Consider the following 144,179-nt stretch of genomic DNA (forward strand, 5'->3'; position numbering starts at 1 on the left):
GGAGCGTGAACAGCGTTCAGGGATAATCTGCAAGTACCATTGGCCAAAATTCTATACAGCAAGTAACTAATATCACCTGCAGATTTCATCTTACCAATGCAGCCTCCTGAACAGAATGACACTTCTGCTCTGATTCAGTGTGTGAAAGACCATATCAGATACACGCAGGTGCCACCACACTCGACCCTTGAAACGTTTGTGCACCAAGTGCTGCATTTCTGTGATTATGTCATGCTGCGTGATTACACAGACTGGCTTTACAACCGACCTACACAGGACAGTATAGAGCCTTCAAAAGTGATACTCTCATACTCGAGATCCTGCTTAACTGCAAAGCAATGGCTGTCTCGATCAACTGATTAAAGCCAGCGCGGGTCCTACAGGATGACGATCCAGCGAATGCCGACGACACCACAGTGATGGACAACAACAGTGACGACCGAGAACCATCCAGTTTGTAGTCAGCCTCTTTGGACTCAGAATAACCTCTCATTATCAGTATAGATCCTAAAGATTTTGACCCAGAGCATAAGTGTCACATTGGGCGCTGATGACCACGCTGTTTAGCGCCCGTAAACCTCAAACACACACACACATAAGTGTCACAATCGTTGATAATACCTTGGTGGTGGATGCCCATGGGGACACCACAGTAACTTTGAACGTAGCACACATGCAATAAGTCAAACAAGCATATATCCTACTATGCAGCGTCAATATTTTTTATTTCATCTCTTTTATAACAATCATCTGCCTGAGGTTTCTGACAGGAGGGACTTTACCCAACAATCCACACCCTGAGGCAGGTGCACCTGCTGACACACCACTACCACCTCTGCTGCAGTGCGTAGTCCAGCCCAACAAATCCGAATCCTGGTACAGCAGCAGGAGACAGCTTGCATGCCAGCTGCTATCGTATAATCTGTATTACCTCTGCACTAGCGGCAACACCTCTCTGAGAATCATTCGATCATGTTTTCCTCACACACCTGCCATGGCATGACCAGTGAGGTACACCTGTGCAATGCTTCTCCAAGAAACAGTCAATTGTGTGTCACACACTTGGCTGCCACAGCAGAAACTATCAGGTACAGTTGCACAATATGTTTATGAGATGTGGTCCAGCCACGCTCCATGCTCACTCCAGCCATAGCATGGCTGGTCATGCTATGGCTGGTCATACAAATCTGCACTCTCTACACTAGATGGTCGACAATAGCGCCACAGCCTCCCCCTGCGGTTCAACTACGGTGTGGGGGAGGGGATGCTCTATTGGGACATCGATATTGATAGGGCTGCTCATCAGCACAAGCATTGTTGGTCAGAGATAATAGGGACACTGAACAGGAAAGTCTGTGCGATAAATGAAGACATCAGTGTGTTGTGAGGCATGCAACTTGGCACTCACGATTTTGTTTCGTCTGATCTCAGTGAAGTATGGTCAGCTCAAAGTCGTCTTGTCTACATTTTTGGTGTTTGACTTACACCCAGTAAGAAAATATTCCACAAAACTTTCTTCCTGCGCACCATACATGAATGGTATGTGAAAATGACCTAATAATTGGTGCAATGGGATGTATCCTCTGCCATGCATTTCACAGTGGCTTGCAGATGTAGATGTTTTACAGGCACATTTGCAGGATGGGCATGGATATATTGCAATAACGTAGATATAAGTTCAGAATTTAAATAAAGAATGACTTAAAACCCTCTATTGCACTGTGTACATTTAAATATACATATTTTCAGAACTCTGTACTGGCTTATGTAATGTAACTGTGCTACTGACGTGCAGTGTATACGCAGATATACATCTGTGTTTTTGGTGTATCACGTCAGATGGCAGCATCTGCTTAGGGCAGTTGAGTAAAATTTCGCAGAACTGTTGGTATGTCTAGAAGGCTTTGGCTCTCCGGGCGTGCGATTGTTGGAATTTATTTATTCATGAGTGACTTGTCTTTTGACCTTTTCTTTCACCGTGTTTCTATTGGAAGAATCTACAACCTATAAACGTATTGTTTCTTTCTAAATAATTGTTTCTCTGCTTTTTATTCAAACTGTTGTGTGTGTGTATTTGAAAGAACAGTGTGCAGTAAAGGTAAAAGTGGACAATACGTGAAGGAAACATGGATACCTGTTTATTTTACGGAAAAAGACAAGGGAGAAGCTACATTCCTCCAGAAAGCTGTGACGAGGACTGTTTTGACAGTGATGACAGTGATCTGGATAAAACCTACGTTCCTGAACGGCTTACAGGTGAGTTAGAAATTCACTGGTAATTTTAATTAAAAAAATCACGTAAATAGTTACATCAATATGAGAAGTTGATTGGATTTTCGCTACAGTGGCAACATTTACTGCTCTAATATACAACTCTTTACAGTTCTTTTCATGTGTGCTCTTTTTCTCGTGATAATATATCAATTGTTGATGTCCCAAATGTGTTCCATGCTTTTTATCTAAAAAATTGTGACTGTGACTTAGGCCAGCATTGTAGCCTAGTCAGCTTTATATAGTTTCCCAGCACCACCCCTTGTTCAGTTTCTGATGACAAATAATTCACACTCTACTTTTCAGGCTCACAATCATTTGACAATAATAGCAGCGAAGAAAACTGTGATGAGCCGGATGAAGTGGGAGTGCCTTGTGTTTCAAACACAGAGCAGATAGTTGAACCTGAAGTTAGTGATAATCTTGCTCAAGCACAATCTCCATCTCATTGTAATGTGCCGAAATTGAACCTTCTTTGGAAGAGGAACACTGTAAAATCTGTATTTCCTCCTGTTTGGACTGGAGAAATTCCACCATCTACAGAAGTATTTTCACCACTGACGTACTTCAAAAATTTTTTTGACTCATGTATCATTGACTACATATGTCATCAAACAAATCTGTATTCGAAGAAGTGTGATGTGGCCAACACCTTCAGTGTTATCTCTACTGAAATTGAACAATTTATTGGTATTGCATTGTACATGTCACTGATTACTATACCTGGGAACAGAAGACACTGGAACAAGAAATGCGGTGTGAAACAAGTGTCTGATGTAATGATGCTATGCAGATGGGAACAAATAAAGAGATATTTACATTTTGCTGACAATACTCAGCAACATTCTGCACCTGACAAACTGTTAAAGGTTAAAATGGTAAGCGAGATGCTGTGAAAAAATTTATCAAAAATACCAACTGAAGAACACCTTGCAGTGGACGAACAAATTGTGCCATTCAAAGGTCACAGTAGCTTGAAACAGTATAATGCCAAAAAACCAAACAAGTGGGGCTACAAAATATATTGCATAGCAGGTGCCAGTGGTATTATTTATGATTTTCAAGTCTATTCTGGACCCGTCAATCAACACAGTCATCTTCTTAATGTAAACGCCAGTGGAAATATAGTGCTTATATTGGCTGAAAGAATACCAAAGTACAAAAATCATAAACTGTTCTATGATAACTGGCTCTGCAGTATGGAGCTTCAAGTTGAGCTGGTAAAATGTGGTATTCACAGTCTGGGAACAGTACAGTTGAATAGAGTGAGAAACAATAAGATGCCATCTGATGCTGAAATGAAAAAGCAGGGAAGAGGCACATCTATTGAATCCACTGCATCAGTTTCTGGATATGACCTGATTCTTGTTAAATGGCAAGACAACAAGTGTGCCAGCCTTCTGGGCACCTTTTTAGGTACATACCCAGAAAGCCAGGTTGCAAGATATGACAAGAAAACAAAGCAACATATCGAAATACAATGCCCAAAGATTGTGAAGGAGTACAACAGGTTTATGGGAGGTGTTGACAGTATTGAGTCCTTATTATATCTGTACAGAACGAAAATCAGGTCAAAGAAATATTACATGAGACTGTTCTTCCATTTACTAGACATGAGTTGTGTTGTTGCTTGGCTACTTTACAAGAGAACCTGTCATGAAAGTAGTATTGAAGAGAAAACCCAGATGGCTTTGTTTAATTTCAAGTTTGATATTGCTGAATCCTTACGCTGGTCAGGAAAGCCATCCAAGAGACAATTGCTGGATAGCTCACCAGGCAGTGGCACCAAAAACAGAAGGCAACCAAATACAGCAAATGCTCACATCAGGAAGGACAGAATCGATCACTGGCCTAACTACTGTGAAAAATCTGCCAGATGTAAATATAATAAATGTCAAAAAATAACAAAAGTAATGTGTACCAAATGTGACACCTATTTGTGTTTTGTACCAGATAGAAATTGTTTCTACAGTTTTCACAATGTATAAATTCTGGAAATATGTAATTGCAAAGTAGTGACATTTTTCTAACTGATGTATATTCAACTTTTATAATGTTTTTTATTTTAATTGTTAAATAAATAAAATTTCTTTTAAAGTTTTAATTTGTTTATGTACCACAAATTTTGAACTCTGTTCTCCAAAAATTTAGTACCTTATACAAACTAATATGTGTATGCTCATTACATCCATATTTGCGCAGCGTATATTTGAACATACAGAGTATTATTTTCCAAAATATATATACTAGAAAGTTTATTATCATCTATTTTTCATTCATGGGCACTATGAAGTATAATTCCAAAGTTGTTACTGGAAAATTCTTAGTTTTACTGTTCTTGTGCAATAGAGGGTTAAGATATTAATTAGTGTAATCGGTTATTTCGAGTGTGTTGTGCAACTGCTGAAACATTTGAATAATTACACAGTTCAGTTGTCTTGCCGAGAAGGTGGCACCTTTTTCATTCATGAAGCTGTCCAGATCAGACACATATCTGCCACCACTGCAGATAATTATTTGCCACACCACCATTATTCTATTTTATTGAGACACAATCTCACTAGGTGTCCTCATAGTTGCATAAACCAACAGAATTTATGTAAGTGTCTAAGTAATTTAATTTAGTATAATATTTTGTGAATACAGTGATATTATTTAATTTTGTGTTTCGTTTATGTTGAAATCTATTGTTCCAAATAAACGGTATCTTGGCTGGCTAAAGGTTCCGTGTTACAAATATTATCAGTGGTCCAGCACGAACTAAAACTCTGGAATTAGTCAATGTACGAAGTCCGATAAAGAAATATTTTCAGAAGAGTCGCTCACGGACAAACTCACAATGAGCGTACCTCAGCCAAAAGGCCATTGTCAAGAGCACAAAGTTTGCACAAACTGATCACATACTATTATCATTCCCTATTGTTATATGTCTGTTCTCTGATATTCACAAACCAGACAGGAGAAGTCAAGATAAATCGAAAGGTGTTCCAGATCCCTAAATATACAGATATGCATGGGACACTTCCACGGAAAAGGCTGCATAATTTCAAAGAGTTCCATTTTGCCAAACGTGCTTGAAGGAGAGGACACAACAACTAACACTTCAAAATATTTACAAAGAAATGAACATATCTCGAACAAATTACATATGAAAGTGAGATTCCAAATATTTTTCACAGTCTGAAACATTATTTAAGTAAACCAACTCAGTCTGAGCCTGTAAATATACAAATGAAACAAGACTGAAACAAGAAGAGCTTTCTAAGGGAGACAAAGAATAGCTTGCATAAATGTGGTTAAAACCTTCACAGACATGCCTGAAAATGCAGGCAGGATTGTAGGATTGATGATGGCACTATACTGTAATAAACAGCTCATTAAGGTTCTATGAGTATCAGTTAAAGAAGTTCAAGAAAAATCAAACTTGTGTGAAACTGGTATAAAATTGTGTCTGTTTTGCATATTTCAGCTGAAAATAAAACAAAAATACCTATATCCAAGCATTTCATTATTTTTTTCTTACACATATTATTCTAGTTGTTTCCTGTTGGCTTAGGTGAATAAGAAACTATGAAGACAAAACTGAATAAAGTGTAGTAAGCCTATATACCAAATTCAGACAAACTGTATGCAAAAGCTTACCCTCTCACAAAACTTTTAAAACCCCTACTTAAAGAGTTCACATATCGCATTTTTTCCCACCTTCCCTAATTTTTGTATCTGAATATAGAGACATGAGGAATGAATCTAAAAAGCATAGTTCATCAGAAGTGCATTATTTGTCACACAAAATATATTGATGTGCATGTCATCACACTACTGAAGAATATTTTTGATATGGAACTGAAAAGTGGCCCTGGAGCGGATAACATAAAGAATAAACCGAAAGAAGTTGTATACCTCTATCCTTGGTGGTCTTTGTGAATTTGTAGTGGTGTTGTAAGGATTGGTAGTAGCACTGTTGGTGCTGCTGGTCAAATGTGTGGTGGTTGTGTGAAGTATGTACTAATTTGTGCGAAATAGCAATTCACAGCGAGAAAAATGAACTACTTCCTTTGCATTTGTGAAAATAACTAAAACAGTGAGAAAAAATAGCTACAGTTAGGCTACATTCCTGTACCAGCCCCACAATACATTATGTCTGCATACATGTAACATGTTCATGTTTGGGAAAGAAGCCTCCTAAATGAACTAACTTGTAAATTTTCTTTTATTCATCATAGACACTGGAACTAAGTTTTGTTTTAATCCTTTTTCAGATATATCAGTCTTTTCAATGCTTTTTATTTTAAGTGGCACTTACTTTGTTTTACCAAGTGATCAACGTATTTTGAACATTTAGTAGTATTTCCATCTTCAATGATTAATTTTTAGATTATTGACAATTACAGCATACTCCTGGAAGAGAGCGCTCTTTTATGTACCTAATATCAAACATTACAGAACAGGCTTTCCTTTAAGAAAATGAAGGTGGAAAAAAAGTTTTTTGGATGTTGGGGAATGCAAACCGACGCACCAAATACATTTCACTTGTAACCTGACACTCTCTAACCACTATATCATTATACAGTCCTGAAATAAGCAATTTGGTTTGAAATTTAAACACGTTATATATTTACCTTACATTTAATTATAACGAATCGTATCAACAGCGACACATTTTCGAGTGATCCACAAATCTGAAGGAGCCTGAATTCATATGGCATACATAGTAGTTTCAAATGTATCAAATATGGCTTCTCCCAATTCTCACAACTCGATATGACTACGAAAATCGATAGAAGGCCCCAATGGTCGAACCTATGTACATGTCAAAGTGACATTATGGAGAAATGTTACCAAGGTGAATCTAGTGTTTTGCAGCATTGCCTGCTAGTGTTCTCCCAGCCCCCGCCCCCGATCTGAGATAAAGTGTCAATGTGGGAAGTACTCACATTCGCCAACCGAGCACTGTAAGTGTGCAGTAGTCTGTCTGAGTAGCCCACTTTGTTTTGGTCGCTTTGATTCTAATGTTTTAAGACAATTGGTAGGACAGCTTTGCATATTACCGGTAGCATGACCTGAAGTCTCGCCTGAGTCACACCATAAAACCCTAGAAGTGTTCAAAATATTGAAAGCTTATGTAGTTAAAATTGTGTAAGCTTGTATACTGACAAATTTGGCCACTTCACATATGAAACCATGTACAGTGTTTACTATCCAAAGTAATAATTCTGAAGAGCAGAAAAAAAACATTACATTCATCTTCTTTAAAAATAATGTCCGTTAATGGAGAATTATATTTTTCTTGTTGAATTAGGCTAGAGCACAATTCACAAATAACTCGTTTTCTAATTACGTTCACTGTATAACCCCAGAGAATAGCAGGCGATAGAAGTTTAATAGACACTGCCACCAGTCCTGTAACAGAATGAAAACATCAGGTTTACTTTATAATGAGAATGTTGTTATTGTTTATAACACTATCATCAAACAACTATCAAAAGAATTTTTTGCAAAGACTCTATGTACCTTGGGACTCATCAAGTTTCTGTAGGATTTTGGTCATTGTTTAAGGACCTTAGGTATCACTCAGATGACTAGTAGCACTTGTCTCCCAATAACGCTGATTTCATTGTTGTAAAGGGATTCCTATCTTCAAGATTCTGCTGAGGCCAAGCACTACAGCCCTTGATTCCAGCATGCATAGTTGCCTGAGATTCCCCTCAAAGTGCTAGAGAATATTTCTATGGAGTCGCTGCTCAATAGTCTTGTTGGTATGAAATGAGAGCCCAACGACAGTAAATACTGAACGTGCACTAGTGTAGAACATGTAGTCAATTGAACTGCCTTCTAAGTCTCGTTGCTGAAGAGAACCTCTCCTTGTTCATAGCATGAGTTTTTCACGCCCTCAAGGTAAGCAACACATTTTCTAGCCAATAAAGCCTGTAATCATCTGTGTTGAAAAAATTTATCTTGTCAGGACAAACTTAGCATTCTTATAACTGCTAACGTTATGGATGGTGAACGATTTTTGAATAATTTTCATGAAACATTTGGCCAATGTGAAGTCTTGGAACAAATGGGCCTTTGAACATCTAAAATGTGTTGGAGATATTCCAGAGTTGCTGTTACTAGCGTGGAAAATATATCCCTCCCTCGCTTCACATTCATTTTGTCTATGTTGTCTCCTAGTCAAAAAGCGGACAGGTTTTGCAAGTTGATATGCTTGCAGTTCATAGATATTTTTCACGTGAGTGCCAGTTATTTCGTCTTCCCCATTTATTACCTCTTCTTCAAAAATATTTTACTTTTGACAACGATCAAACACAAGAAATAATGTTCGGTTCAGATCATCATGGTGAGTAATTTGTGGCTTCAGAATTTTACCATTGGAGAGGCGTCTCTTCATACTTACATTGGTATTATGATTGTACAGACTATGACAAAATCGCACTGCTCGAGCTCTCTGATAACAGACAGTGCCATTTTACGTAAGTTACTTATCTGAGATTCATTTGGTGAAGAAGTACGCAACAGGCAACATGTTGTTTGTGCATACACCCATTATCATTAAGCATAGTAACCTGCTGGCGAGCATTTTACATTCGCTCACATTCTTGTCGTTCTGAACTTCAGACGTATTATCACTAGTATTCTGAGAGCCTTTTTTAATGTGTGTAGTTTTATGACCAAAGAAATTATCCAGATTTCTATTATTTCGCAGTTGTTGTTTCATTGCCATTTCACCAACTATCAAGAAATAAAGTCTTTCAACCTCAATCAGACAGTTAACATCTAAGATTAATCTCTCCTCTAAAGGTTTTTAACTCATGTTTCGTATGAATTGTCGCCCAAGTAGTAGAACAGTGTGCTCATGGAAGGTAACTGCAAGATGTTTTTTCTAACATACCTGTATGCTTTGGGTGATGCTATTTGTTTGCGAAGAACGGAATATTTTGCATCAGATGGATCTTGCTGCGCTGTTTCAGTTGTACAGGGTATCCCAAATAAAACTAGTATGCCTTCACATACTAGTTAATCGTCTCTAATCGAATTGTTTGTGAAGTATCAATACTGTCTCGAAAGTTGGCTACATTGCAGTTTATCAGAAAGCTGAGTGCAGCTGTATATTTGTGGTGTCTTACCCCATCCGTTAATAGGGTGCCTACGAGATGCAGCGTTCTCGGAATGCTATTCAACAATTCAATCAAATAACATTAGTAGTTTTATTCCCAGAAAGCAAATTGACAATATTTAATGTGACTATAGCAAATGTCGCTAGTGAGAGGCGACATGAAATCAATACAGTCTGGTAGAGAAGCACTAAAGACGTTGCAAACTCGGGCCGATCTCAGCGGCCGAGATTAGTAGGAGCTGCATATATATTCCCTTGTCGCAGCGTGTGCGCTGGTGCAGCGCGGTCCGATTCCGCACACCATTGGCCATCCTTTCTTCACAGCCTTCTCTGCTCATGCGTGCCGCCTCTTCGTTCCAGCGTTTGTGGTTACGCCGGAACATTCCTCCTCCCCCCCCCCCTCCCAAAGCGACGGTTCGTCGTCACCTATGTAGTGCGACCACGGCGGGGTATGCAGGAGGGTGGACTCTGATGGGCTGGAAGCTGCAGCTGCAGGGGATGACCATCCTCTGGAAATACCTCGCCATCCGGCCTGCGCTCTGGCGGAAACGTCCCCCAGAAAACGACCAGAAAGGCACGTGTCCACCTTCAGCTACCACGAACCAGGTGAAGGCGGCGACAGCTGTGGTGCGGGCGGGTCCTTCTCCATGAGTAGGACGATAGGAGGCGGAGGAGGCAAAGGCTCTGTCTCCATAGGGTCGTCACGCGGTGTCGTGCTGACACCCTCTGGCAGCTGCTGTAGCTGCGCTGTCCTCTGGACCCGTTAATCTGGGGGAAGAGAGACTGAAAGATCAGAAGCGAAGTTGATTTTGATGGCGGCGCTGCAAACCATCTGGACCCGAAACGAGGTACCTGCAAGCGCCTAGTCGACGGATGATCTCGCCTCGCGCCCACCTTCTCCTGGCGCTAAAAACCGTGTAAAATGCAATATCATGCGGCGCGAAGCGACACTTGTGGCCTTCCTTCGGCGTCGGATGCTGAGGAGGGTGGAGCAGGAGGAGCAGTGTGCGATGGCGGCGGCCATGAAGCAATTCCGACGGCGATGGTCCATCTCGTCGGAGTGCACGATACGAGGCGAGAAACAATTGTGTTTGATCCCTGGTGTGTGTGGAGCGAAGTTTGGCCATCAGCTGCTTGAATGTTCTGACAAAACGTTCCGCTTCGCCGCTTGACTATGGATGGAACGGCGCACTAGTTAGATGCTGTAGGCCATTGTGTTCACAGAATGACTGAAATTCATGTGACGTGAACTGGGGGTCCGTTGTCAGACACTATTACTTTAGGTAAACCTTCTAGGCAGAAAATGACAACACCTGAATTTTGCTACGTGACATTGTCGAGTCCATGGGCACAGCAAAAGGAAACTTGCTATATGAGTCAACCACAATTAACCAGCGAATGTTCCGAAAGGGTCCCATAAAGTCTATGTGCACACGTTGCCATGGCGATTGCCACTTAGGCCAAGCAGAGAACTTAAGTGACAGAGCGGACTGATTTTTCTCACGTGCGTTTCACTGACTTCATCTGTTCTATTTGGGCGTCCCTGCCCTGTCCAAGTACAGTGTCGACGTGCTAACTGTTTCGTGCGAACAGTCCCCCAGTGTCCTTGGTGAAGTAACCGCAACACTTCTTTTTGCGAAACTTTAGGGATAAAAACACGTGGCTGTCCACTGTCATTCTGAACAAGAATCACCTTTTTGTACAGCGAGGTTATGCCGACGTCCAAAGTATCGGCGCAGTACAGAGTTCTTTACGCTAATCAATGAGTGACGCCAAGATGTGCGAATGTATGTTACCAAAATGTTCAAATGGGGATCAGCTTCCGTGCCCTGTGCAATTTTCTTATAGTTCAACGGAAAATATTGAAGCCATTCGGAATCCTGAGCATCGATATGATAACAAGCTGCTGCAGAAGCGTCAAAGTCCGTGTCAGGACCAATCGGATGCCGTGAAAGTGCGTAAGCATTACCATGCTGATCCGTCGGACGATACACAATCTCGTACTGGTATTGAGACAACAACAAAGCATATCTTGCAGTTTTTGGGCAGTTCATACAGGAACCGGTTTCGTTGGATGACACAAGGACTTCAATGGCTTGTGATCCGTTACCAAGTAGAATTTCCTGCCATACAAATAGTATTTTGTGACACCATATGCAATAGCCGATGCCTCTTTTTCAATTTGAGAGTAGTTACACTGAGCTGCAGAGGATGTTCACCTTGACTGTTTATGACAACACCAAGATACTGCAACTCAGATAACTCAGATAACACATGAAACACAGCACGTAAATTTGCATATGTTCTTCAGGTGTACGACTTGCTCCTACAATATCGCCCAAATAATTCGAACAGTTGGCACTCGTGCAGTCAGCTGTTCAAAATACCGTTGAAAAAATTGCAGGTGCGGAAGCACTGCCAAAAGGCAAACGCAAATATTTAAACAATCACAAGTGAGTATTCACTACACACACTTTTTTCAGGTTCTTCATCGAGTGGTGTTTGAAGATATGCGTCGCGCAAATCAATTTTAGAAAAGTAGCGTCCAGCTCCTGATTTGTCCATAAGATCTTCTGAGCATGGCAATGGATAAGTATCAATGACTGTTTGGGGGTTGACTGTAGACAAAGTCAACACAGAGGCGAGTGCGACCTGAAGGTTTGGGGAGCAAAACCAGTGGACTTGCCCATTGACTAGCTGATATGGGCGCAGCAACTCCGCTATCTTGCAGTTCTTGAAGTTCAGCAGCGACTTTGTTCTGTGATGTAATGGGAACAGTTCTGGGCCGTCAAAATTTCGACAGAGTACTGTCTTTCAGCGTAATATGTGCAACAAAATTGTTAGCTTTGTCTAAACCTTCAGGAAAGAGTTATATCTTTTGCATTGAATGCAGACGCTGTCAACACATTGCCCTGAATGTTAAAGCCAAACAAGTCAAAAGAACCAAGACGAAATATGTTCTCACAATCGCGTGACTTTTTTTGCTTCTGCTGTTTTTCCCGCAGATACGCAGGGTCGGCATGGTTAATCGGATGTGTCAATGTTAGTTGAAGGGGTGACCGGATGCCCTTCCTGCCGCCACCCCATATCCCCCCGGGAAGGAATTAGTGTACCCCAACTGTCTGTGACTATTGTAATCCGTGGAATAGTGCGAAAGTGTTCAGATGTCTGCGAGCCGTGTAACTGAGGCGGGACATGGGGACCAGCCCGGTATTCACCTAGGGGATGTGGAAAACCGCCTAAAAACCACATGTGCCCTCGTCGTTAATCCGTCTGGCGGATTCGATCCGGGGCCGGTGCGCCGACCCGAGTCCAGGAAGCAGCGCGTTAGAGCGCTCGGCGAACCAGGCGCATCTCACAATCGCGTGACTGTAGCACAGTAAATGTCACTGTTCATGTATGCGAGCGATACATGGCAGGCAATATAGATGTTCCGAGAATGGGAATGTCTTGTCCATTGCAAGCCATCAGTTTCATGTTAGCTTCAGACAGGTGCGGGGAGCCTAATAGTTCATATGTGCGACGATTTAGCATTGTGATAGAGGCACCCCTGTCCAACTGAAATTTCACACGTTTCCCACAAATAAGTAAATGAACAAAAACTTTGTTTGACGTATCACTGACGAAACTGCGTGCTTGCTAGTTGCAGACTTAGAATATACTGTATTAATGACATGGGCCTTGTGACGAGAATTTAGCGAGTGGGCTGAATGCTGATGTTTGTTCCGTTCCAAACATGCGGATTGCACATGTCCTTTCCTACCACAAGCGTCACACTGAGCTTTTCGAGAGAGGCAGTCTTGGTATTTGTGCCGTGTATAATAGCGAGGGCAAGACTTAATATTGTTCGCCTGTGCAGCAGCCTGTTTAGCGAATTGTCTATACGACCTGGAAAGGCGTTGTTTACTTGGCGTGGCTAGCGCAAAACGCCGTTGCGGAATGGGGCGATCACAACTAAGGGACTCAACCCAACAAATAGCTGGCTGCTCAAATGTATGAGCCGACAAGGCTGCTGAAATGATGGATTGGACTGTTTCAAAATTTGTTCTCCGATTTTGACATCATGCAATGTAATGTCTGAATGTAAAACACCGCAAGCACCTTGAAATTTGCATTTCCTTGTCTTACCCTGCAAATATGTTACCCAGTCGCGATGTGTTTGTTCTGACTATTTTTTGAAATTAAATAATTGATACCTAGCTGCTACCACATTCACTTGTTGGTCGTAAAAGTTTGTCAGAGAGGCGATAGCCTGGTCGTAATTAAGTTCACTCGGAGTGGCTTTCGGAAAAAGTTTGTTGATGAGGCGGAACACTGCACTTCCTGCCGTTGATAAAAGATAAGGAAGTTTCACAATACGTGGAACGTTGTGGCCGAGTAAATGTGCCTCGAACTGGGACAACCACTTGAGCCATTCTTCGTGTTGTTCACTAAACTTTCGAAAAGGTGGTACAGCAGCTGTAGTCGGCGGCGCTGGTTATGTCAGGCGCGCAGCGTTGGCGAGTATCTGCTGCACCGTGTTGAGAAGAGTCGAAATCTATTTTGTCTGAAACTGAAACAACTGCATTAGCTGTGTGGCACATAACGTTTGAGGTTGCGGCACCTGAGCAAGGCAAAAATTCTAAATAATGACAAGATCAAAGAAATGCTCTGCAACGTCCACCTGAAAACACTGATTAGCAAAACCGACAAGAAAATGTTAAAGCAAAGAGAGCGCTTCTGCAAGAGAGGGAAAAAAAAAGAAAAAGGCCATGGTCGCCAGGCAAGTAGTTCCGCGATAAGACTCGTCGCCAGTTGCGGTGTCTTGCCCTACTCGTTAATACGGTGCCTACGGGATGCAGCTTTCTCGGAATACTACATAATAATTCAATCAAATAACATTAGTAGTTTTATTCCAAGAAAGCAAATTGGCAATACTTGACTACAGCAAACGTCACTAGCGAGAAGCGACGTGAAAAAAATACAGTCTGATAGCAAACACTAAACACGTTGCAGACTCGGGCCGATCTCAGTGGCCGAGGCTATTTTTTTTTTTTTTTCTTTATTGTGATTTCGACACCTTTACAATAAAGGTAGGCCAGCAGTGGGGAGGAAGGGGAGGATCAGTGTTGGTAGGAGGGGTAGATGGAGGGGATGAGGGCATCATCAGGGAGGTGGAGTTGGCGGAAGCAAGGGTATGGAGTGTGGAGAGATGGAGAGCAGGTGGGATGTGGGAGTACAGTTGCTGCAGCGGACAGGTGTGGGAAAGGATAGGAGAGACAAGCGGGTGAGGGGGATCAAGTTTGCAGGAGGTGTAAAGGATCCGTATCCATTCAAGGAAAAGGAGAAGGTGTGGGAACGGAATTAATCATACAGGATCCACGTGAGGGAGCGGAGGCGGATGGGATAGGCGAGGCGGAGCGCATGGCGTTCCAGGATTTGAAGGAATTTGTAGAAGGTAGGAGGGGTGGAGATCCAAGCAGGATGGGCATAGGAGAGGATAGGACAGATGAGGGATTTATAGTTGTGGATGATGTTGGAGGGTTCCAGACCCCATGCGTGGCAGAAAGAAGCTTGAGGAGGCAGAGTCGGGAGCGTGCCTTGGCTTGGATCGTCTGGAGATGGGGGTCCAGGAAAGGCAAGGGTCAAGGGTGATGACAGAGTACTTGAGGGTGGGGCTGAGATTGATAGGACGGCCGTAGATGGTAAGATAGAAATCGAGGAGATGGAAGGAAGGGGTGGTTTTGTCTACAATGATCGCCTGGGTCTTGGAAGGATTGACCTTGAGCAGCCACTGGTTACAACAAATGATGAACCGGTCAAGATGGGATTGGAGAAGGTGCTGGGAGCGTTGTAGGGTGGGTGTGAGGTCAAGGAAGGCGGTGTCAACAGCGCACTGGAGAAGGTGTAAGAGAGGTGAAGGCGGCGGCATGTCCGCCGCGTAAAGAAGGTAGAGAAGGGGGGGAGAGGATGGAACCTTGGGGCACACCGGCAGAGGGGTAGAAGGTGTAGGAATCCGAGTTGTGGATGGTGACGTAGGAAGGACGTTGGGAAAGAAAGAAGGCGATCAGACGGACGTAGTTAATAAGAAGGGCGAAGGTTTGGAGCTTGAAGAGGAGACCGGAATGCCATACACAGTTGTAAGTACGTTCAAGGTCGAGGGAGAGGAAGATGGTAGAGCGATAGGAGTTGAGTTGTTCTGAGAGGAGGTGAGTGAGGTGAAGGAGAAGGTCATCGGCAGAGAAGGGTGGTCGAAAGCCACATTGGGTAGCGGTAAGGAGGTGGTGCTGGCGGAGATGCTGGTGGAGGCGTCAGGTGAGGATAGATTCCAGGACCCTGCTGAAGACTGAGATAAGGCTGATGGGATGGTAGGAGGAGACAGCGGATGGCGGTTTGTCGGGTTTGAGGAACATCAGAATCTGGGAGGTTTTCCACAGATCGGGGTAGAAGCCGTTGGACAAGACCACATTATATACTCTGGCCAGGGTGGAGAGGAAGGAGGCGGGAGCTTCACGGAGGTGGCAATAGGTGACACGGCCATGACCGGGAGCGGTGTTGCATTTCATGCGGAGTGTAGATATGATATCCTGAGTAGTGACCAGGGCATTGAGTTCGATGTGTGTAATGTTGTCCAAGTACTGGAAGCCAGGAGCGAGTGGAGGAGCAGAGGTGTCAGTTTGATCACGGACATCAGGGAAGAGGGAATAATCGAACTGGAGATCGTCAAGGAGGGTAAAGATATCGGAGAGGTAAGAAGCAAAATTATTGGCCTTACTGAGGTTATCAGGAAATGGATGGTCATCATGAAAGAGAGGGTAGTAGGGGGGGGGGGGGGGAGGCCCGACCAGTACTTAGACGGGCCGAGGCTAGCAGGAGCTGCGTATATATATTCACTTGCTGCAGGGGGCGTGACTGGTGCGGTGCGGTCCGATTCCACGCACCACTGGCCATGCTTTCTTCACAGCCTTCTCTGCTCTTGCGTGCCACCACTTCATTCCAGCATTTGTGGTTACGCCAGAACAGCATTCATGTACCAGTTGTGCGAGGGTCTTTGGTTATTTTGCGTCTTCAGAGGAGCAAAGTTTGACCTACTCTAGAAAAAAATCCCTTCTTTGGTTTTGTATCACACTACTCTACTAAAAGGATGGCACCTGTCCTCAAATATGGAATAACAATTTATTATTTCTTCATAAACATATGCGAATATAAACAAACAGGACTGACTAATCTCGTCTTCACACCAGAAACAATTGAATTTCCCATTGACATTCTTGTCAGCTCTACATTCCAGACTTCGGTAGGCCTTGGGAGCTGCGCACGTCCTGCAGTCTCTTTGCTGCTAGTTGTGATGATGTTACGGGCAGTCCAACTGCTCTTGGCGGCGCACATAGCACAAAAAGAATAACTCGGAGAAGAATACAACAACAGCAGGCTACGAAAATGGAGCAATTCTAAAAACGAAATGAAGATATTATCTCCTTAACAAGAAACACTCTAATTCTCGACTCGTTCTGGTTATTCATTTATTTGAATCTATACAAGATGCATATAAAATCAACGTATGTAAGAGAGACATTGTACCTTTGCAGTTGCTATGAGAAACTCATATTGTTTTTACAGAAATGGAGCAATTTGCATTAGAACAGCGAATTGATATTGTGGAGTCTTATATAAAGGCAGGCTCCATCTACGAATGTAAAGAAGTGTTCCAAGTGTTGTATCCTGGTAGGAAACGCTCAACGACCAGCTCTATTCAGGATCAGTACAAGAAATGGAGGGCTGTAGAATCCGTTCAGAATGTGCAGAGGAATAGGCGACAGGAAGGGAATACCCCTGTACCTATAAATAGAATTTGCGTGGACATTGCGAGAAGGCTGTAAATTGGAAGGGAAGTTATCGCAGCAGGTTGATGTATCCCGCACATTGTGTCATTGTGTACTAAAAAATGTAAAAGTAAAAGGCTATAGTGTGAGTTGAAATTTGGGGATCAGGAAAAAAAGAGTTCTTTATTGTAACTGGCTATTAACATCAATTGCTATCGAATACTTGGACACCTTGCTTTTCTTAATGTCAGATTAGGTCTGGTTTCATTTGTCAGGTTAGGTAAACTCTCAGAATAGCTGGTACTTGTCACAGGATGGCCCACATATTCTGCATGAAGAACTTCGCCTCTCAGAGAGACAGGTGTTTGGTCTGCATTGTCTGGTATGCCCTTTATTGGTCCCATACTTTTTAGTTACACCTTAAATAGTGCCAGATATCTGGAGATCTTTGACTCTTTCTGTGCACAATTAATAGGTGCAGGGAAGTTCTATGCTGTATTCCAACAAGATAGAACAACCAGAAAGATACCGACCTGCAATGTCTTAATTTTTAATCCAGATCGATATTCAGACTTTCGGAAGTGAAGGCTATGTACCACATAAGATCTAGAGCTTAAACTGGGTATGAAATCTACTCATGGTAGTCTCTGAGTTCACTTGGGTGGAAAATTCATGAAATTAAACTCCTTTCAGTTTCCTTTCAGTTTATCACTTTGGCTTGTGCAAAACGGTACACAGCAATACACCACTGATGTCGGTAAACTGAAACATTTAACGAAATGTTACTGTGTTAATGCGTAGAGTGGAAATCAATAATGGGCTAAGTGCCAAAAGACTAATTACAAGTTATTCAGTGTTTTTTATTTTAACAAAAATATTTTAATGAAAAAGCCTCAAAACTATTTTTTATTTATTGTCTATGACGAGAGTCACACAACCACTGCAAAATATTTTTAATATCCTGTCAATTTATCAATGAAAATAAATACATTTTTCTGAAAAATGCAAGACATGCCAAATGGCATATAGGTATCTACAAAGACAAAGTAAGTGCCAGTGAAAGAAATCTCAACTATTCATCAGTTTTGTTAATAACAAATATTTTACAGATATACTATACTGTGATTAAATTATTTTTAATCCTTCCTTTAATTTCATAGAGTACAAAGCAATTTTAGTTGATTAACTGTTCGAAAAATGTTCTATTAGCTACTTTCAAATATGGTAGCATCTGTTTCAGATCCTTTTACTTTCCAGCTGACAAGTTGTTTTTATATTGTTGTGATGGTAAAACAAAGTTCTTTATTGTGTCAGTGGTAATCCTTTTCTTGAAAATGTTATAGGTGCCACAGTATTCATGTTTGTTAATATTGTTCTAATCTTGATGACACCCAGTGCAGTATTTTTTACTTGAAAGCAACGACTTTTGGAAGTATTTGTTTTCATTGTGTTAACATGTGTATCAGCTGCTTTTCTAAATAAGAAAGTCTCCAGCTGGAGAATAGTTAGCACAGATGGATTGTTAAGAGTCAAATTCTCCATAAGTTTTAAAAGGTCCTCAGGTTCTCAAACTTTGCAATTCTCCCAGCCTCTTACAGTTTTCAATCTGGGCAAAATCTCTGTTACTTGTTGCAAACAATTACAATGCTTTGGGGCACTTAACCCTCTTTAGCCCCATCAGTAGGCCGGCACATACTGTTCATGCTGTCTTTTGGACCTTATACAAGGGTGAGTCAAATGAAAACCTTAAATTTGCAATAACAAATCGAAATTTCGCGCCGTTGTTCTGTAAGTTGGTAAGCGTACTACAAACAGTGTGCAGAATGGCCTGTAGGTGGCAGCATAGTGCAGATGCACCCATACCGTCCTAGTATCAGTATAAAGATGGCCGCTCCACTAGCAACTTGCACCAGGGAAGAACAGCGTTCCGTTATTCGGTTTTGCGTAGTGAAAGAGTGAAACCTATTGAAATTCACCGACGAATCGAGGTTCAGTACGGTGATGCATGTTTTAAACAGCAGCGAGTTTACGAATGGAGTAGGAAGTTCGCAAATGGTGTGACTTCAGTGGAAGATGCTCCTCATCCAGGTCAGGCACAACGAGTTGTGACTCCACAGAACATTGCAGCAATTGAAGCCATAGTTAAGGAAAACCGCCGAGTGACACTGAATGACATTGCAGCATGTTTACAGATTAGCCATGGGTCAGCACACCACATTGTGCATGATGTGCTCCAGCTTCATAAAGTGTCTGCAAGATGGGTTCCACGGCAGCTGACTCCTGGAATGAGAGAACGACATGTTGGTGCTTGTGAAGAACTTCTTCGGCACTTTAAACGAAAAGGTGATGGCTTTCTTGCAAGAATAGTTACTGGGGACGAAACCTGGGTTCACTTCCACCAACCGGAAATGAAGAGAGTGTACAAGGAATGGCGCCATTCCTCATCACCGAAACTAAAGAAGTTTCGAACAGAACCATCAGCAGGGAAGGTTAAGCTTGTAACCTCCCCCTCGCTTATCGACCTTAATGACAGTGAAAAATTAAACCACTTGTACCTAATGGAAATTTGGGAAAAGCAATCATCACCGAAGTTAATCTGTCGGTAAAGAGGGAGGAAAGGGTTACATCTAAATGAAAGGAAAAATGCAAATGAAACTGGTGGAAATTAATTTTGAAAAGGGGTAAAGTTGATAAAGAAAGTAAATGTGCGGCCGTTACGTTAACAATTGCGCCAGCTAATGCTTCCCGTCCGCGACACCGTGTCAGAAACTATCATAGCAGGTCGAGCGCAATTACATGCTGCCCAACCCCGAAACCGCGGCAACTCGCGGGAGCGTCACACAACACACCTGCTCCACTGCATCACCCCAGCCAGACTCTCTTCTGCCCGCGCTCCACGCGACAGAGTTAACACACAGGCGTCTAAAGCTAGCGAAATGAGGGATGCTCAACTACCAGACCTACCGATAGATGGCTCTAGCGCGTGCCGGCAAAAGATCATATCATTGAGTGTTCGCCAGAAGTCACTGGTGTCCGCCATATCTGAATTGGGCAAAAACGAAGTGTCAAAACACGGATGAAAATGTTTTTCGTTCTGCGCCCTCATAAGTCTTTTATATTGGATGTTCTAGACATCTACACATCAAGATAATGAAGTGTTTCTGATCTAGCGAGAAAAAACAGTGACAGTTCTGCTATGAAATTCCTAAATTCGAGTGTGTTTTTGAAGTTTGAGAAGCTGACCTATAAATTGTTTACTATTAATTTTATGAGTACTTATTTCCCCATATTCAAACACTATTTAAGATTCAATGGAGTCAACAAATTGCCTTACTTCCCAAAGCTTTTAACTACAGGTGTAATTCGGAAAATCAAGTTTGGAAAACAGTGAAGACGTCTCTTTAAAAAAAAAAAAGGTGACATAGTTTGCTTAGGGGTATCTTTACTGACAACAGAAATTACAATTGAACTATTAAAGTATTACTTACGTATAAACGGAAAATTTGTTATTTTTCTTTATCTGAAGTGATGCATTACCGATCTGCATATATGCTGCCACTAATTGCAACATTCACTTATGAATGTGGCCCTTTCTTTGATCAGAAATGTAAATGCCATGATTTTATTAACGCCTGTGCGTGGAATGGTGTATTTTAACTGAGTAATAAGGTAGAAGCACCCGTTTTTGACAGTGCTTCAGTCTTTGATACGAGACAAGAAATACATTTAAATGAGGCAAACATAAAGGCCAACGTTAAGGCTCCTCTTAAATGCATGACTTGCATCATTTGGAAGTTAAGTCTAGTAATAATATGATACTGGACTGATCCATGATGATGTAGAAAGTGAAGGAACTTGTTGAAAATAACATCGATCACAGCTTTTAGTTTTAAGGTTGGGATGTCCTAAAACTGTAATTTTCCAGTCTGACACCCAAACAATGGCTGGTACCATGGTTTTATTTTAAAATTGAATTCAAAAATGTCAGTGAGCAAAGTTAATTACACTATGAATTACAACCATGGAATTTTATTTCTGTGAATCTTGGTTCCAGTTTATGACATGGTGTCAATCACTGGAATGACTGGTTGTCAGTATAGGGCCCAAGAAAAAAACAAACCTGAAAGCGAAAGCTGCAGAAACTGGCCAGACAGGCACCCCAATGGCTGATACAATCTGTGTGAGACAAGGGTGACATTATATTGCAAATTTAGTGTTAAAAAGTTCCATATTGTCTGAATCTGTCCTATACTGACAGCACATTCTAGTCCAGTCGATTTTCTTCTCTGCCAAAGGACAGTAGCCAATACCAGTGGCACAAAGGTAGTGCCAAATTAGAAACAATCCGGTAACAACAGAAGTATTGCTGGACAATGTACAGTAAATAATATGTAATAACCTGAAAAATTCAGAATTGGTTTGAAGAAATAGAACAGTATTTGGAAAGAGAGTAACATTTTGAAAATAACAAATGGCGCAAGTAGAAAGAAAGTTGTGTACAATGTTGGAAATGATGAAAAGCAAGCACTCATCTCTCATTATGCTTTAACAGCATATGCTGCTGTAAAGCTTTAAAGCTTGCTCCTCCTAAGAACATGATTTCCTCCCACCTCTCTCTCCCTCCATCCTCCATGTGAAGAGTTGAAGAGTATTCCTGTAATAATAGCTAATAGCATACCAAGAACATGAGGGTGTTACAGTGGAGATATGTTTTCTGGTACAGACGTCTGATACAACTATTCCACAGCAAAACGTTCTTTCAATAGGTGTGGTACCAGTGCACTCCCATAGGATAACAGAATATTATGTCCTCCAGGAATCACATTGGGTACACCACATTGAGCATAAACTGTACAGCAACTACAACGTTTTGTGAGCAAGTAATACCAGTCAGTATCTTTAATTTTAACATAACTCTTGACTCCCATAATTACCTGCTTATATGAGTGCTTGTACTACGGGTTATTGGTAAAGCAAATACTAACTGAATAGGTCTTCGCACTTTCAATACTTAGCAGAAATTCTGAAAAAGTAAATTGTTTTATTACTGTATCACCTCTATGGTGACTTAGGAGGTTCTGACTGGTTTATTTGAAAATTTAATAGAAGCCTTCTTTTTACCTGCTATTGATAAAGAGCCATTCCAAGTTCTGTACTGAACAATCTCTCGCTTTTTTCATGAGGTTTGTTATTCTGTACACTAATATTTCTTCTTCTAAATGGTAAATAATGCATTCAGACATGGTTGGTATTAAAGATAATTCATGAAATAAATTATATTTGGACCAAAAAATTAAAGGTTCCACATGGCACATGAAAAGTACCTTGCTACACACATGTATGTTCAGATTCCAAAATGTCTGTGAATTTGAGTTACAAACTTTTTTAAATAGAAATATGAAGAGCACAATACTTTGGGTCTGCAATAACTCAAATGTAAAATACTTTAGCTCCCTATGGGAAACTTTGTTCTTTACGTGACTCATGCAACTGCTTTCACTGCTAATGGAAAACTAAATGGTTTATGTTAAAGTTAACTAGCAAAAAGTGAAACCATTGTTACATAATTTCTGTGAAGTAAGACTCCTTAATGTTAATTCCTTCCTTTGTCATCATAACTTGATAATTTCAGGTCCGTATGGGACATATGAACTAACAAAATGAAATGCTTTTATTACTATAACCAAACAAAATCTTTTTAACATGTAGTACACACTTCAAATCAGCAAAAAGAGTAACTGTATAATTAACATAAATGTTGATGACAACTAGGCATGTAACATGAAGACTGAAATTTCCTAGATTTCCAAGTGTAACTGTAATCACTGTATTTTGTACTTCGTGGTGCTAGAAAGATAATTCTATATGATTATTTGCATTTATGGGGCAGAGGCATTAATTTTTGCAGGTATGCATATGCTGCTAGTGAATAAAAGTACAGTCATCGCAAACATTTTCACATTTGTTGTGTATCTATTACCCTTTGGCGAGAGAGAGTTGTTCACTAAATTGCACACTAATTCCACTTGTGTTCCTTTCTGATGATTGAGGAAGTTATGTAACTTCACAGGAAGATGCCTCTCCTGCTTCAATGAACTTATGATGTCATCCATGGAAAACACGTTCTTCTCTTCTTCTTTTCACGGACGCACTTCAGTTTACGTTTTAATTCGTGCACAATGTCTGAGAAAAAATTGCAAATTTCGGTCGCCTTGTCTTCCATTCCTACTTTCGACTGTATACCACAATCAATTACTGAAGAAGCAACTGCACTCTGAAATAAAGAAATAATTTCGTTATATATGATTGAAATAACTCAAGGCATGATGAAAAAATATTATAAGAAAACTTTGGGGGTGTGAAAACATCCTTATACTAACGTTTTCGACACAATTCGCAGCTTCTGCATTGGATAAATGGGTCATGCTTTCCACGCAAGAATTCTCATTGACAACATTCTCCACGCAATCAGTAGCTTCTACAGTGGGCAAATCGAGCACGGATTCCATGACAGAACGCTAAAAACAAAAATATGGACCTGTATTACAACATTGCTTAGACCTATGTAGCCCATTTGTGTCCGTACAAAATAAGTTCACAAAAGTAAAAAGCACACACATAGCAAGGAAATTAAATCAAATGGAGAAGCATCGTTGTCACTCAAAATCCTAACAACATGTCGTCGTGGCTGTTTATTTGGTGGCATCAAATGTGTCGGAAAGTCAAAAACTGATGACACTGCTTCGGGTTTGAGACGTTTCTTCCACGTTCCAGGGCTCACTACGTAATCATCTTGTCGGAAATGGTTTCCGCAAAGAAAACTGCAAGACATAGGATTAAAACCTTTCCGCTTCACGCAAGTAATCCACTTCTTGAGCAGCTCTGGGTGCTTTAGAGGAAACGGGTCAACAGAAGCGTCCGATCTTACCCGTCGGCTTTGACCCGTGACGTAAGCGTGTTGTGGTGTGTGACGTCATTACGGCGCGGAGTTTGATTTGCGATTGTGGCGTGTTTGTAGATGTCTTGTTTTTGTTTGTCGTGCTCTCTGGTGGTGTGCGTGCGTGCGTGTGTGCATTTGTGTGTGATTGTGGTGGCCAATCTAGTTTGTGGAGCTGGAACTTTTTTGAGGTAAGTTCCCTTTTTTTTTTGGTTATTTATGTATGTTTTGTGTATTGGGTATAGGTTGGAAACATCCGATCTCACGCGTCGGCTTTGACCCGTGACGTAAGGGACCTACACATTGATCTGTAGCGTAGCCCTGAATACGAGGTTAGGTTGGGAGTTTTTTTTTTGGAATGCGGCCGCGGCAGCGGCCGCCTATGATTCGAAAATATTGATTTGACACTAATGAACATGTATACGTAATATGAAGCAATTTGATGAACATATTGATCTGTAGCGTAGCCCACTTGAGGTTAGGTTGGGAGTTTTTTTTTTGGAATGCGGCCGCGGCAGCGGCCGCCTATGATTCGAAAATATTGATTTGACACTAATGAACATGTATACGTAATATGAAGCAATTTGATGAACATATTGATCTGTAGCGTAGCCCACTTGAGGTTAGGTTGGGAGTTTTTTTTTGGAATGCGGCCGCGGCAGCGGCCGCCTATGATTCGAAAATATTGATTTGACACTAATGAAGCCTGTGGGGGGATGGGGGGGCACTGCAGACTCCCCCCACCGCATAACGACACATGATGATCAAATTTTGAAAAAAAATGAAAAATTTTTTCCGTACCTGCTAAACTGCATAAGTGCCGATGTATGTAGGTGTAAGGGAAGCTTTCGTTTCTTAGTTTTCTATTGGGGGATGTGATAGGTAGGTTCTGTTGAGCTATATAGGTTAAGGGAAGTGTCCGATTATGGATAGGAATGTGTTTTTTGGTATTTGGTCAGTTTTGTGATGTTGATTTATTTCGTTGTTTTGCGTGGTTTTGAATGGCGGTCGGTGCCTACATTTCTGTATATTTAGTTTCTCCGCACCCAAAAACCCCTAATTTCCCACGCTTGTCCCGTTACAGTCATTAGGCTTTTTGTGAAACTTGTGTATTTCAGTGTTTACAATACGTATGCGATGTTTTTATATCCGCCATATTGGAATTGTTTATAGTCGTTTCCGCGGTATTTGTGACGTCATGGGTCAAAGCCGACGGGTAAGATCGGACGCTTCTGTATTTCCGAGGAAACCTGTTCAAAAACATCTAATTAGCAAACGCACTAAGTCTGTATTGTATCAGTAGTCCTATTACCTGTGAAATGGTAAGTCACTTTCGTTACCCCATCGCTTCGTACAATTGAAAGCGGAGCAAGAAATTACCATTTCCATAATCCTTAATTCCTTATAGACCGTACAGACCGAGAGAAACTTCTTGCCAAATTCGAATATGGCGGGCAATACAGACGACAGTAATCAGCTGGTAGAGCCATCTATCGGTAGGTCCGGTAGTTGAGCATCCCTCATATCGCTAGCTTTGGACGCCTGTAGTTAACACTACCAAAGTTCCTAAACACTTTGCTTCTCCACACGACCTATCGATGTATTCGTTCGATAGCATAGTTTTCCCTAGGCCAGACCCAGCGTATAAATACAAATAATATTCACAAAACAAACCAACATAAATGCATAAATATATATACAAACAGTAAAACAATTACAATATATAAAGACACAGAAATGTCATATCTTGAGGTAACAAAACAGGGAAAAAAATTTATAGTACGACAGATGTAAATAGGAGGATATGCATTTCCGGCGTTACAAGCTGACTCTCTTTTGGGATGAAAAAGGCGTCATTTTGGAGCATTACATTCCTAGTGGGACCACTGTCACCAGTGCATCATTCACAGATCTCCTAAAAAATCATCTGCAGCCTGCAATAAAATAAAAGCGACATGGATTGCTGTCAGCAGGTGTCCTTTTGCAACATGACAATGCAAGGCCCCACACTGCCCGTACAACAGTTGCAACAATCACAGACCTGCGTTTTGAGTGTCTTCCTCATCCACCATACTCACCAGACCTTGCCTCAAGTGATTTCCATATGTGTGGACCACTCAAAGACACAGAGATGTTCACTGAACTGCTTGCATACCAAGCGAAATGAGGAGGCTGGGAGAATAGAAGCAGGCAATAGTTAAATATACAAGTGCATGTATTAAGGCTTGTCCACATGCAATGCTCTGTCCGCACACACAAACACACACACACACACACACACCACATCGGCATAGACATATCATTGCACATGAACAGGAGATTTGCACAGATATGAGAGCACGAGTTGCTGGTTTGGGCAAAATTGCTGGCCTGGAGCTTCAAATCACCTCTACACAGACAAGCTGGAGCGTGTGTACAGGAGGTCACCAGAAATCTGGCACATGAAACATGTTTGAGTCAACTTCTTGTTCAGTCCACTATTTCTTGCAGTTGAGCCTATGGAAAACAGGGAAACAGTAATAATAAAAAATTAATTCGTTATGGAAAATCTTTTTCCTCTGGCACAGGGGGCTTGCTAACATACTTTCACTCAATACCAGTCCTACGCCACAGCTTTATGTGAGAGTGTGGCAAAAGAAAGTAGACCCTATTTCTTCTAAAGAAAAGTGCATGTTGTGTTAAGTTGATAATGAAGACCTTGAAACAGCGTCATCAGGGAAACAAGGATATTTACATAATATGTGGTTCATAAAAAGAATGATATTGAGATGAACTGTAGAATACATCATGACAATACTAGAAATAGAACTTTCTACATCAACTGGATCTAATTACCCATAGAGATCGGAATGGAGTTTTATACTTTGGTGCAAAAGTCTTTAACAGGTTGCTGGTAGACTTCAGGCAAGGAATTGAAAATCGCGACTCAGAAACATGGATAATCTCTAAGAATGTACTGTATTTCAAACTGTAAAAATATTACCTGCAACTTGCCTTCATGAAACCACCACACTGAAGTCAGCGTAAATAGATTCTCGAGTGTTGAATATGATTTCTGTCAATGTTTGTTTCGACACTGCAGTACAAAATACTGGATCGTCGTAGTTACCAGGAATCTTAAAGTCAGTGCCAGCTGCTAATATGGACAAACTGCTATCCCCAAACAAGTATTTTTCAGTATTATAGGAGGGCTTTTGAGTCTCAAAAGATAGTTATACATTTCGAAATCCATCCCCAAATAATTAAACAAGTCGTCGGGTTCGCCCTGCAACTCGTGAATTAAGTTCATGTGCAGAAACTGACTTCATTTCAGCAGACACTCTCTTCATCATGCATTTTTTTTTTTTTTTTGCAACATAAGTTGTGAACTCAGGCCATAATAAAATATCCTCCATTGCTGAATAAATGTAATAAACTATGTGGTCACGAGAACATAATCTCATGCCACTTAAGTTTCTTTTAAACATCAACACATGGCAGTTGACCAGAAGGTGGGAACTTGTACCATGTGAATGGATCACGTTTGCCCCTATCTATTGCATGCACAGACGTTGGCGCAGATAGCTGCACAGACAGATCTGTGTGCATGTGGGCATGCCTTTGAGAGTAAAACAGCTTTGTTTTCAACGTGCAGCGAGATGTCCATTCTGAAACTCTGGCTGTCTATTTGGTAGCTGTGCTGCCATATTGAAGGCTCCAACTTGTGTAATGTAGACTATGGTTGTAATGTCAGGGCCTCAAGAATGTCTCGCGCCAATAAAACACAAGGTTGCGCTGATGTTTTGGACCAGAAATTGACATCACATGACTGTACCCAACCAGCTTCAGTGAAACTTGGCTGCTTGTATTCTACCATCCTCAAAGTAGCTGCTCAGACGTATACTAGCTCGTCTATCCCCACATCAATTGCTTATTCTCATTTCGCTTGCTTTCACTGATATTTTTTGTTTGTTGTTTAGATTTGCCGCTGGGATTTACTTGTTTTTATATAGTTTATGCTATTAAAGAGATGACTGCAGTAAGCAGGTTCAAAATGACCTACACTCCTGGAAATTGAAATAAGAACACCGTGAATTCATTGTCCCAGGAAGGGGAAACTTTATTGACACATTCCTGGGGTCAGATACATCACATGATCACACTGACAGAACCACAGGCACATAGACACAGGCAACAGAGCATGCACAATGTCGGCACTAGTACAGTGTATATCCACCTTTCGCAGCAATGCAGGCTGCTATTCTCCCATGGAGACGATCGTAGAGATGCTGGATGTAGTCCTGTGGAACGGCTTGCCATGCCATTTCCACCTGGCGCCTCAGTTGGACCAGCGTTCGTGCTGGACGTGCAGACCGCGTGAGACGACGCTTCATCCAGTTCCAAACATGCTCAATGGGGGACAGATCCGGAGATCTTGCTGGCCAGGGTAGTTGACTTACACCTTCTAGAGCATGTTGGGTGGCACGGGATACATGCGGACGTGCATTGTCCTGTTGGAACAGCAAGTTCCCTTGCCGGTCTAGGAATGGTAGAACGATGGGTTCGATGACGGTTTGGATGTACCGTGCACTATTCAGTGTCCCCTCGACGATCACCAGTGGTGTACGGCCAGTGTAGGAGATCGCTCCCCACACCATGATGCCGGGTGTTGGCCCTGTGTGCCTCGGTCGTATGCAGTCCTGATTGTGGCGCTCACCTGCACGGCGCCAAACACGCATACGACCATCGTTGGCACCAAGGCAGAAGCGACTCTCATCGCTGAAGACGACACGTCTCCATTCGTCCCTCCATTCACGCCTGTCGCGACACCACTGGAGGCGGGCTGCACGATGTTGGGGCGTGAGCGGAAGACGGCCTAACGGTGTGCGGGACCGTAGCCCAGCTTCATGGAGACGGTTGCGAATGGTCCTCGCCGATACCCCAGGAGCAACAGTGTCCCTAATTTGCTGGGAAGTGGCGGTGCGGTCCCCTACGGCACTGCATAGAATCCTACGGTCTTGGCGTGCATCCGTGCGTCGCTGCGGTCCGGTCCCAGGTCGACGGGCACGTGCACCTTCCGCCGACCACTGGCGACAACATCGATGTACTGTGGAGACCTCACGCCCCACGTGTTGAGCAATTCGGCGGTACGTCCACCCGGCCTCCCGCATGCCCACTATACGCCCTCGCTCAAAGGCCGTCAGCTGCACATACGGTTCACGTTCACGCTGTCGTGGCATGCTACCAGTGTTAAAGACTGCGATGGAGCTCCGTATGCCACGGCAAACTGGCTGACACTGACGGCGGCGGTGCACAAATGCTGCGCAGCTAGCGCCATTCGACGGCCAACACCGCGGTTCCTGGTGTGTCTGCTGTGCCGTGCGTGTGATCATTGCTTGTACAGCCCTCTCGCAGTGTCCGGAGCAAGTATGGTGGGTCTGACACATCGGTGTCAATGTGTTCTTTTTTCCATTTCCAGGAGTGTATGTTGTACCAGGTATTCAGAGATGAAGAAGCTTGCATGGAATAGAGTAACATAGAGAGCTGCATCAAACCAGTCATCAGACTTAAAACAGCAACAAAAACATTGTTATGGTGACAACAGTCACTGTCTGCTACCAGTCCTGGTCTGCTACGCCTTACCCATTACATTAGTATTTAAAAATGAGAGTCGTTGTAATGTAAATACACAGTAAAAGTACTATACTTAAACTATTAAATAGGATTTTACCCGAGTTTCTAGTTTTATGTCCTAATGAACTTTTTCCATATTCTGAAAAACTTGCTTAACTTTTGCAAATTCTCTTATAGTTGTTAAGGTAGGAAAGGAAGTGTGTGTAATAAGTACTCCTAACTGTTTCACACGACTTCCATATTTTAAATAATATTAAAGCTGATGATACTTACATTTTCCATCACAAAATCAGTGACAGAGTTAATGAGTACGTTTAGTCCGATGGCTAGGCATACAACTAAATCTCAAATTGACATGGTAGGCACAGACTCAGCAGGTATTCAGCAAATTATTAAAAGTGGTTTCATCGTTCACAAATTAGGAACCGTTGTAAGTGAAAAACAGTAGTTTACATGCTACACTTTCTTCTTTTAAAATTTACTTCTTTGTATTAGTCTCTGTGAAAATTATACTGCATAATAGCAGTATTCCTATGGCAAAAGAAAACAATTATAGCTATCAAAGGAATTGTATATGTGAATGAATCATATAGCCCACCATTCTCAGTGATTTACAAAATTACCTGTACTATCACTGTGTCCTTATTGTAAATGCAAGCAAAAGTTGGATGTGTCATTATCACAAAGATGTATGTAGGCATGACCCTACATACGGTAGAAGTCTAGATTTCGCTTTTAGACTGAATAAATTTTAAAAGTTTTAGCTTTGCTGGGATTTGAGATGTCAATGAACTACCTTTATCAGTAATACGAACGCGTAGTAAAATGCGAATTCTGTCACACAGCTAATGCTCACAGAAAATTATTTGTGAAATTTGAACGTTATTTATTTGGTTTAGATAAGCAGTTATACAACACTAATGTAATTTATGGACATAATACAATAATTACTTTTAAAATATTTGTATAAATGTGCTAGTATTTAAAGTAATCCCAGTGACAAGTGATATGGTCTTCTTCTATTAATTTCGCGAGGAGGGCTTCAATACCTTAATTCACTTCTCGATATTTAATGCACAGTGGTAATAAATTTGATCATGGGTGTAACAACAAATGTTGACTACTGTTGACTCCTTAGTCTACTTGTACAATAAGGTCACATATATGTTACAAAAAATAGCAAGTACACGCTTTCTTTCTCTCAGGCTAGCGTTCTTAAGCACAACTGAAATGTAATTAGCGCCACATTTTTCTCTTTAATTGCAAGCAGCCATTTTAAAACACTCCTTAATTTCTTTAGTGTCGATGAATTACTGAGGGAGCAAAATGAAAAAAAAATACACGAATTTTATAGTTACGAATATACAATCAGATTCCAGTCGAGCGTAGAGTTCCATGTCAGCTGTTCATCTGTCATTGCAGCCAGGCGTATACAGCAGTTAATAACGTGATAAAGGTTTCGAGTCCGAAATGTCAACACAACCGGGCATTTTACTGGCGCGAGAAACTTCCTCTGTACCTTCATTCTGGCGACACGTTAAAAGCAAAGATAAAGGGGATATCTTTGATCTAATTGTGATGGGCTTATTATCGAAATGTTAAGCTTTAATATCTTTGCCTTTGTTTACTTATTTGTTGTTGATTGGTTGTAACTGATAAGTTGTAGCAATAATCAGTAACGCCAATATAACCTTCGTAGATTAACTGTTTCAATATGAAAAATTACAAAATTGAAGGCACAATAGGACAAGGGGCTCATGGTCTTGTTTTACGAGGTCGTCATGTGGACACTGGAGAGATTGTAGCTGTAAAAAAGGTGCTATTAAAACGAATAGAAGATGGGATACCTGTTACTATATTTCGAGAAATTAAAGCCTTACAAGAAGTCGACTGTGAGAATGTATGTGTGAACTTGCGTGTAGTAGACCGCTTTCTGTATTGCACTGCTGCACTGGTAATTTGCACGTTGACTTGAAAGAAAGCCCATTGTAGACAGTAAGTCCACATAGTCTTATTTAATGTAATATTATGTAATAACCAGCCGTCAATTATGTTCCGCTTGTTTCTTTTTTAAATCACATACCTGCACTTACGTGGACCACACATTACTGGTACTATAATTAATTAGTGGTGGTTGTGATGAAACCATTTTGCAAGGAGAGAAGTATTGCAGTAGAAACCTGTCCATTGTTGCCTCAACGAACGTGAGGAAGGTATATGCATTCCACCAGCTTGGAAGACTCGTGTCCTTCCACCCAACCCCTCCATCTTTTAAATAGCATCTGAGGTAGCATTTAAAATGATACTTCTTGTATGTTGCTCTACCTCCAGGCTTTTAATGACAAATGAAGTTAAGAGTTATTCAGTTGATGGAAAGAAATTAATTAAAATATGTCTTTTGGTATCCTAGACTTTAATTCCAAATCTCTCTAAAAACCAATACAAGTGTTGTTATCCTTATCCAGTTGAAACTTGATTCACTATGAGGCCTAGTTTGGAAATAAATGCTAATTCTCCCTTTTCCATTGTATTACTTATGATATCAATCCATAATTACTAATCTGATAATTGAGAATCCTCGATGGAATGCGACCAGCAGCTGTACAGGAGGCATTGAATAGTAAACACACACACACACACACACACACACACACACACACATTAGCATTAGAATGCGCACCTGATAATTCAGTATGAAGGATAAATTTGAAAATTACAAACTATACATACTAAACAAGAGCAAAAGCTACTAAGCAATTTCTAGACACTGTTAACACAATAAACAGGAGAACCTCACTGTTCTGTACTGTGGGCATGTTTTTACTTGATCTGAAATTGAACGTAAAAGATTGTTTTCTGTTGATAGGTAATGACAAACCTAACAAGCAGAATATTGACAGGCAACAGTTTGGTTGCCAGCTGGTGAAGCTGATGAATGCGAATACGAAGTATTAGAGATGATCACAGAATGATCTGTAGCATCCCTGAATACTAGGTTAGGTTGAAAAACAACAGTTTGGCTGTAAGTTGAAGAATCGATATTGAACATTTCAGCTAATCTGGAAAAGATGTTTACATGTCAAAAATTTCTTACGTGCAAAACTTCTTTGAAGCTCCTTAAGATCACACATCAAAAACTCAGACACTGAAATATTGTAAAGTAAGGAATGAAATATCTCTTAGACTTACTGATTGTGCCAATAGGTAAGGCATATCATAGCTATGAATCTCAAAACTCTAACGCGGAGGGCACGACATGAAAAGAAGTAACATGCCAATTAGACAGACTGTAATTGCTACAAAAAAATCCACATTTCAATGAAGGAAAAAAAAAAAGTTTCTAAAACTTTGAAAGTTTGTGTAACATAGACAAAGATATGAAAGTTCCAGATAGTACAACTTTAGCTTCCTTAGACAAACAGAGGGGATTACAGAAGCGTCCGATTCCACCCGTCTGCTTTGACCCATGACGTTACCAATGTTACGGGAATGGCCATTCACCATGACTCCATTATGACGCCATTATGTAAACATGACAACAAACATGAAAATATGTAGATCAAAAAACTAACAAACATGTCTTCTTCCAAAAGTATAATCAAACCAACAGGACAAGGAAATTGGGGGTTTTTTGGGTGGGGACAAACTAAATATAAAGACACACCACCATCCCAAATCACGCAAAACAATGACATAAATTGATAACACTAAATTCCCCAATTCTACTACTACACTCACAATATCCTCAAAAATTGGTCACTTTCTTTCACCTATACAGCTCAACCGCAATTGTCGATACTGGAGTATAAAACTCCATAAATTAACACCACCACCACCACCACAACTACTGTTACCACAAAACCAACACCTCAACAAACAAAGTTGGAATCGGTAACTTCCCTTGACTTGACCTATATAGGTCAACAGCAGCTCATGATGCCGAAACATAGCTATGACCGTGCATTGGAATTGGACACTTCCCTTGACCTACATAGGTGAACAGCAGCTCACGATACCAAAGCACACAGCTTCACTGATGCAATGGAATCGGTAACTTCCCTTCACCTATATAGGTCGACAGCAGATCACGATACAAAAGCACACATAGCTACGACGATGCAATGGAATCGGACACATCCCTTCACCTATATAGGTCGACAGCAGCTCACGATACCAAATCACACATAGCTACGACAATGCAATGGAATAGGTCACTTCAGTCCACCTGTGCAGCTCATGATGCCAAAACACATATAGCTGCAAGAACATATTGAAATCAGACACTTCCCATTACCTCTAAAGCACAAAAAAGACTAATGATACCAAAAAAATTTAAATCAGGTACTTCCGCAAAGATATCTAAATCAACCCCAAGTGCCAATACCAAAACACCAACCACCAACTACATGCAGTAAATACCACCAACCAAACTACACAGAAATACACCAGCAACCATCACAACACACAAAAAATACAACCCAAAAAATGACTACTTACCACAAAAGAGTTCTGGTGCTACACGTTAGGTCAGACACCACAGTCACACACAGCCACAGCCTCAAACACACACACACACACACACACACACACACACACACACACACACACACAAAACCCACCCACAATCTACCTACCTCGCCCCACCCCCATCCAACCTCCACCCTCCCCCCCCAAAATCAAAGATCCTTCAACAAATAGAAACAAAAAAAATAAACAAATCTCAATCACACACTACAACTTAAAAACAGCTACAACAAAACATATCCTCCGCAACATAATCATAAAACAACCCCCACCCACCTACGACCACAAAAATTACCAACTATTACACCTTCCCCCCCCCCCCCCCCCCCCCCGAGCCGCAGCCCCCCCTTCCCTCCTCTCCCCTCTGTCCTCTTACAACACATCCTTAAGTAACCACCTTCAGCCTATACATTTTACTAATAGCCCTTTAAAAAATGCAATAGTCCCTGGGGACACTCTTCCACCAACAATACTCATGTAAATGAGACAAGGTTAGAAGAATACCTTTTCCCCCTCCCAATATCTGACTTAACCACCACCCAAAACCCCTCTGTTGTATTTGTACATGCCCCAGTCTCATAATTCTTTAATTCTAAACTATGGTTAACAACTAAATGATCATATCCCCTCTGGTCCAACCCCCTATAAGAAGAAAAAGCATTGGAAACTATTGTGCTACCTTCCTCAATTAATCCCACCAATTCCCTTTTCGTGCGCCCCTCCAAGACCCTAAAAACACCCTCTGAACAACCACCCCCAGATACAACAACCTCCTCACCCATAAACCAACCAGAGACTTACCCCTCCCATACTTCCTCTTCCCAAACTGCGACTCGTCAACCTCCATGACCACCCCAGGCCCACCCAACTTATCCTTGTACTTAATATATTCAGAACAAACTTCCCTACAAAACGAAAACTAGTCATAAACCGTCCTCTCACTAACACCAGTTTCATGTAGGCAAAAACTATGAAGGATCTATAACAAAAATAATACGTCATCAACACTATCTCTTGCATCCCCAACCTAGACTCCTGAACCGGGTACCACGCCTTATGGAGCGCGATAGGTTGTCCCTACGGCACCGCCACATGTAGCAGTCCTTGGTCTGAGACGCCGGAACTCTGGCCAACCACATGTTCTGCCGACACACGCCACACTTCACCACTTCAGCCAACAGCCCAAATAATTGTAAGAATTTTATCAGGGACATCATATCGTCCCCCATTTCTCCCCACAAATGAGAACTATTATATGCATCTATCACTTCCATACCTAACAAAAGCAGCCACAAACTAAATTAAATGACTCATAATGTGACATACAGCAAACAGCACTGCAATAACGTAGACACAACAAAAACTTAATTCTTAACTCAGTGAGACAAATTTCTGTCGAAGACCAGTCACAACTGACACCTGAACAGATCAAGCACCAACAGCAAAAAGAACCCAATACACCACATAACACGCGAACCATAAACACACCACCAGAGGACACCACCGACCGCAACAAAACGGCATCTACAAACACAACACACTCATAAACTAAGCTCCATGCTTTCGTGACGTCACACACCACAACACCCTTACGTCACGGGTCAAAGCCGACGGGTGGGATTGGACGCCTCTGTTGACCCAGAGTGATTAGTCTTGTGGTCCTCTGCATCTCCCAGTGCAAATAATAAAAGTATAAACAAAAACAGAAATTACCTTGGTTGACTTAATAGCTGCCCATGACACTATCAACCACAGAAACTTGCTGAAGAAAATTTACTGGCTCACCAGGGATTACCATCTAACATCCCTCATAGGCACTCTCTTGTAGAATTTGTTATTACAAGTCTTTCTCTCAGGTAAGAAGAACAAATGACACAAAAGAATGGCCTACCTCAAGGCTTTGACTCTTATGCTGTTTAATATTCCCATTAGAGAACACTCCAGGCATTGGGTCTATGCTCACCTCAGGGGCTCAGCAATCATTGGCCAAATACAAGCTTGGCAGCCCTGGGGTTCATGAACTGGGGTTTAGTCAGTGCCACCAGTCTCCTGTCACCTTAAGCTGTGGGTATGCTTCAGTGTCCACCATGCAGCACGTTGTGGGAACGTTGTGGGTCACAGGGATCTTGGTTTGGCTGCCCGAATCACGAGGGTGGTAAAATCTCAGTCTCAAAGTTTGTTGCACACTGATGAGATATGTGGCTATTGTGGTGGAACAATAATTAGCGAGCAACCAGTGGGGAACCTGCTGCACCTCAGTTGTATAAGACTTCCATACCTAACAAAAGCAGCCACAAATTAAATTAAATGACTCATAACGTGACATACAGCAAACAGCACTGCAATAACGTAGACACAACAAAAACTTAATTCTTAACTCAGTGAGACAAATTTCTGTCGAAGACCAGTCACAATTGACACCTGAACAGATCAAGCACCAACAGCAAAAAGAACCCAATACACCACATAACACGCGAACCTAGGCATGCAGGGCTTTGTCTGGGTGGACTTTTACTTTCCTAGCTGCTTGTGGGACTGAGACAGGTCCTTTGAAGTTTTCTCTTCCACCTCCGATTGGAATGGGTGGACCGGCTGTAGGTACTAATACCCAATCAAATAAGAGGGCTCATGTAGCCAGACCTCTGGACTCAAGGTAGTCAAAAATTCTAGTAAGTTTAGTAACAGAATGCATGCTACTGCCAAGAAGTGTATATTTATTGGCTATAATGAAAAAGAGAAGTTTTGAGAAAGTGTCACCTTTTTACATACAAAAGGGTTTTGAGGGGATTGCAGGTACTTTAAAATCAATTAAGCAATTACGAAATGGGACACTATGGATGGAAACATCAAGTTCTCAATGATTGATGAACCTGCAGAAGGCCAAAACACTTGGGGAATTTGCTATTGAGACGGAGCTTCAAGCCACGTTAAACTGTTGTAAAGGTGTTGTGACATGCAGAGACCTGGTGGACATCCCCGAAGAAGACCTGAAAGCTGAATGGGCCTGAGAAGGCGCTGTAGACTTTGCAGAATATTATGAAAAGGCTAGAAGGCGATCTGATTAAATCTGACTTGTTCATCCTCACTTTTAGTAGCACAAAACTCCCGGAACATGTTAAGGCAAGCTTTCTTCACACCCAATGCGCTGTTTTAAATGCCAGCATTTTGGGCACATCAGTCTTGGTTGTAAGGGAGAAGCCACTTGAGGAAAATGTGGTAAGGCTGCTAATGAAGGAGTCAGATGTTCATCTCCTCCGAGGTGTGGGCTTGCCCTGCCGGGTGTAGGGACTGCTGTATCTTCCGCGAAGAACAGAAGATATGGGAAATTAAAACCATTCGATGGATCTGCGTTGGTGAGGCTCCCAACGTTCTCTACCTTCTTAACCTCAGTTGTTAAACAGCCAGTACAGTAAAATGATGCTGTTACACAAACGGAGGTAGCTACTGTTAGCACTAGTATCTGCATTTGTCGGTTTTCTTGTGCTGCTGCAGTTACTTCACAGTCTACAATTCCTCTCAAAACATCAGAAAAGTCTGTGGTCACCAATGCTGTGGAGCTCCCTGCTACCCCTAAGGTTCAGTCTGGTCCACCATCCAGCACTGCTACTACCATTGCTGCAGTTGTGACTACGAATTCTACCCAGGGTAAAAAAAATCAAAGACCCGTCGCTCCCCACCAATGTGGTCGGGAAATAGACTGTCCAACAGTGTTGATGTCATACAATTTAACGTCTCTCTTGACTTGTCGATAGAACTAATGGAGATTGATGTCGCAGTCATCTCGCGCCAGGACTTAGCCCCCACTCATTACAGGCTCACCTCCTCAGCTGGGATACAAGGTGAAAGTGCAACCTCCATGATAGATGGCTCCCTTATTACAGTGGAATGTTAATGGCTTCAGTACACATGTGGAAGAACTGAAACTGCTTGTGCAGGAACTTCCCCCATGCCTGTGTTTACAAGAAACACGTTTTAAAGCCACTGACACCCCTGTGCTACTGGACCATACCCTTCACCGAAAGAATGATCTGACAGGGGACAGAGCCAAGGGAGGCGTTGCTGTTTTTGTCACTAATGTGCATCACTCCTCTGCTGTTCCACTGGGTACTGACCTGCAAGCAGTTGCTATCAAAAATTCATAGGTGTTGGAGGATCACTGTTTGTTCTTTGTATCTACCTCCTTTGGATGCAATAGACTCTGAAGCCCTCATATACCTTGTGGAAGAACTCTTGCAACCATTTCTCCTGCTGGGAGAGTTCAGTGCCCATCATGTGTTCTGGGACATGCCCTCTACTTGTCCTTGGGCTCGTGTGTTGGAGAGCCTCGTGACGTCTCACGAGCTATCTACTCCCAACACAGGTACTCACTCTCATTTCTGCACTGCTACTTGGTTATTCTCAGTCATTGCCCTCTCCTTCTGCTCTACAACCCCATAAGGACATTGATGATCTTCATTCCAGTGACCACTTCCCACTCTGCATGCACCAACTGGATGAAGTATTATCTGAAGAGAAGCCAACAACATGGGTGGTCAGCTGGGCGAACTGGACACTGTACAGTCAGCTGGCTGTGTTTGAACATCATGACAGTGTCCAGGAATGGGAGACCACATCAGATGAGTGATCCATCATGCTGCTGACTTATCAACCCCAAAGTCCTCAGGTCATTTTATAGATGACCTGTACCATGGTAGACAGATGAGTGCCGTTGAGCCATCCAGGACAGGCATGTGGCTCTTCGCCAATTTAAATGCCACCCTACAGCAGACAACCTCATAGCATATAGAGTCGCGAGATTCAAGGCTTGACGCATAATTAAGGAGAGCAAGAAAAGATCATGGCAAGTGTTCCTGGACCTTATCAGCCATTACACTTATTCTACGAAAGTATGGAAATCCATCAGGAGGATATCTGGTAAATGCAGTCATTTAGCAATAGCAGCAGTACTAAAAACACCTGTGACATCACTAATACGTTGGCAGAGAATTTTGCACAAACTAATGCCAATGCCAGCTAGAGTCTGGTGTTTCGTAGCTACTGTGCAACTGTAAAGAGGGGAAAAATTGGACTTCAGATTCAACAATTCTGACACTTACAATTACCCTTTCTCCATGTTGGAGCTGGAATCAGCCCCGCACCCTATCACAACCAAATCCGGTACCCCATACTTTGACATTGCCAGCAGTGTCAAAGGCAATCCCCCTCGAATATTTTAATCCTAGATGACAGACAGGTAACTTCCCCAACTCATAGAGAGAGGCACTTTTGATGCCTCTCCTCAAAACAGGAAAGGTCCGCATGTCCAAGTGGTTATTGGAGTATCGCCTTTACCCTGTGGCGCATAGTGTTCACTGCAGTCGACAGCTGTTAAAGGTTGCTTCTTTGGCATTTTCAATCAGGCCTGAGGCTGCAAATGGACACAGTTCACTGCAGTGGGCACTCCCTACTGGTGTTGTGTCCTGCATGCATTTGCAGCCTCATGACTGATTGAAAATGTCAAAGAATTGACCATTGAAAGTTGTCCACTGCAGTGAAATTCATGCACTGCAGGGTTAATGAGCTGTTTAGGAAAGACCCTGGAGTGAATGGTTAATCAATGTCTGGTCTGGTTGTTAGAGGCCAGGCAATTCATTAGCTGCTCTTAGTGTGGACTCCGGAGATGTTGGCCTACTGTGACAACCTGACCCTGCTTGAGGTGGCTATTCAGCAGGCTTACCCACGTAAACATCACTATATTGGCATATTCTCTGATATCAGTGACACGTGCAATACTGCTTGGAGATGCTGTATTCTCGCACAAATGACATCAATGGGGCTTGTGTGACAACCTCCCCATCTTCATACAATCTGTTCAGTCTTAGCGTATTTTTAAGGCGCAGAGTTTGTGACTCACTGTCAGATCATTTTGAGAAGGAGATTGGTGTCCCTTAGTGTTTTAAGTGTTACTGTCTTTGCCATGCCATAAACAGTGTCACATCTGTGAAAGGAGTGCTCTACAATGCTGCTTGTTTCTGGACAACTTTGCTGTTTTCTGTTCCTTCTCCAATGTTGCAACAGTGAGCTGTCAGTTGCAGCATACACTGGGGAGGTTAGAGGAATGGGCTGCAAAGACGGGGTTCAGTTTTCTGCAGATAATTTTGTGTGTTCATTTTAATTGTTCTCATTGTATTTTTAATTTACCTGTCTTGCATATGAGGGACACCATCATATGTTTTAGGGACTCAGTGAGGTTTGTGGGCCTCATTTTTTATTTCAAACTGTTGTGATTGCAACACGTGAGAAACCTGAAAGCCGGAACTCTGAAGCACTGAATATCTTAGAAGTGCCCTAGCCACAGGTCATGGGGAATGGACAGGGTGCATCAGCTCCAGTTGGACTATGTGGCTTTCGTGCGTTCACAGCCGAACAATAGGTGCACAGTGTATGAATTGGTGAGGCCTTCTTATCTGTAGATCATTGACACTGTCCACCACTAGGGGATTCAGCTTGCTACTGGTTCTTATAGGACCAGTCTCATACCAAGTATCTGGGCTAAGGCCGGGGAACTGCCACTCACCATCCAGTGGCAGTTCATCATGGGGCATGTAAGTTCCTTGCAGCTCTGACTTCACCCGCATGCCATACTGTTGCTCGTCTGCCTCTGAAACACCTTTTCTGCAACCTTCCATGGGCCACAGTGCCATTTAGGATCCACATGCAGCATGTGCTGGAGGCACTCTATATGGAGGAAGTACAACACTAAATCCAGTGTTTTAATCATCTGCCGCCCTAGTTACTGCAGAGGCCCAATGTAATTTTAAATTTAAAGCAGTACAGGAGAGATGGCACTCTCGCTTCTGTTTTTAATGCAATATTTTCTAACATTTTATATGAGCACCACAACTATGCAGCTGTCTTTATGAATGGGCCGTAGCTGGGGGACTCCGTTGGTTGCTTTGTCATTTTCCTGGATTGTGTCCTCAAGGTTCGACTGCCTCAAGAATTTACTGTCTTCGATGCAGAATTATATGTGATCTTGCGGGCACTGGGGCAGATGAGATTTTCTTCCAGTACTAAATTTCTTGTTTGTTACCCAGCTGATAAAGTAATCCAGGATGTCCTCCTCCAACTACAACAACTGGGGAAGGAGTGTTATTCTGCTGGATACCAGTGCATATGGGTATTGTGGGGAACAAAAGGGCAGATCTAACAGCCATGGTGGTGTGTCGTGGTCCTCAGTTCTTTCAGCGTGCCATCCCTCTGCATGCTTTCACCTCACTGTTGAGGTACAAAGTCATGCATCAATGCGAATGCGACATACTGGAAGTGACTGATAATAAGCTCCGCGTAGTAAAGCCCACAACTCAGCTATGGTGTAATTCCTTCCATCCACATAGATGGGATAAGGTCCTCCTTACTCGTCTTCACATAAGCCACAGCCCTATGACGCATGACTTCTTACTCCGCTGAGAGGACCCTTCAGTTTGTGGTGCTTATTGCGTACAGATATCTATGCACCACATTTTATTGGACTGTGTTTTATTTTCTGACCAGTTAGCCATGGTGGATCTGCTGTCGGATTTGCCCTCTATTTTAAGTACTGTTCAAATGAATGTGGTTCAAGTTTTAAAGTTTTGTGAATTGTCTAAAGTTTTTCCCAAAATTTTAGGGAGATGGTTTTAATGTGTTAACAGGGTGACTGGTTAACTCAAGTTTTTCATAGGTAATCAGCCAGTCACATTTCCCTTTGCTTTTCTTTTAGCTCTTCTGTGATCTGTTTTCTCTGTGTTTTAATTTTGTGTCTCACTACTTTCCCTCTTTCTAAGTTGTTTTAGTGCATGTGAGATAGAGTAACTGTGTGGTCATCTCGAGGGTGTGAGTGTGCAAAGATTTTAGTGATTATCTCCACTTTTGTTTCTTTTAATAAGTGTGAGGGTGTAAGTGCGCGTGTGCCTGCAGCCCCCCCCCCCCCCCCCCCTCTCTCACCACACACACACACACACACACACACACACACACACACACACACACACACACACACACACACAGCTTGTGTCTATGCTGATGGAAAAGTGGTGACTGCCCAAGGGGGGAAGATGTTTGAAGAAGTAGAAGATAAGTGGACTTCATCTTTGGATATGCTCAAGAAACATTGTCACAGCATCAGGCTGAATGTCAGTGCAAGGAACATTTTGATGGAACTAAGAGTCAATGGCAGGAGAGCTAGTTCTCACATTCTGAGGACTTCTGCTCTTGCTTTGTTTGTGTCAGCTGCAGAATACACCTTGTTTGTTGAGTGCATCTGCTCACTCCAGCAGATTAACACTGCTATCAGTTAGACTGTCCAAATTCTGTCAGGAGACATGAAGCCCATTCCAGTTGACAAACTCTACCCAATTGTAGGAGTAGATCCCACCACTGTCAGACGGGCCAATTCAGAGGCGGCAAAGCAGATCAGTGATCCTCGTCATCTACTGCACTGTCACCAAGCTATAGTCTGTCAATTGAGATCTAGAAAGAGCTTCATCACTAGGACTCAGCCACCAAAGGGAACACTTGAGTCTAACCACATTGCCAAACTGAATAGTAGGCTGCTACTGGATATCCCTTAAAGGGAAGAGCAGGGCCATAAAATGATCTGTCCTACCCTGTTTTGAGATCATTCAAATGGCCTAGGATGGGTGTCCACTATTGCATGACCAACATGCAAAAATGGGACATCCTTCCAGCAGATGGAGACATGTCGTGTGAGAATGGAACAATGTAAGATCCAGGTCAGTTGCTCATATGCTCTGTACTGAACAACTTCACACAACACAGGACTTGGTCAAGGCAGATCACAAGTATGCCAGAGTTGCTACATTCCAGAAATGCTGATCAGACACAGTAAAGACAAATGAATGAGGGAATGATTGGTTAGAAATATATCTAAATCTAGGAAGATATCTCTCCTCTTCTTCCACACTTTAATATTAGCTCCCGTGAATCATTGAATGTTAATTTTCCTTTCTATTTTCTTTGAAATCTCCACAAAATCTCATTATCAATTTGCTCATGACTCAACATGTTTCCCTTTCCCTGCTGCACATATCTCGCAAATTGTCACAACAAATATTTTCTCTGTATATTTCAGTGTAAGACATAGCCATGCTCGTATCCTTATCTTCCTGCAATATTTCTTCAGGAGACAATTGCCTTACATTTTTTCTTTCCCAATGAAACAACTTGTTTTCCAACTATAATGTTCCCACTACTCAATAATGAATGCCATCATTTCAGTCTTACACATCTCATTATATCATGTCAGGAGAATCTACTTATCAGTCTCCCTAAAGCAAATGCCATCATCCAGTATTCAAAATCTGCATTGTTGTAAAAGTGGGCAAGCCATCTGCTACAAAACATCGCATTTGCCAGTCTTAAAAAAGACTGCTTTCTCTGCAGCTGATGTCGAAATATCCTCTCTTTCCTCGTTGGAAGCCATTTTGTTCCATTCTCCTCATGCAGTTTTCTGTGTATTCATGTTGGAAATGAAGGTAATGAAGGGGTACTCCTTTGCAGCTGGTTCTGGTTTATAGGGAATGGGGGGGGGGGGGGGGAGACTTAGGGGTATGGTTGGATAGGCCATGGAAGATCTGTTGGTGGACTAGGTATGGAGGGGCCTTTCTGTGAAGGCTTTAGTAAGATCATTATACTGAACAAGGGATTGCTCACTGGCATAGCAGGTTACCATGTATTTGTTTATATATCTTCCCCTCCAAGGAGTAGTATTCACATGCATGAATATAGTTGGTCTAGTGCATAAAATGAAGTTTGGAGTTGGCATCAAGTTTGGAGAGGTGCTGTTGATGGTCGCAAAGCCATGAGCATTTGCAAGCCATGAGTATTTTTGTGTATAGGGAAGTGAATGGTGACTGATGAGCAAGGAGCTGGATGGTAATGGGGATGGGATAGTAGACAGATGATGAATGAAATGATAAATATAGGAAGTTATAGTCGAGTATGCACTAGGAGATCCCTGAGAGCTAGTAACATTGTTGCCAGCTTTCAAATGCTAAGTACAAACAGCTGCAGGAGACAACAGCAGTCATCTGTAGAACTGTAACAACATTCAGACATTGCCATGAAGAAGCTTATGAAATCATGCTATACGATTAGTTGAGGTAAGCATGGGAAGGCTACCACACCCACCCCTCTGCAACTGTCAGGGATCAACTTATGCCGACTATAGCCTGTGGGCAAAGGGGGTTGGTTTGGTCAGTTAGAGCAGAGATTTTTTGTGTATTAGCACAGTTATCAATTATAAATGAGTGACCAGTTTTATTAAGTTTATAGGATTTCAGGAAGGAAGAGTATATGAGGTGGTAGAGCAATTGGGAGGAAGTGGTAGTTACATTGAGAAGGTAGATGAATTTGGAGGAGAGGTTTTGGGATTGGCTTGTGGCTTTGAGTAGGATTTTAGTCAGGGATGTAGGTGGTGCAAAAGTGTTTACATTGCAGAGGTGGGGGTAAGGAGAATAGATATTTGACCATTTCAGCTTGATTTAATTTGGTTTGGGAGAAGAAGATGAGACCTTAGGAAAAGGCTAACACTCCCAACCAAAAACTAACACAGAAACTTGTTTCTCCCAGTTCATAAGATAATGTAACTTTAGCAATTCCTGGAAGGTAACCAAGGGATGATTTGGCGGCAGTGGGACAAACTTGTGTTTGGACAGAGGTGTGAATGGGATTGGTAAGGTTTGTGTCATAAATCCCTCATTTCACTCAGGCTCATAGATAAAATTTTCATGATTTTTACACAGGTCTAAAATATTCTTATCCTCATTCCTACAGTCCCAACAACTTCTCTCATATCTGTTTCTCCTGGTTGTCTTTAGCTCAGCCTGGCATCTCCCTGGACATTGAACCCTATCTTTCCAAAATCCATCATCCATATAAAACCCCACTGTCATCAATTGTACTTTCACTTTGATTGCTGCCATCTCTTGTCACACTAAAAAATTTCTCTTATACAGTCTACTCACTTGCAGACATTCCATCTGCTGTTAAAACCACTCCTCTTCCTGTAATCTATCTCTCAACCTTCTCCATCCTCCCACCTTCCTCCTTTATGCCATCATGTACCACTTGCAAATTCCTCTGCATGCACCAGGGTGGGCCTGCTGATATCACTTTTTTTTAAATAAATTATCATGTAAAACTTGATTTGTTTCATGTAATGCAGATAAAGTGATTTGAAAATTGTAGATTATAAGACAGATAAATTACATTCCATCCTGGATTTTCCAGTCACAAATCAACACATAAGAAGTCAGTATCTGTTGTGATATATTCTCCTTCTCTTATCTGAAACTGTGATGTGTGGAATGTCAAAACCTTGGTAGTAATAATACTATATGACTCCACTAGAGTATTAAGATGCATAATGTCTCCTCACTGTTTCAGGTTGTCCATTTATTGGATGTGTTCCCACAGGGTCTGGGTTTCATGTTGGTCTTCGAGTTTATGCCATCTGGACTGCAGGAAATGATGCGTGACTTTGATAACTGCCTGACAGAGAGACAGATTAAAATGTATATGATCATGTTACTTAAAGGGGTAGCATACTTGCATAAGCATCGTATCATGCACAGGGTATACATCATATTTTGGTGTTTGATTTTACTAACTAGTAAGACTTAAGATATATTTGGCAGTACAGATTGTACAGTGCTGTTTATGATCCTAATCTCACATTAGAGATACTTTTTATTTGGTTTATGTGTCAAGTAGTCATAGTTTCTCTCTCTCTCTCTCTCTCTCTCTCTCTCTCTCTCTCTCTCTCTGTGTGTGTGTGTGTGTGTGTGTGTGTGTGTGTGTGTGTGTGTGTGTTTTTTGACATGGTAAGAAAAGTATGTAAGCAAAGCAGAGACAAATGGGAAATCATTTCAGTGAAGATATAGGCCACAAATTGGCATCTTGGAAGCAGCAAAGCTGGTTGACTGTTCATGTGCTACTGTTGTCAGCATTGATGGAAAGTGGTCGAGGAATGGTGAAACCATGAGCAGGCAACAAGGTGTTTGTCACTCATGCCTCATCATGAAATGGGAAGTCTGATGCTTGCCACTCTGCAAAACAAGATAGGCAATAATCTGTGGAAGACCTGATAACAGAGTACAGTGTTGTTGCAGCCACAATTGTTGTGAAGTAGACCAATCAGTGTGCACTATTAAACTTAGGGATTGGTGGGTGAATCACTGTTCGTGTTACACCACATTGTTGGTCACAGTGTAACTGTGTCATCTTGCACCATTGGTCAGAGACTAGCAGCAGCCAGACTAGGGAATTACCATCCCATGCTTAAGCTGCCATTAACACCACAACACAAACAGCAGTGTTTGGAATGGTGCTGTAACTGGGAAGCATAGACTACTGATGAATGGTGTCACACTGTGTTTGTTGACTAATTGCGGTTCTACCCCGGATGCCCCCTGCAGCAAGTAGGGCAGTGACCTTGAAAGAGGTACCATTCATCCAGTGTTTTGGAGCAGCAATGTATCATGGTGTGGGGAGCCATTGATTATGACTTCGAGTCACAGCTGATAGTGATTGAGGAAACTCAGATAGCACAATGGCATGTCATGGACAGCCTGTTCTTGTGTCACCTCTCGTGCAACAGTATTGCACTGCCACCTCTCAGCAGAACAGTGCTCATCTGCATATGGCAGCTGCCTCTGTGAACTGTCTGCTTGATGTTGAGGTACTCATGTGGCCTGCATGTGCGTAGATCTGTCTCAGATAGAACATGTTTGGGACCAGCTCAGGCGTAAACTCTTTCCCAGTGCAAGTATCCAGGATATTCAGGACAAGTTACAACAGTTGTGGGCCAGCTTGCTCCATGAGAGGATACAAGAGCTGTATGACACCGTTCCCAACTGAATCATTGCAGGTGTCAATGGCAGAGTGGGTGCTACATCATAATGATAAGTGGGCTCACACTGATAAGTTCTTTGTGAATTTAACTTGTTTTTGTAATCTCTGGAATAACATAACCCGTAATGCTCCAAAACAATTGTGCTTGCACCAGCATTGTAGTCTTTTGTCAGATCTGCCACAGATTGTTGCCTATCCTGTTTTACAGAGCAGGCAACCCTTTGATCCCTGGTTCACCTAGTGGTTGCAGTCTTCCCAAAATATATCATACCTAGTTTCCCTTTCTTTTTTCACTTCCAAAAAAGCATCTTGTCCTCTTTAGAGGTTGGGAGGGGAGGGGGAGGATATCTATTTATTCTTATAAATGTCCATCATGGAATTATGTCATCACCCTTGAGGGGTCTCAGTTATTTTATTCATTCATGTCAGAAACAAATGCAGTGAATGGTAATTACCATTAAAGGCAAATGAAAGGAAGAATTATAAAGCTACTTGCAAATGAACACACTTCATACATCACAATCACAGTGTAGGCACTTTTTTTTTGTTCCAAGGTGATGGGTGTTAAGAATCTAATGTGCCTTCATCTGATCTAATGGGAAAACAAAGGTAATAAGGGGTAGAGAGAGACTACAGTTCATATGAAAGATATATAAAATACACAATATTCCACATACCTTCTGGAACTTGCTATAAAATTGCCATGTTACATTACATGAAGTCAAAGCATAGAAGTCACTCTCCACATGTACATGTCTTGATAAAAGTCCAGTTGATAAAATACACATAGTTGTTAAAATGCACACAATTGATAAAAAAAGTACACAACTGAAACCCCCGTATCATCCATGCAAGCTGCTGGTGAACATGATTCTCACTAGCTTGCTGCACACCTTGCTGCTGGCAGAGTGTTGACATAGAGGCAGCATCTTCTATGAAGTTATCCATCTCCTTGCTGGATGGCATGTGTAGTTCATGCTAAATGACCACATACAGTGGCTACCAACAATGCGTAGTGGTGCACCAGAAAGAAAGCTTGATTTTTAAAAGTGCTCAATATAATGATTAGGAATGACTAATCATGGGCCAATGCCTATGCCTAAATAGATTACTGTTGACCAAAATCTTGCAACTTCAGTTGCATTCCTAGTCACAAACAGAACTTATTCAGTGCCAGAAGCAGGGCATAGTTTATAATCCAGCAGATGTTCCATCGTTTATGCTTCTAAATTCACAAGGAAGTGGCATTTCTGTAGATTATTCCTGAGTCTTCCAACTTCAGCACAGAAGTGGCTCAGTGATGTCCACATGATTCAGGTCTGTTCATGCCCTGAGGAAGGTTCTCTTGAAGACAGAGGCTACAGCAAGGAAACAGTTGTGGGGTCTGAATCTTGCATTGCTACCAACTTCTGTAAATATTGATAGAAAAGTTGCTACTTTTTCTTTGGTAGTTGGCTGTTATTTTTTGTCTCTTCAAAGAACTCTAGTGAATTCTGCTGAGACATTGTATCAATTTCAAATCTTATCATCATCTCACTTTTGGAAGTTTGGAAGACCTGGGATAGAGTTAGAATTTTATGAAAAGGTAGTCTTGTTGGTGCTTAATCATTTGTCTATCCAACACCTCCTTGTCCCTTTATCCACTTAAAGCACTTAACAGTTTATGGCTTTATTGGCTTTTGTCGCATTGAAAGTGTTCCTGCCAAACTTTCTGTACCTGTAAGCTTTCACTGTTACCATTGATGAACCATCCATTTATAAGTGATGTTCAACAGGGGGGATGTTGGAGGAGGGTCACTGCAATAATTATAAGTAACAGTTAAAGTTATTACTAGGTTGTAGCTAAATGTTAATAGTAATAACTAAATAACATGTTTAACATGTGAAAGATTCTGCTAAACTTTATGGGAAGACCAACTGTATCACTGATTACTAATTTTTGTTGTCTGTTAACTTTAAGTGTGGGGCTATAGTTTAAGTTTTAACAAGAACATTAAAAGAAAAACGCTTTTTGCTACAGACCATTCTATTGTTTCTCAAAGTGCTTGACTTTAAAATTTTAAATACTTTTGCATGTGCTCTAATCAATTGTGGAAACATTTTTTCCCCACACTTGATTTGATATTAGTGGCCCCAAAATATAAGTTTGGAAGGATTCAGAATAGTGACGTGATAAGAATTGCTGCTCTCTCTCTCTCTCTCTCTCTCTCTCTCCCTCCCTCTCCCTCTCCCTCTCCCTCTCCCTCTCCCACTCCCTCTCCCTCCCCCCCTCCCTCTCCCTCTCCCACTCCCTCTCCCTCCCCCCCTCCCTCTCATATACACTATATGATCAAAAGTCTCCAGAACCCCCAAAAACAAGTTTTTCATATTAGGTGCATTGTGCTGCCACCTACTGCTGGGTATTCCGTATCAGCGACCTCAGTAGTTATTAGACACTGTGAGAGAGCAGAATGGGGAGATCTGCGGAACTCACGGACTTCGAATGTGGTGGTCAGGTGATTGGGGTTCACTTGTGTCTATGCCTGTATGCGAGATTTCCACACTTCTAAACATCCCTAGGCCCACTGTTTCCAATGTGATAGTGAAGTGGAAGTGTGAAGGGACACATACAGCACAAAAGCGTATAGGCCGACCATGTCTGTTGACTGACAGAGACTCCGACAGTTGAAGAGGGTCACAATGTGTAATAGGCAGACATCTATCCAGATTATCACACAGGAATTCCAAACTGCTTCAGGATCCACTGTAAGTACTATGACAGTTAGACATGAGGTGAGAAAACTTGGACTTCATGGTCGAGCGGCGGCTCATAAGCCACACATCACGCCAGTAAATGCCAGATGACGCCTCACTTGGTGTGAAGACCATGAACATTGGACAACCGAACAGTGGGAAAACGTTGTGTGGAGTGATGAATCATGATACACAGTGTGGCAGTCCGATGTCGGCGTGTGGGCATGGCGAATTCTTGGTGAACATCGTCTGCCAGCGTGTGTAGTGCCAACAGTGAAATTCGGAGGCGGTGGTGTTATGATGTGGTCTTGTTTTTCATGGAGGGCGGGGGAGGGGGGGGGGGCACTTGCACCCTTTGTTGTTTTGTATGGCACAGGCCTACATTGATGCTTTAAGCACCTTCTTGCTTCCCATTGTTGAAGAGCAATCAGGGATGGCGATTGCATCTTTCAACACAATCTGGCAGCTGTTCATAATGCACGACCTGTGCCTGAGTGGTTACACAACAATAAGATCTCTGTAATGGACTGGTTTGCACAGAGTCCTGACCTGAATCCTATAGAACACCTTTGGGTTGTTTTGGAACGCCGACTTCATGCCTGGCCTCCCTGACCGACATCGATACCTCTCCTGAGTGCAGCACTCCACGAAGAAAGGGCTGCCATTCCCGAGGAAACCTTCCACCACCTGATTGAACATATGCTTGCAAGAGTGGAAGCTGTCCTCAAGGCTAAGGGTGGGCCAACACCATATTGAATTCAAGCATTACCGATGGAGGGCGCCACGAACTTGGAAGTCATTTTCAGCCAGGTGTCTGGATACCTTTGATCACATAGTATATATGTTTAACACAAAGAATCAAGAAGTAGTTATTAGGTGACAAATCAGATAAAGACAGGCAATAATGTTTTAGTTTGATGTTTTTCTCTGTCACATAATCAGCTGTTTTATGTGCTGTGTGACAGCTGACATTGTCATGGTCCAATGTTTCCCCTTGTTTTATCTCTGTTGTGGCAAACGAAAACGGTTTTTCAACTCTCTGAAGCAATGGTCGTGGCTTGTCCAAGGTAACCGCAGAAAGAAGTGGTCATTTTCATAGAAAATCTTCATGGACAAACCTCATTTATTGGTTTTAGTTCATTTGGAATGCTTAAATAGTTGATTGTTATGAAATTGTATACAGTGTTTCCATAACCTTAGGAGAATTTTTTTAGCATTTCTCTATGCCAGTTGGCAACAGTGTTTTTTGAGTTTTGGTCAAATTCTGCAGAATTCGTGGTGTGCAGACATGTTTCACATCTGAGTGTTTGTATAGACCCACATGATATGACAAACAATACCTCTGTCTCACAGTAAGTCTCATATCAATTATCTTCAGTCTTGTTGAGCCCAGCAGTGATGATTTTTGGAATGACAACCTGTTTTGGTCGACCTTCATGAAATCGATTGCTGATGGCAATATGACTGTTGCAAAATTCTGCAAACTAGTTGCAAACAGTCTTTTCCGATCGTTTTTGAGTCAGGCTTTAAAGGAAATTGTAAAGAAGTCATCCAGCATAAATACTGACTATAAAAAAACTACTTGGTCAGTTTATGAGCTGCTACTGTTTAAACTTTACCAAATAACAAATTTTAAAACAATAGTGACATCAGTTCAAAATACTGTCATCAAGTGATTATTTCTAAAAGCTTAAAAGGTGATCCTTGTATTCATCTGTGTTGAAACATCACAGAAAAACTTCAAAATATTGTTGTGCTGTTCAGTCCGAACAGTGGTTTTGATGCAGCACTCCACACTACTCTATCCTGTGCAAGCCTTTTTACCATTACAAAGCTTTTGTAACCTAGATACCTTTCAACCTGTTTACTGTATTTGTCTCTTTAGTTCCTCTACAATTTTTACCCCCACTCTAATACTAAATTGGTGATTCCTTGATGTTGCAGAATGTGTCCTATCAACTGATCCCTTCTTTTAGTCAAGTTGTACCACAAATTTCTTTACCTCAACCAGTACCTCCTCATTGGTTATATTATCTACCCATCTAATCTTCAACGTTCTTCCACATTTCAAAAGCTTCTATTCTCATCTGAACTGCTTGTCATACACATTTCACTTCCATACAATGCTATGCTCCAGACAAATATCGTGAGGAAAGGCTACCAAACGCATGAATTCATATTTGATGTTAACAAATCTCTCTTCTTCAGAAACATTTTTCTCGCTATTGGTTACATTTTATATCCTTCTGCTTTGGCCATCATCAGTTATTTTACTGCTCAAATAGAAAAACACAACTACTACATTTCGTAATCTAATTCCCTCAACATCAGCTGATTTAATTTGATTATATTCCATTACCCTTATTTGGCTTTTGTTGATTTTCTTCTTATATCCTCTTTTAAAAAAACTGTCCATCTGTTCAAATTCACTTCCAAGTTCTTTGCTGTCTCTTCCAGAATTACAATGTCATCAGCTAACCTCAAAGTTTTTATTACTTCTCGCTGAACTTTAATACCTCCTCCAACCGAGCGAGGTGGCGCAGTGGTTAGACACTGGACTCGCATTCGGGAGGACAACGGTTCAATCCCGCGTCCGGCCATCCTGATTTAGGTTTTCCGTGATTTCCCTAAATCGCTCCAGGCAAATGCCGGGATGGTTCCTTTGAAAGGGCACGTCCGACTTCCTTCCCCATCCTTCCCTAATCCGATGAGACCGATGACCTCGCTGTCTGGTCTCCTTCACCGAACAACCCCCCAACCTCCTCCAAATTTTTCTTTGGTTTACTCTAGTGCTTGGTCAATATAAACGGCTTCCCTTTCACACCCTTTGACTCTTATAACTGCCATCTAATTTCTGTACAGGGTGCATACAACCTCTCACTTTTGTGTTTTACCCATGCTGTTTTCAGAATTTCAAAGAGTGTTCCCCCTTCAGGTCCGGGGGGTTATAATAGGCCCGAGGTATCCCTGCCGGTCGTAAGAGATGACTAAAAGGAGTCTCACACTTTTCGGTCCTATAATTTCAGGTCCTATTTTATGGTTTGGTCTACCACTTTCCAAATTTTACAGAAATGTGGTCCGTATGGGGAAGGACCCCTTACGTGGTGCATGAGTTATCCATAGTTCTCTTAGATTCAATCTCCTGAACCTCTTGTCATGGCTTTGCATCTCCACCTGTAATTCAACTATTTGGGTGAGATGAGGGCACTTTCCAGGGTATGTCATCTTCTTCCGTTGTCTCATGTCCTCTTTCGCCCCCATGACAGTATTGGATTTCTCTGCGCCCATTATCCAGCACGGTAGCCAGTCCGTTGTAGTGGGTCCTTCATGTGCAGATTTGATGTAGCCCCCTGACAACACAGCAATCACACTGCTGATGCCTGAGCTGTAAACTCCTCACGTATACCAAGGAGTAGTCGCCTGTCTTCCTGGGGCATCAGGACTCCAGGCAACGGCCATCATGTAAGGTGGCCTTTGCTGTGGCTGGGTGGCACCTGTGGGGAGAGCCCCTCATTGGAGTGGGTGGCATCAGGGCGGATGACCCGCTATGAAGTGGAATAAGTCATATCTTGCTGGTGACCGTACAGCGCCAGCAGTCTCTATGAAGGGCAAGATCGAGTACAAAGCTGCAGATATGACCCTAAATCGTTTCCCTTCCTCGCTACACCATGGGAGGAACATAGGGCAACAGAAAGAAGAGAACCATATTTGCCTCAGTATTTAGTTTGTAGCAGAATGGAGGGGGACTCCATTCTACCTATGAAGCCTCAATTTTTTGTTGAACATCTTGAGGATAAGTTTGGGGAAGTGACAGTGCTGTCCAAGATGAGAAGTGGTGCAGTCTTGTTCAGACAGCATTCCCAGCCCAATCCTGTGTGTTACTTGCTTGTGACCGGCTGGGTGATATTCCTGTTTCCGTCACTTCCCATAAAAGCCTCAACATGGTCCAGGGGATTATTTTCCATCGCAACCTCCTCTTGCAATCTGACGATGAGCTCTGTGCCAATCTAGAACAGTGGGTCATGTAGGCTTTGCATAATGGAGGACATATTGAACAGCACTCCTTGTCGTATGGCTGCAGTGTTTTCACTGCAGAACTGGCGGCCATTTCTTGTGCTCTTGAGTGCATCTGCTCATGTACAGGCGAGTCGCCCCTTCTCTGTACTGACTCTTTGAGCAGCCTACAAGCTATTGACCAGTGATACCCCCACCATCCTTTGGTAGTGACCATCCAGGAGTCCATCTATGTCCTGGAATGGTCCAGTCATTCCATGGTGTTTGTGTGGACCCCAGGCCACGTTGCAATCCCAGGAAATGAACATGCTGGCAGGCTGGCCAAACAGGCTAGACGGAAACCGCTTCTGGAGATAGGCATCCCTGTAACTGACCTGCGATCATTATTACGCTGCAAAGTTTTTCAGCTTTGGGAGACGGATTGGCATAGTCTCAGTACGCACAACAAATTGCGTGCCGTTAAGGAGACAACGAATGTGTGGAAGACCTCCATGCGGGCCTCTCGCAGGGACTCTCCGGTTCTCTGCCGGCTCTGCATTGGCCATACGTGGCTAACACGTGGCTACCTCATCTGTCACAAGAACCCACCTCTGTGTCACTCTGGCTCACATATGACTGTCGTCCACATCTTGATCTGACTGCCCACTTTTAGCCGCTCTGTGGTGGACTTTTAACCTTCCCAGCACCCTACCTTCAGTGTTGGGCGACAGTGCCTCAAGCCCTTCTCCCTAAGGTCACCACCCTCCCTACATTTTAACTCTGTCACACTTTCTTTGCATTTGTTTATCTTGGTGGTCATCTTTTCCCTACATGTGTTCATCTCACTTTCCTTTTTTGGGGTGGACATTTTAATGTGTTGCAGAGGGGCTGACTCGTACTCTTTTATTATTGTGACCAGCCAGTCCAGACCATATGCTCTATGGTTTTAATACCTTCTTCTACTTTTCCTTGTGGTGTATGTTTTCCCCTTTTTTTGTTCATTCAATTTGTTTTCTTTTTAGGTGTGGTGTTGGGTGTTTTTGTACCTTGAATCTTGCTTGCGTCAGGAAAAAGGAACTGATGACTCTGTAGTTTGATCCCTTTATACCCCAAACCAACCAACCAACCAACCAACCATCAAAGAGTGTAAACCGGTCAACATTGCCAAAAGCTTTCTCTAAGTCTACTAATGCAAAAAATGTAGATATGCTTTTCTTTAACGTATCTCCTAAAATAAGTCATAGAGTGAGTATTACTTTGTGTGTTCCTACATTTCTCCAGAACCTAAACTGATCTCCCCCAAGGTCAGCTTCTACCAGTATTTCTATTCTTCTGCGAAGAATTCATGTCTGGATTTTGCAACTATGACTTAGCAAACTGATAGTTGGGTTATATTTACACCTATCCGCACCTGCTTTCTTTGAAATTGGAATTATTGCTGCTTTCTTGAAGTCTGAGGGTATTTCACCTGTCTCATATATCTTGTGCACCAGGTGGAATTGTTTTGTCCTGGTTCTACAGAAGGACATCAGTAGTTCTGACAGAATGTTGTCTACTCCAGGGGTCTTGTTTCAGCTTAGGTCGTTCAGCACTCTGTCAAATTCTTGTCACAGTACCATATCTTCCATCTCTTCTCTGTGTATTTCCTCTTCTCTTTCTATAAAATTATACTCAATTTTTTTTCCTTATATAGACTTAAATATTCCTTCCATCTTTCAGCTGTCCCTTGCATAGACCTTCTATATTTATTCCTTCCATCTTTCAGCTTTCCCTTCTTTTCTTAGTACCGACTTGCCATCTGCTCTCAATATCCATGTAGCTTCTCCTTTTTTTCACAAAAAGTGTCTTTTAATTTTCCTACAGGCATTATTTATTTTCCCCTAATTATGCAAGTTTCTAAAAGCCTTGAATTTTTCCTATAGCTATTCCTGCTTAGCCATTTTGCACTTTCTGTCAATCTTATTTTTTCAATGTCTGTATTCTCTTTCGCCTGTTTCATTTGTTGCTTTTTTTATATTTTCTATTTTCATCAATTAAATTCAGTATTTTTCTTGTTTTTCCAAAGTTTTTTTACTAGTCTTTGTATTTTTATCAATGTGATCCTCTGCTGCCTTCCTTATTTCATCTGTCAAAACTACCCATTTGCCCTCTGTTGTATTACTTTTCCTGTTTCAGTTAATCACATTGTAATGCTTCTTGTGAAACTCTCACAATCTCTGTTTCCTTCAGTCTATCCAGGTTCCATTTCCTTCATTTTCTGTATGTGTGCAGTTTCTTCAGTTTTAATCTGCATTCATAACCAATCAATTATGCTCAAAGTCCAAACCTGTGCATGTGGAAGTGTCTTACAGTTTAAAATCTGGTTTCAGAATCTCTGTCTTTACCATTATATAGTCAGGCTAAAACCTTACTGTGCTCCACGTCTCTTATAGCTATACAGCCTTCTTTCATGATTCTTAAACAAAGTGTTAATGATGATTTAATTATGCTCTGTTGAAGTCCTGCCAGACGGCTTCCTCTTTCATTCTATTTCCACAGTCCGTGTTCTTCTCCTATCTTTCCTTCTCTTCCTTTCCCTACTACCAAGTTCCAATCATCCATTACTATTAAATTTTCATCTCCCATAACTGTTATAATGTCAAGTTGAACACATGTATTTCAAAACGACACAACACATATAAGTCACTGAGCAAGTTGACAAGCAAGACATGTGAACACGGTAACATTCAAATGAGCACAGAGTCCAAGTCTAGTGGCCGCTGGCTGGCTGGCTGGCTGGCTGGCTGGCTGGCTGGCTGGCCGCTTTGGTGGGACAGTTGCTGCATGGCTGGCAGACAGCGCCGCATGTAGAGGTTGCGCGTAATTGCGCGGCGGCACTTTGAATGATCGGCGAGTCACAACACTTTTCCCCCCTTTGAAATTTTTTCACTGGTCTTGATGGAGGTGGCCTGTATATTGCTAATGTCCATAGGTGTTGCGTGACTGGCCGTAAAGTCTCGAGGAGGAGGCTTCCCGTACGGACGGAAGTGTCCCCGATGATAACGGGTCGAGATGGCAGGAGACGTAGGGGTCGAACCTGCTAGGGCCCCGTGCGCCAATCTGCCCATTGCGGCAAGTCCAGTTGATATAACAGGAGACATGGGTGATGTGTCGGCGTCCGTAGGAGAAGGAGGCAAGTAGATTGGCTCCGACAGATGACGGTCATCCGGTTCCTGCATGGGCACGTCTCCTGGTGGCGTCCGTTCTTGTACTGGCACCGAGATGACGGTGAGAGGGCTGCATTGTGAGTAATGAGAGACGCCAAGATCCTGAGTGTCCGGTAGAGCTGAAGGTGGTGTAGCGGCATTCGGAACAGGCGTTGCTGGCACACGTGGCTGAAGCTGGTCCGAATGGCGCACTGCAACACCCGTGTTCATCTGGATTTCATACAGGCATCGACCACGGTGTCGTAAGATGCGGCCCGGACTCCATTTTGGGCGCCTGCCATATCCCCGTACTCAGACTAGGTCATCGGCGGTGAACCGGCCAAGCGAAGGCACCCGCGACCGTGAGGTGGAAGGCCGCAGAAGATGAAGTAGCGTGCGGGGCTGTCGGCCATGTAAGAGCCCAGCTGGGCTGTGGTCGCCCATGGGGGTGGAACGGTAAGAAGCCAGAAACTGGAGAAGTGCATCATCAGCAGCAGCAGAAGAAGTCAGGAGTTTACGCATCTGAGCCTTAAATGTGCGGACCAGTCTTTCAGCCTCACCATTTGATTGTGGATGGAACGGAGGGGCCATGACATGCATAACGCTGTGACGAGCACAAAAATCTGCAAATTCGGAAGAGGCAAATTGCGGACCATTATCAGTAACAAGAGTAGAGGGAAGGCCTTCCAAAGAAAAAATGCGTGCTAGAGCACTTGTGGTTGCCGCGGTGGTAGGCGACGTGCATTGGACAATGAAAGGAAAGTTAGAGTAGGCGTCAATTACGAGGAGCCAATAAGTACCTAAAAAAGGACCCGCAAAGTCAGCATGAATGCGCTCCCAGGGCATCTCAGGCGAAGGCTCCGGTGACAAAGATGATTTCGGGGCGGTGGCCTGTGACGCACAAGGGCCGCAGGCAGTGACCATGTGTGCTATTTCAGAGTCGAGCCAGGCCAGTACACATGATGGCGCGCCAGAGATTTTGTGTGAGACACACCCCAGTGCCCTTGGTGAAGGAGGCGCAAGACCGAAGCACGCAAAGATGCAGGTACCTCAACACGCGGCGAAGCATTGTCGGTGGAAAGGAGGATAACACCATCCCTAGCCGTGAGGCGTTAGCGCAAAGCGTAGTAGTTCCACAACGGGTCAGAAGTCTTAGCGGACGGACGATCTGGTCAACCCTTCTGAATACAGCGTAAAACCCAGGAGAGGGTAGGGTCAGAACCCGTAGCCGCTGCCAGCCGGTCCCCTGTGATGGGGAATTCATCCACAACCCACTGCTCGGCAACATCCAGATGGAAACACAAAAGTTCGTCCTTATCGAATGCCAGATCAGGACCCATGGGAAGGCGAGACAGTGCATCAGCATTCGCATGTTGAGCCGTCGGCCGGAAATGAATCTCATAATTGAAATGAGACAAGTAAAGAGCCTAACGCTGGAGGCGGTGTGCAGCCTTGTTGGGAAGTGACGATGATGGATGAAACAAGGAAACAAGTGGCTTGTGATCCGTAACAAGATGAAATTTGGATCCATAGAGAAAAACACCAAACTTATGAAGAGCATAAATAATGACCAAAGAGAATGGTGTCCCTCAGGGTAGCGTTTTAAGTGTGACTGTTTGCCATCGCTATTAATAGCATTACGTCCATAGTGAAAAGTCCTGTCCAGTGTTCTTTGTTTGTGGATGATTTCTCTTTGTTCTGCTCTTCTTCAAGCCTTGCAACGACAACTCGTCAGTTGCAACTTGCGATTAGGCGTTTGGATGACTGGGCGCAGAAGAGTGGATTTAAGTTTTCCACCGAGAAGTCTGTATGTGTTCTTTTTAACCGTTCACGTTCAATTTTAACCTTTCCTGAGTTGCGCTTGAGGGACACTATTCTTACTTTTAAAGACACGGTGAGATTTCTGGGTCTCCTTTTTGACTCGAGGCTGACATGGTTACCTCATCTTAAAGACCTGAAACGGCGGTCGCTTCAGGCTTTAAGTATTTTAAAATGTCTTAGCCACAGTACATGGGGAGCTGACAGGACTTGTCTGCTCCAGTTTTACAGGGCGTTTGTGCGATCTCGGCTCGATTATGGGTGCACGGTGTATGAGTCTGCAAGGCCTACTTACTTAAAGATGTTGGACGTTGTGCACCATGAAGGGCTTCGGTTGGCCACTGGGGCATTCCGAACTAGCCCCATACCAAGCCTCTGTGCAGAGGCAGGTGAACCGCCACTTCATATGCTGCGACGGCTACTTACGGTACGCCAGGCGTTTAAAACTTTGTCCACACCCTACACACCTGCATACCATACCGTTGCTCAGCCTCCTCTGGCACGGTTATTTCATAACCGGCAACGTGCGACGCAGCCCTATGGGATTCACGCACAGGATTGCCTCGCTGCGATGTCTGTGGCTGGTCTTCGTGTTTTGCGTCGCGGTTGGAGCAGATCTCCACCTTGGCTCCTCCGGCGTCCCAAACTTATTTTAGATTTGACTCGTTTTAAGAAAGATGGCACACCAGATTTTACGTTCCAATCTCTGTTTTTTAACATTTTAGATGTGCATCACAGTTTCACTGTCGTTTATACTGATGGCTCGAAACAGGAGACTTTCCTTGGCTGTTCTGTGGTGTTCCCTAAACGTGTCACCCGGATTCGCCTCCCTGCTGAATATACCATTTTCGCAGCGGAGCTCCACGCGATCCTGAAGGCACTGGAGCAGATGCATCGTGTTCGGGGCGATCGATTTCTTCTCTGCTCCGATTCTCTTAGTGCCTTACAATCGCTGCAGAGCCTCTACCCGACTGAGGAGATGGTCCAGTTGATACGTGACCAACTGTACTTGCTCCAACAGCGGGGCAAAGAGGTATCCTTCTGCTGGGTGCCTGGTCATGTCGGCATATGGGGCAATGAACAGGCTGATCGGGCTGCCAAGGAGGCCTGCAGAGAGCAGGATGTGGTCCAGTGTCCTATCCCCTTGCAGTCAGTCATCGCTGCACTCCACAGGAAGTGCATGGAGTTGTGGGAGGACGAATGGCTGGCGGTGATGGCCAATAAACTGCGGTCGGTAAAGTCAACCACTCGGCCGTGGCGTTCCTCCTGCCGGTTGCTCAGGCGGGAAGAGGTGGCCCTCACACGTCTGCAGATTGGGCACTGTCCTGTGACGCATAGCTATTTATTACGCCGGGAGGATCCTCCGTTTTGTGACGCTTGTGGTGTGCACATCTCTGTCCAGCACATTTTAACCGACTGCATTTTATACCGTGATGCAAGGGCAGAAGCACAAGTTGATGGGGATCTGCCTTGTGTTTTAGCTGACGATGAGACATGTGTGTCTAGGGTTTTTAAGTTTTGTGATGTGTCTGGACTCTGGCCTAAACTTTTAGGCTGGAGGTTTTAGTGTATTGCAGAGTGGCTGACTCCTCCCTTTTTTCCTTGTGGTCAGCCAGTCACTTCCATCTGCTACATTGTTATAGCTCCCTCTACCATTTTCTTCCTGTGTTGTCCACGTTTTACTGCTGACGCCCTGCTTCATCCCACGCTTCAGTGTGGGTGAGCACATATTTTTCAATGGTTTTTCCCCGTGTTTTATGTTCTGTTTTATGTAACTGTTCTGAGTGTTTTTCTTGACACCCGTCTCACTATGTTACTGATCGGGCGCTGAAGACCTTGCTGTCGTGCGCCCCCAAAACCCCTCTACTACTACTACAAATAATGGCCAAAGCTTCTTTTTCAATTTGAGAATACTTCTGTTGGGCATCCGTGAGCGTTTTGGCGGCATAAGCAATGGGTTGTTCAGAGCTGTCTGAAAAACGGTGCACAAGGACTGCACCGATGCCATATTGAGAGGTGTCCGTGGCAAGAACAAGATGTTGGCCAGGTCGATAAGTGGCCAGGCACGGGGCCTGTTTCAGCATGGTCTTCAATTTCTGGAAAGCCGCATCACATGACGTGGACCAGTGAAAAGGCACGTTTTTATGCAACAGGCGATGCAACGGCTGAGCCACCGAAGCAGCAGACAGTAAAAACTTGTGATAGTATGCTATTTTCCCCAAGGAGGCCTGCAGTTCATTAACAGATGTAGGGTGAGGAAGGGCATCGATTGCAATGACAGTTTGCTGAAGCGGACGAATACCATCCCGAGAGAGTTGAAACCCCAAGTACGTGATAGATGCCTGAAAAAATTGTGATTTCTGAAGATTGCACTTAAGACCGGCAGTCTGTAAGACATGAAAAAGTGTGCAGAGGTTTTGAAGATGTTCTTCAGTGGTGGAGCCAGTGACAACAATGTCGTCCATGTAATTTATACACCCAGGGACAGGGTGCAATAATTGTTCCATGAATCGCTGAAAGAGAGCAGGGGTGCTGGCAACCCTGAATGGCAATCGTTGGTATTGATAGAGGCCGAAAGGCATGTTAAGGACCAGAAACTGCCGGGAAGCAGCGTCGAGAGGAAGTTGATGATAAGCTTCTGACAGGTCAATTTTAGAAAAATACTGCCCTCCCGCAAGTTTAGTGAACAATTCTTCAGGTCGGGGCATAGGGTAAGTGTCGATGAGGCATTGCGCATTTACCGTGGCTTTAAAACTGCCACAGAGACGAATATCACCATTGGGCTTAGCAACGACAATGACTGGAGAGGGCCACTCACAGGAAGTGACAGGAGGCAAGACCCCTGAAGTAGCGAGATGATCCAGCTCCCATTTTACCCGATCACGAAGGGCCACAGGAATGGGCCGAGCCCGAAAAAACTAAGGCCGAGCAGTGGGTCTGAGCATGGTATGAGATTCAAAGTCGTTTGCATGGCCTAACCCAGGAGAAAAAAGGGACAAAAATGTCGTCGACAAGGAATCCAATTGAGCATAAGGAATAGCATCAGAGATGATATTGACAGAGCTATCCATGGAGAACCCAAAAACGCGAAAGGCATCGAAACCAAAAGAATTTTTCACATTACTCTGGTCGACCACAAATATGGGAACAGTGTGAACAACGGATTTGTAAGATACCTCAGCATTAAATTGTCCCAAGAGAGAAATATTCTGTTTATTGTACGTCCGTAATTGCCGAGTGACAGGTGATAGGAGTGGAGAACCCAACTAAAGATACGTCTGAGAATTAATTATAGTGGCAGCAGAACCAGTATCCACCTGCATGCGAACATCCCGACCAAGGATTTGGACAGTGAGGAATAACTTCCCTGAAAGGGAAGAAGTGCAATTGACAGACAACACAGAATCAGAATCAGTGTCATGTTCATGAACATCATGTATGCGGTCGGATTTGCAAACGGAAGACACATGACCTTTCTTTTTGCAATTGTGACACACAGCCCAACGTTGGGGACAATCCTCGCATGAATGTTTCGTAAAACACCACAGACATGAAGGAAGTTGCCGAGGGTTTTGCTGCAGTTTCTTAGAGGGTTGTTTGCAGTTAGTCCGAGACTGCGCGTGGGAGCGTACTGCGGCCACATCGGCCGGTGGGGGACACACCGCATGCGTCGTCAGCACTGCACAGAGGTTGTATTTCCCTGACGTCACCCCATGCCTCGATTTGCGCCCCAGTGGCGCAAGAAATTTCAGAAGACTGCACGATGGATAGGACTTCATCTAGAGTCGGATTTGCCAACTGAAGGGCATGTTGCCGAACTTCTTTGTCGGGCGCCGATCTGATAATAGCATCCCATAGCATGGAATCGGCATAGGATTCTTTGTGAACGTCAGTAACAAATTGACACTTTCGACTGAGGCCATGAAGTTCAGCAGCCCAAGTGCGATAGGATTGATGTGGTTGTTTTTGACAACGATAAAAGGCAACACGAGAGGCTACCACATGCATTTGCTTTTGAAAATAGACAGACAGAAGTGAGCACTTTTCAGCAAAGGACAAAGGTGCAGGATCTTTCAAAGGAGCCAATTGTGACAACATCCGATACATTTGAGGTGAAATCCAGGAAAGGAACAGAGACTTACATGTTTGTTCGTCCATGACATGAAACGCCAAGAAGTGCTGTCGAAGACATTTTTCATAATCAGACCAGTCTTCCGACATCTTGTTGTAAGGAGGAAAAGGAGGTATTGCCAACGACAAGAAACGCCCCGCATTTGACGCCGCGACGAAATCGCGAATCGCCGACGTTAGAAGCGTTTTCTGTTCAATGAGACCTTGCAATAGTTGCTCGGCAGTAGCCATGGAAACCTGTGGGTCAACGATGAAAAGTAAAAATCCCTTCCTTGTCGCCAATTGTTATAACGTCAAGTTGAACACATATATTTCAAAATGACACAACACATATAAGTCACTGAGCAAGTTGACAAGCAAGACATGTGAACATGGTAACATTCGAATGAGCACTGAGTCCAAGTCTAGCGGCCGCTGGCTGGCTGGCTGGCTGCTTAGGTGGCGCAGCTGCTGCATGGCTGGCAGACAGCACCGCATGTAGAGGACGCGCGTAATTGCGCGGCGGCACTTTGAATGATCAGTGAGTCACAACAATAAGTATCTGAATAATTTCCTTTATCCCATTGTGCATTCATTCAGTGTCTTCATCTGCAGAGACAGCTGGCATATAAACTTGTACTATGGTTGTGTATATCTTAACTATGATAAAGTGTTCTCTGTGCTGTTCATAATAGCTTTTCTTGCATTACTTCTATTTGATTTGGTATTTATAACTCTGTTCTTGGCTAATCTGAAATTCTGTTCATCCTCCCACTGAACTTCCTAATTCCCCCACCATGTCTAACTTCAGCTTATCTTTTTTTTTTTTTTTTTAAAAAAAAAAAAAAAAAACCTATCATTTCATGCTCAAACACATGGAATGGCAGTTTTGTTTTTCCTGATGACTACATCCTCCTGAGTAGTCCCGGCATTTAGACCAAATGGAGGACTATTTTATCTCCTGAATATTTTACTCAAGAGAATGACATCATCCTTGAACTATACAGTGGAGCTGCATGATCTTGTGAAAAGTAAAGGCTGTAGTTTCCCTTTGCTTTTGTCCATTTGCAGTATCAGCACAGCAAGGTCATGTTCGTTAATGTGTCAAAGTCAGATCAGTTCAATCGTCCCTGCAACTATGGAAGAGGCTGCTGCCCCTCTTCAGAAACCACATGTCTGTTACTCCATTCCACAGATGCACCTCAGTTGTGGTGAAACCATATAGCCTATGTTCTGTTAGTCAAGATACTGCATAACTTTGTAGCTGCTATCCTCTCCTATAGAGGCTGAAAACCACATATAAAACACAAGGCTTAGAGAGATTAAAGCATGGTGACATCATAGAGCTAGAAGCTAAGTTCAGAATGTACCAACTGAAGTGCAGATTTTACAATATAGTTGTGAAAGTGAAAAATTGGGGAAAAGTATCTCACAGTCTCCAAACCTAAATGAAGGTAAGTGTAAATATATGCACATGCAGGGTGTAGGTGAATGCAGTGTACAGATGATGAGATAGGAAGTTCTACATCAACGTGATTACTCTGCTATTCACAATAAAGTGCCTGGCAGAGGCAAATGAAAAAATAAAAATAAAATAAAGATAGGTAAATACAGAGGAATAAACGGAATAGAGGAATGAGAGATTAATGAGAATAGGAAATTCGAGTTAAGAGAGTAGCAAAAGATGTAAAATAATGAAAGACAAGATGAACAGTGAGTAGACATAGGCACATGATTGGGTTACATTCCAGCCCGACAGAAGATAGTACTTTGTTATAAAAAAAAATACTCCTCCATAATTCGTCTGGAATGACATTAAATCTGAGTGAATAGAAAATGGTGAAAAGATCTGCCTGCATACAATACACAGTTGTCTGTGTGACAGGACATTTTGCTGAAATTGGTAGTTTAGCCAAAGTCAAAGCATGATAGTTATCAGAGGTTGTGTGCTCATCTACAGAGAACACTCTGCACTGGTGCTGTGTGCTGGTTTACATCAGAGGTCATACCTCACTATCATTACCACATGGAATTTAACCGTGCAGTCACACCTGATACCACCTTCATGGCTAGTGAAGTGATTGCTGAAAGTGGTTTACTCTTCTTTCTTCTGACTCTAGTTTTTCCTGTATCAGCTCCCTCATGGAACTAAAGGGCACATGTTTATGACTCTTTGATAACCATATTCATTTTGGTAGCTCACTGATGTAAGTATGATGGTTGATCCATAAGTAAGGTTCCCTTCATTTTTACAAATATACAACATTGTTCATTCTCATAGAAATTTACATTGTTTGAAAGAAAAAACTTAGTTCTATTTTTCTACCTATTCACCATCTTTCTCTATGCATTCTTGTAGATTGTGCTCCAATTTCTGTAGCCCTTGTCGAAGAACTCTGCCGCCAACCCATTGGGGAGTGTTCCTCTTCTTTGACTTCATTGTCACTCTGGAAGTGTTGGCCACCTTACTGTTCCTTTAACTTGGGGAATAAGTGACAATCACTAAGTGTGAGATGTGGACTGTAAGGTGGGTGGGGCATGACAGTCCAACCAAAGTTTGTCAAAGTTCCTGGGTTTGGCAGGAGACATGAGGTCGGGCATTATCGTGAAGCGGCATTACACCTTTGTTAGTCTTCCTCTCTGGCAGTTCTGGATAGCTCACCTGAGTTTTCGTAGTGTTTCACAATAAGTGCCTGAGTTGATTGTTGTCCTGGGTTCCATGAAATCAATCACCAGTATCCCCTTATGATCCCAAAACACATTGGCCATGACTTTGCCAGCAGAAGCCATTTGTTTGAACTCTTTGCAATTGGTAACCCTGAGTGATGCCATTGTTTGGAGTTTTCTTTCATTTTGGGAGTGAAATGAAACACCCACATTTCATCTACTGTAACAATGGCATCCAACAATTGTTTCTTATCTTCTTGACCCTTTTGAAGAATCTAGCGAGCTTAGTGAAGGTGTTTCCCTGTGTTCTGTGCTATCGCCATACACGGTATCCATTGAGTGCAGCACTTGTTATTCCCCCATTTTTCTGTCAAAGTTCTTTCAGCTGTTCTTTAAGATCTCCCAGGAATCTGTGCAACAAGTTCATGGATGATGCTTGTCCTATTTTGAAGCACTTCGCGTTGGACCATCTCGATAACTGCCTCCGAAACTGAAGGTCTTCTACTCTTGTCTACATCGTGGGCCTCCTTCTGACCATCACTATACTCCCTGCATCGTTTTCGGACATGTTGAATGGACATACACTTTTCACCATGTACTTGTGTCAACTGACGATGAATATCCATGGGTAGAATCCCTTTCATGTGCAAACCAAATTATGAAATGAATCTCACACTTGGTGGAGCCAACAATGGGCACCTCCATCGTGGACGGCTTCTGAGCCAATACTGAGTGGCGCAGTGAAGTGTGGCTATGCGGAATCGAGAGCAAGGGAAAAGCCATGCACAGCAGTGTTGATGGATTTCGCCTAGCACTTTTCCATGCAGCTAGAGGTCTTTGGGAATCTTACTTCTGGATCAACCCTCATAGGACATTGGCAGTAAGTCTACATCTACATATATAATCCGTAAGCCACTATATGGTGCATGCGGAGGGTATCTTGTACTGATGCTAATCGTCCATTTTCCTGTTCCACTCACAAATGGGGTGAGGGAAAAATAACTGTCTATATGCTGATTTTTCATATTTTGTCTTGGCAGCCCTTGTACGAGTTGCATGTTAGTGGCTGCAGGATTATTCTGCAGTCTGTCACAAATTCGGATATTGATTGAACCTAATGGTAACAAATCTAACAGCACACCTCTGAAGTGCTTCATTGTCATCCTTTTTATCTGACCTGGTAGCAGCACTTTGTGTTCCCATATACATTTATTCCAAACCATGTCTATATAAATTTTGTTGTAATAAATGATCATGAAATTCACTGCATGCAAGGAAACATCTGTTTTCCCATTACTACAGGTTACAGCTTTACAAGACTGACACTTACAGCACAAGTGTTAACTCTGTTTTCACTGGATAGATGGCAAAGACTTTAATTCAAAGAGTGTAAGTTCCCACAAACATTTGATTTCAACTAAAGCAAAGCCTGATGGAATCCCAAACTCTCAAGAATGGTTTGCGCAAGTGTTCTGTACATGGTCTCCTTAATGGGTGAGCTACGTTTTCTTCCTAAGTTTTCATAAAATTTTGACTTAAAGTACTTGGTAAGAAATTATTATTATTATTATTTCTTTCTTGTCTCAGACGTTATGTCTGGTTAAAAATGGAAGGTGACGCGGACCTTGATCAAGCGTGACTTCCTTTTAACTGTATGGTATATGTTACATTGCATTTAGGAACTTTCGGGTAATTGAACAAGTGTCAATAATTACAGATTTCTGTAGTTGTATATATAAGTTTGGATGTAGCTGTATTGCATTGATGTACTGGTGGATATTGTGTGATATGACTCCTGTAGTTGATAGTATAATTGATATGATGTCATCTTTATCCTGATGCCACATGTCTTTGACTTCCTCAGCCAGTTGGATGTATTTTTCAATTTTTTCTCCTGTTTTCTTTTGTATATTTGTTGTATTGGGTATGGATATTTCGATTAGTTGTGTTAATTTCTTCTTTTTATTGGTGAGTATGATGTCAGGTTTGGTATGTGGTGTTGTTTTATCTATTATAATGGTTCTGTTCCAGTACAATTTGTATTCATCGATCTCTAGTACATTTTGTGGTGCATACTTGTATGTGGGAACATGTTTTATAAGTTTATGTTGTAAGGCAAGCTGTTGATGTATTATTTTTGCTACATTGTCGTGTCTTCTGGGGTATTCTGTATTTGCTAGTATTGTACATCCGCTTGTGATATGATCTACTGTTTCTATTTGTTGTTTGCAAAGTCTGCATTTATCTGTTGTGGTATTGGGATCTTTAATAATATGCTTGCTGTAATATCTGGTGTTTATTGTTTGATCCTGTATTGCAATCATGAACCCTTCCGTCTCACTGTATATATTGCCTTTTCTTAGCCATGTGTTGGATACGTCTTGATCGATGTGTGGCTGTGTTAGATGATACGGGTGCTTGTCATGTAGTGTTTTCTTTTTCCAATTTACTTTCTTCGTATCTGTTGATGTTATGTGATCTAAAGGGTTGTAGAAGTGGTTATGAAATTGCAGTGGTGTAGCCGTTGTATTTATATGAGTGATTGCTTTATGTATTTTGCTAGTTTCTGCTCGTTCTATAAAGAATTTTCTTAAATTGTCTACCTGTCCATAATGTAGGTTTTTTATGTCGATAAATCCCCTTCCTCCTTCCTTTCTGCTTAATGTGAATCTTTCAGTTGCTGAATGTATGTGATGTATTCTATATTTGTGGCATTGTGATCGTGTAAGTGTATTGAGTGCTTCTAGGTCTGTGTTACTCCATTTCACTACTCCAAATGAGTAGGTCAATATTGGTATAGCATAAGTATTTATAGCTTTTGTCTTGTTTCTTGCTGTCAATTCTGTTTTCAGTATTTTTGTTAGTCTCTGTCTATATTTTTCTTTTAGTTCTCCTTTAATATTTGTATTATCTATTCCTATTTTTTGTCTGTATCCTAGATATTTATAGGCATCTGTTTTTTCCATCGCTTCTATGCAGTCGCTGTGGTTATCCAATATGTAATCTTCTTGTTTAGTGTGTTTTCCCTTGACTATGCAATTTTTCTTACATTTGTCTGTTCCAAAAGCCATATTTATATCATTGCTGAATACTTCTGTTATCTTTAGTAATTGGTTGAGTTGTTGATTTGTTGCTGCCAGTAGTTTTAGATCATCCATGTATAGCAGATGTGTGATTTTGTGTGGGTATGTTCCAGTAATATTGTATCCATAATTTGTATTATTTAGCATGTTGGATAGTGGCTTCAGAGCAAGGCAGAACCAGAAAGGACTTAATGAGTCTCCTTGGTATATTCCACGCTTGTAATATCTCTTTATATTCGATGAATTATTCTGATACAATTCTACCCTTGAATGATGTTTACAAATTTTCTATCTTCATACTCGCAGAATCCACGCGAAAAGTAGTTCATACAATAGCTATGCCATGAGCGCATAAGTATTCTTTGTAGTACTCTCTCTGGTGGTTGTTAGAAAAAAAGAAAAGGAGCATGGGAGATTGTCTTGGTGCCGATTAGCCTGACCTTGGTTTGGAAGAACTGTAATCTGATTATTGAGATTTATAACAGAAGGTAATTGATACGAACTGTACGATTAAAAAGGAAATATATATATAGATTGCTCCTTCATACAAAGGTGTGTATTTGACAATTGAGAATTAATTATATTTATCGATATATTGCGTAGTTGTTAATCAGAAGGGACTTCCGAAAGACTGGATATGAACCTGCAGTTAATAATCCAAGAGCTCCATTACTTCTTCGGAAGGTTCAACTTCATCAAAGCCAAATATCCGCTTGATCTGAGGTTTCCCGACTGATTATACAATGCTCCCAAAATTACGAGGCATTTTATTTGTACAGATTAGCAGACTGCCGCAAAGCACGAGCCTGCAGATAAGAAGAATCATCGCCTGATTTCATTCTAACAAGTAAAATTTCAGAATCATTTTGAGTGACTGAGCTATGACTGTTTCCTATCATGAATGATTGATTGCTCGAACGAACTGAGAGCTACAGAATTACGTAGATAGGAGGAAAAATTACAGTGGTGACAGTGACAGGACTCTCTTGGATTGTTATATAATATATGTATTTTTTGTTTCATGAAAACCAACGAGAACGAAAGGTAACGAACCTGAAGTGAGATACGGTGCTCATAGTAAAAGATGGCTGATACCAAGAAACGATTTCAACTATTGGACAACACCGAGACTACAGAACAACGCCAGAGAAATCTAATTTTTTTATCCTATAGTTAAAATAGTTTGAAATCAATTTAGAAAGAACTTTTTTCCAGATAGTAGTTAGATTGTAGAACTGTATATTGTGTGGTTTTCGTATCTGGACATTGAACTTTATACCATCTGTGAAGTAATTTGAAAGTTAAGTGTGTCTACGACAGTAAATTTGAAACTGTATTTAGTGATTAGAACCTGATATTGACAGTTATTTAATGGTATTGACTAGAGCGGCATTTAAAATGTCATTGAATCAGCAACGAGACATGCAACAGCTTTCAGCTGTTTGCGCAGAAGCAGAGGCCACGGATAGCAATTCTGAGACTGTTGTGGCTAGTGGTAGCAATATAAATAATGCCGCTGGTTCAGAAAACATTCGTACAACAGCTGATCAGAGGGTTGTTGACACATTAGTTGTTATTATGAAACAGTTGTCTCTATTAGCCGAAGGCCAAGCGGAGGTCAAACGAGACTTATCCGTTATACAAAATGAACTCCAAAATCAATTAGCAGAAAATCAAAGATATTTACAGAATCAATTAAGAGCAACCTTTACCGAATTAGATCAGAGATTAAATACCCAGACACAGGAAATAAAAGAGCAGGCAGTAAGGACCGAACAGAATCTTATTGCTCAAATTGAGCAGGTCCGCCAACAATGCCAAGAAAACAATAGTAAATTAAAAGCGGAACTAACCGAATATGTATCCGTCAAAATTGACATGATACAAAAACAAGTAGAACTGTTTCCTCAAGTAATACAAGCTCAAGAGGACATACAGTGTTCCGTATCTATATACCAGAAATTATAGAATCCCAAGATAATCTAAAGAAGCAATTTGACGATGTGAAGGAAAAACAGGAGACAGTGGAACATAGAATGAATGTACTTGCGGGAAAGTTTTCAGAAATGACATTAGAGCGGCAAAATTTTCCTTCGGAAACCATAGAAGAAACTGTGAAAGTAGCTTTACAGTCAATTTCAGAGAGTTCAGAGGAGAATTTTTTCAACAAAGGGTTAAAGGAAGTTCGAGAACAACTTGGCGAAGAATTCTCGCGTTGGAAAGAAAATATCGAAAGATCACTAAATCTCTCTCAGGAGGATTTAGAAACAGCGAGAAGTAGGAAACAACATTCTCAATCTGCGCGTGACATTTCGTCCACGTCAAGATCCAATGTAAACAGAACTGGAACGTCACAAGTTAGATTCAATGTAACGGATAGCCACAGGGAAGAGTACGAACAGGATAATTTTTGGGATCGTAGTACCGTTGAGGAAAAGATGATTAAACAGAGACAATTTCAAATCTTTAACCCTGACAAAAGGAATGTTCATCCTGCAGTCTTTATTCGAAGTTTCAGAGGTCTATTTCCACAATCTTGGACAGAATGGCAAAAGATTAGTTTTGTATCTGGATATATACTAGGATCAGGAGCATTGTGGGCGTCCGAACAAACATCTTCTTGTAAATGTTACAAAGAATTTGAGCAGGCTTTTCTAGCAAAATATTGGTCTGCTGGAATACAAGAAAGACTTAGGCAGGAAGTATTATTTCCTGAGCCTTTCTCATTTTCTAGAGGATCTCTAAAGAGGTATTTTGAGAAATACATTAATAAATCTTTGTATTGGGATGTACCGATTCCTTTGCCGGATATACTTAGAATACTCAAGTCCAGACTACCCACCAGTATAAGGAATCAGCTGTTATATATAAATGATAAGGATATAGACTCATTTATGACTACGCTTGATCATATTGATATAATTGAGGAGGACAATAAAAGGGCAAGAGAAATGTCGTATCAAAGAAGAGCAATAGAAGCGAATCCGAACCGCAACTCGATTGGGAATGGCAGTAATGGTAGCAGTAACTATAATCATAACCAACTACACTCTCCGAGGAGACTTAGAAGTGGACAAAATGCAAACAATAATTATTACCATAATGGAAACTTTAGTAATGGTGCAGCGAGGGGCTATTTTAGGAACAATAGGAATTTTAATTGATATAATCCAATGTATGACAACACAAGACAGTTCTACCAGCACCAGCAGAACAACAAAAATAATTACACGAATCGAGCAAGACAACATAGACAGAATTCACCACAACAACCGATAATCATTGAAGTAGCTGAAGAGACAAATACCAATCGGACCAACAATCAGTCAAACTAAACATGACCGCATCGTGCCCCGGAGGAGTGGTCAGGGGATCTGTTAGGAGCGAAACAGTAAAATTACAATTGTTAAGATATAATGATGGTGAGCTGTTGACTGAAGAGTTAACAAAGGATTTAATAACGTGTCATAATGACAGATTGAGTGTTCCGGTATCGTAAGTATTTGTTGAAATAGAGGAAGTTCCAACGAATGTGATATTAGACACCGCCACTTCCGCCAATGTCATCTCAGGCGCTCTTTTTCGGAGAATTATTAGGAAGAAGAAGGTACCAATTTTGCCAGTACAGAACTGAAAAATCATCGGAGCTGTTGAAGCACGCTCTCCCAATGTCAAAATACAAACACAATTAGAGATGGAAATGGAAAATGTAGCAATAAAATGCACGTTCCTTGTAGTGGAGAAGTTATTAGTGGACTGTATTCTTGGTATTGGGAGTATGCAGGAGTACGATTGTCAGATTGATTTTTTGGAAGGAATAGGTAAATTTAGATTAAATGGAGAAGAGATAGCACTGGATTTAAATAGAAAGGAAACAATGCATGAGAAATATTGTCGCGGTGCCATAATTCAATTAATTAACATTACAAACGGTCGTTGGAAGGAGCTTTCAAAGGATTTGATACAACAGGAGGACTTCAACCAAACAACAATGATAAAAGCTAGTGAATCAAATCAGCTTACCGGAGAACAAAGGCAGCAGCTTCATTATTTGTTAGGGGCATATGAAGAGATTTTTGATGAGAAACCAGGAATTATTAAAGGGTATATTTGTCACCTACAAGTGAAGCCACATCAGACTTACTGTTACACGCACTATCCGATCCCCTGGCATTTAAAACAATCCGTTCAAAGGGAGATAAATAGAATGTTAGAATGGAACTTGATTGAGCCATCAACTAGTCCATATTCTTCTCCGCTCTTAGTCCTCCGAAAACCTGGAGGTAACGTTAGATTAGTTCTGGATGCGAGAGAGATTAATAAAATAATAGTACCTGTAAGAACTCATCCAGAAAATATAGATGAATTAATTCAAAATTTCCAGGATGTTTCGTACTTAACTAGTGTTGATTTGAGAAGTTCGTACTGGCAGGTCCAAATGGATGAAGAATCTAGGAAATATACCGCATTTATCTATGCTGGGAGAAGTTACCAATTTAGAGTTGTCCCGTTCGGACTTAATATTAGTGCCGGAATATTTATTTCAGCGTTGGATTATGTTCTTGGACTAGAATTGCGTAGTTGTGTAACTGTGTTTGTTGACGACTTATTAATAGCCACGAAAACATGGGAAGAGCATTTGCATATTTTGGAAAGGAATTACAGTAAACTTACAAAAGTCTCATTTTGCTTTACCACAAATTAAGTTCTTAGGACATATGATAGATGCGAAAGGTATCCTGCCTACCGAGAAGAAGATAAGTGCAATTCGAAATTTTCCATCACCACGGAATAAAAGACAGCTGAAGGGATTTATAGGTATGGCATCATTCTTCCGTCGTTTCATAAAGACTCAAGCCATGAATTCTGAGGCATTAAACCGGCTTCTTCGGAAGGATGTGCCATGGCAATGGACTGAAGAATGTGAACTAGCTTTTCGAGACATTAAAGACCAACTCGTTAACGCATCCTTATTATATCACCCTGATATGAATTGTGAGTTCTGTCTGTCCATGGATTCATCGGATGTTGGATTAGGTGCTTGTCTCTTCCAAATAAGGAAAATAAAAGGGGTACCAACATTCTGTCCGATAGCATTTGCTAGTCGAGTGTTATCGCCCTGTGAAAGAGCCTATACGACCACAGAACTTGAAGCACTTGCGGTTATCTGGGCATTCAAGAAGTTTAACTATTATTTATATGGTTCGAAAACGATTGTGTATTGTGACCATCAATCACTAACCTTTTTGCAAACATGTAAATTATTACATCCTAGACTGTCACGTTGGACATTGACACTACAACAGTACCAATTTAAAATTATTCATGTGTCTGGCAAAGAAAATATTATTGCGGATGCACTGTCAAGATCCCCAGAAGGTTTAACGCCGGAAATAGAATCAGTAAATACTTTGAATTTTCCAGTATTACTGTTGCAGGACAATATCTACAAGACTTATTATGTACATCTTTGTAGAGATATGGGAAATTTACAACGAAAAGACCCTCGATGGAAGAAGATAATCCAGCTAAAGGAACAACAAAATTCAAGGGCTAGTTTAGATCATTATAAATTAGTAAATGGAGTATTATTCTTCAGACGTGGGAAGGACAACAATCCACGGTGGTGTGTATGTATCCCGAAGGAATATGAGGAAAAATTAATTTGGTTTACCCACTTATCATGGGGACATTTTGGTGTAATTAAATGTGCCAATAAAATAGGAGCATACTGTTATTTTCTGAATATTCGGAGAAAAGTGCACCAAACAATACAAAACTGTTTACTCTGTCAAAGGCAAAACCGGATAATAGAGGTAGTAAGGATGTTCTGCCTTCAATTATTCCACAAGAGCCAAGGGCGTTAATTTCGTGTGATATCTGCGGCCCTCTCCCACGATCAAGAGGAGGAGTCAAATTCATTGTTGGATTCTTTGACGTGTTTACAAAATATGTAAAACTATATCTATTAAAGTGTGCTACTGCCAGAGCTGCTGTAGTGAGATTGGTGCGTGACTATCTTCCGCATGTAGGTTTACCGAAATCCATAATTACAGATAATGCCAGAATTTTTACTGGATTTAAATGGAAGCAAACATTAACACAACTTGGTAATCGACAAATTTTGACATCATGTTACCATCCACAAGGTAGTCCAATAGAACGAGTTTTCCGAGAATTAAACCAATTTATGCGTACATACTGTCACAGTAAACATACATCATGGGCTGATTATTTGTCAGAATTTGAACAAATATTTAATAATCTGACACATCTGGGTTCTGAGCAAGGCAGAACCAGAAAGGACTTAATGAGTCTCCTTGGTATATTCCACACTTAATCTGTATTGGCTGTGATGTGATATATTATTTGAATTTGTTTGGATATTAAGTTTAGGAACTGTATCAATTTAGGATCTACTTTGTATATTTCCAATATTTGTAGTAACCATGAGTGGGGTACACTATCAAAAGCTTTTTGGTAATCAATGTATGCATAGTGTAGTGACCTTTGTTTAGTTTTAGCTTGATATGTCACCTCTGCATCTATTATCAGTTGCTCTTTACATCCTCGTGCTCCTTTGCAACAGCCTCTTTGTTCTTCATTTATAATTTTGTTCTGTGTTGTATGTGTCATTAATTTCTGTGTAATGACTGAAGTTAATATTTTGTATATTGTTGGTAGGCATGTTATGGGGCGATATTTAGCTGGGTTTGCTGTGTCTGCTTGATCTTTAGGTTTCAGATAAGTTATTCCATGTGTAAGTGTATCAGGGAATGTGTATGGGTCTGCAATGTAACTGTTAAATAATTTAGTTAGATGTGAATGTGTTGAGGTGAATTTCTTTAGCCAGAAATTTGCTATTTCATCTTTTCCAGGGGCTTTCCAATTGTGAATAGAATTAATTGCTTTGGTGACTTCATGTTGCAAAATTATCACTTCAGGCATTTGTGGTATCATCTTGTATGTATCTGTTTCTGCTTGTATCCACCGTGCATGCCTGTTATGTTGTACCGGGTTTGACCATATGTTGCTCCAGAAGTGTTCCATGTCCGTTATGTTTGGTGGATTGTCTATTTTAATGTGTGTGTTATCTATTGTCTGGTAAAATTTCTTTTGGTTTGTGTTGAATGTTTGGTTTTGTTTCCTTCTATTTTCACTTTTTTTGTATCTTCTAAGCCGTTTGGCCAATGCTTGTAATTTCTGCTTCTTTTCATCTAATTGCTCTATCACTTCTTGTTGTGAGATTTTACCTAACCTTTTTCTTTTTTTTTCTGACATTTCATTTCTTATAAATTGTGTTAGCTGTCCGATGTCTTTTCTCAGTTTTTCTATTCTGATCTGTAGCCTGTGTTGCCATGCTGGTTTTGTGGGTTTCTTCTGTGTGTTGGTTGGTTCTGAACTCTGCCTAGTGTGTATATTTAGTGTAGTGAGTGCTCCTATATAAACCAGTAGTTGTAACTCTTCCATAGTTGTGTTTTCATTTATTTTGTTGTGTATGATTGTGTTGATAATTTTTATTGTTGTTTCGACTTGTGGGCTATTTGGCGGTCTATGCAAGAATGGTCTAATGTCTGTATTTGTGTCTTTGTATTCTATATATGTCAGCTGAAATTTTTCTTCTATATCTAACATGTGTGTCACTTCGTGTTCTATTTGTGCTTGTTCTGGTGGCTGTCTTAAGATTTCGTTTTCCTCTGACTGTTTAATTGATGCGTGTTGTTCTGTGTTTGTTTGCTCTGGTATGTTTGAGTCCATTACCGTATTTTCTTCTTCTTCTGATTGCACATTATTTTGTTCCAGTATTTGTTGTACTTGTTGTTTGGTGTTTCCTAATTCTGACTGGGGTATCCTGTTATTTTTGATTATTACACGGATCTGATCAGCTAGTCGTTGTTCTGTTAAAAATTTTAATTCTGGGTATCTGGTAATAAATGTTGTGTATACTTATGATCTGTATCCAGTTGTGTTGGTTCCTAGGTTTGTTGCTTGGTAATAACAGAACATGAGGTGTCGATTAACTTCATCTGACCATCTCATCCTCTGTCTTTGTTTTCCTTCTAGGGTGGTTGCAGGAAGCATATCCTGCAAAACACCTCTATTTGGATTTGAATCATTTTCCAGTTGGCTAGCAGTGTCGTTACCATTGTGGGCGGGCATAGGGTTCAAGCATCGTCCCCGACCATGACGGCGCTTGTCCGAGGCTTATTTAGTTCTGTCCTGAACCAACTAATCACACTAAAAGGGGGGTTAGCCCTATTAGTGGTTTGTTCTTTTCGTCGCCTTTTACGACTGGCAGAACATACCGGAGGCCTATTCTTTTTATTATTATTGTTGTTATTATTATTATTGCTTTAACTGACTGCAACTCTGCTGTATAAATTTTATAACATGAAGTTACTTTCTTACTTTATATATCACCATTACCGTAATTTTGCTACTAACAGGCACACACAACTGGACGATTTGTAAACAAGGTTGACTACCCTTGATCTACAGTATGGCACTGTGTGAAATACTTTCCAAAAATCTAGGAATATTGAATCTGCATGTTGCCCTTTGTTTAGGGTTTTCAGGATATCATGCCAGAAGAGGAAAAGCTGAGTTTCACATGAGCATTGCTTTCTTAATCCTTGTTGATTTGTGGACAAAAGCTTTTATCTCTCAAGGAAATTTATTATATTTGAGCTTAGAATAATAATGTAGCAAATCAACAGTAAGGATATTGGTCTGTAAATTTGCAAGTCCGATTATTTACCCTTCTTGTATATGAGAGACAGCAGCTTGTATTTACAGTCACTTGGGTCTTTTTGTTAGTCAAGAGACTGATGATAAATGCAAACTAAATATGGGGTCATTGCTTAGGAGTTCCATCTGGACCTAGATATGGAGACTCATTTGTTTTTAACTCATTTTCATCTGTTTCTCAATATCACATATGCCTATTCTATGTTCTCTGTAGTTGTTTGTGTGGTAGAAGGTATGTCTGTACAATTCTGCACGAACAAATTTTTAAATACGAAATTTAAAACTTTTATCCTTCCTTTTACTATCTTCAGTTGCCACACTAGACTGGTCTACAAGTGACTGAACGGAAGCCTTTGACCTACTTAGGAATTTTTTTAAGGACCAAAGGTCCTTTGCTAACATGTGATGGTTGTTCTTTTCCATTCTTAAGGTACTTACGTGACACTTACTTCTCCAAAGTGTGATTTACAGATGGTTTAAACTTTCCCCATAATTCTTCTGTGAGCATCATGGGAACTAAATAACGTCCATGTATTGTCAAAGTAGGTTGCTGACAACTGCTTATTTGCTCATTCCAGCATAAAAACTTTGTTTTAAGTACCTGATTCCTTCTGACACTGGTTACCAGCGGACAATCTAAAATATTAATCCTACCTGGTAGGAGTCCAAGACTGATAAGCAGTACTCAAGAAATGGATGAACAGGTGATTTTAAGATATTACCTTACATTTTCTTAGTAGTTTCCAAATGAATCTCATTCTGGCATCTTTCCTACTACTAGTTTTATACAGTTATTCCACTTGAAGTTATTTTGGATACATGTGATAGCTATTTCACAGCTTCTAGTGACTTATCACCAGCCATGTAGTCAAAATAGTGAGCCATTCGGCCTACTTATTTGCAGTACTTTACATTTGTTTATTTTGTGGGTCATTTATCAGTCCCTGCTCCAAGTTAAATTCTCTGCAGGTGTGTTGGGATTTTGTTATAATCTTTTCATTTTGTGACTTCCCTACACAGAACAGCATCACCCATAAACAGCCTCATGGACCTCCCAACCTCATCCATGACATCACTTATATATGAACAGCATTAGTCCTGTAACACTCTCACGGGTATGCTTGAATTCAGTTTCACATCTGCTGAGTGCTCGTTATTGAGAATCCCATGGTAGATGTTGTGTCAGCTAATGTGGGAGTCAGCACTAACACAAAAAGAAAGGAGAGAAGTTGTGATGGCCTATGGCAGGAATCCAAAGTGATCTGTACTTAAAACTTTCAAATTAATGGTACACTTTATTTCACAAAAGAAAAGAAATATAACTTTTTTTCTCATTATGAGGTGGTTTGATCTGATTCTTGCACCTCCTACATGCAATTACATTTACATTCTATTAGTACTCGCAGAACGCAGGCTAAGTATCGTCATCCTATTACTCAGTACTGATGCTCTTGAAGTCCCTGACCGAGTTGGGCTGACCAGTGATGGGTGGCTGGTTAAATCAGTGTTGACAGGGGACACTGAACACTGTCTTCCTGGAGGTGTGGTGCTGCCAGCTCGTTCCACTGATGCAAGGGTCAGCATGTTCATGATGCCATTTTGCGGCACTACGTTGGTCGGTGTGCAGTCGCTGCTTTAGGACTGCCCAGTAGATTCTACAAACGGTAAAAAATCCAGGATGGAGTAATGACAGTATGAAATACAATGGATTGTTGCACACTACATAGAGGCATTGTTGAGCAGCAGACAGGCACATTCAAAGATAGACTAAGCTATCCTGTGGGTGGGTGCACGTGCGCGCGTGTGCATGACTGTGTGTGTGTGTGTGTGTGTGTGTGTGTGTGTGTGTTTTCTAAATCTGCAGGATCACTGTGTCCAATAGCTTCATCTACTTTTAAATGCGCCTATCTACCATTCAATGCCTCCTCCATGTGGTGAGTATAAACCTGCCCTATTTCACATAGTAGATTTGGTTTGTTAAACCTAAAAAAATGCTTTTGCCAGGCATGGGGAACATTACACATATTGATATGTTTGTGTCTTCCATTTGCACTTTTGCTCACCTTGAACCAGCACGTAGGATCAGAATCTGCCCAACTGGTTTGAGGGAGGATAATGTGGCAGAAGTGTCCAAGAGGTGGGGATGTCATGATGGAAGGCTCCTGAAATATGTCTAGAGTCTGGAGCCACTGGTGGTCCATACAAACCATTCTGTCAGTTTGTTTGAGTGTGGGTGGAAAGAGGGTGTGACGAGAATTTTAATTTTATTGCAGGTATGAAACCTTTCAAAATCAGTCCCTGTAAATTGGTTACCATTGTCGGTCACCTGTGTGTGAAGTGCACCCTCTATTGCGAAGATGCACTGTATGGCTCCCACCTTGGCCACCTTTGTTGTCTGCTAAAAGCAGGTGACATACTGGACGATGTAAACTCAACCCCACAGCTATGTCGGCACTGAGTGCATTGGGAACAGCTGGGATGGAGTTGGTTGGTGTGCCTGGAAAAAGTACACTTTCAAATCACCCATTTGTCATCATCATCATCCATGCAATGTAGTCGTGTGCCAGTTGCAGCATCCTCGAAATCTCCCAGTGGGACTGAAACAGGAGTTGGTGCACCCGATGTTGCAAGGAGGACAGCACCAACACCTGTCAACATTCATCCTCTTCTGTTAGGAACACCCCTTTTTACAGAACGTGAAGTTGCTGTTGCCAATGGGGCGGCAGGGGGGGGGGGGGGGGGGACAGGTGGTTCTGCATATGAGAGCTTGGATCGCCAACCTGGCCAGATGTATTGTTGTAGGACTCATTAAAGCAGCAGGTTCTTCATAGATGCTGTCACGGTGTTCTGGAAATTGAGAAGGAAATTGTGTAATAATTTCAGCAGTTGGCTGTCTAACTGTAAACAATCTCCTGGTGGTCAAATTCAGAGTCTTGATATTGGCAGTGCTCATGCAGAAGATACTCCACTCTGGATTCACAATAACACTTGAGCACTGTCTTACTAAAATGTAGTGTTAGGGATGCATGTTTAAGATTTTCCCAGGTATCTAAAGGGTTAGCATCATGATTGATAGCCAGAGATGTTAACAGGTAAAAGGACAATTAGATGAGTCAAGGTTTCAGAGCTCAGAACAAATGTACTACTATTTTCTTCTTTGTCTTCTGTAAGAGCAATTAATGATGTGACCATATGCCAGAAAAATATCTCAGTTTGTCCATTTCAATCTTTGAGGCATGTACAACACTTTACAGTGCAGCAACTATTTTTTTTTAATCTCCTAACGATACATCTGGATCCAAGATACAGAGCACATAAATGTCTCTGCTCTCTGTTCTTTGATCATCCTGTGTCCATTTCATTTGTTGACTCTGAGGCATGTACAATACTTGACAGTGCAGCAACAAGCTTTTTTAATCTCATAACGATACATTTGGATCCAAGAGACAGAGCACATAAATGTCTGTGCTCTATGTTCTTTGATAATTCATCATGTTCCTTCAGGAAAGCAACTTTCAAACTATTGGTTAAGCGTAATTTTGGAGAGTATGCAGTTATTTAATTTTTTTCTGTGACTAGAATGTTTACGAATGTGAGTGATGGGTTCTACAGTGTTGAATGAAATATGCCCCCATTCAAAAGAATGTTTATTTCCACAGTGTGTTTTTCTCACGCTGTGGGTTCATCTTCAGGTACTTTTTTCAAGTTTTACGTAATTTGAAAGTAAACTTACTGTGAATATTTATAGCGATGCCTTTGCACATTTTGATCACACAATATTTGCAATTATAACAGAGAACAGACTATCCAAAATAATAGTGTCAAGGGCTGTTCAGACAAAAGATTTTTTTTACTGATGATTTATAAAAATATATTGCACCAGTGTCCACAGGAATAAGAAACAATAAACAACTGAGTTATACTCACAATTGTACATTTGTACTTCATATCATACATCTTACAAATAACACAGAGATATTTACTATATAGGCTTGTTTCAAAGCTGAGACTCACTTTTTTGTGCTAAATCTCATAAATGTTTTAAGAGAGCACTTGAACAGCATCATATTCTTGTTCTTGTTGTTCTAACCACTTCATAGCTGTCTCAAGACAGTAGAAAAGCTTTTTTCCTTTTTCAGTATGGTCATTGTCCCTATAATTTTCCACGTCATCAGAAGGATCTTTGTAGTCAGTGACTATTTTGAATAGCACAAGTAAATGATCTGCTCCACACAAAGGTTCAGCCTTCAACACAGAGCAGCAACATTGACAATTGTCCATACTGACCAGCCCAGAGGCAGGAGACTATCTAAATGGTGCACACACAAGTTTGAATTAGCTGATTGAAACACTTTTGATTGAGCAATAGTCCAGTAAGAACTGTTGTACTGTATATCGTATAGGTTTTCTTTCTTTCCTCCTCCTCCTCCTCCTTTTTCTTCTTTGATATTTAATGGAAACATGTCAAAGTTACATATTTGTGATATGTTTTCTTCAAGTGTAAAAAAATGGATTTTGTTCAGCTCTGTAGGATGCAGTTACTGAATAGAAGAAATAGTTTATTAGTGGAATTGCCTTAATAACTGTGGCATAATTTTTTCTGCCGTTTCTCGTCTCAGACACACCAAATGTGGTAGGTTGTTCTCTTCTTTAGTGCTTTCCATTTCCATGCTGGTCAACTTGGTGGAGAGTCAGGACTGGGAACGAATGTTCCTAACTATGTTTGACAAAACCAAAAATCATTCTGCCATGTGCAACGTGGAGTTCCAGTGTAGCTCCATATCCATCACTATTTTCAACATTTGTTTTTTTAAGAATTCCTATCTTAAATGATCACTGGTGTTTACTTTCTTTATTAAATGTCATATAAATTTGATACTAGAAATAGATAACGAATCTTCATTTTTTTTAAGTTCATGTGACAGAGATGTATGGTTAACAGCGATTGCTTATATCCCAAATCCAGTTATAATATATACCAGATGTAAGTATGAAACCACAATTTACTGTGGAAAGGTATCAGTACTGTCAGAAAATGGGCAGTATAATATTGATCTATGAATATTAATATTCAGTATATCAATATATCATCGCCATCTCTAATCGTGCAACAAATAATTGCAATGTAAAGAAACTTCTCATGTGACAATCTATGCTTAGTTCATCCCTAAGCACATTCCAGTCTTGTATGCATGTTGTACCACCAATAGTGATTTTAATTTCAGCTTTCAATTACAAAAACTTGCTCCAAAAAGGGGGGAGAGAGAGAGAGAGAGAGAGAGAGAGAGAGAGAGAGAGAGAGAGAGAGAGAGGTGTGTAGAAAATTAAAATATATGTTTTTGCAAGATATTGTATCTTATATCCTCAGGATCTGAAACCTGCAAATTTACTCATCAGCCGTGAGGGTGTTTTAAAGATTGCTGATTTGGGACTCGCTCGCCTTTTTGGCAATGAAGCAATACAGCGACCATACTCACACCAGGTGGCAACCCGTTGGTACCGAGCACCAGAGCTGTTGTATGGAGCACGTTATTACACTGAAAGTGTTGACCTGTGGTCTGTTGGCTGTATCCTTGGTGAACTTCTCAACAATTCACCTGTCTTCCGTGTAAGTTTCTGTTATTTAATTTAAGCTGACAAATTATGCAAATTTAAAAACCTATATTATAAAGATTTCTCTGATTTTATTTTTCATTCTGTCATCTCATGTATGTAAGTTTTTTTCCCTTGAAAGTTCAAACTCCCCGGCACAGTCTTCAAACTTTCAATCTTTACAGGGTTTTTGGTGTATCAACTTCTTTGAATGAAACATCACATTTTGTTAAGTACCACTACTCTCTTCTGCAACGAATTCCGTGCAGAGAAATAAAATAAGATGTACCCCTCCATTACGTAATTTGACACATTATGCATAAATATTGCAATTCAAATGAGAAATGAAATTTAGAAACCTGTATTATAAAAATTTCTCTGATCTTTCTTTTTTTTTTTTTCATTTCGTTTCATATGGTTCTCGTATTTATTTCATATGGCTCTTGTATTTTAAATATTTTTTAAGTTATGGTACACACACTGCACCTTTTAGTTCACCTGTTGTGAGGTGTCTCATTATTGAATAGCTCTGATAGTTCACATTTTACTATTTTTCTCAGTGGCACATATGACTTGCATGAACAGAAAAACTCTTTAAGCGTTTTTGACTTTTTAAGGTGTAGCATCTAAAAACACTAGTAAGTTTCAAGAGGTTAGCAAGTAGGTACTATTAAGGAAACCTTGGAACTTGTCTTAGAATGAATTATTAGATTTTACAAGTGCAAGAACTACTTCCACTCGCATCACACACACACACACACACACACACACACACACACACACACACACACACACACACACTGATCAGCCAGAACATTACGACCATGTTATCTAATAGCTGATATGTTCAGATTTGGTATGGATAACAGTGGCAGCGCCTCGTGGCATGGAAGTAGTGAGGCCTTGGTAGGTTGGTAGGTCATTAGAGGGAGCTGGTGCCACATCTGCAAACACAAGTCACATAATAACTGTAAATTCTGGGCAGGGGGGGCAATGTGCTCTGACGCCATGTTCAGTCACATCCCAGATATCTTTGATTGGGTTAAGACTGGTAAGTTTGGGGGTCAGCACATCAATTGGAACTTATCACTGTGTTCCTCAAACCACTCCATCATATGTCATGAAAGGGTGTACATCGTCTGCAACCAGTGTACGAGACTCCTAGCCTGTCATGATGCCTTGAATGAGCTCCACTGCACCCATGGATGCCCATGTGAATGTTCCCCAAAGCATAATGGAGCCACCGTTGGCTTTTCTGTGTCTTGCAGTAGAGATATTAATGAGGTGTTCCCCTGGAAGATGACAGATTTGTGCCCTCCTGTTGGCATAATGAAGAAGGTATCAGGATTCATCAGACCATGCAACACTCTGCCACTGCACCAATGTCCAGTGCTAATGGTCATGTGCCCATGTCAGTTGTAGTTGCCAATGTCATGGTGTTATTGTCGGCATGTGTGTGTGTTGCCGGCTGCAGAAGCCCTTTGTAAGGAGTGTTTGGTGCTCTGTGTGTTCAGACACACCTGTACTCTGCCCAACATTTAAGTCTGATGTTAGTTCTGCCAAAGTTCACCGTCTGTCGTGTGTTACCAGTCTACCCGGCCTACGACATCTGACATGTCTTCCAGACTTAAATATGAAACAGTGTAAAGAAAAGAATGTATAATGTGGAGAAGGTGTGGAAGATAGCAAAAGTCATGTAGTTAAAAGTAAGCCTTTAGGTACATCATGTCAAATTAGATGCAAATGCTGACATTGGAAATCCTGTTTCAAATTGTATTGTCTGACAGATTGATATTTGAATTTAATTTGGCACTCACTTTCATCATTGATGTACCTACTTTAGAAGTTAAATAACAATAACTGCTACTACTATTACTTACTACTACTATTACTTCTTTTTCAGGGAGAGACAGACATAGAACAGCTTGCCATTGTCATCCACACACTAGGGACACCAAATGAAGAAGTGTGGCCTGGGGTTTCAGCATTGCCTGATTACAATAAGGTTTCCTTTAAAGAATGTCGAGGTATACCTTTGGAACAAGTTTTCCTTGAAGTTTCTCCAGAGGGTGTTGACTTGCTTAAAAAATTATTGCTGTATGATGCTTCTAAAAGAATTTCAGCGGAAAAGGTATAAAATTATCTAATTACTAATTTTTAATGTTGCTTTAATTGCTTGCAGTGAATTCTGCTTAATGATTAATAAATTTTACAGGCTCTAGTGCATCAGTATTTTTTCACAAGACCTTTGCCATGTCCAATGAGTGAAATGCCAAAACCAACAGATGAACATAGGCAGAAGATTTCCAGCAAGGAGTATGATGTTGACAGAGATGTGAGAACTTTTTTTGATGATCTCAGAGATATACTCCAACAAAAATAAGGTCCAACTCCAAGCTTTATGACTCTGTTTGGCCTTGATCCTCTCCTGGAAAGGGTATATTCATGCAGAAATATCTTCCAATGTTCATTAAGAGAATAGCATTTGCTGATCAATTTAGAGAAGTAGATAAAATTCATTATTTTACACAGAAAAAAGTTCCAGAAAAATTTCAGTGATAGTTGCTTTCAGAGAAAATCATGGAGCTAATTGTGGAAACTGGTTAAGTGCGTGAATACAGAACTTTGAGGTACCATACAGTGTGGTAACTACAGTGTGTTGTCTTTATTTGGTATGTACAGTGTACAAGAATTCGGTTACAAGAAAGGTGCAAATATAAATATCGGCTAATATGTAAAAACTGTTATTTACATAATTTTATTATAATCTAAAGAAATATATTTAAGGCTGCAAAATAAGCACAAAACAAAAAACATAGATTATTTAGTATAGTTGCTAGCATCACTTTCAACAGAAAGCTGGAATCTTGCATTCCACTGTACTGTAAATGTTAAATGTGTAATTTTAATTCTGCAAGCAATAAAATGAGCAAATACTCTGTCTGTCAGTATAATCTATGCAGATCTATAACCAGTTGTATTTTTATGGTGATACAATTATTGGCAAATTCCTTTTGATCGAGAAACTTGTATCTTACAACCAACATGCATCTATGACATATTATGCTGAATTCAGATGCAGCAGTTATAACACCTGCGTACATAGGGTCAATCTTCTTGAGGAATTAGATTGGAATAAGTGGGAGAAGTAAACTTGTATATTGAAATACTTTGTGGAAGGTAGGCTGATCACTATGAATTTTAGGGAGAAAGCCAGCCTTACCATTTGTCGCCATGGGCTTCTTATATTCATTTCGAATGAAATGTTGTAGATATCACGTCTTTGTTGGCGAATGAGGTTGTGTCATCACTGGATAGTGAGATGGAGGATTTAATGCCATGACTTTAAATGGAAATAGAAATAAATCACTAGAAAGAAAACTGTTAAAATTAACTGGAGCAGAGACCATTGTTGATAGTGGATACATCTTTGTTAGTGGCCAAATTAACTTATAGAAGAATGCTATAAAATTTAGAAATACCATCATCTATTTTGCAGGGCCAGTATCTGTTGTTTACGTGCAAAATGGAATCCAGATTGGAGGCTGTGGCCAGATCATTTAAGGTTCCAAACTTGCATTCAAGTTTGTAAAATGCTTCATGATGATCGGCAATTAATCTCAAGGAGCTGCAGCAAGTTTGAAATGAATAAATGGCAGAATACTAATGGTATTTGGCCATTGTGTCTCCACACCACAATCCATTAAGTCTGTATTGGTCGTTGACTGTAACAATAAAGCATTAAAACATTTCATGTACCATATATCTATGAGGAGAACTGTTAAAATGAAAACTCATGAGACCTAACTAATTTACATTAATTTAATTGCAAATGGCATGACACTTACATCGAATTTGTGTACACAAAAGAAAGATTAATTAAACACATGCAGGGAAGACAACTGCAGTCTATCAGTATAAAGGTTAACAGACAAGATAGAGAGAGAGAGAGAGAGAGAGAGAGAGGAGAGAGAGAGAGAGAGAGAGAGAGAGATCCAAGCAGGGACATTCTTCATTTACTTTCTAAAGAAAAAAAAATACAATCAATTGCAGACTGACTGCTGCTATATTATTGAAATATTATTGTACAAGGTCTGTTAGAGCATCTGCTGTCAACAGAAGTACAGTTAGTCGCTGAGCATGGAGAGTGAGGTAATCAGTAGGTAGTTCGTCAGAGCTCCACGATTTGCAGCGGTCAGAGTGACCATCTATGGCTGTCATACTTGACATGTTGCAGCAAGCTGATGTCATTCCTGGGGACAGATGCATTAGGACTCAAGAAGACATTTTGAGGTCGATGAGGAGGTGATTCATGCAGTAAAGCACAGGCTGTACCACCAAAACAGAGCATACACTGACAGGGCATACATGCCCTTGTTTCGCACTGGAAGGAGGTCATAGAACGGGATGGAGATTATGTGGAAAAATAGGATGAGTAGATGAAACACCATTCTACATTTGTGTGATTCTCATTATGTTCAATAAAGAATTATTGAAGAAAAAAATGTGGTGCATTACTTTCTGGACAACCCTCATAATTTTTGGAAACAAAAAAATGTCTGAGCATTTTTATATAAAAATGGAAACTCCAATTGGAATGTCAACAATATAAAGAAAAGATAAATTGCTACTTACCATAAAGATGACACGTTAAGTTGCAGACAGACACAACTAAAACACAGAAATCAGCGTTGGCCAAAGCCTTCATCAGAAAAGGAAACCCACACACTTTCATTCTCACAGACAAGCACACTTCACACACACATGACAGCCAATTCTGGCAGCTCAGACTGGTCTGTTAAAATCAAATTTTTTTTGCACATTGTATTTTGATTTTAGATTGTAACAAGTGCTAAGATGCTTCAAAACCATGTAAGAATGGTTTCTGTGAGAAATTGACCATGGAGTAAATTGACCATAACATTCCATACAGGTGTCAGATGATAATGTTGTGATTTAATAATACAATGTGGCTACGACCCAACCAGAGTGAAAATATTTGGTACTATGAGATAACTGTCCATGGAATTCATGTTGATATAGGAAGTGTAGATTTTCATTCTTTAGAAAGGTCATATCAAGCAAAATAGTGTCCCATAGTCCTTCAAAGTGACATCAGTTATACAGACTGGTAGTAACTCATGTTATCCAATGACCCATTCTTGAAACCAAAATCTTGGAAAATTTTGTTGCTCCAGCAAGTTATGATAAGCTGCCACCAGAAAGAGAGCAAGTTCTGTCACATAATGTACATAGAAACATAGAGGAGTCTTATCTAGTCACCATTCCTGGTTTTTTTTTTTTTTTTTTTTTTTTTTACCCGTTTCTTGATCAGTTATTTCAGTGTTTGTTTCAGTGTTTTTGTGATAACTGAAGGGAGGAACGCAGCAGAGCCCTCTCCAAATATAACGAAAACAACTGAGGAGTTTCTGTCAGATTGATAGACAGAGTTTTTACTTTTGAATTTATTACACTTTCCTTGCATAACGTGCCTTACACTTATTTTGGCTTTGTTCAGGTTTTTGTTTATCTACGAGTCTTGAGGTATATCTAAACACGTGATGTACCTATTGAGTCACAGTACTACTTCCCCATCTCTCACTGTCTTGCTTAATTCCCACTTGCCTACATTGTACTTGAATATTGTGTATAGCTACTCACATATATGAATGTTTGAGATTGACTGCTCAGGTGAAATATGAAATGTGTTTCGCTGAAGTTTAGTTTAGATATTTGCATGTTTCATGGTTCATAATTGTGACTTCTCGCTCTAATGTGGATTGTGAACATTTTTAAAATTATAGTACACTGTCCCAGTAAAAATGTGTTGAGCATTTACATTATTCTCTTTAAACTACTATTTCTCCCCTCTTTTTATGTACAATGATTTATATTTACCGTCCGTCTCTCTCTCTCTCTCTCTCTCTCTCTCTCTCTCTCTCTCTCTCTCATAATGAGGTGGTATTCAAAATTTCCCAAAATATATGAAATAAGATCATTACATCTTACCAAAATCTTATTCTTTGCTGGCACCTTCACATTAGTCCCATTGGGAGACTGGATAAGGCGGCATAGTGGTCAGCACACTGGACTCGCATTCGGGTGGATGATAGTTCAAACTGATCCAGCCATACAGATTTAGATTTTCCGTGATTTCCCTACATCGCTCAAGGCAAATGTCAGGATGATTCCTGTGATAGCGCATGGCCGATATCCTTCCCCATCCTTCACAAAATCTGAGCTTGTGCTCCATCTCTAATGACCTCGATGTTGATGGGACGTTAAATCCAATCTTCCTTCCTTCATTTTGAGTGAATACACAGAGCCCAATGTTTCTACCACTTTGGAAAAGGCGGTGTGTGTCTCTGCTAGGTTCCCCTGCCGTACTCACCAGACTTAATTCTTTGGGCGTCTTTCTCTTTCCTGTGACAAAAATCAAGCTTAAGGAGCGAAGATTTGACACTGTAGGGAGATTCAAGTACATATGCCCACTAAGGCTGAGTGATGGATTCTGTAAGTCATTTCTCCCTTTTAGTATTATATTTATGAATGATACTGTTGTTTCCAAGACTGTGATAAATTGTTGGCAGAAAACTTCATGAAGATAGTGTATTATGACTGATAACAGTGTGCCCAGCTGTTTAAAGAGCTGTCTACAAGAGGCTCCAGATAGGACACCATGTGTTATTGTTATTCTTATTACACACTTCTGCACGACAAACAATTATCGGTTACCCCAGAACATGATGCCATAAGATATTAGTGAATGAAAATACATTTTCATCTCCAAACTCTGATATTACCTGTAATGCAAAGTTTTCAGAGTCAAAATTGTAATATGTGGCTTCCAGTTTAATATCTTATCAGTATAAACAATTAAAAAATTAGAATATTCTGTTTCATTTTCTGATTTAATTCCTCATGCGTTATTTCTAATGGCATGGTCAGGCCTTGTGCCGTTCTGTATTGCACATATTGTGTTTTATCTAAATTCAATGACAGCCTATTTGAAGCGAACCAGTTACTAATTTTCAAGAAAATATTATTTACATCTTCAAGTGTTGAAGTTACTCCATTAGCTTTCTTATACTCGTAATACTCACATCTGCATCTTGGATATATAGGGGAAGATCATTTATATATAACAAGGACAAGAGCACACCCAATATTGATTCCTGTAGTGATTATTCTGTATTTTCAAAATGCTGTATCACTGTGCACACACCCTAAGTTTCCTGTTGTGACACTCTGCATCCTTTTAGTTAGATAGAACGAAAAACAGTTACCAGCAAAATCTATAATAGAGATACTTTAGTATTTGAGCTTCTGTAGTAAAATACTGTGAACTACACAAAAAATATTTGACAAGTCACAGAAGATACCAACTGGCAATATTTTGTCATTCAAATTTTGTATGAGAGTGTGCTGAGAAGTAATGCCTCTAAATTTGTTATGTGTAAACTCTTAAAGCTTTTTAAATGAAACAAATGCTATTACAGAGCTCCAAATTATAGCTTGTAAGATGGATGGTGTGTGACGTAACTATGTCAGTGCACGAGAAACAGCATGCTGTAATCAAGTTTCCAATTTGAACAGTTTGTCCACACATGGAGCACCCTCTCCTTCAGCAAGATAATGCTAGATCACGCATGACTGCTGTCACATCTGCAACAATCCGACACCTTGGGTTCACTGTCATTGAGCATCCTACATACAGTCCCAAATTGACTCCATCCAATTTTCGTCTGTTTCCAAAACTTAAAGAACACCTTCAACAACTTCAGTTTGATAGTAATGAAGCAGTGCATATTGAGGCGAGGTTATGGCTCTGTCAGCCTTTCTATAGTGACGATATCAACAAACTGAACTCTTGGGAGAAATGAAGAAGTGTGTTTGCCGCCAGGGTGAATATGTTGAGAAATAAATATGTAGACTTAAAGAATAAAGATGTGTAGTGTTAATAATGTTTGTTTTATTGAAAAAGCTTTAAGAGTTTTCAAATAAAAAATTCAGAGGTATTACTTTTCAGCATGCCCTTGTATAATCTGATTTGTGAACTGAAAAAAATATGTTCTGTAGAGAGAACCTTTTGAAATCCAAATTGAGACTGACTAAATTGTAAGTATCATATTTTGAGAGAGGTGTATTATGGCTCCTGCATACATAAATTTTTCCAGTACCTTCAAGGAGGAGGTAAGTAGTGAGATCTACCGGTAATTATTCATATCTTACTGCCTCTCTTGTAAAGAGGTCTGACAATAGTGTATTTCAGGCTGTCTGGAAATATACCGTGTGATAGTGATGCTTTTATGCACAAGATGTGTACATAAAAAGATGGAATTTGTTTTACATTTCAAAAAGATACATTTTTTGTTCCCCTGTAAAATTTAGAAAAATGAATTTATGTCATTTCTGCAGTCACTGATCCATATGTAAATTCAAAACAAAAATAAACTGTTGTGTGTAAAGGTAATGAAAAATACACTGATAAAACATTACTTCACTGAGAGCAGATGTATGTGGGACCAGAGATTGCTTGAGTCTAAAATAGTCTAAAGTAGGGTCACAACTTGGAATGAATGTTTTAATAGTTAATTCCTGAAGGGGGCCAACAGAATGGCAAAAATGAATAAATAAATGTGGAAAAACTATTCAGACACATTAATATGAAGCGTGAATGTAGGTAATTAAGGCTCTTCTACCTCAGAGTGCTTTTCTATTAACTCACGTATGTACTCTATCTGTATTTTTTTCCATTTGATATTGTGATTTTTAGTTTTATTCTTTTTGTATCTACTTATTTGTTTTACATTATTTTTGGTCTTTTTTTTTCACTGCATCTTTACATTCAGCTCTGTCATTTGTCTCTGTTTGTGGCTGACACTTGCACAGTGTTATGCAACAACTGGTTAAGAACAATTTTTGGTATGCAGGATGTACATAAAGTCCAGGAACACTTTCATTTATTTATTGCACAAGAACTAAACATTGTACAGATGTCATACATATTGCATTTTGAAGAGAAACTCTGAAAGTTTTTTATACAGTGACCAGGCAGACGTCAATATAGTAATCGAATTCTTGCCATACCTGTCCCAGCATGGCATCGTCGACTGTGGCAGTCACTCCCTGTATTCTCTCCCAGAGCTCTGCTACATCACATGGTAGAGGCGGTACATACACCAGATCTTTAATGCGTTCCCACAGAAAAAAGTCACATGGAGTGAGGTCTGCTGATCAGGGAGGCCATTTCATGAAACAGCTGTCTCCTTCTGTGGCATGGCCGATCCATTGATGCGGCAGCTCTGTGTTCAGGTACCCACGAACTTCACGATGAAAATAGAGTGGAGCCCCATCCTGCTGAAAGATAAACGGAGAGTCCAATTGCATTTGAGGCATCAGCCATTGCCGCAAAATGTCCAATTAGAAATGTACAGTGACAGAGCTCTTGGCGAAGAAGAATGGCCTGTACAGTTTTCGACATGACAGGCACAAAAAACATTTACCTTTGAGGAGTCATGCTCAAATTCAATGCATTTGTGTGTATGCTTTGTACCCCAGATTCGACAAATATGCCTGTTCACGTTCCCATTAGTGTGAAAAGTGGCTTCATCGCTAAAAATTAAGTGATCAACAATGCCATCCCCATCCTCATTCAATTGTTGCAAGTGCAAACAAAACCCAAAATCCTTATCTTTGTCGTCATCATTGAGCTTCTGCACTAGCTCCAATTTGAATGGTTTCGTAGACAGCTTCTGTTGCAGGACTTTCCACGCTGCCATTTCGAGTTCTTGGGATGGATGATGCACTGATGTCTTTGGACTCCTTATGAATGTCTCTCATCTGTGCTCCACATCCACTTCACTCACACTGGGATGCCCGCTTCTCTTCGCCAAGCACAAGCAACCTGTCACAACGAATTTGTTGTGCCAGTGGTAAATGGCCTTGCTTGTTGGTGGCTTCTTACTGTACTTGGTTCTAAACATCCGTTGAACAGCTGTAGCAAACTTGTTTTTGTCGAAATCCAACACACAGAAAACTCGCTCCACATCTGAACACACCATGTTTGCGACTAGTGCTGACTATCAGCAAATTACCAAACTATGCTGTGGCAGTATACATGAAAGAAAACATTCAGGGTTTCTCTTCAAAATGACATATGTATGACATCTGTACAATGTTTGGTTCTTGTGCAATAAATAATTGAAAGTGTTCCTGTACTTTATGTACACCCTGTATATACAGTGACAGATGTAGAAACTCTAGGACAGTATGAGTAGCTTGGTCAAACTGTTGAGTGCCATGTAAGGACAGGCATCAGAGAGCCAGCTTGTTAGTGGTAGAGCCCAGCTAGGTGTATCAATTGGTTGGACCACAACATGAGTGAAGCTGCTGAGGACTGGCTGGTCTGTGGACATAACAAGGCACTGCCAAAAGCCTAAGGCCAATCCTGGTGACAAAGGAAGTGAATGCCATGGTCGTCTGACAACTGAATGTGTTACATTAAAAGCATTGTACATCATTGAAATAGCCAAAAATGTCTAAATTTGAGCTTCATAAATGTTAAAGATATTCCTTTGTGGATGGCATCTTGTTTGGAAGTTATTAAATTTAAATGTTTAAGTATTTAGAACAAGTAATAACCATCAGTGGACATGTTCTTAACATGGATGACACACCACCAAATAGGTTGTATGATACGCACAAAAACAAACTATTAAACAAATTCTTTACAATATTTAAATCAGTGGTAATAAAATAGAATTCTACTCATGCACATGGTTATTTAGCTTCAGGATGTTGACATTCCAGCAGGGATTATGATATAATAATTTATGTGAATATGATTTGTTGTTTTGTTCATAAGAATTAAGAAATGTACTTTTTGAGTCGCGTGATTTTCTTTCTGAACAAAATTAAAATAATAAATTAAAAGGATAAGGCATATATATTTAGTTAAGGGATAAACTGTAAATGTATATAGATTTAAGAATATGTTTATTGTATAAGGTATATGTTTATTATATAAGGTATTTCTGGATAAGGTGGGCCAGGGAAAGAGGCGAACTTGACTGCAGTAGTTGGTCATGTGTCCAGTATCTGGAGTAAGCTAGCAGAGGAGCCTCTTGGTCTTTTGTTGCTGCTGTCTGTGGAGCAAAGATGGTACAATGATTGTTGTAGTTCAAAGAGAGAAGGTCTTTGTTGGTAAGATTGGGTAGTCGATGAGCTGCTTGTAATAAAGTGATTCAGGACAGTGTTAGTGCAGACTTAGTGTGATTATAGTTGACCATAAAAGGAGCATTAAAGTATAAAGTAAGTGAGGAGTAGGACTGATATCAGTGTTGGGGTTAAAAACACTGCTAAGTGTTGAAACTGCGTTATATGTGCTACAAACTCTGGCATTCATTGGTGTTCATATCTTTTTGTTTGATGCTCTGTTCTTTTGACTGTTTCATTTAAGTATCTGCTGAAAGTCTATTTAGAAATGTATGTCCACCTTTTGGTTCAAGTTTTCTTTGTTTGATTCTTGCTTGCAAATTAATGTACAGCTTGAATTTAAACCCATGCATTAGGCTACCTTATTATCCTTCATGATATTATACCTCACTTCATTTGTTAACAGCTCTGATTTAACATATCTGAAAACATATGCTTAGTTCTACAAATTTTCAGTGACTATTGTGGTAAGTCACATCAGTGCTTAATTATTTGGGCCAAAAGGCAGAAGTACACAAGTGACCCTTAAATATAACCAAACTGGAATTATGGTAGGCTTTGTGCTCACCCAATCACTACATGCTTCTACTGATATGACCTGAGTGGACATGCAATTGGATCACTCATCCAAAAGTAGCCTGTGATCTCGCAACACATGATCTTATGGAATTAGCGGCTCCTTCTTCTGGGAGAAGGATTGAAGGAAAAGGAATGATGAGGTTTGGAAAATGGGAACAGTTACAGAAAAGTCACTCAGAACTCCATGTCAGGGAGCCCTACTGGGAAGGATGAGAAAGAAAGTTTGAGGTATGTTTTCAACATTATTTAGTGTCACTTTCTTATAAACAGAGCTGCAATGGTGAAAATAATTTAGGAGCCATTCACGTGAAATGGCTTCAAATGTTAATCATCAAATGGCTAACTGCTCTTAATCAGGCTTTTATTAAATAAAACAGAATGTGGATGTTGCATTGTGAATTGTGTTTTATTCATTTCATGACTTACATTTGCAATCCACTTGGTTTGCATACAGGAGACATGTCAAAAATTTATAATACAGTTATGATGATTAGTACATTAATAAATAATAGCACTACAGTAAATAATAACACTATAAGGATATTTCTTGGAATATGTAACACTTTGTATCTAGCTTAAATTTCCAGTTTGTCCAGAATTACGAGGGCTATCCACATTACGTTTTGGAATTAAAAATAAATAAAGTATTGGAAATTTTTTTATTATATACAGATCAAAGCCACACTTAAATACTACTTTTCTACATAGTTTCCATTTAAATTAAGGCACTTATCGTAGCGATGGACGAGCTCGGAAATTCCTTCGTCGTAAAACTCGGCCACCTGCGTCTTCAACCACGTGGTTACCTCTTCTTGAAGCTGTGCGTCGTCATCAAAACGCTGCATAGCCAACCACTTCTTCATTGCTGGGAATAAGTGGCAGTCGCTCAGTGCCAGGTCGGGACTGTACGGCGGATGAGGAAACAACTCCCACTTAAAAGATTCGAGAACTTCACGAGTGGCATTTGCCGTGTGGGCCCGGGTGTTGTCGTGAATCAGCAAGATCTTTGAGCCCAACTTTCCCCTGGGCTTGTATTGTATTGCTCTTCTGAGGTTGCGCAGAGTTTGGCAATACCTTTGAGAGTTTATTGTAGTGCCTCTTTCCAGGAAATCCACAAAAATCACACCTTTTCTGTCCCAAAAGAGGTGACCACGTGGTTGAAGGCGCAGGCGGCCGAATTTTACGATGAAGGAATTTCCAAGCTCGTCCATCGCTACGATAAGTGCCTTAATTTAAATGGAAACTATGTAGAAAAGTAGTATTTAAGTGTGGCTTTCATCTGTATATAATAAAAAAATTTTCCAATACTTTATTTATTTTTAATTCCAAAACGTAATGTACTTTGTGGATAGCCCTCGTAATTCATCCACTGAGTAATAATACTTCAGTGTCAGTACCTCATATAGCTTTCTTTTAAGTGAACCTAAATTCATCTGCATCAACTTGTTCCCTTTTAATTTATTACAAATTTTCATTCCCATGTATTGAGGTCCCTGGGCATACAGTCTGAGACAGTAAGCGAGGAGCATACAATTTTCTTTGTTTCTAGTATCATGTGATTGTACAAACTGGTTTCCTTCAAATAATTCATGTCCAGTGTACAAAACTATAATAATCTCATAGGTATAAGGATGGCAAAGTTTTCTAAATAATGGTTGACATGGTTCTTTGTGATTCGCATTGCACATATTTCGAATGATTTTTTTTCTGTATTTTTAGTAATCACATTACGTTTGTTGAGTTACTTGTATGTGCTACTTTTTGTGTATTCATGTCAGTAGCAGTTGATAATATTCGCATTGCAAATGCAAAGCTGCTCAGTTTGTTTGCTGGGTATTCAAGGTGTGCCTGCCAGCTCAAATTTTTATCTACATTTAAACGTAAGAATTTGACTGAGTTAACTTCTTTTATATCTTGGTTGTTGTGTACAATCTTAATCTGGTCACATTTTGACTGTTTGGTTTTGAACTGCATCATGTGAGTCTTAGATATGTTTACATTCAACCCATTTAGTTGAAACTAAGTTTCTAAGGTACTGAAGGTACTGATCACATATCTTCAACTAAGACGTAAGTATCATCTGCAAACTGAACTGGGCCTAATATGGACCCTTGTGGAACACCCTTAGATATTTTTTTTCCAGTCAGAAAAATAATATGCGCCATTTGAAGAGATGCTAACACTTTGCTTTCTGTTGGATAAGTAGGATTTAAGCCTTCGTAGGGCACTGCCGGTAATGCCATACTTATCAAGTTTGTAAACAAGCAACACACGGTTTACAGAATCAAACGCCTTTGTGAGATTGCAGAAAATTCCTGCTACCTAATTTGTCTTGTCTAATAATGTATTTATTTTGTCAATGAAACTGTTTACTGCATCTATGGTGTTTTTCCCCTGGTGAAAACCAAATTGATTGTTTAGAATAACAGAATATTTTGCAATGAAGTTTTGGGTTTGTGCAACAAAGTTTTTCAAATATTTTAGATACGACTGGGAGAATCAAGATAGGACAATAATTTCCCATGATCCCTCTTGATCCTTTCTTGAAGAGTGGTTTGAATTCAGCATGTTTCAGTACCTCAGGGAAACAGCCCTCTTCAAAATATTGGTTTATTATTTGAGCTAGTGGGTTTGCAATTCTGTTATGTTCCACTTTAATAACTTTACCAGAGAAAGAAAGTTGCTACTCACCATATAGCGGAGATGCTGAGTCACGATAGGCACAACAAAAAGATTCACATAAAGCTTTCGGCCATTAAGGCCTTTGTCAGCAGTACACACACACACACACACACACACACACACACACACACACACACACAAATGCAACTTGCACACACGTCTGCAGTCTCAGAGAGCTGAAATCACATTGCGAACAGCAGCACCAGTGCATGATGGGAGTGGTGACTGGGTGGGGGTAAGGAGTAGGCTGGAGCAGGGAGGGGGAGGGATAGTATGGCATGGCACCATCCTATGCTAACCTATTCATTGGCCATCTAGAGGAATCCTTCCTAAAAACCCAGAATCCTAAACCCCTCACCTGGTTCAGATTCATTGATGACATCTTTGCTGTCTGGATTGAAGGTGAGGACATCTTATTAACATTCCTCCAGAACCTCAATAACTTCTTCCCCATTTGCTTCACCTGGTCCTACTCAACCCAACAAACCACCTTCCTAGATGTTGACCTTCATCTCAGAGATGGCAACATCAGTACCTCCATCTATATCAAACCTACTAACCACCAGCAATACCTCCACCCCGACAACTGCCACCCATTCCATACCAAGAAGTCCCTTCCGTACAGCCTAGCCACCTGTGGTCATCACATCTGCAGTGACGAGCAGTCCCTCTCAGAATATACTGAGGGTCTCACTGAAGCCTTCACTGACAGTAATTATCCTCCCATCCTTGTACAAAAACAAATCTCCCGTGCCTTATCTTTCCAGTCTCCCACCACCTCCCAAAGTCCCACAGTCCGGTCACAGAGGAGCATTCCCCTCGTAACACAGTACCATCTGGGACTGGAGCAACTGAATTACATTCTCCGCCAAGGTTTTGATTACCTCTCGTCGTGCCCTGAAATGAGAATTGTCCTGCCCACTATCCCACCCACCCCTCCTACCATGGTATTCCGCTGTGCACCAAACCTACACAATATACTCGTCCATCCTTACACAACCCCTACTCCCAATCCCTTGCCTCATGGTTCATACCCCTGTAATAGACCTAGATGCAAGACCTGTCCCATACATCCTCCTACCACCATCTACTCCGGTCCGGTCATTAACATCACCTATCCCATCGAAGGCAGAGCTACCTGTGAAACCAGTCATGTGATTTACAAGCTAAGCTGCAACCTCTGTGCTGCGTTCTATGTAGGCATGACAACCAACAAGCTATCTGTCCGCATGAATGGCCACTGACAAACTGTGGCCAAAAAACAAGTGGACCACCCTGTTGCTGAACACACTGCCAAACATGATATCCCTCATCTTAATGACTGCTTCACAGCCTGTGCCATATGGATCCTTCCCACCAACACCAGCTTTTCTGAATTGCACAGGTGGGAACTTTCCCTGCAATGTATCGTATGTTCCCATAACCCTCCTGGCCTCAACTTTCATTAGTCACTGTCCTCACCCATCGAGCCCCCTCCCTGTTCCCACTCCAGCACTACACAACGGTCATTTCACCGCCACACCCAGTCTTTTAATTTCTTTTTATTTCTCTCGTTTCCTCTACTTACCCCCTGCCCCCTCCGCACCTTGTCTCCTGCCCTCTGTCTAAACTGCAACACTTGACTGTCCACCACTCTCACACCCCCTCCCCGCACCAGCCTTCTCCTTACCCCTACCCAGTTGCCAGTCCCATCATGCATTGGTGCTGCTGTTCACAGTGTGGTTTCAGCTCTCTGAGACTGCAGACGTGTAAAGGCTGTAATGGCCAAAAGCTTTGTGTGACTCTTTTTGTTGTGCCTATCGCGACTCAGTGTCTCCTCTATATGGTGAGTAGCAACTTTCCTTCTCTGGTATTGCTACATTCCATCCTGGATTTTCCTTTGTTTGACTTTAATAACTTTGTTGGGTATTCCATCTCAACCTGCAGATTTTTTGTTTCTTAATGTTAGAATAGCATTTTCTACATCCTCCACAGACACTTTTAAGAATTTTGTAAAGTTTTCAGAGTTAGCACCTACCCCAAAAAGGGATTTACTTTGTTGTGATAATCCGTTACATCTACATCAGACTTTGCCACATTTATAAAGAATTCATTAAAGTGCTCTGGTATTTCAGTTGGATTTACAATGTCAATTTTTGAAATTTCTTGGTTACAGGCTTTACCACCTAACTCAGAATTAATGACTAACCACACAGCCTTTGTCTTATTTTTATGATTTAAAATTAGCCTGTTATTTGTCAGTTGTTTTGCTGCCCTGATACCTCTTTTAAATATGGTTTTATGGAGTCTAACATATTTAATAAATCAATGTCTTTATTATATTTTAGTTCTCTGTGCAGTTGCCTTTTCTTTACACTGGAAATTTTTATGCCCTGGGTAATCCACTTTACTTTATTTGTTATTTTATTGCTGCAGAGTCTGGCTGGAAATATTTCATTAAAGACACCAAGAAAACTATTTAAGAATTTCTCAAAGTTTTCATTACTTGAGTTACAATGATCAAAATGCCATGTTTTCTCTTTTACTTCTCATTATATGTTATCAAGTTTTCTTTGCTCAAGTTCCTGCTCATATAGGTTCTCATGTATGAAAGTCCTCTCTGTCTGTAGCAGCTTAATGAACAATCCACAATGATCTGAAATACCTAGATCTAGACAAAATTTATACACATCCTTACGTACATAATTAGTTAGAACATTGTCAATACATGTTGCTCATTGCCCATTGTCTCTGGTAGATTCAAAGAAATTCATTTTGAAACCATATTTCTTTACTAAGTCAGTGAATCTTGAAGCACAGCTACTATCACACGTGATATCAATATTAAAATCAGCAGCTATTACAATTTTTTTCTCTACAAAGGTCTTCTAGCATATTTTGAAGCTTAGATAAGAATAGTGTTGTTGTTGACGTCCCTGGAATTCTGTATATTGTGTCCTCAGTAAACTGTTTCTCATTTAGACAAACAACTCTAATATTTGCACATTCTGACAGAATGATTTCCAATTAATCTATTTTGGAGCTTTTATTGTTTGAAGCATTTATATTACAGCAGATAACCTACCTACTTTGACGATTAGTTATGGGCTTTAGCACATTCCTTGCCAGATAATGGTTTGGTTTTGTCTTTCTTAATGCTACACAAGGTTTTTCACCCCCATCAGTACTTATCAGTTTCCCTTATTTTTTATAACCTGGCAAGTATCTATGAACGTCTTACTGAATATTTTTGAGCCCAACCAATTCAGATGTAGACCATCTTTGGCAAGACACTTTGCACTTACAAATTTGTTGGGCTCAATGAAAATGACTCCTAGTTCATTACACTATTCTTTGATATTACTGTTTATTCTCTGCAGATAGCTGTCACTCACTGATACCTTTACACAATGCCACTTATTATTATTCTGGTAGAGTATTCTGGCCATTCGGATGAGGTTCCTTGTGTGGTTTACAATTTCTTCCTCATTGTTATTTCAAAGCAAATTTGTCCCCACATTAATAAAAACACATTTTCGATTTCTGCTATGCTTATCTGCTGCGTTCACTCTTGAGTTTAAGACGTTGTTTATGTGTGTACGCAATTGGTGCATCCTGGTCAAACGTCGATTTCGGAGTTTTGAACGACTATGTTTTTCAACAATGAGTCACCTATAATAAAGAATTCACTTCCTGTCTTATTATTATGTTTCTTTCTATCCTTTTTGTATGTTACACTGGTCCATTTATATTTGTTTGGTTCTTCCATATCCTCCAGTTTCTTTTTCTTTCATAATGGCGGCTGAAGTTTTCATGGTTTATCAGTTGTATCACTCCACGCATTTACCAAAGTAGGTCCATCTAATCTGGAGTTTTTTCACATACACAACGCTTTTCACATTTCAATGCAATATTTTCCTGCTTTAGTAATATCAGTTCTGCTTTCCGAGCATCAATGTTACTTTGAAGAACACGAATGATTTCATCTTTAGGACTTGGTACAGATGTTAATCGCACATTTTTGTCACTTATACAGTCGAGTCATGTCCACTGAATATTGTAATGTATAAATTTCAGACTCACGTTTGCGTCTGCGCGGGGTAGCCGTGTGGTTTGAGGCTCCTTGCTACGGTTCATGCAGCAACCCCCCCATCGGAGGTTCTAGTCCTCCCTTGGGCATGCGTGTGTGTGTTGCCCTTAGCATAAGTTAGATTAAGTAGTGCGTAAGATTAGGGACCGATGACCTCAGCAGTTTGGTCCCATAGAACTTACCACAAATTTCCAATTTTTCCACGTTTGCGCACTTCTCGTGTAACCAAAAGTTGCATTAATGCACCGGATTCCTTTGACTACACATTTTTTACACTTTCTACATGAAGAACCATTTAATTTCAACTGATTTTGGAGCATCCTATCACCAAACAATCCTGCCGGTGCCATCTTCATCTTGTTGATGCAGTACAAATGCCTCATGCCATATCATGTTATTTAATGGAATGAAAATGTACCTTGTTGCTTTTAAAGAAGAGGTAATCTAGTTAAGATTAGAATACCGATGTTTTAGAGGTTTGCAAGTGGTTTTCTTTTAGTGAACTTAAAATTAGTTCAAGTAAGAGACAAAATATTTGCATTAAAAACAAAGTAATGGCTAAAAGAGGGAAAAAAACTAGAATTGAAAATGATAAACATGTTATTACTACAGCCACATACTACTGTGGACACGGACATACAACTACTTTGTCTCTTCTCATGTCCTGCTGTCCATGACGAATGTAGATCTGAACTTACAGAGCCTGTGTTTCTGTTTTCTTTTTTTGGGAAGATATGTATTCTAAATTCAGTTTAAGAAGCGAAGAATTGAAGGCAGATGCTTGAAACATGCATGATTCTCTGAGGCCCATATGAAAGATAATGAAGAACATCCTCAACAAAAAGTAAAGATCCATTATGAGGCAGCAAATATAACATATAAGTAAATAAAGCATAATATGAAATAAACTACTTTGGTTCCTTATTGTAAATTTTGAATTTTGATCCTCAGCAAAATCTGTCTCTCCTAAGGATCTCTACAAATATGGTACTCTACAATTATCCTTTATGGATTGGTTCCATTTACCAATCCCCCACCCCCATCAACACAGATGTTTTAGTAGCTGAAAGGTTCAGAGAAACCTTGAGTCTCATGTCAAATAAGTACCTGACTCATTCAGTTCTGGTTAGTGGTGAGTTCAATCTATGCTCTATACATTGGTGAAAATACATTAAGTCGGTGGCAAGCATAAAATGATGTCCAAAATTGTGCTAAATGCTTTCTCTGAAAATTATTTTGAGCAATTAATTCAGGAGCCCATTCGAAAGTGTAAATGGTAGTGATAATATACTAGCCCTCTTAGCAACAAGTAATCCTCAGTAAGTAGGGAGCATCATGACAAATACAAAGGTTAATGATCAGTCTTCTGACTAGTTTGATGCTGCCCTCCAAGAAATCCTCTCCTGTGCCAACCTCTTCGTCCCAGAGTAGCACTTGCAAACTACATCCCCAATTATTTGCTGGAAGTAACACAATCTCTGTCTTCCCTCTACAGTTTTTGCCTTCTACAGCTCCATCTAGTACCAAGGAAGTCATTCCCTGCTGTTCTACTTCTACCAGATGTTGTATCATCCTGTCCCTTCTTCTTGTCAGTGTTTTCCACATATTTGTTTCCTCTTTGATTCTGCGCAGAACCTCCTCATTCTTTACCTTATCAGTCCACCTAATTTTCAATATTCATCTGTTGCACCAGTTCTCAAATGCTTCGATTGTCTTCTGTTTCAGTTTTCCTACAGTCCATATTTCACTACCACACAACGCTGTGCTCCAAATGTACAGTCTCAGAAATTTCTTCATCAATTTACGGCCTGATACTAGCTGACTTTTCTTGACCAGGAATGCCCCCTTTTCCAGTGCTAGTCTGCTTTTGATGTCCCCCTTGATCTGACCATCATTGGTTATTTTTCCGCCTAGGTAGCAGAATTCCTTAACTTAATCTACTTCATGAGCATCAATCCTGATGTTAAGTATCTCGCCGTTCCCATTTCTGCTACTTCTCATTACTTTTGTCTTTCTTTGATTTACTCTCAGTCCATATTCTGTACTCATTAGACTGTTCATTCCATTCAGCACATCCTGTAATTCGTCTTCAGTTTGACTCAGCATAGCAATGTCATCAGCAAATCATACCATACAACCCTATCACCTTGAATTTTAATCCCACTCCTGAATCTTTCTTTTATTTTCATCATTGGTTCTTCTGTATACAGATTGAACAGTAGGGGTGAAAGACTACATCCTTGTCTTAAACCCTTTTTAATCCGAGCATTTCATTCTTGGCCCTCCACTCTTATTATTCCCTCTTGGCTCTTATACATATTGCATATTATCTGTCTCTCCCTATACCTTACCCATATTTTTCTCAGAATTTTGAATATCTTGCACCATTTTACATTGTCAAATGCTTTTTCTTGATTTTTCTTTAGTCTTGCTGCCATTATCAATCGCAATGTCAGAATTGCCTCTCTGGTGCCTTTACCTGTCCTAAAGCCAAACTAATAGTCATCTAACACACCCTCAATTATCTTTTCCATTCTTTTGCATATTGTTCTTGTCAGCAACTTGGATGCTTGAGTTGTTAAACTGATTGTATGATAGTTCTTGCACCACTTGTTAGCTATTACAGTCTTCGGAATTGTGGGGATGATATTTTTCCGAAAGTCAGATGGTATGTCACCAGACCCGTACATTCTACACACCAATGTGAATAGTCATTTTGAAGTACTCCAAAGCTCTTATAAATTCTGATTCTAATACTGGATCTCCTACCTCTTTTAAATTGACTCCTGAAGGAAAGAGTTTCCTTGTCACCCCATCTGGTAAGTCTCCCCTGACCCGTGGTTCTGGATGACTTTTCTGAACTATACCCCTCTCCCTAAACCTCTCCAGTCCTTTCCCCTCTTCCTTCCCCTTCAACTCTTCTGCCAGAAGAAGGAGCCACTGACTCTGAAAACTTGTAAAAGTTTAGCCCTTTTCAGTCTGAGATGCTTTTAACTGTTTCCACAATAAAACTCTGTCTTGAAATTTGGTAGACAATCCAAAGACAATCTGACAGTATGTAAGTTACACCAGCATCAAGATGCAATCAATACTTTCACTGTGTGATGGTAATGGCAATGTTACCAATGACAGCACTAGTAAAGTGAAGTCACTAAATACAGTATTATGAAAAGGATAGATTGCAACTCATAATATAGCAGAGATTTTGAGTTGCAGACAGGCACAACAAAGACTACTAAACAAAAAAGCTTTTGGCCAGAAGGACTTCTTCTGAATTACAAAACATACATGTATACATTCAAGCAAACATGGCTTACATCTTTCCAGAAGGCTTTTTATGCGATTCCTCACATACATCTCCTAATGAAATTGCATGCTTATGGAGTATCATCACAGTTGTATAACTGTGTTCAGATCATCTTGTCAGAAAGGTCATAGTTTTCAGTAATGGAGGGAAAGTCATCAAGTGATATCTGGCATTCCCCAAGTAAATGTTATAGATCCTCTGCTGTTTCTAATCTAAATAAATGATTTAGGAGACAATCTGAGCAGCCCTTTTAGATTGTTTGCAGATGATGCTGTCATCTGCCATCTACTAAAATCATCAAAAGATCAAAAACAAGTGCAAAATGATTTAGCCAAGATGTCTGTATGTTCCAAATAAATGGCAATTGACTCTAAATGATAAAAAGTGTGAGGCCTTCCACATGAATACGAAATGGAATCTCTTAAAGTTTGGTTGCATAATAAATCACACAAATTAAAAGTTTTTGATTGAACTGAATGCCTAGGGATGACAATTATGAACAACATAAGTTGGAACCATCACATAGAAAATATTATGGGGATTACAGACCAAAAGCTGTATTTTATTGGCAGAACACTTACACAATGCAACAAATCAACTAAACCGTCTGCCTATACTATGCTTGTCCATCCTCTTTTGGAGTACTACTGCATGGTATGAGGTCCTTACCAGTTAGGGTAGATGGAAGGGGAGACGACATCGAAAAAGTTCGAAGAAGGGTAGTTCATTTTGTTTTATCATGAAATAGGGGAGAGAGTGTCACAGATATGATATGCAAGTTGGGGTGACAGTCATTAGAACAAAGGCATTTTTCATTGTGATGCATCTGAAAATATTTTGTTGACTCAACCTACAAAGAGAGACATGACCATCATAATAAAATAAATCAGAGCTTCTACTTAAAAGATTTAGGTGTTTGTTTTTCTGACATGCTTTTCAAGAATGGGATGGTAGAGAAATAGTCTGAAAGTGATTTGATGAACGCTTTGCTAAGCACTTAAATGTGAATTGCAGAATAGTCATGCAGGATGTAGCTGTTTAACTGTGGATTTTGCTATTGGGGTTGAAAAAAATTATATCTGTGAATAGAAAAATGGGGTTAAATTCAAGATGTGGGTTCCAGTCTCGAAAGGCATATCATGGAAAAAGTCTTTGGTCTGATTCCTCTGGTGAACAGAACAGGAATACAAAACTTACTCTGATGTTGAAGACATTCTTTGACTTCACATTCTACACTGGAAACACTCACAACAAAGTTGCTTATATCTCATCTCAGTTTATTACCAAATGTCAATGATTTAGACATACTGAGTGTACATTGATGTAAATTATAGGTGATGATTCTAGTTATTGGAAACTGCCAATATAGAAGCAAGCCGAATATGGAAAAATAGCTAAAGAGGACTTTTTTAGACATGCAAGTTCAGAAAATAAAATACATATCTGGCACTGAACCTAAAACTATGACATTACAGATATTATTTATGTGTTCACCAATATAAAACGATGATAGATTGCTACTCACTGTAAATGTGGCACATTGCATTGCAGACAGACACAACAAAAGGCCTATTGTTACTCATTTAACTTTTGGCCAAAGCGTTCTTCAGAAAAGGAAACACTTACACATTCATTCACACAACCAAACATGTCATACACACACAATGGCCATCTCCAGACTGGCCCAAGCTGCCGGAGATAGCAGTCGTGTGCATGAGGTGTGCTTGCTTATGTGAGTGAATGTGTGTGTTTCCTTTTCTGAAGAAGGCTTTGACTGAAAGCTAAATATGTAATAGTCTTTTTGGTACGCATGTCAGCAACTCAGCATGTCATCTTTACAGTGAGTATCAATCTATATTTTTCCTTATATTGTTGATATTCCAACCCAGAGTTTCCACTGTCTTATTTATGAATTTCACACAGTGACACCTAACTTGTTGATGTGTAACTATAAGAGTGCCACCAGTGTGTGTTAACAAGTGAACAGCCACTGACTGATGCTTAGCCCACTTTTTTAAAAGTCTCTTATTAATAGTGAAATTTGTGAGAAACAGAGGATTTGTGAGAAACAGAGGAATCTTTTGCACAGATCCCATTATTTTTGAATATGTAGTTACAACTAATTTTAAAACTCTGATTTTCCTATACAAAACTGTTGACTTTCTACTGCATTTTAAGCAAGTAAAACATGTTTTATCTATATTTGTTATACTGAAATTGCATTTTCAAAGTTTTCTATTCTGTACAGATCACTCACTGCACAATGACAAATTCCATAAGCATGAATTCATTACCAAAAAGTGTCATGAAATTCAACTGGAGAAAAATGATTGCCACAAAATATACACAGAAGAAAGAAATATGAAGCAGGATATAAGTTATAAACTACTTTGACTTACTTGATTAAAAAGCAGAGAATTATCTCATGATAGACATTCAAGATGTATTGTCTGTTTGTACAGATCAAGTATCTGCATCAGCTGTTTATCATTCTCTTTATCTATTGAATTCTGTGTGTTCAGATAAAGTTGTTCTGTGACTACTGAGACAGAAGGCTTGTATAAACACATACATGGCAGATTATTAAAAAACACATTTTATTAGAAAAAAGATTTGAATTTGTATTGTAGAACAATTGCAATATTTACACATATTAAATACAAAAATATACATTTAAAAGAATTATACGGTCACGTTAAGTATGTACAGTCTTATTTTGTATGTACGATTGTGTTCTTTTGTACTCAAGAACCAGATGGAAAGAAATTATATGATAAGTTTATTCTATCTCTGTCCAGTTTCTCAGTTTGCCTTTCATGCTCTTCCACTGCAGTCTTTTGTTCCACATAGCATGCTGGAAGTACAGGCGGCATAACCAGTGGACGATAATCTTCAAGAATAGAGTGTGGTCTCAATCCATTCATCAATGCTGAAACTTGCATTGCGTGTACCTTCTGGATCTCTTTTATGAAAAATATCTGTAAAACAGTAATTCATCTAAATTAATAAGATATACTGAACAGATAAGACTATTAAAATATGTTCTTGGATTTGACTTCATTTGTAGCTGCAGTCAGTCTCTGTTTTGAAATATTATCAGTGAGCACTATAAAAATTGTGACTTTATTTACTATTTGCTTGTAATAATTCAGAATCATTTCTTACGTTTAATTTTGGGGCTTTTCAATACTCACAACAAGTATTTATTATCATCTATTGGGTGTGTTTTCCAAGACAAATTAATTTAATTTTTGCCACTGTACTGCAGTACACAGCATTTAAGAATAAGGTTGCACAGTATCACTGTACAAGGTTTCTGTTACATACATGACATGAAAGTAATCATACTCTTACTTCTTCATATTTACACATGTTTGTTATGATTACATATGTGCAATGTTGTCTTTCAGTCTGTTATGTTAGTCGTATGATAGTATTTCTCCAAATGATGAAAATTATTAGTTTGATGCTTCATGCCCTTAATAAACCAGATTTACTAATGCTTGTTTGATCGTTTATCAAATATTACTTTTCTAGAGATTATGGAATGTTGCCTTTTTTGAGAGCTTTATACTTGATTTTCAATGTTCACATCAAGCGAGGCAGAGCACTGAATATAGCACTGGACTTACATTAGGGAACAGTGGGGTTCAAATCCCCATCTGCCCTTCTAGACTTAGGTTTTTCATGGTTTAGATAAAACACTTAAGGCAAAAGCTAGAATAACTTGTTTGAAAAGGGCAGCAGCTGATTTCCTGCATCAGTCTTCTTCAAACCAAGATTCTACTCCATCTACAATTAGATTTTCATTGATGACAGAGTAAACCATAGTCTTCCTTGCCTTTCTTGCATGACCTGCTTGATTTCCCTAGAGGATAGAGTCTTAGTTTTTGCACTGTTGGTATTATAAGGCCTGACATGGAGAAAACAAGACTGCTTACATTATTGAGGAACTGTTTTCATAGCATATTGCTGCTCACCTTTGATGAGTGGATCACCATTATAACAAAATAGGTGCCAATAGTGGAACAGCTAAACAACCACATTATGAAGAAATTTTGGGAAAACTGAGTGAACACTTCAGCAAGAAGTAGCCCCATACGAGGCACTATGAATAATTTTGAATTAGAATAACTGTCTGTCCATATTTCTTTATCATTGAAACAAATTATGAATATTTATGAAAACAAGAAAGAAAAACCACACAATTCTTGAACATTCAAAGAACTAAATCTTGGAAAGGATCTTAGTGTAAATGAACACTTTGTTAATCACTACTGCTTAATAAAGTATTTGCCGCAAGACTAGTTGATAGACTACTGAACTGAATATGAAGCACTTGCAACTCAGCTGAGTATAGGTATGAAATATTAATTCTGGAACACCATGAACAACATTTATTTTAGAATAAACCAGATTACTGTTGCACATGTGCAACAATCCAAACATGTACTGAAACGAGACAGGTACAATCATTACAAGGTAGGTATATCAAACCAGCTTGGTCGGTAACTAAGCGAGGTTTTTGTCAGAACCAAACAGTAATAGTGTTGTGCTACAACAAAAGGAATGTAATCACAGTGCTCCTGGTGGCCAGCGCGTGACAACTTTGACAAACAAATCAGCTGGTTATCAATGTATGTTGATGTCTGCCACTTCAAACTTATTTAAACTAACAATTTTCATTTGTTTAAAAAAAATGTAAGCAATTAAGTAGATCCATTGAACCAATGTAATGTCTCCATAAGTTACAAAGTTACAGCATCTAATACCTTAATCTGGGAATTATGTGAACATGCAAACAGTTTCAAGAGTGACTACTAATTTGCCAGTTATACAATATGGTTCTTTTTAGCTGATGTTCAAATTCTCTGAATGAATAATGACATGATTTGGTACATAGAGTAGAAAAATATCAGATTCATCACATTCAGACTGGAAGTACTCCTCTTGTATGAGAGAACAAATGCCAGTGTTGTTAATATTTGTTATTACTCTTGTAATAATGAATGAACTGTGCTGAATTGGTGAGGTATCATGATGAAAATATGTATATAATCAAATGATGCGATCCCTCAAGTTGTCTCTGTGTGACTTATTAATGGAAGACTTACGGGTATTCAGCTGACTAGTTGTCTCCTTTTTATTTGCCTGCAATTGAAACAACTCATCTGAATAACCATAAAACCTAAAACCACCATTATTTATGTAATCAAAATCAAGACCAGTTCAGCTCTGAAGCTCAATGGGGGTTATATAATATGTAGCCCTCCATCACCCATCTGTGACGAAGGTTTTGGTTTCCAACTGCAAGATGGATTTGAAGATACGGTTGTCAAAAAGAGACCACCACTTCACTGGACTTCTTATGAGAAGTCATTGAAGCTGTCGGAAATCGAGAGCCAAAGAGGCGAAGACTGGCTAGACTGTTCATATTTATCACGTTCTTGAGTGATCTCGAATGTTCTCAGAAAAAGAATTAAAATAAAGATGAAGTGAAGTGGGCCCTTTTCAGCTGGTAGATTAATGTGAAAAATTCAACACCCTTGGTTTGTGGAGGGAAGATGAATAGTGTTTATTAATTTTGCTCCATTATTCAGGCATATTTGAGTCCAGAAGGTGAGGTTTCACACTACAGTTTATTGTAAGTATAAAATTACTTTAATTAAAAAACTCAAAACTGATTAATAATTAACTCTAAAAGCACTTGCTGCAACTAGATAAAATTTTTATTTAAAAACCATACATTATGTTTAAGGAAATTATTCCCATTCTCAAATGCATTTTATCATACAAAAATGTCTAAAGTCTAATGTTTTCTGTGAGCTGTCATATTTTTTTTGTGATTTCAGTGATTTGAGTGAGCTGCTGATCACCACTTACACATGTTGCTTACTATCCAGTGTAACACAAAAAAACTGTAGTGAAATAGATGAGAAGTACAATGTGAATAACTAATGCCTGCCAGTAGCGGAGAATAATCCTATTCTATCATTACAACACTTACATAATGCACTTAGGTCTCCTTGATAATGTATGACTTCAAAAACTCATGGAATGCACCTACATGAAAATTACATCTAATGAGTTCAGTAACATGTATATACGCTACATGTTAATAATTAGTGCGAATGCATGGTTGGTTGGTTCACTGGGTGGTTGGGAGGGTGAGGTTAAGGGACTAAAATGCAAAGTCATCAGTTCCCCCATCTGAAATTAATGACCTCAGCCAGAAATCTGATTAAACTGTGATAGTATGTAGGAGTGGTAAAACCAAGCCATTGAGAGAAATGTTGAGCTGGACAGCATGCCAGAGAGTAGATAAGGGTCCCTATGGCACAACTGCAGCGATCCAAGACAGTAACGGTATAAACAATTGCTTGTAGCTGTGTGGAGAGGAAAAATGTAACAGCAAAACGGAGAAAGCTGAAAATGTAAGGAACTACAGTGGGACAGACAACACTAAAACATGGAGAGGGCGATGATGAGGTTGTAGACTGTGACCTACATCAAACACATAAGTCACAACAGACAGCACACCGGTCTGATGGAGACTGCTAGCCCATTGATGGTGACAAAGAAGAGTGTTAAGACTCAGCATGAACTCTTTAGGGTTGCCATTCTCATGCACCTGTGTGATGCTGACCTCTAAACTGGAACAGTGAGATGTATAAAAAGTAATTGGTGAACACTGAGAGCCCCAGTCATGGAGGGTATGTAAAATTTAAAGACATCAAGTGGAGGTGTACACTGAGATGACAAAAGTCACAAGATAGTGATACGCACTTGTACAGATGGCGGTAGTATTGCATACTCAAGGTGTAAAAGGACAATGCATTGGCAGAGCTGTCATTTGTACTCAGGTGAGTAGTGTGAAAAGGTTTTCGAAGTGATTATTGCCACACAATGGAAATTAACAAACTTTGATAATGATAACTGAAACTGCACATGGGACATTCCATTTCGGAAATCATTAGGGAACTCAATATTCTGCAATCTACAGTGTTAAAAATGTGCTGAGAATATCACATTTCAGGCGTTACCTCTCACCATGGGCAACACAGTGGCTGACAGCCTACACTTAATGATTGAGAGAAGCGGCATTTGCATAGAGTTGTCAGTGTTGACAGACAAGCAACACTGCATGAAATAACTGCAGAAATTAATGTAGGATGTATGTCAAATGTACCTGTTAGGACAGTTCAGTGAAATTTGGCATTAATGGACTATGGCAGCAGATGACCGACATGAATGACTTTGCTAACGGTATGACAACGCACGCAGCACTTCTCCTGAGCTCATGACCATATCGGTTGGACCCTTGAGAGCTGGAAAACTGCGGCCTGAACAGATGAGTCCTGTTTTCAGTTGGTAAAAGTTGATGGTAGGGTTCGAGTGTGGAGCAGATCCCATGAAGCCAAAGTCCCAAGTTGTCAACAATGCATTGTGCAAGCTCCATAATGCTGCGGGCTGAGTTTACATGAAATGGACCAGGTCCTCTGGTCAAACTGAACCAATAATTGATTGGAAATGCTTAGGTTTGGCTCCTGGGAGACCATTTACAGCCACTCATGGACTTCATGTTCCCAGCAATGATGGAATCTTTATGGCTGATGATGCACCATGTTCACCAAGCCACAGTTGCTTGCGACTTGTTTGAAGAACATTCTGGACAATTTGAGCTAATGGTTTGGCTACCCAGCTCACCCGACAAGAATCCCATTGAGCATTTAAGGGACATGATCAATAGGTCAATTCATGCACAAAATCCTGCACTGGCAACATTTTCGTAATTGTGGACAGCTTTAGACGCAACGTGGCCCAGTATTTCTGCAGGGGACTTCCAACAACTTGCTGAGTCCATGCCATGTGAGTTGCTGCACTACACTAGGCAAAAGGAGGTCCAACACGATATTAGGAGGTACCCCATGACTTTTGTCACATTAGAGTATGCCTTATGTAGACCAAAAAGACTGCAATGTGACACTGTAGATTTAGAAAAGGCCTATTGGACTGCGGTTTTCAACTTAACCATGTGATCAGTTATATGTTGCACCTCCCAGAAACCTCACTGATAGGGAGCCAAAGGACCACATGATTTGAGAAACCAACAGAATCATCAGGCTACCATCCTGTCAAACAGTTTGCCAAGCAAGTTAATGAAGCTAATAGGTTGGCTTCCGTCAACTGACTTGTTTTTTTGCCTGGCTTAAGGACTGCATTAATAACACTCACTCTCCATTGCAAAGGGAAAACACCTTCTGGCCAGGTATGGCTAAAGACTCTTTAAAGATGGAGTCTGTGAGTCACATTCAGATGGTGGAGCACCTGCCTATGAATTAAATCAGGGCCTTTGGTTTTATGAGATGAGTCAAGAGCCTGAAGTAGTTCCTAGTCAGTGAAAGATTCATTATATATTTCAAGGTTACAGAGAGTAAAGGATTGGCAGATTTCTTCAACTTTTTTTTTTATATGGTTGGAAGGTAGTCATGTAAAAAGAGGATGGTGACACTGTTGCAGTGTGGGCCATTATGCGTTCAACAAGAACCAATACATCATTAGAAATACCCACCATGAAGAAGGCAGCCTAGAGCAATTGTTGATCTTTAGCAGCTCGGTAGGCTAGCAGCTTGGCCCACAGCAGGGACCAAGAGACATAGTTCCCCAGGAGACATAGCCCTTCTTTTTCTCCTTAACAACTAGATGGGTGTGGGGGAAAAGATGGTGCTGTAGGAAGCACAATAAGGAGGATACTATCTCATCCATTCGCTAATTTACTTGCTGGCTACCAGAGATCAACACTGAGGAAATGCAGGGTTGGGGTTCAGCCATTCACCCAGTTATGGTAGTGGCAAAATTTGATAACAGTGAAACGGGATATAAGCATTTGTACTTTTTCTGGCTTCAAAATATGAAAGGTGACTGGAGACCTGAATTCCTTGGATTTTATATTCCTTAATTAAAGTAACATACTATGCAGATTTCAGGATGGTAGGTTGGATGACTTCACAACTGACACAGGGTGGTGGTTGCTCACATGGGAAGTTTTCATGATGCGGCAAATCTCGGTCTCCACAGTTGAAGACATATGCTCAAAGCATTAGCATTAAAACAGTGCATTAGGGATGGAAAATACAGCTCACATCACAACAGCATTTCATTTTATTAACTTTTTCAGGAGGTGAATACCCCTCAGAAATGAGGATGAATGCACTGGTGTCAACTTTGCTGTCTGGTGGGGCCATTAGTACACGGTGTATGAAGTATACCACTCATTCCTCCAAGATTTTGTGTAATTCTTCATCTGTCTGCAGTGTTAAGTCCCAATAAAAATTAAATGCTATACCATGTTCGGGCTCTAACGGGTGCAATGGTGAAAAATTAAATTGCGTACCATATTCAAGCTCTAATGGAGTGCTATGGTGAAAGGTACGACAAGACACTAAGTTCCTTGCAAGAGAGTGATGCTTGAGACAGGGTATGAGTCACTGTTTTAATTAACACGGAACCACTTCATAGCTTACTAAGTGAAGAGATTTCTTCAAAGACGTTTTTGATATTATCGACAAAGAAATAGGTTTAGTAGTAAGAAAGGATTTTTCATCAGTCCAGGTGAAAACCACGAACTAATGGGAGTAAGTTTCTGCAGTTCGCTTGATTTTGCTTATTTATAGAGACTACCAGAGCATTATGGCCACCAGCTTGTAACTTAGATCTTTTCACTGCACATGATAACCACCTGATGCCGCCTACTTGGTTTGAAGGCACTCCCCATGGGTGCCACCCAATCTGAGCAAAAGCCTCCTAGCTTGATGGCCACTGCATGGAGTCCCAGTGCTCCTAAAAGGACAGGCACTTGCTCCTTGGCATGCAGAGGGAGGTAACAGCTCGGGCATCAGAAGTGTGATCCCTACATAATCAGGGGGCTACCACCATGAAGGTAACCAACAACTGTCCACATGGAGCGCCTACAATGCTGGGTACTGAGCGATCTTCCCCACACAGACCACATTTCTATAAATTATTTTTTTTTTTAAAAGTTGTGGTCAAACTCAGATTTGGGAGGGGGGTCTTAACATTTAAAAAAAAAGTTGACTGAATTGAGTATTATAAAATAACATTTGGGAAAAGAAGTGCAGAAAAACTATAATCAGTGTTCTATAGAATAGTTACACTGTCAGCAATAAAGCTGTTGTACAGACCAGTCTGAGGGAAGATGTAGTGAGAAATAAAGATAACAGCACAGGAAAGGAAGAGGTACTGCAATGGCTTGGTGCCTCGTGTTTGTTACGCAGGTACTCATAAAAGAGTAGTGATTCCTCTTGGAGGTTGTGTATGCATTGAAGATGTTGACAGGTGCCATCTAGAATCCAACACACTAAAGTGAAGCTGGTCCATTTGTTGCTGATAGTCTGACATATTGAGTGTAAAGACTTGGTAATATGGTAATGGCGCAGCGCATAAGCATTACGTTTTGTAACAAAATGTGTAAAATGTCTTGGTTGATGCATGTGAAATTGATAAAAGATGGAACAGAAGCTGTGTGCAGATAATATATTTACAACTGTTTGACATACTTTCATGGTAGGAAGGAAACCATTGGTTACTCATTGCATTTGGGTTGAGGAGGATTACCAGGTTGGTTGCACCAATAATGGCACCCATTTAACAATAGTTCATTTATTAACCTTAACACATACAAGGATCACAAAGAACTGAACTAAACATGGTGGAACAGCCAAAGATAATGCTTAGAGTCCCCCCCACTGTACGACAGAGTACTCGTGAGAGGCCGGGGGGAGGGGGGGGGGGGGGTGACTACTATACTGTCGGCAGGGGTGGTCCGCGGGAACTGGACCATGGTCAGCTCGACAGTGACGTCGGGGAGCTGTGCGGGTAAATGTTGTGAAGGAAGGTTCAGCCACCAAACCTCGAAGTCGTTGAAGCGAGCCGGGCATCATACTGGGCATGCTGGTCGTGTGGCAACAGGTAGGCCAGTGGTTTGTGAGTGGAACAGAGCGACGATGACAATGTCTCCAGTGGACATGGCGAATACACGAACCATGTCCAGGGGGGAGGGGAACACATTTCACCAGCTGGCAGGGAATGGTGGAGGTTGTGTCATGAGCACTGGACAAAGAGAAACACATGAGAAACAGTGTATAATCGCACAGTATTATTGAGATGTCATGGATTATGTCCAGGGAGACAGGCACAAACACCTCGAGCGAGGGCACATTCAAGATGGGGGGGGGCGTGAGAAACCTCAACAGGGCGAGGCAGGCGATGGTAGAGAGGTCGGAGGTCGAAGGGACCGGCGAAGGGCCCGGCGGTGAGGGCTTGATCGTAGGTAAGCTCGACGTGGGGAGCATGTGGTTACTCGACAGAGTGCGTGAGACTGGAGTAGAGGGCGAGGTCAGAGGAGAGCTCGATGATTGGAGCTGGAAGTCACTTGACAGAGTGTGTGAGACTGGCGTAGAGGGCGAAATTGGAGGAGAGTTCAACAATTGGCGCTGGAAGTCACTCGATCGAGTGTGTAAGTCCGACGTGGAGGGAGTGGTCAGAGGGTCGTAAGCCACAACAGCGAGTGGCGTGGTCGTGGCCTGAAGGGGGGTAGAAGAAGGCTCGACATGAGCAGGCTTAAGTCTGTTGAGAGAGACTGTAACAGCTGAATGTTTTATCTGAATGTCATAGGTGTTGGCTGAGCGCCGGAGAACTCGGTGCAGGCCAGTATATGGAGGTTGGAGGGGAGCATGTACAGTGTCATCTCGGAGCATGATGTACTCGCAATTGTCCAGAGATTTTGAGACGTGAACCTTAGGGTGGGAATGGCTGGTGGGCAGAGGGATATGGAGGTTGATAAAGTGGCATCTGACGCGGTCCACAAAGGGAGGTAAGTCAGACTGAGGGAGATAAGCGGAAGGGCTCACAAGTTCGCCAGGGAGAACAATGTTCTGACCATATACGAACTCGGCTATTGTGCCTTTGAGGTCTTCCTTATGGATCACACAAATGCCGAGTAGCACAAGGGGAAAGGCCTCCGTCCATAGAGAGTCGTGGCATCGAAAAGCCACCTTGAAAGTGTGGTGCCAATGCTCGACTAGCCCGTTACTTTGCGGGTGATATTCAGTGGTACTGATGCGCCGGATGCCATAAATGTTACAAATCTCGTTGAACAGGGCCGACTCAAATTGTCTGCCCCGGTCAGTTGTGATGATAGCCGGATATCCGAAATGCGATACCCATGACTCGACAAAAGCTCAAGCAACAGTTTTTGCCGTAATATTGGGGAGGGGGACAGCCGCGACCCAGTGAGTTGTTCGGTCGATAGACGAGAGAACATAATGAAAGCCGTTAGAGGGGGGGAGAGGGCTGACAATGTCAATATGGATATGCTGGAAACGCCCAGGGGGGGCTCGAAAAGGCGCAGAGGGGGGATGAAGTGTGCTTGTGTACTTTGCAGCATTGGCACGCGATGCAGGAGCGTGCCCGTTGCTGGCAGACCTTGTTGACATTTCTCCACACAAAATGCTCCGCTACGAGGCGGGCAGACGCACGAACACCGGAGTGGGCTAAATTATGCAATGCGTTGAAGACAGCTTGACGAAGCGTGGTTGAGATGAGGGGGCGTATCGTGCCCATACTGTTGTCACACCAGATCTCACCAGAAATGCCAGGGAAGGTGGTGCGGACGAAGTGTAGTGAAGAAGTAGAGTCTGAAATCAGGTTTCGTGTTCCCTCGTCAGCGGGTTGGAGGTTAGGCAGTTCAGAGGTCTAACAGCAAATAGACGGCGTCGATTTGTGAAAGGAAATCATCAACTATATTGTCAGCACCCTTTATGTGTCTGACATCAGTGGTGAACTGAGATATGAAGTCCATGTATCTGAAGCGATGAGGAGGCGGGTCAGCTGGCAGGTTTGTAATGGCCACAGCCAGGGGTTTGTGGTCTGTTAAAACATAGAAAGGGCATCCCTCAATGTCAGTCTTAAAATGCTTAATCCCTTTGTAGACCGCGAGCAACTCCCTGTCAAATGTGGAATATTTGCGTTGTGCATTGGTGAGCTTGGCAATCGATTGTCTTGCTAAGGACAGAGTCAATGGCAGTATCGCTCGTGTCTGTGGTGATGAAAAGCTGCGCATTGGGATGAGGATGCGCGATGGTGCAGGCCTCGACAAGAAGGCTTTTGAGGGCAGTGAAAGAGTCAGTCATAGCAGGGGTCCATGGAATGGGCTGAGATCCAGAAGTGTTTGTGCCTGCGAAGGCATCCGTCAGTGGATCCTGAATCTCCGCAGCCCAAGGTAGATGTCGGCGATAATAATTAACCGTCCCCAGAAAGCACCGGAGCTCTTTGGATGACGAAGGTCTGGGTAAGTTTAGTATTGTTTGTACTTTCTCAGGGGGGGGGGGGGTGGGGGGGGTGGGGGGTGAAATGCCGTCAGCAGAGACACGAAAACCAAGAAAAGTGACAGTGGGTTTATGTAGCTGCAATTTGTCCTGGTTGGTCTCGATGCCTGCTGCCGCGAGAGTGTTCATAACAGGTTGCACATGTCGAATGTTGTCCTCGACGGAGGAGCTGAACACAAGAATGTCATCAAGATATGCAAAGCAGAATTTTAGGTCGAATAGCACTTCGTTGATGAAGCGTTGCCAGGTCTGGGTTGTGTTTTTCAGGCCAAAGGGCATGAATCGAAACTGAAATAACCCGATCAGGGTGGTGATTGCTGTCTTCTCGATGTCTTCAGGTGCCATGGATATCTGGTGGTAGGCCCGTTTGCAATCAATGACAGACAACATGGTTGCACCTGTGAGGGAACTGGTAAAGTTGGCAATGTTGGGTATGGGGTAGGTGTTCATAATTGTTCGTGCGTTTAGTCGATGGTAGTCTCCGCACATGTGCCATGACCAGCTACTGGCAGAGGGTTCAATGATGCCGGAGTTTAGTAGTTCAGAAATCTGATTTTTAAGGTTGGAGAAGCGCTCGGGACAAAGTCGACATAGTGTACTGGAAATCGGGGGACCTGGCGTGCGGCAAAGCTTGTGAACCATGCCATTGGTGACAATGGAAATGTTGCCGGTGGCACGGGAGGCGGTTTGTTTACAATGTGTGGCGGGCAGGGCAGGCGAGGCGTGGTCGTGGTGTTTGGAGCCATCGGTGGATCCGACGGGAGCTGAGGCGGCGAAGTGTCCCAGGAGTCAACGTGACAAGATGGCCACCGGCCCGAAGCAGTGGCACCGTGGTCGGGTGAGTTCGATAGAGCTCGTGAGCTGTTAATGAGTCCATTGTCCGAGGGCGCGGCCTGTGGCAGCACGGTCGTGAGCGAAACACTTAGCACGAGTGCACTGTTTGTGTTGTCAGTGGTGGTCGCACAGTGGTGCACAGGAGCCGAAGTTGCATAGTTTGAGGTGCTGTCCGCGAGGGGCGGGATAGGAGCCGTCAGTTCGGGAACACATGACACTTATCGCACATGCGCACTTGTGTCCGGCCGAGTGTCAAACGCTGCCGTGTTAGGAGGGTGTGGCCCTGCGGAGCTGTCAGTACATGTTATGGCAGTATAGATAGCTCAGTTGCGAGGGGTAGTGGGAGGTAAACACATGGAGGCTCGATTTCTGGGATTGCAAGCAGATTCGGCGCACTTACTGACCTTGCTTTGTCCTTGCTGGAGCTGTGTTTCGTGGAGCTGGAGGGAAAGCTCGAAGTTTCCCTTGTAGGCGAGCAACGTGTTCATGCTTGAAGAGGCACTGGGGGAGGGGGGGGGGGTGCTCGACAGAGCACAGGGGAAGTGAGTCTTGAATGGATGACGAAACACGGTGTTTCGCACTATGTCCGGTGAAAGTTTATGGTGTCGCAAGAAGTCAATGCCTAGTATAGGTTCGTCAATTTTGCACACTAAAAACGTCCACTCGAGCTTGCAGTTTGTGGAGAGTGAGGTGACATGGGAAGTTGAACCCGAGCATTGTAGTTTAGTTGAATTCACGGCTTGCAGTGAAGTATGATGAGGGCGGATGTTTGATGACGCTAAGGACGTAGGCAGCAGCGAAACTTCGGCACCTGTGTCCACTAGGAAAAGGTATCCTGACGAAATGTCTAATGTACAGTCGTCTGCAATTATCCAGTCGTTCCCGGACAGAATGGATCACTGTCATGTTGTGCGCAGGAGGCGGCACCCAGACCTACCTGCGATTGGCGTTTGGAAAGTAGCAGGGTTGTCTGCAGTTCTGTGCTGCCTCACCAAACCGTGTGTGGAAGTAACAGTATGGGTAGTGCGGTTGCATTTCCTACGGAAAGTTTCTTGCCAGTGGTGGTGGCCGAGGTTCGGTGGCCGTAGCAGGTTCTGTTGCAGGAGGGCGTGTGACCCTGGGCGGAGCCGGTGACGTCCCAGTTGCCGTGTCCGGCCGCAGGGCGAAGTGCCTGAACCTGAGACTTGTCAGGTAGGCAGTGATGCATCATGTAGCTTGTCAGAAATTGTCATTCTTTGCTCGACAGGTTCAGGAGATCTTTGAGCCAGAGCAAAGCGGATGTGAGGAGGTAGTTTATCAGACCAGATGGTGAGGAGAGCTGTGTCAGAGAATAGATCGGTGCTGACCAGGGCACGTAGCCGTCTCCAGAGCTGGGAAGGTTTGTCACTGCCTAGTTGCTCGATGTGGAGCACTTGCCGTATTGCTGCCTCAGTTGAGCGTGCAGGCCAACGTAGAACTGTCTTTTTCACTAGAGTGTACCGGGTAGATGAGTCCAGGGCATCGACCGGGTCAGCAATCAAGTCCTCCTAGTTGTGCAGGTGGGTCATGATGCACAGAAACCTGATTGACTCGTCAAATTTGTAATGGTCGAACACTTCGTCCACAATTTGAACCAGGTTATTGCTCTGTCGGGATTAAACGGCGGCAGCATCAGTAAACGTTGTAGAATGTTCGGAAGAATAGGTTGAGTTGAGTTCGTCGGGGCACTGCCTGAATCGAGTTGTTGTTGCTGTAGTATCCCAGGAGAGTGTGCCTCCAGGGGATGTGGCAACAACGGCTGTTCGGGTGGCAGCATGAAGGTGACACGTTGTAGTTGAGTGCGATCCGTCGCAACGCAGAAGGCCGACGTGGGTGAGACACCGTAATGTGTTGATTGCGGTTGCAGGAGCTCAACACATTGCGGGTGTGTTCAGATTGACGCGTCGCGGAAGACTGACATGGATTAGGCACCGAGATGTGCTGAGAACGGTAGCGAAAGCTCGACTGGAGCCCGGCGCGGGGTTGACAGATGAGCAAAAGTTCAAGGTTTGAGAACATGTGTTAGTCTGCGGAAAGCTCGATGTATGATCAGAGCCGGGGCCATCTGTGTTGCAGGGAGGCTGTGTAGGTGCGGGCAGTCCAGAAACACAGTGTGGAAATGATGTTGAACGTGGGACAGAATGTGTGAATTTTCACTGTTCATAGTCACTCCACTCAAAACAGTGTGCGGACAAGGTGAATGTCATGGCACAAAACACTGAGGCGTAGCAGTGGTACGGAGGTGGAGGGCAGGCACAGATAACAAGTTATTGTTCCTGTTTCAGCCCGAGGTATCTAACCGAGGCAGGCGCAGGCGTGTTCGGATGCTGAGGAGGTAGACCTGTGAATAAAGCAGTTCTGCCCACGTAGCAGGTATCCGCGTGGTACTGCACGGATTGCGACGTGACAAATCATTGTCCTAGTGGTAGTAGGTTGCTCAACGAAGCATTTGCAGAAATCGGCATTGGTCCCACAGTGCACGGAGATCCGTAAGAGGTAACTGCACAGTCGATGAGGGAGGGAACATGTGGCGGGAACAAAAGCGTTTGATAGCCAGAGTGCTGGCCAGAGTGGCCAAGTGGTTCTAGGTGCTACAGTCTGGAACCATGACTGCTATGGTCGCAGGTTTGAATCCTGCCTCGGGCATGGATGTGTGTGATGTCCTTAGGGTAGTTAGGTTTAAGTAGTTGTAAGTTCTAGCGGACTGATGACCTCAGCAGTTAAGTCCCATAGTGCACAGAGCCATTTGAACCATTTGATAGCCGGAGTCATGCGCACTCCTAACCTCACTTATTGTTGCAGGCTCAAAAACGTCCAGCGAAATTGGCGGAATCATCAAGTGAGAGGTATTGTTTTGCAGTCCTGGCAGGTGTACATCGCCCGTAACACGATGCATGTCAATCATAAAATCCGGCATTAGGCGCTGGGTCGAAATCATTGTTCAAATGCTGTGTCAATGTAATACACGTGAAAATAACTGACGCGGAGGTCACGTACACAGTAAAACGGTGAAAACGGAAGACGTTACAACTCAGGGTCACCGGTGAGGAGGATTACCGCGTTGGTTGCGCCTATAATCACACCCATTTAGCAATAGTTCATTTATTAAACTTAACACATACAAGGATCGCAAAGAACTGAACTGAACATGGCGGAAAAGCCAAAGATAATGCTTAGAGTTCAAAGATGAATGCATATCGATGTTGGTGTCGATTTCATCGACGCCACAGGGTAAACCATCAACAAGCACAAAGATAGATGAGATCAAGCCAGTGTGACACATGCTTGTACATAGTTGGTGACTGTCTCTGAGATTAACATATGAGGAGAAGTGATCTCTCAAGAACAATGTTGTCAGCATTCAAAATGGTACTGGTGAACGGATGATTCATTCCTGATTTTTGTTGCAAAAAGCTGATTGACTGTAGTGAATGGAAACTCCTGGAAATCTCACTGCAACTTGTGACCATATCCAGTTTTGTGCAAAATATCATGACAGAAGATAATACATGGTGCTATCTGTGGATGGTACACAATCATCACAGTTACAGTAGACAGCTATCTGCACAGTATTTCATTTTACATACAATGATTTTTATGTCTTTAATTAAGTCAATTCCAAATGAATGTTACACTAAAACAGTTTCCAGAAGTTTTAAAATTATTGCATGAAGTGTGTTACAGTAAATGAACATTATTTTGAACATGAATAAAAATATAGTGTTTGTATCTCTCTCACATTCTATTAAGTAACTACATTACTCACCAATCATTATCTTCAGCTTAACAGCACATAGCATGAAGTCATCAAATGCAATTTTTCCATCTTTTGTGCCATATCGATGCATGAGCACATTAAGTATGTGGCTATTTAACTTATAACCTGCAGCATTCAATGCCTCACGCAGCCCAAATGTGCTCAGTGTTCCATTGCCCAGTCTGTCATGAGTTTTAAACACATGCTGCAAAAAAGAAACAAAAACTGCCCATTAAGAAAATTTTGATTGCTTTTTTTTTGACATTATATTCACCTTTCCTGCAAGACTACCTATATTCAACTAAGAAAGCAACATAACTACAGCAAAGATAACTATGTTTCATGGTAAAACTGTATTCTGGAAGTGAGAAAAATATTTTGAAATGAGGTGATAAGACTTGCTGATGGAAAAAAGACAGAATTGTATTTAATCTACTTTCACAGTGAGATGAATGGAATTATTTTCTGGGGTGACTCAGTCCAGTCCTGCAGAAATGGTGTGGTTCAGAAAAAAAAGTTGAAATATAGAAATGGTATCCCATTTAATAACAAAAAATAAAAATAATAAACCAGGACTTGGACTGTACTATATTTACCACTGACTAGAACATATTTCCTTAACCAATGGTCAAAACTGCTGCATTTATATCCAGCAGCCCCCTAACAGAACTGAACCAATCAGTGGAAAACTTCCTATTTCCATAATTAAATTATAAAGGTAGCTCAACAAACATGAAGAAACTTATTTGAATGTCAAACTCTTTCAATTATTTCTTCATCAATGCTACTAAATCTGTTGCAGATGTACCATGTTATCAGGATGAACCACATTTTGCTGATTAAGATGAGAAATAAAGCACATGTTGTGCTTCATTAAATGAAGTTTTACAATGTTAAAATATCTGCAAAGCAAGATAAAATTTTTATCATGACAAAAACTATACATATCTTATATTCCATAATTCAGAATGATGAACTGCTCCAACGAAGGGAGATGTTTGTTAAGAATATGTCAAAAAATTCAGAGATAAATTTATTATTCAGAACAGCAAACAGCTGAAAATTAGAAAAATTGTTTTCTCTCTCTGTCCTCACAAATTTAGTTAAAGTATAGTATTCAAAAAGATTACCTGAATCAGTTTTTTGTTAAAAAGGGACTTTATCACATTACAAAACATTTTTGTGAACCATTTCTTACTATGGGGCTGGTGCATAATTTATAGTAATTTTCCGTAAGCATAGTAAACACAACAGATACAAGAAACAGAGATTTTAGTCATCAATTACACATTCTCCTTTACTGTTTACAACAGTCTGCCAATACTGGGGTAACTTTTTGATTCCATGACTGTGGAAATCAAGTGGTTTCGAGGCAAAGAGCTCACTGGGTCATGTTCAGAGTGTGTTTTCATTCAGGAAGTAAGTTCCTTCAACGTTCAATAGAGAGCAGAAAAGGTGGGTGTGGAACAATCCAATTCCTGTATAGTGTTTTTTGTCAGTCTAGCAAAATGCAGGTGGGCTTTTTCATGGAGTAGCATCACTTCATGCAGTCTTTCTTGTTGATCTTAGATTATGTATGCAAACTGTCTCAGTTGTTGACAATAAATGTCAGCAATGGTGGTTACACCTTGGGAAGTAATTCATAGAACACCACACTGTCACTGTTCCACCAGATGTATAACATTATATTTTGTGGATGAGCACAGGTCTGTGTATGGTGAGTTGCTGCTTTGTTTGTGCTCAACCATCCCTTTTTCCCCCTTATTTTAGCATGAAGACACCGTTCATCATCACCAGGAATGGTACAGGATAGGAATGGTTGGTGTTGTTCACAAGCTAATTGTTGATGGGCAAGCAGAGATACAACCATGGCCACCCACTTATTTTTGTGACTTTGGCTTAGAGCATGTAGTACCCATAAAACAAATTTTTGAACCTTCCCCCATTGTATGCAGATGTCACATAATGGTGGAATGATCACAGTTCATCACATTTGTCAGTTCTCAAGTACAGTGATGTGGATCATTGTCGATTAATGTGTTTAAACTAGCTTCATCAAACACTGAAGGTCTTCCTGAACAAGGAGAGTCACTAATGATAATGATCCTCCTTAAAATGAGAAAACAATTTTCTTGCTACGCTCTGTCCAATGGCTTTATCCCCATACACAGTGCAAATATTTCAGGCTGACTTCACTGCTGTCACCTCTGTACTGAACTTAGACAGAAGAATATGTCAGAAATGTTTCCATTTCTCCACTTAGCACTTAATTTTCTAGCATCCAAAGCTCCACTCATTATCACCAAATGACAATATATGAACTAAAATAGTAACAGCGGACTACAAATCAAAAATGACAGTTGATAAATAAAGCCACACCAACTGAAATACCAACATGCTAAACAAAAATGCTATGAACTTATGCACCAAAGTAATAGTTTGTAAATCACAAATTTATGAGATAGAGAAGAGTATCCCACAGATCTCCTGGCCATAAAAGAAGCAAATGGAGAGTCCTTGTAATATGAAATTACCATATAACACCATGTGTAATTCAATTAAACATAGTGCCCCAAAAACAGCACCGACTTTCACCCTGATAATGATGGCATTAACTTCACAAGAAACCAAGTAATTGAGATCACACTGTACAGCCACCATCCACAGCTCAACTGTCAGTCACAACAGGCAGTGGATGAGCACCTGCTGTTGAGCTGCTGCTGCTGATTATGAGTTTAGGAGGCTAAACATATAAGGTACCACAGGGTGGATTCATACCTGAGCCAGTGTGCCTCCCGTCCCCAGAAGTGGGCACTTTCAAATGTTTGCCTATCCAGAGGATGATGTGAATTCACCACTCTGAGAGTGTTTACTGGTGGTGGGATGGACAAAAGTCACACTGAACTTACAAGTATACTGTCAGTGAACAAATATTCTTTCTGTACGTTGTTGTAGCATTCATCTGTGGGTGGCAATAAAGGCATACTGAGGACCTCATTTCATCAGCCCATGTAAATACTACTCATACCAAGGGTTAACCAACAGGCTGAATTGTAGTACTATGCTATTAAATGCTCTTTTATGCACTTTGCTTATACTGTGCCATAATCATTGAGTTGACAAACGTCATGGGATAGCTACTAATATCATGTCAGACCTCCTTTTGCTTGGTGTAGTGCAGCAACTCAGTGTGGCATGGACCCAACAATTTGTTGGAAGTCTCCTGCATAAATACTGAGCCATGCTGCCTCTTTAACTATCCATCATTGCAAAAGTGTTGCCAGAGCAGGATTTTGTGTATGAACTGATCTCTCAATTATGTCCCATATTTAAGACTTTGAGAAACATAAAACCATTGGGATGAGAAACACAGGAGCATCATACTGACCCTGATCATTCAGACAGACAGCTGTTGTGCAATGACTGCAGAATAAGTGATGGCAAGGTGGACGGGTGACAATAGTGAGGGAAGAAGAGTAGTCACAGTTCCTCCTAGAAGGACTATGCCACAAAAAAGATTGTATCCTTGACTGCCTGGTTCTAACAAACAGGTGAATAACAACACCTTAAATCCAGGCAGACTATCGCCATCAACTATAAAGAACAGATTCTGGAAGCTATGTTTAAATCTCCATTTGCTGGATGGCATTTACTGCTAACACAATAGGACAGACAACAGATACTTGCAGGGTGCAGAGCCCAACCAATATGATCATGAGCCCAGGAGAGGTGCTGCAGGTGTTCTCATGCTGTTAGCAAAGGCATTTATATAGGTAATCTGCAGACATAGCCCAGTAATGCCAAATTTACCACACTGTCCTAAAGGACACACTCGTTGAATGTCCCACATTGATTTCTATGGTAATTTCACGCACTGTTGCTTGTCTGTTAGCACTGACAGCTCTATGCAAATGCCACTGCCCTCAGTTGTTAAGTGGAGGTCGTTGGCCACTGTGTTGTCCATAGTGAGAGGTAATGCCTGAAATGTGGTATTCTCTGCATTCTCATGACACTGCGGACCTTGCAATATTGAAGTTCCTTATGATTTCCAAAATGGAATGTCCCATGCGTTTAGCTCCAACTACTAGTCTGCATTCATAATCTTTAATTCCTGGCACGCGGCCATAATCACATTGGCTACCTTTTCACATGTATCACATGAGTACAAATGAAAGCCCTGCCAATGCACCAACATTTTATACCTTGTGTACATGATACTACCACCACCTATGTATGTGCTTATGGCTTTCCAACGACTTTTATCACCTCATTGTATGTCTATCTGAGAAGCATCAAGTGACATTGTTTTAACACCTCAGTTTTCTTCCCCTTTCTTGTCCTACGGCATGTAGTTTTGCAGTAGTTCTCACATGAAAGTGACGTTTGCACTCCATAGGGAGGAGCTGCCTTTCTATGTGCTGACTGTGTTTTCGTTGTTTAGTGCTGCCAAGTGATCTGCTGTCCTGTGACCTATTTATGCACAATTTCAGCCTGATCTAGAACTTCTCTCATCCATGTATTTTTAAGCACAACAGATGAACCTGGAAGCAGCAGTTTTAACCAGACTGTTGTGCTCATAATATTCCCATTCATGCAAAGTCCACAGAATGTCAGAGAATGTGGGCATTATGGTCCTAATCTCAATTATCTCATGATCAGGATCTTCTTTCTTCTTATCTGGTGCACAGTACTCGCTAATGTCACTCCTACAAGTTCAAATGGCATTATGGCCAAGTACTATTTCATTCTCTGAGGTGATAAGGCTTCTGTCTCCCCAACATACATTGAAGGAAGTGGAAATTGTTACACCATGAACCTTCAGTACAGCATTTATCTAACATTCTGAAGAGGTTCATCCCTTAACAGGGATTAAATGTTTAAACTTTCATTACGTTTGGAACTAACTTCCATTGTAACCCACACAGGCACGAATACCCTCTTATATTCAATATGACATGAAAGTTTTCAGCCTCTGAATGTCATATTGAGACATTTATTGCCATGCCTGTGACAGATAAAAAGATTCTATGTTAGGTCATGAAGATTGCTGGCTGGAGGCTGCCATGAAAGTATATTATTGTGCAGAATAACTATTTATTCTCTTTATTTTGAAATTAATTCCAAACAGCTGTGTTTGTTCATTTATTATGATAGTTCTCAAAGCTCTGCTGGCTTCATCTACAGGTACATGCCATGAGAAACAAATTTCTGCCCGCCCACAAAGTATATATCTGCATAATTATATAACACTATTATGTATAGTTTCACCTTGCATGCCAACATCAACCAATATGTGTAGGTGAATGCTGATTATCATGGATAGTAACATGCAAAATATACGCATATACATGTGTCACCATATGTTTTCCCTCTGCATCCCAGACATGCTCTGTGGGTGAGAGATCAGCAGTCCAAGCAACCCAGTCAAGGACCCATACATTCTTCAAGGTGTTTGTGGTATGAAATGTGGTGTCTCCATTATTTTGCTGGAATATGCCATTTGGTACTCTGCTCATGAAGAGGATAATAAGGTTTATCATCCTCACCACACACTGGCAAGCATTCAGAGTCTCTTCAATAATTATGAAATTGTCCTGTTTTCATAATCAATAGGGAGTTGGAGGGGTATGTGTCTCAAGGATAGGTGCTTCCCGTGACCTTTCACCAGGTGGTCTACAGAAATGTTGTTGCTGATCTGACTACCACAAACAGAAGTATAACTCATTGCTAAACAAAACAGAATGCCACTTTATGTCCCAGATGACTCTGGCTCTGCACCCTGCAAGTATCTGTTGTCTGTCCTATTGTGTTAGCAGTAAATGCCATCCAGCAAATGGAGATTTAAACGTAGCTTCTAGAATCTGTTCTTGATAGTTGATGGCGATAGTCTGCCTGGATTTAAGGTGTTGTTATTCACCTGTTTGTTAGAACCAGTCAGTCAAGGATACAATCTTTTTTGTGGCATAGTCCTTCTAGGAGGAACTGTGACTACTCTTCTTCCCTCACTATTGTCACTCGTCCACCTTGCCATCACTTATTCTGCAGTCATTGCACAACAGCTGTCTGTCTGAGTGATCAGGGTCAGTATGATGCTCCTGTGTTTCTCATCCCAATGATTTTATGTCTCTCAAAGTCTTAAATATGGTGAATACCTGCAAAAATCCCCTGGGCTTGCTGTGTAGTGATAACCACCTGAAAATTTCCAGTAATTTTAGACACACTCAGCAGGTATAATGTACTCTCACCATTTTTCATCTGTAGGAACGACTATTTCTGTATTGAAAATGAGTTGTCATAAGGATGCTATTTTAAACAACATAACCATAGGCAAGCAAATTCTGGACAATGAAGTTAGTAGCATTCAGTCAATGTGATCATGGTGTAATGCCTTCTATTTCTGTTAGTGTGCTATGTCTTGCTCAACTGCTCATCAGTGTACTTCTGTCGCATGACAGTATTGTAAGTACCACAAGAAATTCCATGAATGTAAATTAGTGTTAAAAATCTTAGAGGTCAAAGTGATTCATTTCATGGCTATCAAAAAAATTGTGTGAAATGACTCCCACTTTTCAGTACATCAAAATGAGAATGAGTGAAAACTAAAAGATAGTAGCATGTTCAATATGTAGCACAATTTAATTAAGAAATAGAGAACACACACCTAAAAACCATAATAACAGGGTTCATAGACAAAATGCTCATTCTTATTGTTCATTTATATCAGAGCAGGAATTTTTTTTAAGATGGGATAACATAAACAGTACATATTTTGAACACAATGCTCTGTTATATTCATTTCACAGAATATATGTGATTTTGAATTTTTTGTCGCCAGATGTTTGAAACTTATATTGCCAGGATCTCACCACAGCAATGTATTTTTGAAAATAAGATTTTGATCACATAGCATTCATATTTGTTACTGAGAGTCAACTTATTGTTACATTTCAGAAGAAGGCTGCTAAGTGAAGACAGTGCTATTGTAAGGACTGATTGTGATTTTATTTGTTGATATTCCACAGAGAAACTCAGTGAAACTACACTAATGCTGAATACAGGATCATAAAAATTTACATACTCTCCAGAGCCTAATGTCTTTCCACAGTGATATGAATTCTTCATAACCAAGCCTTCCAGATTTATCTGTATCTTTCATGGCAACCATACTTCGACAGATCTCTTTGGAAAAACCATTTTTATCTGGAACAAGAAAATGATTAACTTTGAGAAACAAATGTCTACATTCTTATGTCTCAAACAATGACAGTTTATCACCTTATTTGTAGGCACCATATTTTGCTCTCTCTCTCTTTACCCTCTGGAAAAGTAATTTCAATGAAAGTATGATTCTGTCAACACATGCCATTTTCATTCACCACTGATGTTAGAATTTTAGTGGATTTTTGTTAAAATTTGGCTTACATCTGCCATGAAACAATTTGTACCTTTCCCATTCACAAACTGTAATTGAACTGCAAGCATTGCACATGTAGGAAGTCACAAATATTTTAATTCATTCAGTTAGTACCACAGCAGTATATCTATAAAAGTCTTTCAAATTAGAAGTATAGCATTTCAGTTTGAATTAAACTACAGTTATCCTTAGGCAAAAACAATTTCAATTTACCATTTGTGTCAAATTAAATGTTTGTGCTGGACCAGAACTTAACTACAGATACTTCGATGTTGAGGCACCTTAGCATGTCTCACTGACCAATTCAAAGCATTGTTCCATTTGAACAGAGTTTTATAATTTTTCACAAATGATCAACACAATTTATGATTTACCAAGAGTAAATATATTTTACTTTTTTACATCACCACACATGCATGCAAATTCTTGGAGTAAAGCAGTTTGACTCTGGAAAATGGATTCCCACTTACCTTAAAATTGTTGACATGACTAATCAACACTGCTATTTTAATGACTGATACAGGATTTGAGCTTCCTAAGAGGAATGTTCAGAAACTAAGTGTCCTGCAACCAAAACAGGCTGTGTTTTAATGTTTTTTTTTCTGAGATTTGGTAACCCTGAGGGGTAGAGGGGGATTCAATCACCAGAGTGAGCATCGCAGGAACACAGTACTACATAAACTAACATTGTATCAAGTGTCCAGTTGCGTGAAAGATGTCAGCAAGAAATTCCACCAAGTGCAAGCCACATACTGTGCTCTGCTTCATACTCGTGGGAGGAACAACACCTACTGAAATTTTTTTGTCAAAACAGCTTATGGTGAAGGTGTTGTGAACAGAACATATGTGTTTAAGTGATGTAGTGAGTTTAGTAGAGGTAGAACAAATGTTCAAGATGAGCAGCGGAGTGGGAGACCTTCCATTTTGAATGATGAGTTAGCGCAAAAAATGAAGGATATTGTTCATGAAGACTGCCGAATGACAGTGAATGAAATTTTTGAGATGTTTCCACAACATTCTAGAACTCTCTTATGTGAGACACTCTGTGTCCCAAAACAGCTGACACAGCAGCACAAGAAAAATCGGGTCATTAGCACCTGCGAGTTTCTTGAGAAATTTGAATTGGAAGGTGAAGACGACTTTCTGAGCTCTGCTGTGACTGGGCACTGCTGGATTTTTCAAGGCCTGTTCAGACAGTGTTTGTTTGTTGTGACTGGAGATGAAATAAGTATGGCTCATTAGACGCCTGAGACAGAAAGACAGTCATCACAGTGGTGTCACACCAACTCCCCACCTGCCAAAAAATTCAAAACTACAATTTTGAGCAAAAAAATCATGGTCTCAGTGTTTTGGGACTGAAAAGGCATCATTTTGATCAAACAGTTGCCTCAGTGGGGGACCAACAATGCGCAGCAGTATTGTGAGATCTTAAAAAAACCTGAAAAGTAGGATTCAAAACAAAAAGAGGGGAATGCTGACAAGACAAGTGTACTTGTTGCATGACAATGCCATACTCACACAGCCTTAGCCACAGACATGCTCTTGGATTCATTTGGTTGGGATGTTTTGAATCACCCCCATAATCCCCAAACTTGCTGCCTTCAGATTGTCATCTTTTCACCTCCTTGAAGTTACACATGAGTGGAACTAAATTTACAACTGATGAGTGGATGCAAAAACTGGTTCTGAAGTGGGGAAGTGGGAGGGGGGGGGGGGGGGTGAGGAGCTTGCAGGTGACTTCTTTGAGGAGGGTATAAAGAAGCTTGTGCCACAGCTCACCACATGCATTGGATAGGGTAGTGATTATGAGGAAAAATAGTCAACAAGTGTATGAACATTATACTGTATTTTTTTTCAAATGCACTTTTTATAAAAAAAAAATTATAAATCTACTACACTTAATTTCTAAAAATTCAGTAGATCAGATTTCAGAAAAACTAGAATATATATCTTCCATATCAATGGGAAAACTTAATTGAGAAAACTGTTAAATCACTAAGAAGCATACATGCTGGCGTATATTTTGCCAAATGAACTGTGTGTGGTACTGCAATCCAGTTTCTTCTAAGAAACATTGTGACAAATGTTTTTTGAGCATCTCACTGATTACGAACAGGCACAGAAAAAAAGGGCTGATTAGTACTTTCTCAAACTATTTTCTATGCTCAGTGAAGTATTTTCCATTAATAATTAATATACATGGTCTATCGAAAAGAATCATCCAATTTAAAAAGAAATCAGAATCATTATATTATTTGAGATATGTGTGTGAACAATGTACTGTTGGAAAGAGCGAACTCTTGAGTTTTACATGGTTCCCTCTAGACAGCAGCAGTGTGTGCCAACTTGAGTTCTAGTAAAAATGGTTTCAGGACAACAGAAAGCATTTTGTGTTCTATGTTTTGTGCAGTGTGGGTCAGTAATAACTGTACAGCATGACTTTTGTACTAGGTATGGTATGGATCCTCCTACAGCACAGAGCATTAGATGATGGCATGAACAATTCTGAGAAACAGGTTGCTTGTGTAAAGGCAAATTGCCAGGCCATTCCTGAGTGTCTGACACAGATGTTGAATGTATCTGCCATAGTTTCACAAGGAGTCCACAGAAATCCATTTGCCTCACAGCTTGACAGCTCAACATGCCCCTGATGACCATCAGGTGTGTGTCGTGTTGAAGTTTACACATGAAACCATACAAAATTCAGCTACTACAAGATCTTCAGGAAGGTGACAAACAACAACATGTGGAGTTCTGTAATTTCGTGCTGGGGAAGATGGAGGATGACAGTTTTCTTCCATTCTTATTGTTTTGTGACGAGGCAACATTCCATTTAAATTGAAAGGTGAACCATCATATTGTGAGAATATGGGGTATGGAACAACCACATGAAATTGTACAACATGAGGGGGACTCTTCAACATTTAATGTGTTTTGTGCCTTTACACAGGAAAAGGTATATGGTCCATTTTTCTTTTCCAAGAACACTGTTACAGGAAATATCTTGATATGCTTGAGAACTTTCTTTTCCCACAGTTGGAGACTGATTCGAATGACTTCATTTACCAACAGAATGGGGCACCACCAAACTGGCATCTGGAAGTGCTGGAATTTTTAAAATGAGAGGACTACTGAATGATGGATTGGTCGCTGTGGACCAAATGATTCAGCCTTACATTACTGGCCTCAAAGGTCATCAGACCTGACTATATGTGATTATTTCTTGTGGGGGTTTATAAAAGACTGTTTATGTATTTCCATTACCAACAACAATGAATGGACTGAGACATCGCATAACAACAGCTGTGGAATCTGTAACTCAAGACATGCTCGCTGCAGTGTGAGAACAATTTGAACACTGTGTTGACATATGCCGAGCATCTCAAGGGGGCATATTCATACACCTATGAAAAGGTATGAAAAAAGCTTTTTGGGTTTCCCATTTATCAAAAAACAAAATTCATTGTATATGTTTATTAGTTTCAGAAATATAGATGTGCCAAATCAGATGATTCTTTTTGATACCACCTATATTAGCCTTTATTTTTCTTTGCTTCTGGTACTCTAATTTCAAATAATTTTTCTCTACCTATGCTCACTATGAGTAGGTAACAGTATGATAAAAACTGGAGAATTAGATTTCTAACACTGGACAATCTGTCTCACTATATACATATTTTTTTTGTTACTTCATTGTATGATATAAACATAAGTACCATACAGTCTGACAATTTGCTTACCATCTGAATCTGTTACTGATGTATCACAACACAACACCCCACAAAGGCGAGTACAAACAGAGGTTGAATGATCTCCTGAGTTTGTGCTACCACTAGGCAAATCTATTAACAATAAAAGTCAGTAAGTTTAAGCATATATACACACACACACACACACACACACACACACACACACACACACACACACACACACACACACACACTCAAGTGTTAAACAGGCTGTAATAGCATACATTAGGAAAGGACACTTCGGTATATAAAATGATAATGCAGCAAGCAGTAACATTATGAGTTAGTAAAATAAATATTTACATAAGGATTTTTGTTTGCTTGTGCTAGAATCTTTATATTCTGCTCAAGTGATGTGAAATATATACATGCAAATGAAAAGAAATTAATATCTTTATTTCCACTCCCTAGAGACACATCTATGTGGTATCTATGAGATGCAACTCATATAATGTAATCTAACAACAAACAATAACTATTGACCAGGCTGAGGAAGCACTGAGCAATAGGTAGGCTCACAAACAAGAGTTAAATGTAAAGGTGTGGGTGGAAGGAGAAAGTAGATCTCTCTCTCTCTCTCTCTCTCTCTCTCTCTCTCTCTCTCTCTCTCTCTCTCTCTCTCCTCTCTCACACACACACACACACACACACACAAACACACACACACACACACACACACACACAAAGTTATATATAATGTCAAAATTTATTTTAACAGCACAATAAATTCATTCTATTTGATCTTGCTTTAGCAGCAGCAGCAGCAGTTGTTGCATATTCATGCTTCAAGTCTGTTGTAAACATAGTTTAAGAATTCTGTCACTGAATAGAAGCAGTGATCTAATAAGAATGCCCTCAGGGATTTATGAAACAGTGAAAATGAAGAAATAATTTTTATTTTTTGTGGCACACCACTGTGCATTTGTATTGCACTATTTGTACTGGAGGTTTTAAAGGCTGTTGTCCTTACTGTGGCCAAGAGCAAAGTAGATCACCCTCTGGCACAACATGCAACTGAGCATAACATGCTTGATCTTAATGGCTGCTTCACTACCTAAGCCACATGGAAGCTTAGATTACAGGCAAATGGTTGGAAGTGTTGGTCAATGAGGGCCGAAATTCTTTCAGAGGGGGCACAATAACCAGCCACAGTGGGGCGTCCAGGATTGTTGGGTTTGTGGATTTTCGGAATTGTAGTCATGTGGGTGAAGAGGGAAATGGAGTCAGGGGAGAGGTCCTGGGAAAGGCCTAAGAACTTAAGTCGGGATTGGAGGTTGTGTTGGACTTCTGGGAAGGTATCACTCTGGCAGAGTTTATAGGTGGAGGAATCAGACAATTGATGGAGGCCATCTGTCAGGTAGTCACCGCAATTCATGAAAACAGTGGTGGAACCTTAGACTGCAGGTAGGATGATTACATAAGTATTTGTCTTGAGATTGTGTATGGCTAATCTTTCTTCTGCTGGAAGCTTGCTATTCTGAGGAAGGGACCTGAGGAAGGATGGTGATGCTAAGTTGGAGGTAATGAATTTCTTGAAGGTGACCAGTGGGTGGTTAGTTAGGATTGGGGGGGGGGGGGGGGGGGGAGGGGAGAATCAATGATGGACAGTGGTATTCAATTGCTGGAATGGGGAGAAGGAGAGTAGGTCTTTGACAAGTCCAGCATGGTGAAATTTGGGTGTATGGCTAAAGGTCAGGCCTTTGGATAGAACTGAAACTTCTGTGGAGCTGAGAGTTTTGGTGGATGTGGTACGTTGAGAAGCTCAGCTAGGTAGGGTTTAGGTGCTATGAGGGGTGGACAAGGACGAACACTGTGGGTAGGATAGGGCTTGGATAGTGGTGACCTGAGGTGGCAGCAGGATTCTAGCAGGTTGGATAAATTATAGGGGTGGCATCTGGAATGCAGCTCTAGGTGCTGTAGAACAATGGACTCAATTTCAGAGATGTGATGAATAGAGCAGGGATTGCACAGCAGCAGAATCTTGCCGAGGGAGCAGAAATGGTTACGGGATTCCTGTGCCGTGGAGATGTGATTCTGTAGTATCAGGTTTTTGAGGACCAGGGACTGGCAGAATCTGAAAAGGTGAAGGTCATTGTGAAAGGAGGGGTGTGATCTGGAGGAAGCAATTTTTATGGTTAGGCCATTTGGAGGGATTCCATGGTTTAGACAGCATCTGAGAAATAGAATGTCAGGCTGGGTTTTAGCCAGGGAAAGGGATACTTTTTTTGAACTGGCGGAGAAAGATGGACCAGCGGTCCATTGTGGCAGAAATGGTGCAAAGGAAATGAGAATGGGTCCATGTGCTATGTTACACTGTCTCACTCATTGTTTATAAACCGAGCGAGGTGGTGCAGTGGTAGCACACTGGACTCGCATTCGGGAGGACAACAGTTCAATCTCGCGTCCGGCCATCCTGATTTAGGTTTTCTGTAATTTCCCTAAATCGCTCCAGGCAAATGCTGAGATGGTTCCTTTGAAAGGGCATGGCCGACTTCCTTCCCCATCCTTCCCTAATCCGAAGAGACCGAAGACCTCGCTGTTTCGTCTCTTCCCCCAAACAATCCAAAATCCATTGTTTATAAGAAGGATTTGTAATAATGTTCATCATTTTCATGTGAGTTCACTGAGAGTTATTCTTTAGGTGAACTATGTCTGGATAATAGATGCACAAATACTTCAGCTCACACGAGCAAAGTTGTAACTATAGTTAATTTTCAGTATAAAGCTTCAAGCTTGTGTACATAATTAGTTGCCTGTCCAATCACTAGTCAAAGCTGCATGTAGTCAGTAGAGATTTGACACCAGATTCAGGATTCTGCGTGCATACATACCAAATATTAAATATAACAAGGTTCTGTCACTGTTCCATGGCTCTTGATAAGTGGTACATTTGTATTAATATATTTTTGTACATTGGCAGTGGTGCTTTGACTTGGAGCTCTTTGGCTTTCTGTGAGAATGCACTACTTCTGCTGGTCGGTGAGAAGACACTGCCCAAACATGAAAGGAAGAGAAGGGGTTGGACAGCACTGAGGGGACCAGTCTGCTGTGTCAGGGGCCCGTTCACGTCGGATAACCCCGCACACTGTAGGCCGCTCTCTTCAACCCACGCTCTCTTGCGCCGCGCATTGCACTCCGCGCAGATAGGTCGTAGGGACACCCCTCTTCTGTAGGAACAAGGTACACAGCGCTTTCGCTAAAAAGCATTATTGTCGCTCCTTAAAAAGAGCAAAATTGTCGTGTTCCATCCTTCCCTATCCAAATAAATAATTACTCCTGAAACAGCGAAGATGTCCGATCTTTCCTGTGCTTCCCCACCACTCACCCGCAGCAAAGCTGCAGCACAAGAGGCGGTAATGCCGGCTACTCCCGCCATCATTTCCGTCCCACTGTCCACCTTCCAGGAGCAGGTTGCCCTGAAGGACCAGCAGATCGCGGAACAGCTGGAGCTGATCGCAGAGCTGATGGGCAGCGAAAACACACGAACAGAAACACCCACACCACACACACAGGCACCTGCTGAACAACAGAAGGACATGCCCCCTATTTCACCTCTGGCGGCCCAGGCACCGACGGAACCGGATCCAGAGCCGACAGAGGACACAACAAACACAGATGAAGACGGGCCGTGGCAGCAGGTCGGCCCAAGGTGCAAACAGCAGCCAACTACGCAAACAAGTGAGCCCACAAACTCACGAGGCAACGGCCGAGCGCTGCTGCCAACACCATCCACGCCGCGAACAAACAATAACAACACAGGGACCAACACAAACAACCCTGCGACTGCAGCAACCACAAACATACACGCAGCTACGCAGAACACAAACAACACCGCGACTGGCTTCCCACCGGTCATCATTCACAACTATGGAGACCTAAGTCTCCTAAACAAAGAATTTAACAATAAGCACAGCCCCACAACATACTACTCTAAGCTCACCGGGGAACACGCCGCACTGTACGTGGCGAACAAGGCAGACTACACGAATCTACTGGACTTTCTCAAAGAAAGGAAGGTAGAACACTTCACGTACAGGACAGTCTTGGAAAAAACACAACAGTACGTGATTAAGGGGATAGACTCACAAACCCCGACCGACACGGTACACAACGAACTCTCTGCTCTCGGGTGGGAGTGCATTCGGGTAAACCGGATGTCAGAGTTCGGCACAGCGAGACCGTCACATAACTACATGGCGGAGCTGGCCGACACGGCCAAATCCCGCGACCTGCTGAAGTTAAAATTATTTCTTCACATGGTCGTTAATGTAGAGGTGTACAACACGCCGCGCACCCCCCAACAATGCCACAACTGCCAGCGCTATGCGCACGCGGGTATCAGATGCGGTCTCGCACCCCGCTGCCGCATTTGCGCTGGCGGTCACACAACCCAACGCTGCAAACTCCCCAATACAGCACCTCGCAAATGCGCCAACTGTGGTGCTGCCCATCCGGCAAACTACAGAGGGTGCATTGCATACAAAGCAGCTCTGAGACGCAAAATCGCGAAACATGCGAAACCAACCTCCATCACAGTTCCAAAACCGCCCCCGCGCCCAGTAAGAAGTGGAATATCCTTCGCTGGAGCGGTCGCTGGCAGCCCCAGCAGCGCGGGACGGTCAGAGGAGCCCCAGAGCTCAGAACACGCTCAGCAAACACCCCCAGCAACAGACACACAACAGACAAGCACAACAAATGACACCACTCCCGCACCGGGCACACCACACGAAACAAGCAACAACACCACCCTACCCCCTGAGATCGCGAACTGCAGCCCACCACAGGCTACAGAAAACGCACCCACACAGGGACAACCACAGCGCCAGAGGAGGAGGAGAAGGAGAAACAGCCGCAGCACGAGGAACACGACCGCACCACAACAGGTACACAGTCAACAGAACACCAACACCCACGAACACATCCCGGACACCAACTCAACAACCCACATAACACACCCACTCACCTCAGAAAATACACAGGCGCCCACAACTGCCACACGAACAACCGACTCGCAGGCCAGCCCTCACCAAACGCCAACACTGGAACAAGCGGCCGCTAACACGACCAACAACTCCCAGGCCGACATGACCAACATCACAACAACATTCCAGAGAATAATGGAAACATTATTCCCCAGACGCACGACCACCGAAATAGTCACGAAGATTATGGGGTGTGTCTCACAACTCTTCATGCAGTTCATGTCGGGTACGCTCAACTGGACTAGCTTCCAAGCCACTATCACACCGCTCTTTACACTACTACATGGATAATACACCACACCAGCCCCGAAACGCAGACTTAAACACAATCACACAGATCCTGTTTTGGAATGCCAACGGGATCGCAAACAAAAAAGCCGAGATGGCCGCATTCATGGAGCGAAAGGGTATCGGAATCGCTCTTGTGAACGAAACACTGCTTACACCTCGTAAACAACTAAACCTCCCAGGTTATTGCGTCTATCGTACCGACCGAGCGGATGGCAGGAGGGGAGGCGGCACAGCAATCATTATACACAGAGACATAGACCACACGAACATCGAGCTCCCAGCACTTGAAAGACTAGAGGCTACGGCCGTTAGGGTCAAGTTCAACGGAGCCAACACCACACTGGTATCGCTATACAATCCTCCTAAAAACATAGTAACACGCGATATCAGCACAGTACTCAACATGGCACCGTGGGTAATAGCCGCTGGAGACCTCAACGCAAAACACCCCGATTGGAACTCACGAATACGAACCTCCAACGGCAAGAAACTGTACGAACACGCACTAGGCCGAAACTACATTATACTTGGGCCGGACGTTCCCACGTTCGTGCCTACACAGGCCCGACATAGGCCAGACGTGTTAGACATAGCCCTCATAAAGGGCATCACATGCACACTCAACCTAACGGTTGAAAACCATCTGGACTCAGACCACATGCCTGTAATACTGCACATGGAAGAGACACTGCAGGACATCGAACCACGCAGGATGCTTAACTACAAGCGTGCGAACTGGACACTGTTCAAGGAAACGCTTGATAGTCACATTCCTGACACCCACGAAATTAACAACACACAGCAAATCGATGAGGCTGTGGAGGCTCTCACAACTGCCGTCCAAGACGCAATGACTGACACCATTCCATTTACAACACCAAGACAACACTCGACGGCCCTGCCCCAGGAAATCCTGGGCCTTATCTCAATGAGGAACCGCCTCAGGAGATACTGGCAGCGTACCAGGCGCCCGTTCTATAAACTGCACGTCAACAGACTCCAGGGCATAATACGGAATAAAATCCAAACATTCAGAAACGAACAATGGGGACAGAAACTCGCTCGGCTGGATACCACATGTCCTGGCGTGTGGCAGCTGGCCAGACACTTCACCAGGGAGAAACATTACATTCCCACGTTACAAGGACCAGACGGCCCAGCCTACTTCGCGACGGAGAAGGCAGAGCTTATGGCCACAACACTTGCAGCGTCCTTCATGCCGAATCTGGTTCCTTCAGACCCAGCATTCACACTTGAAACGGACCAGGAGGTTACACGACTTGTAGCCCAGCCCTCGCGCGACGAAATCAGACGTGCTAGCACAAATGAAGTCACATGGGCTATCAAGCACACCAACGCTAGAAAAGCCCCTGGGCCTGATGGCATTCAAAACCGTGTCCTCCAGGAGTTCACGGATAAAGCCGTAGAATACCTCACACACCTAACGAATGCCATCCTGACACACCAACACTTCCCTGACTTTTGGAAGGCGGCCAAGGTCCTGATGTTCAGGAAGCCAGGGAAAGACCACTCCCTCCCACAAAATTACCGACCCATCAGTCTGCTGTGCTCGCGCAGCAAGATTGTTGAGAAGGTAATACTAAAACGTATCACTAGGCATTGCATCGCCAACGACACCCTAAGACCGGAGCAATTCGGCTTTAGGAATCACCACTCGACAACACAACAACTCCTCCGCGTAATCGAACATATAACACACGGCTACAACATGAACAAAGCCACAGGGGCCGTGTTCCTAGACATCGAAAAGGCTTTCGATCGTCTCTGGCACAACGGACTCATACGCAAACTAAGCGAAGCTGGTTTCCCAGATGGACTCGTACGTCTCATACACTCATATCTCACGAACAGATGTTTCAACACTAACGTGCAGGATAAACAATCAACACGACACGGTATCCAAGCTGGAGTACCCCAAGGAAGCATTCTGGGGCCCATCTTGTTTAACCTGTACATTAATGACTACCCAGCGACACGAAACACGACGTTAGCCGTCTACGCGGATGACACAGCCATCCTCGCGCAAGACTGGAAACCGTCGAACATCAACTCACGAATACAGACAGCACTCAGAACAGCTGAGCCTTGGCTGGAGCGATGGCGTATTAAAGTAAACGTCGACAAGTGCGAAGCAGTTCTGTTCACACGCAGACCGAAACTACTGCCCAAACACCAACACTGTAGACCGATAACACTACATACACGCCCAATACGTTTCCAAGAGAAAGTCAGATACCTTGGTGTCTGGCTGGACCGGAAACTTACATGGGGGGACCACATCGAATACGTTGCCAACCGAGCGCACGCGAGGCTCAAACAGCTCTACCCAATGCTCAACAGGGAAAGCACACTGAATAGGAGGGTGTCGAGGTCCTTATACACGACATTGATTAGACCTCTGATGACGTACGCAGCTCCCGTCTGGGGATATGCAGCTCCCACACGACTGCGCCGCCTGCAGATCATACAGAACAAAGTGCTACGAATCATTAGCAATGCTCCACGCTACACACGCACCGCGGATCTTCACCATGAATACCACCTTGATACCCTCAAGGAAGTATTCAAGAAACACGCCACACGACTATACAGGAACTCGAGACACTCGAACAATCCTTTCATCCTCACTCTGGGAAACTACGATCACAACCACAGGTGGAAACACAAGCGACCAAAGACACTGCTAGCTAGGGCATAACCACCTATGGTAAACTAACATACGCAAACAGCGACAAACGTCGGTAAGCCCCTGCATATCAGCAATACCGACTGGCAACTACCAGCTGCTATTAGAGCCGACCAACAGGCCACAGCAGGGACACCGACGAGCTCGCCCACAGACGCACGAACAATCTCCCAACACTCCCTCACACTGTGCCTCCGGTATATGACCTATCGGACACAAGACCGATAACAAACATAACTGTTGCAGGTTGCAGGACGCTGAACGAGGACTCTGTACCAGCACCCAGCGCCAGCCGCCGAGCAGCACAAACGCACAACGTCAAGGTATCGACATGCATGGTACCCACCACTAACAAAGCCTATCCTTGCACAACCTATCGCAGGCAGCAAGACAACCGCTACTGCTCTTGCCGCCCGACCTAACTTTCGCAGAGGTTTTTTTCCCTTGGCTCTTGCCTTGGCACTTTTTTTCCTCTGCCCTTCAAACCGCTACCCTTCGTCAGATTTCGACCAATCTATCTCCAGATGAGCGCGTATTAATGGTTAATCCTAACCAGACGTACGCAAACATCGCAGTACCCACATCCTGCGACACCTCACTTTAGTGAATACTAACCCTTATGCAGAGATGGCAGTAGACCTTTTGTGTTGGCCATCATGCCGGTGTGGGCGTGGAGGGGCTCCACCTCTTATTAAAAGTCCATCTTCATTACTGTTGTGGCACACTGAATATGGTGGATCCAGGTTTTCATTTTAACGTAAGAGTACTTCAACAAGGTTTACCTACCATGAGGCTGTAAGACAGTTATCACCATCTTTTAACAGTAATTAATGGTGAGCCCTTGACTACTGTAATGGGTAACAACACTAAAGGTCATTGAGTTTGGCAGCCCTCGTGGTTGTTCCAGTGCCCCATCGCTATTGTTTAATTTTATTTCTTTAAGGGAGTGTCATTGCTAACTTGGTGTGCTTTAGGTGATCTACCTGTGTTAAGTTATTGCACCATCAGAGTGGTATTTTGCCATAAATGGTGTCCACTTTAAACCACCCTAGCTGGCAATTGCTTGAAGATGTGTTGTTTGATAAAAAGTCTTATAATAACTGATTATTTTTGCTAAATAATTTGTAATTGGTTTTAATGGTGCTTGTATGTGTTATAACATTGTCGTTTTCTGGTTTAGAGCTCTAAAACCTAACTGCTTAGCAGGATGGCTAGCTGGGACCAACATGGAATGTGAAACACAATCTTCTGGGGCAAGACTGTCAATTAGTGCCTGAGAATTTTGGCAATTTAAGCTATGTCACTGGATGCCCGTTGGAATTACGTTCACCCTTGAGGCTTTTAAATGAGTTTTTTTAATGATAAATTATTCTGAAACATTATGGGTACCTTAAAAAAATCTGTGTTAATGCTCAGCAGCACCTTTGAATGTTGTTAATGTTTAATGTAATTATTGGTGCTTGTTCACTTTTTAATTTAATCCTTAGCACCCTTAAATTATTTTATAAGTTTTTCACTTATTGTAGGTGGCACTATTAATTTATGCTTTGATATCTTATATAACTGTAGTATGAACCTCTGACTTAAAGAGTGAATGTGTCAAGGATACCAGTATGTGTCTTGTGTAACTTGTTAAATTTATCATTTTTCTGTTGAGTCTGGGCTCACTTGTTTACCACATCCAGAACACCACTTCCCATACCACTTCAATAAATGTTTTTAAGTACTTGTTCTGCCAAATCAACCATCTGGAAAGATTCAATAACAATAAAATAATTATTATTTATAAGAGGAGAAGTGTTGAGCAGCAGACATGCATTTATATTGATTTTCCAAGGGGTTAGTAGTGGGACATAGATGAAGCAAGAAGAGAGGAGAAAGGGATCAGAAAATACTCCTAAAGGTGTGGTAGAAGAAGGTGGAAAACACATTCCACTCACTGACTACAGTGAACCTTCCCACATCAAAAAAACAAACCATTTCCTCCATAGTTTGTGCAGATGAAGCAAGAAGAGAGGAGAAAGGGATCAGAAAAGACTCCTAAAGGTGTGGTAGAAGAAGGTGGACAACACGTTCCACT

At 41.4% G+C, this 144,179-nt stretch overlaps 2 protein-coding genes across 5 annotated transcripts in view; one reads left to right on the plus strand and one right to left on the minus strand.

Annotated features, from left to right (window-relative positions):
- The first annotated feature begins 31,373 nt into the window (after nucleotides 1-31,373).
- LOC124789242 (cyclin-dependent kinase 20-like) lies at nucleotides 31,374-86,877 on the plus strand. Of its 4 annotated transcripts, none has more exons than XM_047256540.1 (5): nucleotides 31,374-31,694; nucleotides 45,692-45,880; nucleotides 82,864-83,103; nucleotides 84,991-85,218; nucleotides 85,303-86,877. In XM_047256540.1, exons 1-5 carry the CDS (start codon nucleotides 31,455-31,457, stop codon nucleotides 85,468-85,470), a joined length of 1,065 nt encoding a protein of 354 aa, XP_047112496.1. In that variant the 5' UTR covers nucleotides 31,374-31,454; the 3' UTR covers nucleotides 85,471-86,877. The 4 variants fall into 4 exon arrangements, with proteins under 4 accessions (XP_047112496.1, XP_047112504.1, XP_047112511.1 ...); XM_047256548.1 differs by having other exon boundaries at nucleotides 31,374-31,640; nucleotides 85,303-86,876; XM_047256555.1 differs by having other exon boundaries at nucleotides 31,374-31,556; nucleotides 85,303-86,876.
- A 20,667-nt stretch (nucleotides 86,878-107,544) lies between these two features.
- LOC124788204 (calpain-A-like) overlaps nucleotides 107,545-144,179 on the minus strand; it is a 241,550-nt gene continuing 204,915 nt past the window's right edge. Inside the window, exons 13-15 of the mRNA XM_047255384.1 lie at nucleotides 130,035-130,156; nucleotides 122,966-123,161; nucleotides 107,545-107,919 (exon numbers count right to left, since the gene is read on the minus strand). Of these exons, the coding sequence (XP_047111340.1) occupies nucleotides 107,834-107,919; nucleotides 122,966-123,161; nucleotides 130,035-130,156 (404 nt within the window). The 3' untranslated portion in view covers nucleotides 107,545-107,833. The remainder of the gene's footprint in view (nucleotides 107,920-122,965; nucleotides 123,162-130,034; nucleotides 130,157-144,179) is intronic.

Source organism: Schistocerca piceifrons, chromosome 1, assembly GCF_021461385.2.
Source record: "Schistocerca piceifrons isolate TAMUIC-IGC-003096 chromosome 1, iqSchPice1.1, whole genome shotgun sequence".
Taxonomy (NCBI): domain Eukaryota; kingdom Metazoa; phylum Arthropoda; class Insecta; order Orthoptera; family Acrididae; genus Schistocerca; species Schistocerca piceifrons.

What these genes read in the sequence shown, in the direction of transcription:
- LOC124789242 (XM_047256540.1), top strand. Translation starts at nt 31,455, where the DNA reads ATGAAAAATTACAAAATTGAAGGCACAATAGGACAAGGGGCTCATGGT. An exon ending in AGCATCGTATCATGCACAGG is followed by an intron (nt 45,881 to 82,863) that starts GTATACATCATA and finishes TTATATCCTCAG; the next exon opens with GATCTGAAACCTGCAAATTT. An exon ending in AAAGAATTTCAGCGGAAAAG is followed by an intron (nt 85,219 to 85,302) that starts GTATAAAATTAT and finishes TAAATTTTACAG; the next exon opens with GCTCTAGTGCATCAGTATTT.